At 36.8% G+C, this 116126-nt stretch overlaps 10 protein-coding genes, 1 long non-coding RNA gene, 2 other non-coding genes and 5 pseudogenes across 21 annotated transcripts in view; 8 read left to right on the forward strand and 10 right to left on the reverse strand.

Moving 5' to 3' along the window:
* Positions 1–9745: 9745 nt before the first annotated feature.
* On the forward strand, positions 9746–10540 carry LOC104780239 (vacuolar iron transporter homolog 3 pseudogene; annotated as a pseudogene). The gene has a single exon (XR_015596729.1). The product of XR_015596729.1 is annotated as a vacuolar iron transporter homolog 3 pseudogene (transcript).
* Positions 10541–15707: 5167 nt separating this feature from the next.
* Positions 15708–16797, reverse strand: LOC147945769 (uncharacterized). Its single transcript, XM_087509356.1, has 2 exons — positions 16790–16797; positions 15708–16704 (listed from the first exon to the last, which is right to left on the reverse strand). Exons 1-2 carry the CDS (start codon positions 16795–16797, stop codon positions 15708–15710), a joined length of 1005 nt encoding a protein of 334 aa, XP_087365482.1.
* A 15781-nt stretch (positions 16798–32578) lies between these two features.
* LOC104780240 (BTB/POZ and MATH domain-containing protein 6) lies at positions 32579–34975 on the forward strand. The gene is made up of 4 exons (XM_010504745.3): positions 32579–33149; positions 33684–34029; positions 34126–34414; positions 34508–34975. The coding sequence occupies exons 1-4, from the start codon at positions 32737–32739 to the stop codon at positions 34696–34698; spliced, it is 1239 nt and encodes a 412-aa protein (XP_010503047.3). The 5' UTR covers positions 32579–32736; the 3' UTR covers positions 34699–34975.
* Positions 34976–34985: 10 nt separating this feature from the next.
* LOC109132474 (uncharacterized) lies at positions 34986–35796 on the reverse strand. Its single transcript, XM_019244095.2, has 2 exons — positions 35605–35796; positions 34986–35498 (listed from the first exon to the last, which is right to left on the reverse strand). The coding sequence occupies exons 1-2, from the start codon at positions 35794–35796 to the stop codon at positions 35007–35009; spliced, it is 684 nt and encodes a 227-aa protein (XP_019099640.2). The 3' UTR covers positions 34986–35006.
* A 492-nt stretch (positions 35797–36288) lies between these two features.
* On the forward strand, positions 36289–36981 carry LOC104780241 (uncharacterized). Its single transcript, XR_015596144.1, has 2 exons — positions 36289–36537; positions 36634–36981. It is a non-coding gene; the product is annotated as an uncharacterized LOC104780241 (long non-coding RNA).
* A 951-nt stretch (positions 36982–37932) lies between these two features.
* Positions 37933–40119, forward strand: LOC147945770 (uncharacterized). The gene is made up of 3 exons (XM_087509357.1): positions 37933–38859; positions 39163–39490; positions 39599–40119. The coding sequence occupies exons 1-3, from the start codon at positions 37933–37935 to the stop codon at positions 40117–40119; spliced, it is 1776 nt and encodes a 591-aa protein (XP_087365483.1).
* Positions 40120–45317: 5198 nt separating this feature from the next.
* Positions 45318–46301, reverse strand: LOC104783737 (putative CCR4-associated factor 1 homolog 8 pseudogene; annotated as a pseudogene).
* Positions 46302–47709: 1408 nt separating this feature from the next.
* LOC147945771 (putative LRR receptor-like protein kinase At1g51890) lies at positions 47710–49663 on the reverse strand (annotated as a pseudogene).
* A 2706-nt stretch (positions 49664–52369) lies between these two features.
* Positions 52370–54465, reverse strand: LOC104780242 (non-specific lipid transfer protein GPI-anchored 2). Its single transcript, XM_010504748.2, has 3 exons — positions 53713–54465; positions 52811–52891; positions 52370–52668 (listed from the first exon to the last, which is right to left on the reverse strand). The coding sequence occupies exons 1-3, from the start codon at positions 54143–54145 to the stop codon at positions 52532–52534; spliced, it is 651 nt and encodes a 216-aa protein (XP_010503050.1). The 5' UTR covers positions 54146–54465; the 3' UTR covers positions 52370–52531.
* A 2674-nt stretch (positions 54466–57139) lies between these two features.
* LOC104780244 (leucine-rich repeat protein 2) lies at positions 57140–59213 on the forward strand. Its single transcript, XM_010504749.3, has 6 exons — positions 57140–57596; positions 58094–58165; positions 58285–58428; positions 58582–58653; positions 58755–58826; positions 58906–59213. The coding sequence occupies exons 1-6, from the start codon at positions 57364–57366 to the stop codon at positions 58976–58978; spliced, it is 666 nt and encodes a 221-aa protein (XP_010503051.1). The 5' UTR covers positions 57140–57363; the 3' UTR covers positions 58979–59213.
* A 405-nt stretch (positions 59214–59618) lies between these two features.
* LOC147945772 (acetylornithine aminotransferase, chloroplastic/mitochondrial pseudogene) lies at positions 59619–62617 on the reverse strand (annotated as a pseudogene). 2 transcript variants are annotated; one of them, XR_015596730.1, is made up of 5 exons: positions 62332–62617; positions 62105–62217; positions 61378–61679; positions 60350–60784; positions 59619–60245 (listed from the first exon to the last, which is right to left on the reverse strand). The product of XR_015596730.1 is annotated as an acetylornithine aminotransferase, chloroplastic/mitochondrial pseudogene, transcript variant X1 (transcript). The 2 variants fall into 2 exon arrangements; XR_015596731.1 differs by having other exon boundaries at positions 62169–62217; positions 62332–62559.
* LOC104780245 (acetylornithine aminotransferase, chloroplastic/mitochondrial-like) lies at positions 60189–62542 on the reverse strand. Its single transcript, XM_087509358.1, has 4 exons — positions 62332–62542; positions 61378–61679; positions 60350–60784; positions 60189–60245 (listed from the first exon to the last, which is right to left on the reverse strand). The coding sequence occupies exons 1-4, from the start codon at positions 62540–62542 to the stop codon at positions 60189–60191; spliced, it is 1005 nt and encodes a 334-aa protein (XP_087365484.1).
* An 832-nt stretch (positions 62618–63449) lies between the features above and the next one.
* LOC147945773 (E3 ubiquitin-protein ligase RSL1-like) lies at positions 63450–64161 on the forward strand. The gene is made up of 3 exons (XM_087509359.1): positions 63450–63591; positions 63693–63865; positions 63985–64161. The coding sequence occupies exons 1-3, from the start codon at positions 63450–63452 to the stop codon at positions 64159–64161; spliced, it is 492 nt and encodes a 163-aa protein (XP_087365485.1).
* A 664-nt stretch (positions 64162–64825) lies between these two features.
* On the forward strand, positions 64826–74004 carry LOC104780246 (putative peptide/nitrate transporter At3g43790). Of its 4 annotated transcripts, none has more exons than XR_015596738.1 (17): positions 64826–65159; positions 65296–65336; positions 65433–65492; positions 65595–65697; positions 65795–65897; positions 66026–66079; positions 66174–66236; positions 66334–66383; positions 66466–66541; positions 66741–66938; positions 67126–67213; positions 67469–72803; positions 72901–73008; positions 73105–73149; positions 73277–73365; positions 73541–73584; positions 73721–74004. XR_015596738.1 is itself a non-coding variant. In XM_087510188.1 (17 exons), the coding sequence occupies exons 4-17, from the start codon at positions 65606–65608 to the stop codon at positions 73807–73809; spliced, it is 1209 nt and encodes a 402-aa protein (XP_087366314.1). In that variant the 5' UTR covers positions 64851–65159; positions 65296–65336; positions 65433–65492; positions 65595–65605; the 3' UTR covers positions 73810–74004. The 4 variants fall into 4 exon arrangements, 3 of the variants coding, with proteins under 3 accessions (XP_087366314.1, XP_087366315.1, XP_087366316.1); XM_087510188.1 differs by having other exon boundaries at positions 64851–65159; positions 67126–67222; positions 67454–67554; XM_087510189.1 differs by having other exon boundaries at positions 64851–65159; positions 67469–67554.
* Positions 74005–84945: 10941 nt separating this feature from the next.
* On the reverse strand, positions 84946–85052 carry LOC147945774 (small nucleolar RNA R71). Its single transcript, XR_015597929.1, has one exon. It is a non-coding gene; the product is annotated as a small nucleolar RNA R71 (small nucleolar RNA).
* A 5848-nt stretch (positions 85053–90900) lies between these two features.
* LOC147945775 (small nucleolar RNA R71) lies at positions 90901–91007 on the reverse strand. The gene has a single exon (XR_015597930.1). It is a non-coding gene; the product is annotated as a small nucleolar RNA R71 (small nucleolar RNA).
* A 287-nt stretch (positions 91008–91294) lies between these two features.
* Positions 91295–92957, reverse strand: LOC104780247 (protein CDI pseudogene; annotated as a pseudogene). 2 transcript variants are annotated; one of them, XR_015596732.1, is made up of 2 exons: positions 92897–92957; positions 91295–92394 (listed from the first exon to the last, which is right to left on the reverse strand). The product of XR_015596732.1 is annotated as a protein CDI pseudogene, transcript variant X1 (transcript). The 2 variants fall into 2 exon arrangements; XR_015596733.1 differs by having other exon boundaries at positions 92667–92919.
* A 21616-nt stretch (positions 92958–114573) lies between these two features.
* LOC104780248 (glutathione S-transferase U27) overlaps positions 114574–116126 on the forward strand; it is a 3363-nt gene continuing 1810 nt past the window's right edge. Inside the window, exon 1 of the mRNA XM_010504752.3 lies at positions 114574–115055. Coding sequence (XP_010503054.1) covers positions 114729–115055 — 327 coding nt within the window. The 5' untranslated portion in view covers positions 114574–114728. The remainder of the gene's footprint in view (positions 115056–116126) is intronic.

The raw sequence follows: 116126 nt of genomic DNA on the forward strand, positions 1-116126 counted from the left end.
TTTTATGAAGGTCTTCCTTAAGTTCATCATGAACTCCAAACTTTTTATGAAGCTCATCCTCAAATTCAAGGATGCTTTCCTGAATGTCACAGATTCCTTCCTGAATTTTCAAAGAGTGTTAGGTGCTGGTTTTTTAAGTTGCAAGAACATGAGAAAAGATTCTACGAGCTATCAACAAAAATTTGAATTGTGTAAAGAAACATCTATGAATAATGATTTTATGAAAATAAATATGAATTCATAAAACAAGAAAATATTCAATATAAAAACTCAGCATTACTACAAAAAAAATTGAATAACATAAAGAGAAATATAGTATATGTGGTTGCAAGCTAAACACAAACATACAACAAAGGAAGAAAAACCTATAAAGTCAAAAAATCTTTAGTGTCCTCATGAAATCCTAACTTTTTATGAAAGTCACATTGAAGTTTAAGAAAGCTTTCCTGAATTTCGCGGAATCCATCCTAAATTTTCATAAACCTTTGACTCTGAAAATTCCGACAACCACTTCAATGATATAGCTTCAATCATCACATGAACAACAAAATTACCCAAACTATCAGTCACGTTACTTGTATACTTAATCCCAAATCTGCCTTTCCTCACTAAAATCTTTTTGATAATCTCTTTCGTCAATTTTCTCCTAATCTCAAGCGTCTTAAATATCATCTCCCTCTCACTCTCTCCGTCGTTATCACCATTAGAGTGAGAAAATTACGAATCAAAGGAAGAGAGGAAGCAACATCTGCATCAGAAGCAGATTGAGCGTAGATTGAATCAGGAAACTTTGGAGTTCTTCAGGTTAAAAGAGACATCCTGTTATGGAGATCCAATTATCCGATGAAAGAAGCTTTTCAAAATCAGATTTATCTTCCAATTCGATCACATACGACAGCTCGGAACTGCGGATGTCATCAGACATGAATGCTTCAATTGATCGTCGGCGATTTTGTCGAAGCTCCGTTCTCATGTAAGCACTCAAGAACGAGACGGAGGAGATATGTGGAGAAGAGGTACGTGATTTTCACGTGGGCTAATAAATTGATAATGAATTAATAAATTTAGTATTTAATATTTAATTAGAATATGTGTGCTAGTTTTGGAAAATATGAGAGTGTGTGCTAAGCTTGGAAAAAAAACTTAAATTGGTGCTATTTTTGAGAATCTCCCTTTAATTTTAATGTGTTGTAGCACTAAATTAATAGAATATTAAATTTATATTAGTCTCAAATTAATAATATGTAAATTATATTAGTGTCGATCCAAACTCTTACCATCATATCATATAGCTTGTACAGTAATATTTTATTTTATTTTTTGTAAATTTAAATATTCATAATATCGATAATAATATGGATTTTTTTAAAAAAGTTAAGACTTCATTATAATCCTGTATAATTAAACGTTCAACTAAATAATTAAACGAATATATATATATATATATATATATATATATATATATATTTAGATGTTAAATTAAGATTTCTGCTTATTCAATTTTGGGATTCATTTTTTCATTACATATTTTTTTTTAAATGATTGAGTATATGTGAGGATTATTGAAAACTGGTAAAAATATGGAGGAAAAAAGGGGCAAATTTTTATGTGGATAAAGTGAAAAACAAAAAATGACTACTATACTGATCAAGGTTGTAGATAATTAGAGAAACTTCATCACTGGAGAAACCCAAAAGAATTTCTTAACAGTTCCTTGGGCCCAGTTCCATTCTCTTGCTGCAGCAATGGCTTGGATTAGGGTTTCAGCCGGTGAAGTATGTCTATTCTGGAAGATCTGGTTTTCTCTGGCTAACCATATGGTACAAACAATCCACGGGAAGAGTGGTCCAAAACTAATACCACAGGGAGGTAGGCATGTTAGAGCTTTTGCCGATTCAAGGAGTTCCCAGAAAAATGTTAGATTTGTTTGATCCAAAAGCGTCTTGAAAGGTGCCATCTCCCAAATCGTTGCTGCAAAACGACACTTCAGGAAGAGGTGAGTAGAGGTTTTCTCCTCTCCAAAAAAGTACACTTTGTTTCCACATTGATGTTTCTGGATCGAATGTTCTCACCAACCGTTATTGTATTTCTCATTACTTTCCACATGAAGAATTTTATCTTTGGGGATATTTTCTGATTCTAGATCTTTGTGGACCAGTTGGAGTCTTTAATGGTTTCCGGTGGAAGCAATTATGTTGCTTGGTGATCCGTTCGGGCCTCATAATATCCGGATTTTTCCGTATAGTAGCCAGATTTTGGTGGAAGCCATGCATATGAGTCCTGAACTCCAAGTTTACTCAATCAGATGCTCTTTATCTCGACCTCCAATTCTGGAAGAACCTGCTGGATTTTGTCATTGTCCTAGTCCATCGAGGTAGGGGAGATAAGGTCAGCCACTTTGAAGTGTTGAGTTCTTTCTGGTGGTGATCCCATTGGCGTTATTGGAGTGTCCAAGGATAGCCATGGTTCCATCCAGAGGTTGGTCTTTTTACCATTTCCATTGACCTTTTCAATTTTCTTCTTGAGAAGTTCACTTGCCAATGCAGATGCTTCTCCAGCCATGAGAGGTTGAAGTTGGTGGTGTACTATCTAAGAAAGGAGTATCATGGCAGTACTTTCCCAGAAGGATTTGTGCTAGTAGGCAAGATGGTTTTGTAAGAATTCTCCAGCTGACGTTTGCTAGTAGAGCATCATTGAAACAGGGTAAGTCCTTGAAACCTAATCCACCCTCTTTCTTAGTTTTTGTCAGTTTTCTCCAATAAACCCAGCACATTTTCTTCTCTTTCTAGGCTTGAGTCCCACTAGAATCGTGTCAGAGCATATTGGATTCGTTTATACAGGGAGTTTGGTAGTTTGAAGTACGTCAGAGTATAGGTTGGCATTGCAGCTAGAACCGACTTCAACATCACTAGTTTTCCTGTAGAATAGAGGAATTTAGAGGACCAACTACAAGCTTTTTGTCTGATTTATCAACATTGCTCGTAAATAGATCTCTTTTCTTCCTGCCAAATAACTCTGGTAATCTCATGTACTTCTTTGACCTCCTTCTTTATGAATACCCAGTTGTTGTTTAACCCTCTCTTGGACCAAAGGTAAGGTTTTGGCTGAGAACATTATGACTGATTTTTGTGGATTAATTTGTTGTGCTGACGCCAACTCATACTTTTTCAAGATCTCCATGAGTATCTAAAAAATTACAAAAACTCTTTTTTCAGGAACAGTCTTTTTTTAGATGAGAAAATCATCTAGATCCTACCAATGGACTAAGAACAAAGAAGATGAAGAAGAAATCTTAAAGTGAAGACACAATTTTTCTTTCTCTTTGCTACCTATCTTATACGTTTCTCCCCTAGTTTAATTTCTCTTTTTGTATCCTCATTGGAACACTTTATGGAATCTAAAAACTATTGCTCAAAAAATTTTGAGAACTCTCTTAAACTATTAGGTAGAGTATTAATGTCTTTAGCTAGCATATTAGAAGTCCAATTTTGAGCAACCAAGTTTCCAATAAAACTTCTGAAAATAGGAATTTAGCGGTCTTTAGTGGGGGTTATTGGTTTAAGATTTGAATAGAGTTTTAAAGATTTTAAATGTTATGTAAAATTTGTTGTTATTAGATCAAAATTTTGTTAAACTCTGTTAAAGTTTAGTGTTATTAGTTTGTGATTTGTAAAAAGTCATTGAAAATCTTAACAAATCTGAGTTATTGGATTCAGACTTTTATAAAGTCATTAAAAGTTTTGTGTTATTCAATTAAAACAAAAGAATCTAGGATTGTTAATGAGTTCAATTATTATGTTATTGGTTCATAATTTTAGACACTTTCTTTACAAAATAAAGTCATGCAAAGTATCATAAAAATACAGGGATTGTTTGGAGGACTTTACAAGATTTAAAAAAACTAATCAACAAAACTCTCTAGCAATCTTTAATAATCTTTCACTTATTCACTCTAAATGATTTTGTTGAACTCTTCAAAAATCTTCATAAATCCCAAACCAATACCACCCTAAATTCGTTGATAAATAGCTACCAAATGACCAAAAACATCTATTTTATATGGTTAATATGGCCATTGATATAAATTGGTGATTAGGTGGTGGCTAAATCAAAAATTAGGCATGGTGTATTGAATTTAACATTTTAAGTGATTCATTTAAAATTTACAAATTATATGTTATTTAATAATGGGTTTTAAAAAGTCTAACGAAATTCAATGTTATTGAACTAATAATTTTTTAAAAATTACTTTAAAACACTTATTAAAAATGTACTGAGGATTTGATTTTAATGATTTTAAAGGATTTGAGAGGATTTACTTAGTTAAAAATAACTCAAATATCATAGATTTAGGTAGGATTTAAATTTTATAATAAATCATATGAATTTCCTTAAAATCATATAAAAATTATTAAAGCTCAGATCATATGAAAATACAAGATTCATATATTCAGTTCATCCCATAAATTTACATTATAATTGTTGTCTATGTAGTATATCATCTTTGAGTATGTAAAAATAAAATTAATTATGTAAAAACTAAAATGAAACTAATTCTAAAATATTATTAGACAAAAGGCATGAGAAAAATAAAGCGGTAATATATGATGTATGGCATAAATCGAAGAAAAAGGATAGTGGCAATAATAGATTTTAACCACACAAAAAAAAAAACAAATAATTAAAACTTGTGTATACGTATCAAATCTGATATATACTTGTGTATTATTATGGTACAACGATCTTGTAGATAATCAACAAATATTATATGACACAACTACCCTTCCTGATTTACACTAAATGGCAAGACTTTATTCTATAATAGCAAATTATGTTGTAAAGTGTATAAGAGATATGTGTAATAAACATATATACGATATAATATGTTTAGAGCACGTAGGCGAATACGTATGCATCCATTTATATGAAGAAACATCACACGTAGACGTAGACAACATTTATGTGAATGTGTGTGTCTTGAAAGTGATTAATTTAATTACGATGGTCAAGTGTGGTGCTATTAATTGGTGTGGAATCAAAACCACACTCGTCCCTCTTTTTTTTTTTTATTAGTAGGTTTTAAATCGACGCTACGCGTGGGTGTATTTTATATATTTTGATGAAAATTATATATGATTGATAAAGATAATAAAATATTATCTTATAAAAAAATTTAAATTAGTATTAAGAAAAAAAATTAAATTTCAGATACACAATTTTTTTAAATATAAAAAAAATCAGTTGTGTTATAAAATCAAATCTGATAAAAAAAATCATGAATTTAACTCGACGTCCAAGCGAGGCGAATCAAAATGATTACGTCACATATCCTAAATCATTTATTGACCACCAAAAAAATGAAACAATTTTATCATCATGAATTTAACTCGTTTTCATATTTAATTGATCGCTACCTATCTTTTCGTGTTGTTTATTCAATTTTTTTTTATTTTTCATATTTTTTCTTGTCATTTTCATTGTCAAATTTTGTGGTAATTGTCATCATTACTTTTACCGTCTGATTCTTTGTTATACTCTTTTTCTTCTTCATCCTCGTCAACTTCTTCACATTCTTCAACTGAAAACCCTTTTTTTAGACTACCACACAACTTGTTATTCCATCAAACTCCAAGAACAAAATCACTTCTTTTCTCATAAAAATAAAAAAATAAGATAAATAAAAAATTAATGAAAGAATATCAACTCATCTATATAATCATACACAAAAATATGTTTTACAGCTTATAAGAAATAAAAAGTACAAACGTAGATAAAATAAGATAATTTATGTTTTACATCAATATTTATAATATTTTAAATTTTTAAAAGGTTTCGAAATAGAAAATTTGAACCTTTTAAAAAGTTTCAATATTTATAATATTTAAAACTTTTAAAATTTAAAAATTATAATATTTAAAAAAAAAGCTAAGAACTTTTAAAAGTTTCAATATTTATAATATTTAAACTTTTAAAATTTTTTGAATATTATAATATATTTTTTTGAAACTTTTTAAAGTTTTAATTTGATCAAATAAAAAACTGTATCAAACCGTTTAAACTTGGACGCCTGATAAATCAAGCTTTCCTGCTCATTCGTTATTGGAAGCATACTAATCTTATTTATACTGGTTCTGAACCATTGTCTAAAAATTTTCTAGCCAATGTGGGATATTATTGTACATAGTTATTTTATTTTCATAAATTTAAAACTTTTTTTTTTCAAAAAAATTCTGAAAATTTAAAAAATGTTAATGAATGACATGTCAAATCCTGATAGGATGTTTAAAATAATTTTTAATATTGAAAATTCTGGAAATTTTAAAAAATGTTAATTAGTGAAATGACTAATCTCTATTGGTAGTTTAAAATCCTAGATGGACAGCTTAAGAAGCTTATAGCTCCTACTTTTTATTAGTATAGATTATCAGCTTTTTCTCTTAATTTAATTTGCTATAATTTATTTCTCAGTGCTTTTCAATTTAGCAATCCATCTATTTTTTATTTTTATATTAAGAACAAAATATAAAGTTTTACATGTTTATGTTATTTAACTATTAACTTTTTTTTGTTGATAATTTTTACTGGCACACGACTCTGATTGCTGGATAAAAGGATCCTCAATAGACCAGCCGTTACCACTTCATTTATGTTTCTAAAACTACACGTAGTGCTTAATTCCGATTCCAAGGGTTGAATTTATGATTCAGATAAATAAATTCAGTAATAAGACAAAAACAAGTGTGTTTTAGTCCACAATTTTTCAAATATAAGTCAGAGGTGTTTATGTTACTGATGATGATGCCCCACCACATTAATATTATCGACTCCACCACATAATTATTTTTTCCCAAGAATTATTATACTCAATTACAAAATCTCTCCATAAATAGAACTCAACCTAGGCGTGTGTTCTCCACACTTCACAGATATATATATATATATATATATATTGGTTAATTCAAAGAGTAAATCTTCCGATCTATGAAAAGGTTCGAGACTAATCTCTCTTGGAAGAAGGTATCTCACGGATAGGGTCCCCAGATATGCAAATGGGCCGTAAGCAATGGACCATACCCATGTGGCCAAAGGGATAAAACTGAGTAATTCTGTGCTTGGGGAGAATCGATCCCTGGCCTAGACCAACAGAGCGACTCTTCCACCAAAGCTAGAACCACTAGCCCACCACCAATATTTTAAAATTTTGTAACAAAGTGTTATATAACAAGAAAATTTGTAAATCAATTCTTTTTTTGTTATGAGTCATTTTGTTAAATTAAGTAATGAATTGATTGAAGTAAAATCGAGATTTAAAATAGGGACAGTACGTACTAGAAGATTTGAGCTAAAGCAAGCACATAAATGTTAAGAAAAAAAAGCAACTTAAAACAAGCCAAGAACTTTAATTTAAGAATATAAAAGATTGTTTGTGTCCTAAATCTAACAAATATGATAAGAAAACAAGTGTTATATATGAAATTAATTTCTAGAAATAACCAGAAACAATAAGTACGTGCAAATGGCTCATCAATTTGTAAAACTATACCATAATTTGGATAAACTGAATTCTTGATATTATGCCACTCGAGATCTATTAATTCCCTTTTAGATTTTTGTATGTAAATTCTTAAATCACATGTTCATGAGTGTGGTCGATCAGTTAAATCAATTTCATGTATGATATATTACGAAATCACTACTAAAGCTGGACCAAAAACTGAAAGGATTCAAAAAGCCTTTTTAATCCTTTTATAATAGGCTAATACTTTCCTAAGTATTCCACATGTACATGCGTAGCACATTGCTATTCAAGTACGAAGAGTTTTAGTAGGGTGTGTCTACAATAAAAATTAATTACTAGTGAAACTATATATCTTGGGATGATTTGATTATCCTAATCACATAGCAGTTATTTTTCTTTTTGAAGTACACATGTTGGATGTAAATGGTTGATCTAAATTACAAAGTTTAAAAGTGAATGAACATTCATATAATTTTTTACTATCTGAGAAGAATAAACTGGAAAATGATTTCAACCCATTCAACATAAGAAACTCATTAATTTACTATTTCATAAAAGATTGAGTTGAATGCTATAAAAATTTTATTTATTTGAAATCAATTTTTCTCAATCAACCATTTACGTACCATCGTTTACACTTGTTGAGGTTATAGGTTGATAGAGAGTATTATTTAAATAATGAATTTCACAAAGTGTTATTGGTTTTGTGATTTTTAAAGAGTTAGAACTTTTTGAAAACTTTACTGTTATTAATCAACTGAATTGATAATTTTAGAAATTCAATTGTGCCTTCTTGGATTAAGTAAATTTTGACTAAGTTTTAAGATTGGTCTGATTGGTAACGTAGTCAAAGCTGTACAGAAAAGCTCTAAGCAGTAAAATCATATGCTTAATATGATGACTTGAAAAATGATACTTATTTTATGAGTTTTATATTGTTAATGATTCTAGATAAGTACCCGTGCTACAACACTAGTTAAGTTTTATTTTATACAAAATTTTGTATATTTTCTATTTTAAAATAAAATTTTAATATGTTGTATTAGTTTATATATGTGAAGTTATTTCAACAATGTATATTCTACATCATGACTTTAATGTCATTATAAGACATAATTTTGTGAATTTGGTTTTTAAAAAGCGAATTATTATATTATGAGTAATTTAATATATTGTTATACTTTTTGGTTTAATATACTTGGTTTTTTGAAATTCTTTCATATTATAGTGACATATTATTGACATTGCTATAACAAACCAATTTAGAGTGTTTATAATTTCTAAATTTTATATCAAGTTTCAATATTTTAAAAATATTTCAAAATAAATTATTTAAAGTTTATTATATTATATAAAATTATACAATTCAACAAAAAGTATGAAATTGAACTTAAATATTCAAATTTTGACATGTTACTCAGTAAAATTTTTAATTCAATTGATATTATTTTTAAAGAATAATATTACTAAAACTTGAATATTTTATAGATTGAATCATTTATATTTGTTTTAAAAAATCAACTTATGGTATATCCGGAAATAAAACTATTTTTTAATTATAATAAATAATATGATAATTTATTTGTTTCACAAAATAGACTCATATATATAAATGAGAGGTGAAATATAATGATAATTAACAAATTAATATATTAAGTTAGATATCAAAATATTTTATTTGATGAATAATTTAATAAAAGAAATTAATATGGTAAGTTAGATGATATCAAATGATTCTTTAGAAGATTCTCTTTAAGATTTTTGGAAACAATAAATCCAGACATACAAATAATATAAAACTTAATCTATAACCTATTTATAATCAACTTATTAAAATTATATAGTCTACAAAACAATGTTGTGTACTTCTGTTTTATTATATAGGAGATTATTCAAAATCGAAATGATGCACTTAAAATCAGTTTTAATATGTTTTCTTCATATGTGTAATTACTAATCCTAAAAATTGAATTAATAACAGATGGAGTATCATTATATATAAAAAAAAATACAAGCTGTCAAAAAAAAGAATACTTGATATAGGAAAACAAATAATTAACAGCTAGCCTCATAATTGTTTTGGTAAGTAAAACTCAAAGTTAGAATAAAATTACAATCAGAGATAAGAGGAAATCTGGTGAAGATTCTCTAGTCCACATTTTTGCTTTACAATATAGTAAAAATATAAAGTACCAAAAAATAACAAAATAACAAAAAAAAAAAAAAAACCAAATAGTCAAACAAAATTTCTCCATAAATACAAGTTATCCTAGGCGTGTGCTCTCCACACTTACACCAATATTTCTAGTCTTTCTCATTTAACAAAGATCCAACCATGGAATCACACAACAACGTGAACCTGGACGTGGAGAAAGATGAAGAAATGGCTTTTGACTACTCCAAAAGAGCTCAATGGCTACGAGCCGCCGTGCTAGGTGCCAACGACGGTCTTGTCTCGACGACTTCACTTATGATGGGTGTTGGTGCGGTGAAGCAAGACGTCAAAATCATGCTCTTGACCGGTTTTGCTGGTTTAGTGGCCGGAGCTTGTAGCATGGCGATCGGAGAGTTTGTCTCTGTTTACTCTCAGTACGACATAGAGAAGGCTCAGATGAAGAGAAAGAGTGGAGGAGGAGGAGATACAGAGAAAGAGAAGCTTCCTAGCCCGACGCAAGCGGCTGTGGCGTCTGCGTTAGCGTTTTCTACGGGAGGGATTGTGCCGTTATTGGCGGCTGCGTTTGTGAAACCGTATAAAGTGAGGATTGGAGTGATTGTGGCGGCGGTCACGTTGGCGTTAGTGGTGTTTGGATGGTAAGGAGCGGTATTGGGGAAAGCACCGGTGATTAAGTCATCGCTTAGGGTTTTGATTGGTGGATGGTTAGCTATGGCTATTACCTTTGGTTTTACAAAACTCGTTGGGTCACATGCTCTCTGATATGTATGTCTGTGTTTATTCATGTAACCAAACACAAGTTAATGTTTCATTCAACTCAATTAACTGGAAAAAAAAGAAGTTGGTCAAAGTTACAATATAATAAAAACAATCAAAGACGTCACATTATTTTTTATCTAGTCATCTAAGATCCAATTAATAAACCCAAGTTGTTGAGGTTGAAGCAAGAAGTCTGATGTACAAAGGTTTTGCATGGGAGTTCTTCATACGAGTAAGTTAAATAATGGATGCAAAGGAAGGTTGGTACTTACATACGGATGGTGGCGAGTTTGGTTTAGGACTTTCTTCAAGGCCGCTTAACGTACGACTGTCCTCGAAATGGTTACTACATTGACGGTTTCTTCGCTTCTCCTCAAGGTATTAATTCCAATCCTTCAGCCGAACATGACTTGGTGAAAAGCTATGCGGGTGACATTAGCCGGTACAGATGTAACACATCACTAATTTTGTTCACATAATACATGTTATGTTACGAAGAAACGGTCCTTACGAAAATGTAATTTGGATACAGACAGATAAGGGAGTAACGGGCATTATATATGTATGCTTATTCATTTTACATGTTCTCTTAATAGAATTCTCAATCAATGAAATGATGAAAATATCATAAATATATAGGTCACACTCACACAGCCTCGGGGATGTTGATAGTGAAAGGGAAGGCTTACGAGAACGTACAAGACTTGGGTGAGAAAGAAGATGATTCTGGACCACTGCTCTCAGAAATGAGCATTTCATATCCTTTAATCTAGACATGGATATTGACGGGTTGGTCAACAACAATATGTAGCCAAGACTGAGAAAGATGCCCAGATCAAGTTAACCGGCGATGGTAGTTAGGGAACCCGGCCAGTTACAAGCTCGTCGCTGGTGATTCATATTATGGTAGATTTATTGCCAAGACTCTTCATCTAGATCAATGGAGAACCATGTTGATAACATAACAGTTCACTTGGGTGATTAAGAATTTCTCCTCTCTGCAAGTTCATAAGATTAGTTCTAAACAGTTCATTGTTGGTGCCTGCAAATTGTATAAGAAGTTCAGTGTAAAGAACCAATTAATCTTTGAAGACAGTGTACATGAATGTCCTACTCAACTTGACTGAGACTCTGCACCAGTCACCTAAGGAAATCTCCAACATGATCTCTGTCTAATGCAAAAACTACTCTGACAAACATGAAAATGTAGGATTTAAGCTGGACTGGTTTGGAGGATAAAGTTTGACCAGTTGTTTTATTTTTTTTTAAAAAACCAAAACACATTCCGTTGCTTCCTCTTGTCAGTTTCCAAATTGTCACCAACCTCATCTTCTTGTGGGCTATCACGTTCTTGGGACCTTAACTCAGCTTTTGCAGAACTGCTCCGAGTGGACCAACATCAGAATTGAGAACCCCTGCTTCTTCTCTCCTCTGCACTTTTGTTTCCCGAAAAAGATGGCATGTTTGACACTGGCATAATTTTGGTTCGTGATGAGGATGGTGCTTTGAGGGATCAAGAGGTCCACTTTCGCAATGAGCAGGGCCAAAAGCTTGATGCAGAAGGGAATGTTATTGCTGAAGCTGTTGTTGTCAATGAGCAGGCTGCTGTCGGAAACAAGCAAATTCTTGTTGTTGACGAACAGGCCGATGGTGCCGACCGACGCAAACAGGGCATCGATCGACACCCCCTTCCCGCAGACAGACGTGGAGCTGCAAACCATGTTAATAATCCGGTTTGAAGACAGGAGAACAACCGAGACTTGATCAGGACCATTGCTGACAGAGATCATGTTGGAGATTTCCTTAGGTGACTGGTGCAGAGTCTCAGTCAAGTTGAGTAGTTATTCATCTAATTTTTTACTACTCAACTTGACTGAGACTCTGCACCAGTCACCTAAGGAAATCTCCAATATGATATCTGTCTAATGCAAAAACTAATCTGACAAACATGAAAATGTAGGATTTAAGCTGGACTGGTTTGGAGGATAAAGTTTGACCAGTTGTTTTATTTTTTTTAAAAAAGCCAAAACACATTCTGCTGCTTCCTCTTGTCAGTTTCCAAATTGTCACCAACCTCATCTTCTTGTGGGCTATCACGTTCTTGGGACCTTAACTCAGCTTTTGCAGAACTGCTCCGAGTGGACCAACATCAGAACTGAGAACCCCTGCTTCTTCTCTCCTCTGCACTTCTGTTTCCCGAGAAAGATGGCATGTTTGACACTGGAGCCCACTTTACTGGATCTCCACAATGCCAATCCCAATCCTAAGTTTCAGAGGCTGCAGTTCCAAATCTTCCCAAACGGACAAAAGCTGAACACAAGCTTATGGATTCATGCTGCAGGAGCGAACACTTGGTGAGATTTTCTTGGTTAATTGGAATAAGAAGACCTTTGGAAGTCACCAAGGGTATTGGGAAACTGAAAACAAGAGCTCACGGATACCCCTGAAGATCTCTCAATGTTGTCTTTATGTTAGAAATGATGTTTACACTCAAGAGTCAAGACATCACAAAGTCTGACCCTTTCTGTCACCCTAATACTACTAGCTCACGGCCTCCTAACATGCAATAGATATTGAAAGTAAAAAGAGGGAGTCTAGAAATCTTCTCTCTACAAAGAATTCAGATCCTTCTCTCCCAAAAGCTCTCAATAATATCTCTCTCAAAAACTGCTAAAAAATAACTTAAGGGTCTTCTAAAACCCCAAAACAATATATATATGACCTAAAACTCGTCAGGGACTTGTGTTGCAATTTAGGAAAACTTTGGGCAGAATTGTAAAACTTCCAATTTCTTGTTCTCTCGTCGGATAAACAGGGGTGTCGACCGATGCTCTCACTCTGATCCGACTCCAAGTTCTTTTTCCTTCGGTTAAATGCTCCAAAATCATCCAAATTGCTCCACTTCGCTCCATCCGTGCCAAAATCCTAGATAACCTATAAAGACTCAAAAAGCACACTTATATCATGGTTAAAAACTGTAAAAACCATGATATATCACCTCCTAACCAGGTCCCATGGTTGATAGTGTTTTCCTAGCATCTCCATTGGATATGACAAATTAGCAGATTGAATATGTTGATCTGCTCATAAAATATATCACTTGTCGTATCCAAAGCCACACATATTATGCCAACGATAGCATCTAGCTTTGAACTTAAACTGGTCAATTTCTTCGAATCAAGCACGGTACTTGGGATCTCTCACCTTTTATCTTACTCTAAACTGTGCACTTCAAATGTAATGTTTAGACGTTTCCGATTACAATGCTGTGTATATGCTTTACGAATGGATATATATGTATATGCAATCAAATAATCTCCTTTATTCAATTATGTAGCTGAAACAGCATCAATCATATATAACTCAAAACCCTCGACTGGATTCCAAAAATCAAAACATACAACTACATAAGACAGTCTCTTTTGGTCAACATATCATATTGCAAAATTTGTTCTTTTCTACACAATGAGTCTCAAGATTGCATCAAACCGCTAAAAAAACAAAACATTATCACTAATACACAATTAGTCTCACTAACCCCCGACATTGTAAGGAAAAACCCCAATGCATATTAATGAATCAAAAGAGTTTATGATATTAACCCCCCACTTACCTCTCTAGTTAAGAAAGGATGACGGAACACTCTAATTAATAAAAAATGGTAAGAAGAACATTTTGAGAAGGATTAGTCATAGATCTTGCATTGTTTTGAACATTTCTTAGATAAAGATGTTGCAGAGCACGTTTCCCTGCGTCACTAGGCATTGAAAATGTGACCCCTCTACAATGATGAACTAGAGAGGTGTATCTATGTTTTCATAAGGAAATGAGGATTATCACAGAAACAGAGGATGTTGCAGAGTTATCACTCACAAAGACTAACTCAGACGAAAGAGAGATCATCAACTCTACAAGATCAATTTCGCATCCATTTGATTGTATACCACGCTGAAACAGCATATCAACAAGGTGTGTGTATATGGACGCTTTTACACTTCTTGGAACCACAAATTTCATTTTTCTACTCTCATCCTCAATGAATGGGCTTTTTAGTCACCAAACAAGTCATCGGACCATACAAGAAGTTGTGCAATTATAAATTTTCTTTGCTAATTTTATAACTCAAAAACCTCAACTAGATTTCGACAATCAAAACATAAAACTACATAATTAAGACAACATTCAGATTTGGCCAAAATATCATATCATCATTCCTAACCACTGGAACATTTGTTCTTTTCTACACAAGATTGCATCAAAACCGCTAAAAAAAACAAACATTATCAACAAGATCGACAAGAGAAGAGCATCCAATTCAGATCTATCATATATCCGACCAATCCACTTATAGAGTCAAAGCTGCAGTGATCAATTTGAGACTGATTCTTTGTTTCTTTTACCTTCAACTGCATTAAACACACTAGTTTTTAAACACCTAGAATAGCAAAATCACAATTATAAAAGAAAACCACAGTCAGTCAGTCACTACTCTTTTAAAAAAAAAAAAAACTAATAGCTTAGCTTAATCAATTGACTTCAGCGATAGAAAAAAAAAAACACAACTATTATCGTCATAAAACACCACAGTGACTACTTATTCCAAACATATGCCAAGAGATTAATCAATCAGTCTCACTAATACACAATTAATCTCACTAACCATAGCCATAACCATCATCGAAATTACAGAATCCGCAATGCATATTAATGAATGAAAAGAGTTGAAAATAAAATAGGCAGACATCGTAACTAAGAATCAAAAAAACCAAACAAATCAGAAGCAATGTGAAACAAAGTAGCGCTTGTCGTTTCGAAATTGAACTCTGAAAAAAAAACAAAGTAGCAATCAGAAGCAATGAGAAACAAAGAATCACAAAAATCCAAATTCACCCACCGACAAAAACTTACAAACCCCCCCCCCCCCCCCAAAAAAGAAGATGGGGATACCTTTAGCTTTAGATAGTAGTATAGTACCGGTTCTTGAGCATGTTCCACTGGCAAAAACTTAGACAAGGTTATTGGGCTTTTTAATGGGCCTGAATATGCTTTCATAAGAAAACCTCTACTTGTTATTCTCAAATTCGAGTAGACAAAAACAACAACAAATAAAATAATCTGATATACAAAAACAAATAAACAACATGAATCTATCGCTAAACACAACAAAACCCTAATTAACGGTAATTACGTAATGAACAGATCAAGTTAGCGTTTACAAGAAAGATTATTATGAAAACCTAATTAACGAATAATCAATTAGCTAAAAACTTGGGGCAATTCGATTTCTTCTTTGTTGATAAATTCACTGATATCGATCATCAACTCTTCTTCTTCATCAATTGAGGAATGATCTGAAAGTGGAACCTCAAGCTTGATGTTGTTGTCGTCGTTGTTAAGACAAAACACGTTATACAAATTTTCCCATAAGCTTTGATCCTCCCCATTGGTTATGGTGGATTGTGTTTCTTGGAAAAGACGACTCACTCTATTACGTTGTTTCTCTTTTTCCCATAAAGAATCAACAAATCCAACATCATCTTCATTCACCAAGTAACATGATTGATCGTATAATGATGCCGACTCACCATCAATATAGAGATCTTCAATAGGCCGGAAACTAGGGTTTTGATCGTAACAAGTAACTTGTGCGCCACAGATCTTCTCGAGGGAGGAGAAAGTACAGTTCTTTTGTTCTGGAGACGAGGACTTTGGGTTTTCGTCGAGAGAAGCGGAGGAGCTAGGGTTATGATCAGAATTGGAAACAAATTGTGAATTTTCTTTCTTCTCAAGGCAATACATCAGATGCTTCTTTGTTCTCATCATACGATCCTCGATCATCTTTAATTCACAGAGATCGTCGCAATTACGGTAGAGATCAGGGTCTTCCCACCAAAACCCTAGCTTGGTTTGGGGGTTAGTAATCTTCGGAGGAGACTTGCCGTTGAGGTAACAGTCAGCAATTTCAGAGGCAGGAGAGTAGCCAGAGAAGGAGTAAACAACATCGGAGTTCTCTGCCGGAGAGGTTACGAAGACGGCGATGTTGGCTCCGGAGAGAAGACAGAGGTCTGCGGCTTTGGAGAAGAGAGTTTGACGGCGTTTTCTGCAAGCCACTGAGCGTTGTTGTTTAGTGTCGCGTTTCTTAATCTCAATCTTTCTCTTTGTTCCTCCTCTTTTCATCGTCATGGTGCACTCAGATACCCTCGACTGCGTTGTTAGGGTTTTTGTTTCTTTCCCGAGAAAATTAAGAGAGAGACTACAAGAAAATATTGATGTTACAACAATGAAAATTGTTGCAATAATTTAATATATCGTTACAAATCATGAAATTACAACAAAACTGTGACATATTTGTATTCTTGCTAGTTGAGCGTTGCAAATTTGCATTTGTTGCGCATTTATTAATATATTTGTAAATTAATAGATTATAATTTACAACTGTTTTTTAATACCTAATAGATTATCATAAAAACAGTTGTTCCATACTAATAAGTCACAAAATTAAAATAACTAAAATATCCAATTATAAAACACTCCACCATTTTAATGGTAGTAAATATCTATAAATACAAAAGTATTAAAATATACTAATATAAACCACCTAAATTATGGTTGTCAAATTAGGGTATACTCATCTAACTGTTTTAAAAAATAATATTAAAAATAAATTTTAACTTCATTGCAAATACAAATACAAAGAAACAAAAAATAGTCTAATAGTTTACTAAAGTAAATAATATGAACAATAATGCTATTTAAAATTATTAAAACGCGGTCAAACAATAAATATACACAATACGAATAATACAATACATTAGACTTTTAAAATTATAAAATTTATAAAATATTAAACTAATTAGTAACATATATTGTAAATTTAATAATCAAATTAATTTATGTATCCCTAAACGAAACTATAGCCCCACGGTGTACCACGGGTGAGTATCTAGTAATTTACATAAAAACTGGAAACCGTGGTGGGTGACAAACGAGCTTACACATATTAGCTCAAAGAAAAAAAAACATTTACGTATATAATATATTAAGTACTTTTTGATCTTAGTGTTATAAGATATTTTACGGTAAGACAATATATGAATTTTGAACCAAAAAAAAGAGTCAACATATGAATTAAAATAGCTTTAATGTTACTGTATATTGTAAAAATAAAATTACTATGATAGAACGAATCCTATCTAACTACTAACTGAGGTAAAAGTTTTTTTCAACTTTCAACTCCTTAAACGAGATTTTTCCTTATTCTCACTGATATTTCTTTTGTTCTCTGCTCTGCTTTTTTAATAATAGAGTGTTAGGTATAACCGTATAAGTAATTCATTGATGAAAAAAATAAGCATGTAATATACTAATTTATATAAGTAACTCATAGATGACAAAAAAAATTATATAAGTAACTCATCAAGTCTATAGCATAATATACTAATCATGATATAATCAAAAATTGAAGTTAATAAACTTACAAAACATTAAAAAAAATACATATATATTTTCTTTTGTCAATCATTAAAAATATTATAGATACAAAATAGATTTATAAATTTAATTATAATTTTGTTACAAAAGAGTTATAAACTGTTGTAAATACAATGACAAATGTGTTACATATCTTGCCACATATATTTACTATAATTTTGTAACAAAATAATCACAACTCATAATCGTTACATATTTCTTGCAAAATTTGCAAGACATTTTTGTATGTTGTAATAACGTTGCTAATTTGTAACGAAAAAATGCAAGGAACTGTTTTGTTGTTATTTTGCAATAAACTTGTGATAAACTTGTGACAATTCACTCATCATTGCAAAATTGTAGCAGTATTTGTTACAAAATCTTAACGAATATGATCATTACAAAAATATCGTTGCAAGAATACTATTTTCTTGTAATGAGATGAAAAAGTGAAAGAGAGAGACTGAAGCAAAAAAAATAGAACAAACTCATATTTGTAGATTTGATATCCTAATTAGTGACGTTGTATGACTCACTCGTACTAATGTGTTTTCTTTTTTCTTTTTTTCCTTTTTTGACAGCAAAAATGTTTTCCTTTTTTTTTTCTCCTCCTCGTATAAATTCGACTTGTATACACTTAAAATAAATTAGTTATTTTTATTCAAACTCTTTTTTTTTTCTTAAACAGCTAGCTACTAAACTTCATTTTTTTTCTAAAGCATAGTTCTTTTCTTTTAAATAAAATTTTGAAAAAACTAAAACAGTTATTTTTTTTAATTTTCTTTTTGATTATCCAGAATCGATGAGTTATATAGGATGGAAGGATTGGCTAAAAAAAATTGTGACGACGATGCAAAAAGACTCTGCGCACCGGGTGTAGGCGATGTCCAAATGGGCCTTTTTGGCGATTACTCATAAGCAAGCCCATATTGTTAAAAGGGAAATATTGATCCGATCCATCTATGCCCTGCGCTCCGATTGATATAGGGTTTTTTCGTTGTTGATCTTTCATCGATATCTCACATTCTGGTCGAAATGGAATCCGATCGCGAAGTGTCGATGGCGTCTAAGGGAAAAATATTTAGGTTGACTCCTAAGGTGAACCTATTTGTTCACTTCTTCTTTTTTAACCAATCAAAATCTTCTATATATTATTTCATTTAAAAAATAAATTAAAATTAAATTAAAAAGCAAAACAAATTAAGGAAACAAATTCTGTATACTTTTAATTAAGGAAAGTTAAATATTAGTTTATTTTAGATTTTAGATTTATAACAAAATTATGTGTCGGTTTAGGATTTAAATTTTACAATTAAAATGAAATTATATGTCGGTTTGGGTTTACAAATAAAGTGGTTAGGATTTAGATTTTATAATGAAAACGAAATTATATATCAGTTTGGGTTTACAAATGATATGGTTAGGGTTTAGATTTTACAATTAGAACGGAATTATATGTCGGTTTGGGTTTACAAATGAGATGGTTAGGGTTTAGATTTTACAATTAAAACAAAATTATATGTCGGTTTGAGTTTACAAATGAAATGGTTAGGGTTTAGATTTTACAATTAGAATTAAATTATATGTCGGTTTGGGTTTACAAATGAGAGAGTTAGGGTTTAAATTTTACAATTAGAATGAAATTATATATCGGTTTGGATTTATAAAAAAACGGTTTGAGTTTTTAATTTTATAATAATGTATACAGATTTTGTTTCCTTATTTTATAAGTAATTGAATGAATAGGTTCTTAAATGTATTATGATATGTCAGATTCTAATTGATTAAAATAAGAAGAAGTAAACAAAAGGGTTCACCTTAGGATTGAACCCAAGAATTGTTCCGTCTAAGGCGGGGGACTTGTTGGAGAAGTACACAGAGGAGGAGATTAATCAGATGCGCGAGGAGTGTATAAGCTTAATTGAGGAAATGGATCGGGAGAAGATGGCGAGAGACGAGGTCATCAACAGTAAGGATAGAGAGGCGATGATAGAGGATTACAATGCGGAGGAGATGAATATCATTGCCAACGAAAATTGCTTAGAAGGCGCAGAGAGAGGTTCGTGAGGCATTTCAGGCGGAGTCAGACACCTAAGAAGAATTCCAAATCTGTTGTAAATCCGGTGTAACTCTGATCGTAACGTACGGTGAACTTGGATAATGATTGAAACGTGCATAGGAGCACTTTCCTTAAAGAGTATTTCGACCCTTCTCACAAGCCTAGGGTTACACGAAATCCCTTGTAGGATATGACAATCAAAGTTTTCTCTCTTAATCTAGGCTAAGATTCAAGAGAAACAAATAGAGATTTTGTGTTTTGTTTTTTGTGTTTATCACCAAAGTTTTCTCAACTTTGATTTTTGTGAATCTCTCGACTTTCTCTCTTTCTCTTGTTTTTCTTCCTCTGTTTTTCACGCACAAAACAGAGTATTTATAGTGATCAACATGTCTCATCGTACGTTTGCAACCGTACGTTAAAACAACGCAACCACTCAAAAAGAGTTGTGATGGTTAGTGAATAACCGCTCATTAATTTAAATAATCAACATTCCTCCCCCATTTAAGTTTAATATTTGATTCACAAAATCACACACATAAACCAAACTCATGCATAAATGTAAATATCGTAACGATTGAATTTACATCTTAGTAATATTACACATTCCAAATACCCGAGAATTAGGATGTCCAATGGATTGAATCCTTTCAACTCATTTGGGTACATGAAGATAATACACACACGAATTTCTACACTACTCTAAGTGTTTATACTTGACACTATTATAAGCCATGTGTCCCTATCCATTAATGAGCATATAGGAAGCTAAGTCCAAGCTTCTTGATGCGACTCCACTTCATACTCATATAGGTAGATCTTTTAATCTTGCACGTGCAAATGCAATTTTTCAAAAGATCTATTAAGAAGAGAACTTCAACCTAATCCTTTCTTGCAGGTTCAAGCACTTACTTTGGGATGATACAACAAATGCTTCAATCTTTAACTGTGAGCTTTCCACATTGAATTCAGCCCCTAACGTTGTATTAGAGGGGAATTGGGTATCTCACAATTAAAAAAAAAATTCTAAATGGACTTTAAACCCATCCCTTTATCCGACTTGATCACCAAGTCTCTAGCTGACCCTTTAGTCAAGTGATCAGCTAGATTTTGCTCAGACCAAACAAACTGTATGGTAATTGCCCCATGAGTGATCAACTCACGTATCATGCTATGTCTAACACCCAGGTGTCGTGACTTACCATTATACACTTGGCTATAATCACTAGCCAAAGTGGCTTTACTATCACAATGTATACAAATTGGTGATACCGGTCTCGGCCACAATGGAATCTCATAGACTAAGTTTCTTAGCAAATCTGCCTCTTTGCTGGCAGCCGCTAACGCTATGAACTCTGATTCCATAGTCGAACTTGTAATACAAGTTTGTTTTCTAGAAGCCCAAGAAATGGCACCTCCTCCAAGCAAGAACACCCAACCACTTGTAGAAGAGTTACTTTCTACGCTGGAGTTCCAACTTGCATCAGAATATCCTTCTAAGACCGAAGTAAATCCGACATAAGACAAACCATAATTTATGGTTCCTTTCAAGTACTTAAGCACCCGTCTAACAGCTTGCCAATGGTGACTACTAGGGTTACTAGTATATCTACTCAACTTTCCTACTGCATAAGCTATATTCGGTCTAGTACTTGTCATGGCATACATTAAACAGCCAATAAGTTGTGAGTACTCGAGTTGTGAAATTGCTTTTCCCGTATTTGGCATAAGCTTCACACTCGCATCCATGGGAGTGCTCACAAGAGAACATTTCTCATAATTGAACCTTTTTAGAACCTTTTCAATGTAATGAGATTGAGAGAAACATAGGCATTTGTTCTCACGCTTGATTCGAATTCCAAGAATCACATCCGCCTCCCCCATGTCTTTCATGGCAAAATTTGATGACAAGAACTCTTTTGCAAGTTCTACTTGTCTTAAGTCAGTACCAAAGATCAACATGTCATCAACATATAAGCAAATGATTACTCCATTACTGGAATCATCAAATTTGCTATATAAGCACTTGTCTACTTGATTCAACTTGAATCCATTTGATAAGATAGCCTCATCAAATCTTTGATGCCACTGTTTAGGTGCTTGCTTCAGCCCATACAATGACTTTATTAATTTACACACCTTTTGCTCATTCCCGGGCATAACAAACCCTTCAGGTTGCTTCATATAGACTTCTTCTTCCAAAACACCATTCAAGAACGCTGTTTTAACATCCATTTGGTGGATCACAAGATCATTAATAGCAGCCAAAGCAATTAATAATCTTATAGAAGATATTCTAGCAACAGGAGCATAGGTATCAAAATAATCGATACCTTCCTTTTGTCTAAAGCCTTGGATCACCAATCTAGCTTTAAACTTGTCAATTGTTCCATCGACTTTCATCTTCTTTTTGAAGATCCACTTGCAGCCTAAAGGCTTGCAACCAGGTGGGAGATCGGTTAGGATCCATGTATTATTCTCTACGATGGAGTCTATCTCATCGTTTACCGCTTCTTTCCAAAACGCAACATCTATAGACTGCATAGCCTCATCAAACATTCTAGGGCCCTCATCAACATGATAACAATATAAATATTGATATTTAACCTCATCTCTTGATCCCTCAACTAAATAAAGCTGAAAATCAGGACCAAAAGATTTTTCAATTCTTCCTCGCTTGCTCTTGCGGAGCATAGGTGACGCTTTAGAAGGAATGAGTGTGCCATCTCCTTCCTTTTTTCCACTTGAACTAGGAACCAGGTCCTTTGGTCTAGGTATTGATGAGAAACGTGTCTTATCAAATATTGCATCTCTTGACTCAATCACGGTGTTAACAGATATAGAATCATTAGGTTCTATGACATAGAACCTATAAGCCTTGGAATGCTTAGCATATCCAATGAAGATGCAATCAATACCTCTTTCTCCCAAAGTTTTAATCTTTGGTTGGGGTAGTCTAACAACTGCCCTACAACCCCAAACTCGAAGGTAATTCAAGTTTGGTTTCTTTTTGTACCAAAGCTCATATGGGGTAATCTTGTTTTTTTTGTTAGGAACCCTATTTAATAAATAGCAAGCCGTTAACATGGCTTCACCCCAAAATCCGTCACTTAATCCTGAGTAAGATAACATGGAATTAACCATTTCTTTTAGGACTCTATTTTTCCTCTCAGATACACCATTTTGTTGTGGTGTATATGGAGCTGTAGTCTCATGTATAATTCCCACAGACTGAAAATAAACAGGATCATAATACTCTCCACCTCTATTGGTGTGTAACTTCTTAATCAAGTCACTATGTTGTAATTCAACTTCAGTTTTATAAACCTTGAATTTATCTAAGGCTTCATCTTTAGCATGTAATAGATAAACATAACAAAAACGAGTATGATCATCTATGAAAGTGATGAAATACTTTTTGTTCCCTAAAGATGGTGTAGCATGCAAATCACATAGATCACTATGTACAAGTTCTAGCACCTTAGAATTCCTTTCAATACTCTTAAAAGGTTTTCTAACTATCTTAGTCAACATACAAGTACTACACTTCTCTAAATTCATGTCAAAATTAGGAATTAATCCTTCTTTAGACATATCAATCATTCTTTTATAGTGTACATGACCTAATCTTAAATGCCATAGAGAAGAATCATTTTTGCTAGAACATGCCATGTAAATAGAACTCACAACTTTATTAATATTAAGCATAAACATGCCATTACAAAAATATCCAAAATCCAACAAAGACACCAGCCTTAGATAATAAATACTTATCCGACTCATACACTTGTTTATAACCACACTTATTTAAAACACTACCGGAGACTAAGTTCTTTCTAATTCCGGGTACATGAAGTACATTATTGAGATCAATAGTTTTCCCGGAACTAAACTCCAACACCACTTTCCCACAGCCTAGGATAGGAGCGGTTAACTCGTTGCCCATATGAAGTACGGAACCATCTTGAACTAGTTCATATGTCTTGAACCAGCCACGATCATTGCAAACATGCGTAGTTGCACCCGAGTCAATCCACCACGTTACTCCATCATCCTGCATATAAAATGCCTCAGAAATGTTTGATACATAACACACATGTGAATGTGAATCATTTACAAGATTCTGACCTTGATGAGTGATTTGGCCTTAGTCCTTAGACCCTTTCCCTGAACGGTTTTGTCCCATTCTATTCTTATCCTTTGCAGCTCGACAATCACGTCTAAAGTGACCCGACTTGTTACAAAACCAACAAATGCTCTTAAGCTTTTTGTTAGGCCCACCGTACGTGTTGTCAATAAAGGGACGCTTCTTCCCCTTATTCTTCATCTTAGAACTCCCACCTTCCTCCATCATATTGATTGGAGAAGGTTCAGCCTCTTTGGGTTTTCCACCCTCTTGCACCCTTAGAGATTCCTCTATGCGCAAATGGCTACCAAGTTGTACAAGAGACAACTCTTCCTTTTTGTGTTTTAACATGCGTCTAAAATCCTTCCATGAAGGCGGCAACTTGTCGATGATATTCGACACCGAGATGGATTCATCCATCTTCATGTCGTGTTGAGCGAATTGCTCGAGGATGCGAAGCAATTCATTGTATTGCTCCATAACAGGCCTTGAATCAGACATCTTGTAATTATTAAAATTACTAACAAGGAACTTCTTACTAGAAGCATCCTCAACCATGTACTTTGATTCCAACGCATCCCACAGTTCCTTTGCGGATTCGACATTTTGATAGACATCAAAGAGAGGATCAGACATACCGTTAAGAATGTGGTCACGGCATATGTAGTCATCATTCTCCCACTTAAATTAAATTGCTAAATTTCTAAAATCTGTATAGGTCATCGTTCTTCCTCAGCGTCTCTGTATTCCACTACCGAAGTGTACTTTAGTCATTGTCCTGCATCACAGCCTTTGTTAATTTTAGGGTAGACCAACCTTCCTCATATTTTTACGCAATTGCTATGCAGAAAAGTCAACAAAAAAAAACGTGAAATTGTTAACTTCCTCATATTTTTACGCAATTGCTATGAGTATTCTTTTGGCGGTGGTTTTGTCTTAGGGCCTAGCCTATCTATGTATTGAATCTTAAGCCTTAACTTTGATGTGTTTAGTCTTAGTCGACAACACATCTCTTCCTGTTAATTAGTATTGTCTCAATGTATCTTTTTGTATTCGATTTAATTTTGATGAAAAGATGAGTTTTATTTTTATTTTTATTTTTTGTTAGTTCCACACTCTTGTCTTTCTTTCTTGACAAATTTCTCAGAATCAGTGACTGTTTTCCCTAGTAATTAATGAAGTCTCTTTGAGAGCTAAAATTTTTATAATTATATCAAGACATGTTTTGTGTAATAAGATGGTAGTGAGGCCTAAAACAAGACAAGAAGTTTGTCTGCAACCGGATCACCTAGTGTCTAGAACGGACACAAAAGAATACTCATGCCATGAGTCTCATGGTATGGTTTTAAGCCATCGATTTGGAGGAAGATCTTGGTAATGCCAGAGTCCTTAGTTTGTTATGAACCTTGAACAAAAAAGTTGTCTTTTACAATCTTATAAAACAAGATTTTAAAACATGTAACGTGCACCAACAAAAAAACTTAAATAAAGTTCATACAATATGAAGTTACATACTTCAAATACACCAAGAAAAAATGGAGAGAATCAAGCATAGAAAAAATTACTCACATGTTACAGAAAAGTAAGTTTATTCCTGATATATTATATATATATATATATATATATTTTGTTCAACCACTCCTGATATATTATATATTTTCTAAAAATTACTCAGATATTTAGTGTTTTGGGTGTAATTACAATTAACATCCTGAATTTATTTTTTATTTTTAATTCCGAAAATATTAAAAAAAGTACACATCAACAAACGGTTCCATGTCATTATTGACAATGAACGTCTGATTTATATTACTTCACGGCTGAGTTATAATACTTAAAAGAAAACAAAAGGTCTCGTAGAATCATATGACGGCTGAGTTATAATGCTTGTGGCTGAATTATAACAAGAAATAAACTGAAATTGAACGTCTGATTTATATTACTTCACGGATACAATATAATATTTAAGGGAAAACGAAATGTCTCGTCGATTCATATGACGGTTGAGTTATAATGCTTGTGGCTGAATTATAACAAGAAATAAACTGAAAGTGAACGTCTTATTTATATTTCTCCACGGCTGAGTTATAATACTTAAGGGAAACCGAAAGGTTTCATAGATTCATATGACGGCTGAGTTAAAATGTTTTGTGGCTGACTTATAACAAGAAATAAAAGTAAACAGCTGAATTATATTACTTCACGGTTGAGTTATAATACTAAAGAGAAAACGAAAGGTCTCTTAGATTCATATGACGGCTGAGTTATAATATTTGGTGACTGACTTATAACAATAAATAAACTTAAAGTAAACTTGTCGTGCGTTGTTTCCACATCTATCTGCACAACTCTACACCCTCTATCATCGGTGTTAAATACATATTTGTGTTTCTTTACCCAATTACTGGAAACAACAATTACCAGAACTGGATCCATGAAAGAAAATGAAGAAGAATGAGTGTAATTAAGAAGTGAAAAAACAAGGGGAAGAACAAGGTGAAGACGAAGGTAGAAAACATGTAAATCCTTCACTTTTGAGCCAGTTGAAGAACAAGAGTCGAAGGAACGACGTTTCGTATTTTCGGAGAAGATGATGACATGGATGATGCGTCCGAAGTGGCAAGTCAGCCACCAAACGAACATGTAAATCAGCCATAAAACAAAATTATAACTCAGCCGCAGCATGAATACTATTACAGTAATTAAAAAGCAAAAAAATGGCTGTCAAATTCAGCCGCTTAATGTCATAACTCAACTAAAAATTTGTAACTCAGTCGTATCGTTTAATAAGTCTGCCGTAACTGAATGATATTCTAGTAGTTAATCTTTTGCTACTAAGTAAGCCGTAAAATGGCCAAATTTTCTGATAAGTCAGCTCATGACGGCTGAGTTATAATACTTAACCATAACTCAGTCATAACCACATCTCATAAGTTAGTTGTTGTTCATAACTCAGCCAGATTCAGAAAGTTAATTCAACCGTGTCGTAGTGATAACTCAGCCAAAATTTTGACAACTCAACCATTGGATTAAAACTCAGCCGTAAGGGCGACTGAGTTACGCTTATAACTCAACCAGATTTCACTAAGTCAGCTGTAACTCTTGACTGAGTTATGCTCTAAGTCAGCCGTCCGCTCATAACTCAGATGTTTTTCCATAAATCAGCCGCAACATACTGTAACTCAGTTGTCATTACCTCTGTAACGCGTTATGACAGAGTTATTTAATACACGTCAGCGATTTCTGACATGGCATCTGACGTGGCAATGACATTCTTTGTAATTATGTTTTTTTCCTATAACATAAAACAAGGACATAATGGGTATATTAAAAATACCCGAAATATGATAGTAATAAAAAAAAGTTTTGTATAATTATGATAATATTACCTAAAATGTATGACATCTGAGTAAATCTTTCTTTTCTTTATTTGTAATTTTTTTTTTAATCTAAATTTTATCCTGTGGAAACCATCGTTCTTAATTGACCGTATCATTTATACAATTAATAGTTTCGGGCATTGAAGTAAGTTGTTTCTTCATTGTTCACAAGCCCTTTCACATGTTGAGAAAAATTTATGAACTAGCAGTTTGTTCATGTTTGTTAATCCTTCCTAGCCAATATACTTTTTTCATTGTTTTGTAACTTTCGTTTTCTTTTACAAGTTTTGATGCTACAGAGAGGCTCTAACTATAATCAAAGAACTTTTTTTCTTCTTTCTGATACATATGAATTGCAATGGTTTTTTTATTTTATTTTTCTGATTATATTTGATAATGAGACCTTGGACACTTATAATGGTCACATGACATGGATCCTTTTACTGAGGCTAAAGATGTCAAACGGACATGCCCGCGACCGAACAGACTGACCATGACGGTCCCGTATTTTCAGTGATCTGCCGCGGACAGGTCCGCCATAGGCGGCGTGCGACGTATCACTACCCATACCCGCTCCGCCAATTTTTGGGCATAAAATTAAGGGCCCATGTCCGATCCGCAATGATATTAAATAGACCAAGCCCGCGGGCCTAAAGCCCAATTGACACCTCTAACTGAGGCTGATATTGTTATTCAGGTCATTACTAATTATCCACCTAGTCTCTTCGGCTTTTTATTTTATTGGGGCTTATCAACTTCCTTTCATGTAAAAGAAAAAATTTTGGGTTCACCCATCCTCTCTAAATTAACCAATCAAAACACAACAAACTGTCATGTCATCTATATATACATTTTTTAATTACATTTTGTGTTCTACCTTTTTACTTATAATAATTTACAAAGTTAATCCCTATAAATTTTTACAAAATAACAATAATTGAAATATGACTTTAAAATCGGAAACCAAAATCGGATTTGGTAAATGATCATTTGCTGCCCTAGAAATTATGCAAGAAGATAGAAAACAATATTGAAGATTACCTAAAAAATCTGAAGTGCTAACAATATGGATTCAATGGATTTTTCTTCGATTTACAAAAATGGTAATATTATTTCGATATTGATTACTAATAGGAAATTCTAGATAATATACATTTACACTCATAATTATAGCATATTCCATAACTAATATTGCATAACTAATTTCCAATTATGTTCAAAATCGTGATCTCAAAATATTGTACACTTGCTCGGCAAGATTTTTTTATATATACTCTCATCCAAAACCCTCTTTTTCTTAATCCAAATTAAAACACTATAAATACTTTGCACTTGCATATCTATCTAAGAGGGTCTATAAATACTTTGCACTTGCATATCTATCTAAGCTCTCCCTCTATACGACAAGCAAAGAAAGTTTTAGTTACAAGAATTAGTTTTGGACGATGAAAATGTTGTCATTTGCTATTTCTTTTTTTTTTCTTTCTCTTATTTCATTGTCTATTATTATTTTTATATTTTGTTGTCTCTAATATTGTTTGGTTATTCTTTTTTTTTATTTTATTATTATAGGGTGTTAAGATCCATGCATCTGCCCACAGAAATATGATTCTAACAATTTACCATAGGGTAAATTTCAGAAATTTCTGAGTGGTAATCTAAATCCCTATATATTTGATTGGTAAGTATTTTTTTAAAACCATATGAGTGTTAATATATATTACGAGCAAATTTAAACTATTTAGTAAATTATTTTGGTTTTCATTTCTAGATGTGTGTGGTCTCTAACATTTGGGAGATGGAGACTCTTGAAGCAAACAACCAGCCTACTAAAAAGCTAACTTTATGAAGGATGACAAGTAAGTTAAATATACTACTTATCTATATATAAACATGTCTTGTGTAATAATTAACTATTTTGTGTATTCAACCAATGCACTTGGAGAAAAATTAAGAAGAAATGGGATTGACGACTGCTTTTTAAACTTTGAAGCTCCTAAATCAAAAATGGTGAGAACAAGGATGATGTGAATTAATATCATAGAAGGCTGAGTAAAAAAAAACTATGTCTTAATGGCCAATATTGAGATGAATGAAGTTTGGTTATTTCTTGCTTTTGTTCTTTTTATTTTATTTCTCGAACTTTCCAAGTTTATCATTTAATGGTTATTTGATTTAACATAAAAGTATGGTTTTGTGCCAAACTTTATTTGGTTATTCAAATAATTCAATAAAAAGATTTCAGAATAGTTGTTGCCATATTCGAAAAAGTTATAATTGGTTTAAGAATATTTAAGTTCAATAGACTATCATCTTTGACTAGTTCTTGACAAGTAAACTTTTAGGATCTTCTGGAAAAATAGATGTACTTATTAAGCTTGAAATTTAAACAAAAAAAAAAAGATAAAATAAGTTTGCAGTCAATCAAATCTCACAAAATCTTTGGTACGGTAGTGTAGCACTATTACTTTCTAATATTTAGGCTACATATCAAGATATGCTTTTTTCGTTTCTAATTTCTATTCTCTTAATAGAAATAAAAATATACCTACCATAGAATTTTAATTACAAAGATATGAAACGCAGTAGTACCTAAGTAATAGGCTTGGGCATATTAACCGAATCCGAAACCTGAACCCAAATCCGACCCAAAATAGGCAGTTCGGTTCGGATTCGGATGACATCAAATACCCGATCGGATTTAGTTTTCCTGAGATTCGGATACCCGATCGGGTTCGGGTATTACCCAATACCCGAAGAAGATCCGAATTGACCTGAAATAAGTACAAAAGTGCACTTTTTTGGATTCGAACCCAGTACCTTATGCATTAATTGGTGCGTTATAAACCATTTTGCCACCTTAGTTATTATGTCTTAGTATGAAAATATTATATATATATATATATATATATATATATATATATATATTTAAATATACATATGTAATCTAAAATTCGTAATTGACTTATTTTTTCCTTTCGTAATCAACGGAAGAACTCTAGAATCCCTAATCAATTTATATTTTTATTACCCAAATCAATTTTATGAGAAATATGACAAGCAAATCTAAAAAAATGAGTGATAGTTTATGGTGTTTGACTTTTGAGGAGTGAGTGGTATTGAAAACAGAGATAAATATAGATTTGGTAGGAGACTTGAAAGATTTGGTTCTTGAAATGGTGGATATGGATGAATAAATCTAGGGTTTTTGGCTGAAGATTAGAGAGATGAAGAAGATGGAAAAAAGAAAAGGGAGCTAGAAGGTAATTTTTTTTTCTTTTCACGACAAAAAAAAAATTATGAATTCGGGTTTACCCAAAATTATCCAAACCTGAAGCCAAATTACCCATACCCGACCCGAAATTATAAAATACTCGAACGGGTTTTATATCTCTACATCCGAAAATCCGAAAACCTGAACATCCAAACCCGAATCCGATCGGGTACCCGAATGCCCAGGGCTACTAAGTAATTTGCTGGTGTCGATGGACAATATCATTGCACCCGGTTCACTATCATATTTTTTTTTTTCATCTTTCACTATCATATCTAGATTCTATTAATTGGTGTAATTTACTTGCACAACTTAATCATTGCAAATTTTGTAATTTCTTGCAAATGCTTTCCTAAAAACACATTTATTTATGTACTTATACCCCATATAATCAATGTTACCAACTATGTTTTTGTTACATAATTTTCAACACTTTAAAATTCACAGTACCACTATTGCCTTTAACAGATGGAAATACAAGGAAAATTTGTTTATATCATTTGTCACGGAGTTTGAAATATATATATATAAAACATATTATGATTTAAATATGATTGTATTTGTTTAATCTGATTATTAGTCAAACCGTTTAATTGTACTATATAGAATAGTTTAAAAACTATTAAAAATCTAAAATCTCATCGAGCGGAGTTATGCGGCCGACGGGTTTGGGTCGATATTAACAAAAATTTAAAATACTATTAACTTGATGCTACAACACGAATAAATCATCATTTCATTATTTTTAATACCATCAATATTATAATATTATGATTATATTGATTAAATAACAATTATGTAAAAAAAACAAATTGTCATGCGGTGTACCCCAACTCAAATTTTAGAATTTACAATCAAAATATAATGATACAATCTTAAATACTAAATAAAACAAAAAATATCAATATAATTATACAATTAAAAAATAAAAAATTATCCCGCGGTGTACCGCGGGTTAAAATCTTGTGTCATATTTATAAAATAAATCAAAACTAAAATAAAAAGACAAAACAAGTTAAGGAAACTAATTCTGTAGTTTTTTTATTAAGGAAGTTATTTTGGTTTAGGTTTATAAAATAATGATTAGAGTTTAGATTTTACAATTAAACGAAATCATATGTCGGTTTGGGTTTACAAAAAAGTGGTTAGGGTTTAGTTTTTACAATTAAACAAAATTATGTGTCGGTTTGGGTTTACAAAAGAATGATTAGAGTTTAGAGTTTAGATTTTACAATTAAACAAAATTATATGTCGGTTTGGGTTTACAAAAGAGTGGTTAGAGTTTAGATTTTACAATTAAACAAAATTATATGTCGGTTTGGGTTTATAAAATAGTGGTTAGGGTTTAGATTTTACAATTAAATAAAATTGTATTTTAATTTGGATTTATAAAAAGAGTAATTTGGGTTTAGATGTTATAATTTAAAAATATAATATAATGTTTAGAATTAATAATTATAAAATTAATTGATATACAGAATTTATTTTCTTAATCAATAATTTGTTTCTTTAGCTATGAGAGAGTGAATAAGAAAGGTTCAATCCAAAAATTGTCCCATGTAAAATATTGGTTAGTTTTTTGGCTGAATAAGAAAAACAAAATAACAGTTGAGAAAAAAAAATGATATAATTCGAAAATCGAGTTAGATATTAACCTTAAATCTTAAATCCTAAATCTTACTTTTCCATACAATCCAGGACCAGGTTTATGCAGCCACAGTTCGGATATCGGATTAGATATTAACCTAAACCAGGTTTATTTAGACTCAGTAACCAAACAACCCCTTACCTTATTACTGCCTCATCGGGTCTTTCTTTTGTACAATGACCATTATACCCTTCTCAGACCGACTCATCATTCTTCCTCTGCCCGTTTCCTACGACGGTTTGAATTTTGCTGAAATTTCCCCAAATTGGGAAAACCCTAGAAATCTCCATGAGAATCTTCTCCATCTGAGTCCAAATTTGAAGGGCCACCAATGACCAGACCCAGCCGATCATCATCAAGCCCCAACACGAACGCAGATCGAATCGAATCACCTACGAGCTCGAGATCGGTCACACAAACCGTGAACGGATCGCACCAATTCGTGATCCAAGGATACAGTTTAGCCAAAGGGATTGGAGTAGGGAAACACATAGCAAGTGATAACTTCTCCGTCGGAGGTTATCAATGGACTATCTTTGTCTACCCAGATGGTAAGAACCAAGAGGACAGCTCTTCTTACGTCTCTGTGTTCATCGTTCTCGCTAGTGAAGGTACTGAAGTTAGAGCGCTTTTCGAGCTTTCCCTTGTTGATCAAAGTGGTAAAGGGAAGCATAAGGTTCATAGCCATTTCGATCGTTCACTTGATGGTGGTCCTTACACTCTTAAATACAGAGGAAGTATGTGGTATGGCTTGATTCTTGCCTCTTGGTTCTCTCGTGTTTTCTCGTATGCAAATTATACTTGTTCTTGGGATGTGAACTCTGTTTTGTCAATGGTGCATGATATTTCAATTTAACACAGTTTTGGAGAATTTTTAGCTATTTTACTCGGTTCGATAAAGTTTTCGACTTGCTCATGTATTGTGTTGGTCTCTTGCTCCATTTCTAACAATGATTATGGGTAAATTGTTGGGGACAAGAAAAGGGTATGGCTAGTTCTATGTTGGTGATGCAATGAAAGTTGAATGGGAAATCTATAAAATTCTAAGGTGTGTAAGCTATCTGAACTGTCATAGTGTTGTTAAGATAACCTTGTTTAGGTGATTAACTGGATTTTTCCTTTTTAGTGTGGTTGCAGTAGCCAGTAGCTTTGAAGTCTTTTAAGTATCTTCAATGGCCGGTTTTTTTTGTTTAAACACTCTCTTTGCTGCTATCTTTTGTACTACTGCTACTTCAGAGCCCTCTGATTCGTGTTTATTTTCTTTGGATTTTTGAACAGGGGATACAAGCGTTTCTTCAGACGTTCCTTGCTTGAGACATCTGACTACCTGAAAGACGATTGTTTGAAAATCAATTGTACAGTTGGAGTTGTTGTTTCAGAAATACATTGTCCACGGCTACACTCTATACATGTCCCAGATTCAGAACTTGGATCAGACTTTGGGAAGTTGCTAGATACTTTGGAAGGCTCGGATGTCAAAATTGACATTGCTGGTGAGAAGTTTGAAGCTCATAAATTGGTTTTGGCTGCACGATCTTCGTTTTTCAGATCAATGTTTTACAATATGCCAGAAGCTAACAACAATGAGGTAGTGATCAGCGATTTGGAACCTAAGGTCTTCAAGGTGCGAATTTCGAGTTTATAGCTTCACTTAATAATTTTTTCGTCTTGAGTATTATTTGTCGGTATTTTAGCCCTGGCAATGTTTCACCTTATACAGGCCTTGTTACACTTCATGTATAAAGACTATCTCTCGGGAGATGTGGAACCAGTTACGGCTCATTCATTTGGCCTATTAAAGCTGTCCGAGATAGATGAGACACTGATCGTAAAGCTTTTGGCAGCTGCGACCAAATACAATCTTAGTAGGCTCAGATCATTGTGTGAATCTCACATCTGCAAAGCCGTATCTATCAGCTCCGTATCCAAGATCTTAGCTTTATCCGACAGATATAATGCAACTGAACTAAAAAGCGTTTCCCTAAACTTCGCTGCAGAAAACCTAGCAGGTACGATCAAGATATAGCTTTAATGAGACCATGTTGATATAAATCTTCTGTGAGTTTGAATTTTTTTTTTACGGCTGTCTTGGAAAACTATAGCTGTTCTGCAGACAAAAGCTTATGAAGATGTGAAGGATGACTATCCAAACCTCCAGTCCGAGCTACTAAAGGCGGTGGCTGGTTATGACGAAACAAGTAGCAGCGGAGGAGGAAAGTCTCAGAGTGTTTGGGGCCAACTCTCTGACGGTGGTGAGACCAGCAGCCGAAGACTCAGGCAGCGAACCACGTAGAGGAGCTTCAACCCGGTGAGTCTTTCCTTGCCCATATATGTTACTCTATGAAACGGAAGTGGATTCAAACTCCTAAACCACAAGAGAAGAGCTATGCGGCTGTGCACTAGTCTTTCTAGTCCCTCTTCGGTGATGAATTGGTTTTCCACCTTTCATTTTCCTCCACAGCTCTGTGGATTTTTCTTTTTTGGTTTTATTTTCAAAGTCTTTATTTCCATATCTGTATGTAATATAAATTTATTTTATTTTATTATATATGTATTAGCTAATTATAATTTTTTTTTTTTTTTTTTAACATCTGAATGATATTAGATTGTATAAGGTTGATACAAATAGTCAACCAACCAACAAGGTGGTACAGTATATAGAGTATACATAGAGGTATTAGTAGCAGCCTGTTTAGCTATTGTGTCTGCCGCCGAATTTCTTTCTCGGTTCACATGATCCAGCGATGAGTTAGGAAATTTGGATATCCAGAACCTGATATCGTTGAGTAACGGACCGAGAACCACATTATCTTCTCCCTTATTGATCAGCGTCACTAATTGTCGATTATCACTCTCGAACCATATATATCGTAGACCATGAGTCCACATTACCTGGAGGACATGTAGGAATCCAAGCGCTTCGGCTTGCAGTGGTGATATGGAAGAGCGTAGTTTAGCACCTCCCGCCATGATCATTTTACCATTACTATCACGTAATATCCAACCAGTATTTGTGAAAGAGCGATCCATTACAAAGCCACTATCAAAATTACACTTAAGCCAACCGTCCGGTGGTGGAGACCACAACCATTCCTATCTGATTTTCGCATTGGTTGGACTGAATGAGAAAGTTGGGATCCGTGATCTCTACTTATCAGGTTCTTATTAGCGTCTATCCAGTCGTTGGCTTCTTTAATACCTTTTGCAGCTTCAATATTTGGAAGTCTTGAAATCTTCTGATAGAGGAAGTCATTTCTGGATTTCCAGAGTCGCCACATGATCCAAAATGGTAGAAGACTGTGATGGGCGACGGAGGAGTTATTTTTAGACTTCTGGAGGAGGTTTTCAATATTTTCTTCCAAGTCATCCTCAAATCTGAGATGACCAACATTACTAATCACACATCTCCAAACAGACAGAGCAAATGGGCAAGTAAACAGAATGTGATTAGTAGTTTCCTCTGCTATACAACACCGTTGACAGATAGGGTCCGCTGGTATCATTCTTGTTCTAAGATGACTTGATGTATAATTTTTATTTACGGATTTCCGTAATTTATAATTCCATTATACTAGTACTTTAGTTTATTTTTTATACATAAAAAAGCGCAATTAGTTTACTGTAATTATTTAATTCAATATTACAAAGTTAAAGTGTATAAATATGTATTTCTGACTTATATCATTACTTGGACCCAAAGCTTCATAAAATCTCTTTTTATCTTTCCATGTTTTTTTAATTTTTAATTTAATTATTGACCACGCTCAAAGTCAAAGAAAGATATCACGCTCAAAATCAAAAACGTGTCTGTCGTATAAACAAATTAATTCCTTGCTCTCCAAGTCATACAAACCTATATAAATCCACTTAAAAGAAGACAAACAAAATCTCCTAATTTAACTCTCTATAAAGTTTCCTTTTATTTAATTTAATCCAACTTTCCAAAACCTAAAAGGTATCAGCTTTAGAGACTAGTCCTCTCTCTATATATATAATTAATAATTAGTGGTTTTGTGTTAAAACCACGAACGATGGCAGAAACAACAAGCGGTGAAGTAGAAGAAAGGATGTGGTGTGGTCACTGCTGTGTTAAAACTCCTATTCGTCGTGAAGGCAACAACGGTTCTGTCAAGTATGTTATGTTCTATCACCAATTTTTTTTTTCTTTTTTTCATCTTTCTAATTTGATAGTTTTGTAATTTTGATATGTTGAAAATTATTTTGGCAGGTCGTGTAATTGGTGTGGAAAAGTGTTAGCAGATGAGACTGGAACCGTTGAGGAATATAATCAACTTTTTCTTCGACTTCAAGCTTTACAAAATTATGTTTCTGTTTCCAACAAGAGGAGGACTCGGCGTATCATGAAACAACAAAACTAATAATTTTTACTTTTTTTATTCTATTTTTCTGTTAGGAGTTGGAGGAACATATAAATCTGTTTATTTTCGTTGCTAGATGAAATACTTATAAGGATATATGTAAATCTTTTTAGGATATTATTATTATATATATTATTAGATATTGTATATAAATTTCGTTTTTTACATTACATAGTTCCTTTTTCACATTAGAACTATTTCTTTGTGTAAATATTTAAATATAGAGATAAGAAGCTCAAAAGAAACAAGGCACAGAACAAGAAGTCAAAAACAAGAAATTTGAATAGGTGTAGAAAATCTTCGAATGCCAAACTCAAAAAATCATTTTTTTTTTGCTGTGAGGCCCGTGGTGCAAAATCGGACGCCCGTGGTGCAAAATCGGATGGTTAAAAAGAATTTTCAAAACGCGATATAACTCCTTTTTTTTCTCTCTCAAAATGCGATCCCTCTCCTTCTCCCTCCACCGTCGCCGATCTTGGCGCCGGTCCCCACCGCCTCTCATGGGCAAATCTAAGGCCAAGAAAAAATCTCCTCGCGGTATCCCCACTGGATCCGCAACTTCTGTTTCTTCTGAATCGAAAAGTCCACCGACTAAGTCTCCTCAATCGGGTGGGACTGTTCCTTCCCAACCTAATTTGATTGAGTTGCCTGCTTCTTCCGAGATGTCAGCCAACAATTGCTCTCCGGTTCCCTGCAAATCACCTGTTTTGATGGTCGCAGATGCAGCAATCGAAAACCCTAGATCTACAAATTCAGGGGAAACAACTGCTACGGAGATTCTTTCAAATCATGTACCAGATCTAGCAGTACCTGTCGACATTGGTGCCAATACCGCCAACAAATCCTCTCTGGTGACTCCATCACACCCCCTGGCTGTGACTACGACTCCCCAGCAGACAGAAGAACACCCCTGGAAAGCTCTAGTAAAAGGTAACAATATACAACTAGAGAAGAAAGGTTCTCTGTATGTTCTTGAATCTGGTGAAGCTTGTGTAACCATCCCCAACTCGGTAATAGAAAAGAACAAAAAGGCTTGGGATAGTTTCATCCTTGGCCAATTCTATGAAGAACCGCCTCATCGTGGAGCCGTTCACGCTATCGTCAATGGCATTTGGAGTAGACAACGCCGGGATATCACGGTATCCAAAATGGAGGGTCACTCGTTTCTCTTCAAGGTTCCATGTCCTAACGCTAGACGTCGCATATTGAGTCAGAGCTTATGGCAAGTGGATGGACAAACTATGTTTGTAGCAAAGTGGTCGCCTGATATCACCCCCAAGAAGCCCGAGCTCTCCATGGTCCCTGTTTGGCTTGATTTTCATGGTGTGCCCCTGGAGTTCTTTAACAGGGAAGGGTTGGAGCACATTGCTGGTTTGGTTGGACATCCAGTATGCCTTCACCCGCAAACAGAGAAACTCACAAACATTGAGGTCGCCAAGGTCTACACGGTAATAGATCCCCGAAAGCCCCTCCCTGAAGCTGTCAATGCGAGATTTGAATCTGGTCAGATCAAGCGTATACGAGTTTCTAGTCCCTGGCTTCCTGCTCTATGCAGTCATTGTAACTCGGTGGGTCACACTGTCTCCCGATGCACCAAAGCACCTCCAACTTGCACTGTGTGTGGATCAGTGAAACACAACACAGATTCATGCCCTCGGTCCAAGAAAAACAAGAGAAACGGAAAGCTTCCCATCCAAAGTCAACTCCCAATTGTTGATGTCAGTCCAGCGACAGTGCCTCCGGTCTGCAGTGAAAACATCAGTTCAAGGGACGAAGTATGGCTTCTTCCCAAATCTGCTAAGCAGCATGTAAACTGTGGCAATACAAGCAAAGGGGTGGTAAACACAGTGGATAGACCACCCTTATCTGCCTCTAAGCCCATCCCCAAGAGTATATCATCAACAACTGCCCTGCCGTTAGATGAGGGTAAGCTTTGTGTTGACCTAACTGCAAACTTATTCTCTCACTTATCACGCAATGTGGAGGATGGTGACACCCAGGCATCAGACTCCGACCAGGACAGTATGTCCGCTGAGGATGATAACCCAGAAGCTGGGTCAGATAGGTTTCTAAAGGTTATATCCAAACGCATGCTTAAGAAGAAAGACACAAGAGCTAGGGCTGGAGGCCCTTCAATCCTCTAATTTCATATCCCTTTAATGGATATTTTTTGTCGTAATGTAAGAGGCTTTAATGACCCTATAAAACGAAGAAGCTTTAAAAAGTGGATAAAGGTTCATAAACCTTTTTTTGGTGGGATCATTGAGACCCACATTCAACCTGGGAAGGCTCAAGCAATTTTTTCTCGTCTGCTTCCTGGTTGGAGTTTTGCGGATAACTATGAATTTTTGGATCTTGGTAAGATATGGGTGGTTTAGCACCCAGCTGTACAGGTCACTGTCATTTCTAAATCGCTTCAAATGATCTCGTGTATCGTCAAGTTACCTTTTGAGCCGGCAGAAGTTGTAGTCTCAGTCGTTTATGCATCATCAACCTGCAATGAGGAGAGAAGACTACTATGGAGAGAAATTCAGGATCTAGCTGTTTCGCCTTTGGTTGCAGCCAAGCCCTGGACAGTAATTGGCGATTTCAACCATACACTATATCCTCATGAGCACTCCTCGCCAACCTCAGACTCAACTAGAGGTATGCGTGATCTCAGTCATTGTCTCACCTTGGCTCACTTAACAGATCTCCCTTTCTACGGTAACACATTCACGTGGACCAACAAGCAGCCTGTCAATGTTGTGGCCAAGAAGCTTGACAGGATCCTAGGGAATGATGAATAGTTTCAAGCTTATCCAAACTCGCTAGGGGTTTTCAGTGAACCTGGCTTCTCTGACCATAGTCCATCATGCCTTTTCTTGGATCACTCAGTGACTAAGGTTAAAAGGCCGTTCAAGTTTCTCTCTCTTCTCAACAAGAATCCAGAGTTTGCGCCTCTGATTAAGCTCTGGTGGAACGCCCTTACTTTTGATTGCTCTAAAATGTTGCTAGTGTCCAAGAAACTAAAAGAATTGAAGAGTGTCATCAAAGCTTTCAGCCGTGAAAACTACTCTGCAATTGAGAAACGAGTGGCAGAGGCATATGAAGACCTTCTATCTTCCCAACAAGCTTTACTCAACTCGCCTTCAGAGCAGGAGATGCTGTTGGAGAAAAAAGCTCATCGCAAGTGGTGTATTCTCGCTAGAGCTGAGGAGTCTTACCTAAGACAGAAATCCCGAATTTCTGGCTCGAGGAGGGTGATAAGAATTCCAAATTCTTTCACAGGGCAATTCTCACGCGTCAGGCACATAATCAAATCCTCTATCTTCTTGATGATAATGGTCAGATAGTGGATTCTAAGCAAGGAATTCAGAGGCTTGCAGTGGACTTTTTTCAAAAGTTGCTAAACACTCCTGCCACCACCTCCGCCCCTTCTGTTGAAGAACTAGAGGCTATGATCCCACAGCGTTGCTCCATTTCTGCTATTCACCCTGCTCACCCTCATCCCAAAAACCACGAACGCGACGTCCATGACAGATTTCAGACCCATTGCATGTTGTAACTCGATTTACAAGGTGATCTCAAAGCTCCTTGCCAACAGACTTAAGTCGGTCCTACCAGATCTTATAGCAAATTCCCAATCAGCTTTCATCCCAGGGCGTTTGCTTGTTGAAAATGTGCTGCTGGCCACAGAATTAGTTCAGAGATATAATCAAAAGAACATCTCTGGGAGAGGTATGCTAAAAGTGGATTTGCGGAAGGCCTTTGACTCTGTTCATTGGGATTTCATCATCAATGTCCTCAAGGCAATGGGTTTTCCGCCATTTTTTGTCTCTATGATCAGTGAATGCATTACAATGCCTACATTCTCTGTTTCGGTTAATGGTGAGTCATGTGGTTACTTCAAAAGCACTAAAGGACTCAGGCAAGGAGACTCAATTTCTCCGTACCTTTTCACTCTAGCCATGGAAGTTTTTACCATAATGCTCAACAAAAGCTACACAAACAATCTCATAGGACATCATCCAGGAGGATTATCACCGCAGGTAACTCACTTAGCTTTCGCTGATGATATCATGGTATTTTTTGATGGGAAAAAGGTTTCCTTGGAGAACATCACAAAGGTTTTGGAAGAGTTTGCTATGCTCTCGGGACTCACAATGAATAAGAGCAAAACTGATCTGTTCCTGGCAGGGGTGAACCAGATTGAAACTTCAGGGTGTATCGCACTTGGTTTCAATCTCGGTTCACTTCCCATTCGTTATCTTGGTTTACCTCTTATGCATAGGAAGCTGCGGATCAATGATTATAGGCCTTTGCTTGATAACATCACTGCAAAACTCTCCACCTGGGCGGCCCGTGCACTGTCGTATGCTGGTCGACAGGAGCTCATCTCCTCAGTTATATATGGGATCTATAACTTCTGGGCCTCGGCGTTTATATTACCGAAAGGGTGCATCAAAAGCATTGAAAGTCTCTGTTCGAGATTTCTCTGGGGTGGTAACATCACGAAAAAACCGCAGGTCAAAGTATCCTGGAGAAATCTATGTCTGCCAAAAGCAGAAGGAGGACTTGGGTTTCGTTGTCTGTTTCAGTGGAACCAAACGCTTTGTCTAAAGCTGATCTGGAGACTACTTACTGCTAGGGATTCTTTGTGGGCAGAGTGGTTGCGGAATAATAAGATAAAAGACGGATGTTTCTGGCAGTTAACAGAAAATCAACAGGTCTCTTGGACATGGAAAACGATCTGACAACTACGCCCACTAGCAATCACATTCCTGCGTTGTAAAGTGGGGAATAGTCAGGAAGCAAGCTTCTGGTTTGACTGGTGGACACCTTTTGGTCCTTTGCTTCAACTATTGGGACAATCTGGACCATCGCAAACGGGAATCCCGATCTCCTCAACGGTTGCGCAAGCTTGCTCTCCGACAGGTTGGCTCATTGCTCAGCTCGTTCTCCTCAAGCGGAGACTCTCCAAATCCACCTCACAACCGTCCCTCTCCCGAGTCTATCCACTGACATTGACAGGTATGTTTGGAAAACTGACAAGGAAGAACATCATTGTTTCAGCACAAAGAAAACCTGGGAGGTACTGAGGCCAAGGCAGGAACCTCCATCATGGACAGAGCAGGTCTGGTACAAAGGTGCTATTCCGCGACACGCTTTTATGATGTGGATAACACACCTTAACAGGCTCCCAACAAAAACAAGGCTAGAAAGTTGGGGCATGAATCTTGACACTACGTGTTGTCTATGTGGTGCTGAGCCGGAAACGCGAGACCATTTGTTTCTTCACTGTGGTTTCAGCGAACTCTTATGGGCAGAGGCAACTCGGCGATTAGGACATTCCCCATTTGTCTTCCACACTTGGAGTGCTTTCTCAGCCTGGATGGATATCAAAGTCTCCAACTCCCGGCAAACGTTGCGTCGTCTTGTAGCCCAGGCTCTTGTTTACTCTGTTTGGATTGAAAGGAACAACAGATTGCACAACAATGTATCCACTCCGTCGCAGGTTCTTTTCAAGGCTATCGACAGGCAAGTCCGTGATGCCATCCTTGCAAAGGCACACAGAAAAAACTTCAGAGGGCTTTTGCAGGTGTGGCTTAGAAACATTTAGGTGTACTCTTGTTCGCCTATTTTCTCAGATGTCCCTTTATTTTTATTTTTTCGGGCGGGGGTTATCTTTTGTATTAAGCTATTGTAATCATTACAATTAGATTTTCTAAATGAAAATTCACATATTTTCAAAAAAAAAAAAAAATCGGACGTACATATTCAGAGAGTAAATGAATAATATATGACTCTTTTTCTGTTTTTCACATTCAATTTCATGCACAGTAGAACTTAAAATAAACTTCTCTTCAATACCGAACCCTCTAGATGGAAGCGAGTTTTTTGGTCTCTGACTCTTTACTTCAAACCCTCTATTTGATTCCAAGGCTCGTCTTCCCCAGCGTTTGACTTATCCATTTCATCGTTGACCTGCTTCTTCTTCTAACGTTACCCTAGTGAACTTTTTTTTTATCACCGAAGCTGACGATAATAATGTTCCTTGCTCTCGATTTGATTCTCGATGTACAAGAAGAATCTTCTTCTCGTGGTGGTAAAAGTCTTTAGTTATGTCTTTCGGATGCTCTCTTGATTTTGGCATTGGCGAACAGGTGAGATCATTACAGAAGAACAGAACGAATTGATCGACTCAGCAGCCGAGGTGTTATACGAAATGATTCATGCTCGTTACATATTGACAAGTATATATATATCCTTTGTTGTTTGTTTGGCATTCGATATATTTTCCTATTTTTGGTCTTTTTAATTTGTTCTTCTTTAAACAGATATAGATGGACCTTACTTTGGGACTACATTTTCACATCTCTACTTTCTCATGACTTACACATTTATGAGGCCAGAAAAGGTCTCTCGCAAAGCTATGTTCCAAGAGTGTTTGAGTTCCAAGTTACTCAAGCCGTGAAGGGAAAAAACTAAAAGGAAGACCGAATACTACTAGTAAGAGACTTGTATGTCTGTAATCAAAATACAAATAATTGTATCACATAGAGACTTGTCTCTCTCTCCCTCTCTTTTGTAGGTGTCTTCTTTTTTACGTTTTAGATACATTTAGCAGGCAGGCATATTAAAAAAAAAGTGTAATACTCACTACCTTCTTCTTCTTCTTTTTAACTCAAACATTGCATTCATAAATATACTAAGATGCATACATATTGTTCTCCCTTTCCCACTAATGGATATAGCCATTGGGGGATACTACTACGAAGATAAGCAAAGTAAATAGAACAAAGAACTGCCTTCTTGTCAATCAAATCCGCACATGCGTTTCCTTGCCTTCCTTGAAAGTTTTAAAGTATGGCTGTAATCCTCCTATTCGATGGCTTTAAACTTTACCATGAGAGTATTCTTTTGTGTCCTTTCTAGACACTATAGGTGATCCGGTTGCAGAGAAACAATTCTTTGTCTTGTTTTATGCTTCACTACCATCTTAATTCTTACACAAAACATGTCTTGAGATAATTATAAAAATTTTAGCTCTCAAAGAGACTTCATTAATTACTAGGGAAAACAGTAACTGATTCTGAGAAATTTGTCAAGAAAGAAAGACAAAAGTGTGGAACTAAACAAAAAATAAAAATAAAAATAAAACTCAACTTTTCATCAAAATTAAATCGGATACAAAAAAATTCATTGAGACAATACTAATTAACAGGAAGAGATGTGTTGTCGACTAAGACTAAACACATCAAAGTTAAGGCTTAAGATTCAATACATAGATAGGCTAGGCCCTAAGACAGAACCACCGCCAAAAGAATACTCATAGACAAACAAGTAAGAAACCGCATATCCCTCCATATGCGGTCAAGGAGTACATAGGCAGTTTCAAAATGAGACACGATAGGAAATCGAACAAGGTTATGTTCAGGCTCTGGTCTATTGAAACAGGTTGTTGTAAAGGTGATATCATGTTTAAGTGGTTCTTAACGAGCTGATTAGATTGACTGCAAGGTTGAATCAAAAGGGTTTCAGGTTATGAAGCAAAGAAGATTCAGTTTCTGCAATATTTGATTCAAGTGATTCAGAGGATTTTGATCTCAGTGCACATGAGTAAATCCTAGAAGCTAGCAAAGGGAATCATGTTTTGCAGAGAAACAATTGGTACATCAATCACTGTGACATGCTTATGGTCTGAACAGAGTTACAGAGGCAATGGTTTTAGGCAAACATATTTTATTTTTTAATCCTTACTCCTAATCAACTTTAAAAGAACATAAAATATATCTATATATATATATATATATATATATAAGACTCTGATGGTAATTGTAAGCTTCTTTTGTCAGTTTCTGTGATTCGTCTGCCAAATCAGATAAAATGGGTTGATTGGTTTGTCTAATCTTCGTCATGAAAGTGTGAGAGAGAGAGAATAAAACTGATGTTAATGCTGACAAGGACTGTTTGTGTTAGCTATTGGTACTTGCCAACATGACACTTCACTAAGTACGTAGTTTTGCCTTAACAATGATCTAATCCGGTTTCAGGTGATAAGACAAAAGTAATTGATGTGATGACGTGGATGGTGATCTTGATCTAAGTATGGCACATCATCTCAATATCACATTTGTTTTCTTGATTATTGGGAGAAGCCATATACACCCTGAGTGAGTGATCCGGTTGCAGAGAAACTTCTTTGTCTTGTTTTATGCTTCACTACCATCTTAATTCTTACACAAAACATGTCTTGAGATAATTATAAAAATTAAGTTTAGCTCTCAAAGAGACTTCATTACTAGGGAGAACAGACACTGGTTTTGAGAAACTTGTCAAGAAAGATACACAAAAGTTTGGAACTAAACAATAAAAAAAAAAAAAAAAAAAAAAAAAAAAAAAAAAAAAAAAACTCAACTTTTCATCAAAATTAAATCGGATACAAACAGATACATTGAGACAATACTAACAGGAAGAGATGTGTTGTTGACTAACACTAAACACATCGAAGTTAAGGTAAGGACTAATTAAGCAGTTTTTTCCTTGAGATTTAATACATACATAAGGTAGGCCCATAGCCAAAATCACCAAAAGGAGGAATCCCAGGAACAAACATAGCATCTGGTGGAGGAAACCCAGGAACAAACATCGGATTTAGTAGCGGAAACGGTGGTGGAGGAGGCGGTGGTGGTGGAGGTGGACCGTAGCACCTGGTCATCATCGCAAGGTGGATCTTTTGTTGTTGTCTGTGCTTTAGACGATCAGAGATGATTCTATAGCCGAGTCCATAAACAAAGCCTTCAGCTTCTTGCACATCGTGGAAGATCTTAGTCATCTTAACGAAAACCCTAGCGGTTAATTCGCTATCTGAACCGGCGTGGTGAGCAGTACCAACACGGTCAAGTCCCAACGCATCTGCTAGATGCTCTAAACCTAAACGGCAACCAAGCCCTTCGTATCTACCCGCGATAGCTTTCAGATCAAAAACAGAGCCGAGGGTTCTAGCTACGGCTTTCGCAAACATGGCAGCAGTCACGGGTAAAGACTCTCCTCCGGTGAAACACTTCAACATATACGCGATATCATACGACCCGTGAAACGTCACCCAAGTGATGTTCCCCGTCCTCTTCAGAATCCAAGAGAGATCATTGAAAAAACCGTCGATTTCAATTCCTTGGGCCCTAATCTTCTTCAGATCTAGACCGTTGCGTTTTAGGAACTCGATGGATTTCTCGTTTCTCGCGTCTTCAGCATCTCCGAAATCAGAGAAGTTGATCTCCCAAGTTCCACCGACTCTTCCGTTGCTGTCGAACAGAGTTAGACCTAACTGGATCAGTTTCGTCCTGTCTACGCTGTAGCTCATGTCTGTGTAACGTTGATCATCTGAAGCATGTTGTGGTGTATCCCTTAAACTTCCTGGAAATTCTGTATCAAAAGCAATAAAACTGTAGTTTCTTAGACAATCTACAATCGAACTCATCTCCTCATTACGATTCCACCTCCAAATCTCACGGCAATTTTTAATCGTACTCATCTTTTGTTTTTTTTTTATACGAGCACGGTGAAAAATACTATTATCTGAGAGAAAAACAATATATATAGTTGGTAGTATTTTTGGAAAAAAGGAAATTTTCCTTTTTCCAATATTGTTGATTTTATTATTCACCTTTGTATGACCGTTTGAATTTTTTTTCTTTCTGATAATTACATATACTTATAATACCAATTTCTCTTTACAAAACCAGACTAATTGAATCGATGTAGGTTTAATAGTCATGATAAAAAATACGACCACGCTCAAAATCAAATTCATGTCCCTCGGATAAACAAATTCAATTTCTTGCTCTCTAACTCATAAAACCTATATTTGTAATCTACTTTTAAAAAGAAAACAAAATCTCCTAATTTAAATAGCTGTAAAATTTCCTTTTTTATATCCAACACAATTTTCCAAAACCTAAAAGGAATCAGCTTAGATTAATTAGTCCCCTCTATAAAATAAAAACACATCTTACGTTACATTCATAATTAGTGGTTTTGTGTTGAACCACGAACGATGGCAAACGCAACGAGCGGTGAAGTAGAAGAAAGGATGTGGTGCGGTCACTGCTGTGTTAAAACTCCTATCCGCCTTGAAGGCAATGTCAAGTATGTTACTCTCACCAATTTTTTTTCCATCTTTTTAGTTGAAAAGTTTTATAGTTTAGAGATGTTAAAAATTATTTTCGCAGGTCGTGTAATTGGTGTGGAAAAGTGTTAGCCGATGAGACTGGAACCGCTGAAGAATATAATAAACTGTTTCTTCGATTTCAAACTTTACAAGATTATGTTTATGGTTACAACAAGAGGAGGACTGGACGTATCAAGAAACAACAAAACTGATGGTTTTTACCTTTTTTTTTCATTGCTATTAGGGGTTCAAACATCTTCATCTGTTTATTTTCGTCGCTAGATGAAATACTGCTAAGGATATGTATTTCTTTCTTTCTTTTTTATTTTCCCTTTGAAAAAAAAAACATTAGTATTTCTTTGTGTATAAAGATAGATATGGAGGTAGAAAGAAACAAGACATAGAACAAGAAATCTTGAATAGTTTGATACCAAAAAAAAAATCTTGAATAATTGTAGAAAAATCTTTGAATTCCAAACTCCAAAAAAATCAAAACAAAGGATCCGAACAGAGCAAAAACCAACAAATAGTGTATTGAACAGAGAGCCAACAACACAACATGCACATCTATCTTGTGTCGTTTTCACTTAATCACAGTGAAATTCATAATCTTCTATCGTCTTTGTTTAGTGTACTAAATTAATATTTTCTTGTGATTTAAGCAAGTGTCTTTTTCCAAGACAACAACTAGCTTGATGAACAAACAATGAGTTTCCATTTCCAAAATATCTCTTAACGTTTCAAATGATAATGGAGTATTACTGTTATACATAATATAGTTTTTTTTCACGCAGAACATTCACCCAGACACTCACAAGGGGGGAGCAAAACAATATGCTGCAACCATTACTTGGAAAGAGTTCTTACAACAATAGTGTTAATGATTTGCTCTCTATCCTTTGCTGAAGAGAGTCCGAAATTGTGCGATTGAGCTTCCGAATTCTACTTAAGTGTCTGAAAATGAAACTATTGAAATATTTTAGAAAAAAAGAACATAGAGTAGAGTGAAGGAGAAGGTGCTAATAACAAGAAGCTCACATGAGTGTCAACAACTTCATATCAGCAAAAAACGCTGGAATTTCTCCTGATAAATCATTGTTTGACAAATATATTTACACTGAAGATAAAGAAGAGTTATCGTCCTTCTCTCACCGGTGTCAAACCATACCAAATACTAATAAAGTTTACTGATGATAAATTATTAGATGCTTACAGTTCTCTCAGCCTTGTTAACTTGGATATTTCAGGTGTTATGGTACCGGTCTTGTCGTCAAATTCCTAAAGTTTAAAGTTTTTAAAACCGTTACAACAAAAAAAAAAACCCTGAAAATATGAAACAATACTTTGATGAACAAACAAAAAAACATACAAGGATATGATTAGTGGTGGCTCAGAGTCTGGATAACTACAGTTTAAACCTTCCCACCGAAAGAACAGAGGAGCACATCAATCTCCTTGCCAGCTTGTCCTTTTGCTCAGTCCATATGTGTTTTTGATGTTCACCATAGCAGTAACTGATCATTATTCACACATTGGAAGTGAAGATAGTTCAAAACTTAAAAAGAATTTGTATCTCTCCACTAGCCAACTGGTTTTAAGTTGGAAGTCTATAAAAACATGATTAACTTAAATTACCTTCATTTTGGTCAGTCTTAAGTTGTAGAAAATCCAAGACTTTCTAAATTTCGAGGCCCTTGATAAGAGGAGGGAGAGTTGAGTTACCGGTCATGGCGAAAGAGAAGTTAAATCTCCCATGCGGCGAACTCACAGCTCTTGGACTATATATAGTTGTTATACTCAGTTTTGCTGGCCTGAAAAAGCTAAACCAACGTAAGCCACCGTTGTAAGTAATGTTGAACTCTCTAATCTCATTGGCTTCAAGATTCTGAATTTCTGCGAAATGCATGTATATATATGACCGTGCATGCAGTGTGATGTCGTCGAGAGTCCACGCTAACTTTAGAGTCTGCCTAGCACTTTCAGGGACAAGAGCGGTTTTCACCACGAGTTGAGGCACATTGTACAAGTTACTACTTGTCTCTACAGAAAGGTTTGTGCTTATCGACATCGTTTTGTCATCAAAATATGGCAACCAGGTTCGGTCATGCATGTCCTCATCATACCTTAATTAAAGAAAGAGAGATAAGAAAGCTTTCTTTTTGTTATTTACAAACACAAAGAACAAAACAACTACATGAACCAAACAAATTGAAATTTTAAAATTGTAATGAAACATAAATTACTTAAATAATGATTTTTGGTGTTATTATTTTAAAACCAAAAGAATGAAACAAGAACTCATCTTTTGGGATAATCTAAAATCACCCAAAGTTATCCTTTTGTGTGTTGTGAAATATTCTAAAATCACCCAAAGTTTATAATAGAATTTCAAATAATTATATTTCATTTACTTTTTCTTTTAATAAAAAAAAACTTTAAAAGATAATCAATTCTTCTAAAAACTCTTCAAATCTTGCAAAATTCCAAAATATTAAAATCCTACAAAATCCTTAAAATGATAAATTCAATACCTCCCTGTAAGACTCTAAAACCAAAATCAAACCACAATTTCCTAAGTTCTACAGTTAAACGCGTGGAGCCTATATCACATATTAATATTAGCTAGCTAGCACAACAAGTATGTACGTGTATGCAGCTGACGAGTTGAGATCATATATATATATATATAAAATTAATTTTGCTCACTTCTATTTTCTCTACATCATGCACCTAATCAACTTTTTTTTTCTATAAAAAAAATACTATTTTAATATTCATTCATTGTATATTTATTAATTATAATTAATAATAGTAAAAATAAATAAAAACGAATTAATTAAAATTAATTAAATTTTAAAATAGTATAAAAATAATATAATTTTTTAGTAAATAATAAAAATAATAACTATCTAAAAATTTATTAAGTAAATTAAATAAAAATTTTAAAACAGTAAAAATAATACTATAAACTTGTTTTCGTAATAATGTTATTATTAAAATTATAACCAAAAAATGATTATATTTCAAAATTTAGAATGTAAGTAAGATTTTAAGGCATGGTGGAGTAAAAAAACAAGTTATGTAATTGTATTTATAAAAATCTAAACATGAAAATAAAATTGACGTGAAACATTAGTTTTTAAGAAACATATACCATAAAGATTTATTATTAAACTTTACTTATAAGAAAGAAAAGATTAATTACTTAACTTAACTTAACTTAAAAGTTTTGATCTAAAACAAATACATTGTAAGGGGCACACTTTTTTTTGGGAAAACTAGGAAAAAGAATTATGAAAAAATAATATATCTAAAAAAACAAAATCAATGGTTAGGATGTATAGAAAAAATGATATGTAAGCTGTTACAAAAAGTGGTATGTGATTTGTGTAACATATCTCATAAGGTCTATTATCAACTGGAGCTACAATTTTATAACATGATATAAAACATATATAACAAATACAACATATATATATATATATTATCAAATGCTTTTAACCCAAAACATTGGCAAAAACAACATATTTAAAGTACACTATGTTTTTTTTTGAGAAGACGAAGCTGGGGTTGCATCACAAAATTAACATCTGCAAATAACATATGAGATTTTCGAAAAATATGTAGCTTGGATTAGTGAATAGGTATTCATTGTGAGGTTTAAATGTTTCATCATTTAAATATTCTTGACTTAGTCTGAAATTCTATTATGGCAGATGATGAATTTGGACAACCGCATTGTAGCGACATAGCAGTAAAACTGTTCATGAAACTTTGTATACTCGCATTTAATGTAGAATATTGATATGTTTAAATAGTCTTTATAATTAGGTCAACGATCGACATTGACGTTAGAACTTTTAAAATTATATTTTCATGGGATATGAATATGGAATAAACTTTTTTAAAGATAAAAGGTCAAAAGATTGTCGACAATATTATTGCGACAATAGACAATATATGTTAAATATAAATTAGTAAAATAAGTACGGCATTTATATAGATTTATCTTTTAATCTTAAAATTATATTCATATTCATTAGATTCTTATTGATACAAATTTTAACTAAAATTCCACATAAAATTGCAAATAGATATAACAAAGAATTATTATCTTAAAAAATATATATTTTGTATATCACTGAGTAAAGTAAGTTATATATTTATACTCAAAAGTTGGAATGATTATATTTGAGCTCAACAATTTCTATTGATAAGAAATATTTTAGATTAAAATCCCGCGCGTACGCGGGTACAAATTCTAATTTATTTATATTTTTTTCAAAAAAAGGTAATTGTAGGTAAAATCAGATTTTTTTTTAGAAAAATTATAATATCCACATGTGAATATTAACTTTGTAAAATCCACCAAATATGTCCATTAGTTTAATAACTAAGAAGTGTTTGATAGTTTGTGTTTTATTGATCTTAATAATCGTGTTAATGATTGTTAAGTGGAATGTTTGAAGACAGAAAAAATTAAAAATATTTATAAAGTAGGCATCACCACGGTTATGGTTATCACGGTTACGGTTTATTAATCACTGGTTATGATTAGAAATTTTGTTAAACCTTAACCATAATCCTTTAATAAACGGTTAAACGGTTACGTTAAATACGGTTCTAGTTGAAACGGTTATGGTTATATACGATACAATTATTTGATAATATGATACGGTTGATATTATTTGATGATATAATATAATTGATATTATTTATTTATAATTAATATGTTTTTTTAGTGTACTCATATTTCTATATATCATATGATTTATATTAATAAATAATTATTAGTATATTTTATAATGTATTTAAAACAGTTACGGTTAATAAATTACGGTTTAACTATGCGGTTAACCAACAGTTTCGCTACAGTTAATTAACGGTTATGTTTAATATAATTTAACCATATATTTATGGTTAACAGTTACAGTTTTTAACCATTATATACGGTAACGGTTTGGATACTGTCCGAAATACGGTTACGGTTTAATTTTGGTTATGCCTAGTATAAGGTATTTTTTTATTTATTTATTTATTTTTGACAACAGTATAAGGTATTATTTTGGGAATGAAAAATATACGTACTTTTCTTCTGATAAAAAGAAGGGAATATTACTGTGATTATTACTATGCACTTGCGAAAATTGATTTTTAAAATATGTGGTTAACAGTGTATGCATATATGTATACATAACTGATATCGTTGAAACATATTTAGAAAATCCTTCTATTGGACGATAGATTGTTTTTGGCACTCAAATATGTGAATAAACATGGTAGATTGCTTTACGACCCCTTATATATGACCCTCTCATTACCTATACACATCACACATTCCATGGTTAGTAGATATGTGCTTTTAAAAATTTACATAGCAATTAGAGGTTTCTTAGAATATAACTTGGTTTTGTTAATTTTAGTCGGTTATATAAGAAGACACACCAATCTTTATTCAATATGATGAATGAAGAAATTAATAATCCGTGGATACACATAAGTAATAAATTCAAGACCTACATAAGCAACCATATCACTCTTTAAAGAAAATAGGCAATATTAATAATGGTGTTGTTGGTTGGAAGAGAATGAAATCAGCAATAGGTGTGAAACACAAATGCTAATGGGAAAATTACAAGATTGAGAAAAAGAGAATAAGTTGCAATGCTTGGTGCATCGCTTGTTCGGAAAGCAGGACCCGGCGCTAATCCACCAGGTGATTCCGCTGAACCTATCCAATATTCAATCATTTCGATTAGGGAATGGACAACAAAAGTACCGAACCAAACCAAACCAAAATAAACGAATCCGGAATAAACCAAAACCAAACCACGATACAATCTAGAAGCAAAATGAAGGGTAAGATCATTTACCTGACATTGTACCTGGAGAAAAGGTTGGGGAGGCTCCCTCGTTGCCCATAGCTACAGGTGCTCCCACAGGAACTCCAAATACTGTTAACAACATAAACTTTATTAGAACTAAAATCATTTCTGAGTCACGCATCAATAGTTAAGAATTTTGTTCATTGAAGGTTGCATGAATCTGAGCTCATATATAGTAGATGGTTTGTAAAGCTGTGGGCTAAATTTGTAATTCAGTAACTTTTAACATCAAGGAAGAGAAAATAAAATAGGACAGAAAGAAGAAGAAAACATGTGATACTTTTTTGGGCAACCGAAAAAAGTACTGAATGTGCGAGTAGTTGAGTAGTAAAGTTAGATCACATTTTTATTATTAATTTTAAAAAATCCGAACATTAGTAAGACAATAATTTTTTTTTCCATATTTTAACACTAGTAATATACTAGTATATCGGAATTAGTTCATCCATTCTTAAGACCTTTGTGTTGGTATGAATGAGTAATCATATAGTTTTATTTTCATTTCTCAATTTATGTAGAATTTCACAAAGAAAAACTAAGAACCTAAAATCACATATCCATTAACATATACAATGCACATTTTATTTTCATACTTTTGGAAATAATAGTAAATAAAATAACACAAAATATAGAGCTAGCACAACATTTCATGCTTTTGAAAAAAAAAATCACTAAAAATCTGTCAATTTTTTCCTTCAATTTTTATCTCCTAGTAGACTCATCATATAAACTAGTTTCTTCTACATTTGAGTTATTTTCCTTTTGCCGGTCATGAATATTCATTAGTATAGTCTTCATAATAACTATATTTGCATGCGAGAGTATTAACATAATTAACAACTTCCATGATTAAAAGAAAAAGTAGAACGAAGGTGGAGATATATACGTACAAGAACAGAGTGAAGGATCAGGAGTGACAACGCCGCAAACTCCGGGAAGCTTGAGAGCCTTTGCCTTGTCAATCTGGACTCCCAACTGAGCCGCCATGTCTCCGGAGAGGAGGTAACATAAGCATTGCGGCGAGCTCTCCACTAGCCCCGCTAGCGCAGGACAACAAGTCTTGTCCGGCTTGGCCGCACCTCCGCCTTCTCCGGCCATAACGTAAGAGAGACAGCCCGTCATGTTCATTAGGTTCGTCATGCAGTCTGGTGCTCCCGATGGTCCTGAAGATGGAGACATATCCATTTGTGCTGACACATGTCCTGTTAGCGATGCTGCGACGAGAACAAGAGCGATTACTACAACGTTCGACATTGTTTCTTTGCGTTGGCCGGTATGAGAGATGAAAAGAATTGTGAATATAAATCTTGTGAGCGGAAACATAGCTATATTAAAGGATTTAGTTAGTTGCCATTAATGCGTGTTTATAACTACCACCTACCTCTCTTATTTTTTCTATATTAAAAAGTTTCTTAGTATTATTAATATAAGAAAAAAACACACCCAAAAAAAAAGTTTTCTTTAAATTGCATCAAATTCTTATTAATATGTTGCGGTATAAAGAATGAGCAGTTGTAGCCAGATCAAATCAGTCGAAGAAATCATGTGTTGGAAAAGTGTACTAAGATTTTTGTGATAGTACTTTGACATTGAAAGCCATCACAAACCATAACAATCTCTGAGAAAATGTAGATCGATTTAACGCCTATATAAAACTTTCAATCTTCATGTGTTTACCGACCTTATGGTGCATGTAGTTGATGCGTCGAAAAGCGTTTGAAAGCATTAATGAGAGAGCACATGTTATGCGAATATGAAAACAAGACAAATAGTATGAAATATAGGAGTATATTACTACTAAATGATTTTCCATAATAGCAAGAGTTTTTTTCCATAAATACATGTAGTTACAAATATTGTGACTATATGAAGATATAAAACTTTAGGATATAGATTGTGTAATTAATGAAGCCACCGTTCTCTTACCGAACTAGATAAGCAACCACATGGCCGTCTTCATAACTTCCAGCTGTTTTGGTCTTCAGTCTTCACGTTGTTAACGTACGTTATTCTTTTGTGGTTCACAAATGACGACTCTTTCTTAGCAATGATGAGAAACAAGACGAAAGTGATCAAATAAACCAACTCAAAATCACACAATATATATAGACTATAGTTATATATTTTTATATTGTTTATATCAATATTATAAAACTATTTTTTCCACCATTCATCAACTTATTTGTATAAAAAACAATCTTTTATTTAAAATCTAAAAACAATTTAAATATTAAAATTAATATTCCCTCTATTCCTAATTAATCTATATTTGAATTAAAAAATTGTTTAAAAAAGATCCATGTAATTTTCTCGGTGTAGTTATTTTTTTTTTCAATGATCTCAGTTTACCTTTAGTAATATTTATTATTTTTTCTCAAAGTTGCTATTTCTTTTGTTTTTTTTTAAAACTCAGGGTAAATCCCAAAATATACTTTTACTAAATTTACTACACTGATACTTACGGCATAACTCCTTAAAAACATACTTACACATCCAATTTTGAGTGTGTGAGACTGTGAGTAAACGAATTTACTCAATAAAAAATAATCTTATATGGCTGCATGACCTTAATGCTTAACAAATATCTTGCCTTAACATTGTAAAAGCAGAAAGATAAGCAGACATATCGATCACAAAATATGAACGGAAAGACTAAGAACGGCAATGTGTTCGGAAAGTTAGCTATGAGTTTTTTTTTTTTTTTTTTTTTTTTAATAATAATTAATATTTATTTAAAAACTCTAATGGACTGGGCCGAGGCCCTACACATTTCTGATCCAATTACAAAACGGAAAAAAGAAGAGGTTGCCGGATCCAGTCATGAAGTTCGGATCCTATGTGATCTCACGGAAAGCAGAGAGATCAAAACTTAAATCTGGCGGGGTTCAAGGTCCACGCCCTAACAACACTACCAAAGAATCGAAGATCGACGGCGGAAGAAACCCGGTTTCCACCATCAACCTCTTTCCTCTGGTGGACCACTTGAGCTACAAACCTCCCAGAAAGTTAATCCCTCCGACAAACCAGATCGACGATGTCAGATCCCCACCTAGCAACCTGACATACTGACATCTAACCCTTCTCTTGTAGATCCGGACTCCCCAATTTCCAGAGCAGAAACCCTTCACTCCGGACGGGTGGAAGCTAATCGCGGCGAGATAGAAGATTGATGGCTGAGACAAAACTTCTGAACACGGAGCCCACGACCGCCATCTAAGATCCAAAAGAGATCTACCGTTAACCACCTCATCACACAGCAAAACCCACCATATCCTTACCGACTTCCGCCGTAACCGCATATTCTAGGAGGACGGTTGAGCCGTGAGGAACTCTGAAGCTAACCATCCAACGTCTTCAAACCGGAGCTCGACTACAAAACTCCTCTTCCGCCTGACCAGAACCACAGCTACATTAGCATGGATACACACCACACCGCCGCTGACGGAGAAGAGAGCCTACTCACCATTGAACCTTCGATGCTAACCTCAACCACTTGACGTGAAGACCATATAGCTAATCTACTAGGATGAAGGGAGAGAAAATCGCAACGCCGGGTAGAAAACGGCAGTCAAAAGGATTCTCTCCCTCAGATCTAAAAAAAACAGCTAGGGTTTTCTAAACATCCTAATTTCTAAACAACGCCATGTTATCTAAGAAGTGATTGCTTTAGAAACCTGAAGCATGAATCAAAATATAGCTAGTCGCAAATGTTCATCACCAAAAAAACAACTAATGAGATCTCTGTACAATTTATACGAAGCCCAACTAATTTTATACTTTTTTTTTTTGGGGGCAACCTCCAACTAATTTTATACTTAAGCTTCAAATTTTAGTATCAGTATAATAAATTCAAAGTTAAAAATGATTATGAAAGGAACATATTAAATTTAAAGCTCTAAAGATGAGTTATTATTGTTTTTAGCTCATTGATTAGGCTTTCTATTACGAGAAATTGACCTTAAAAAGAAACTTTTAAAAGTTAAATCAAATACTACTACTAAATAGAGTATATTTTTGTGATTAGTAAGACTAGTTATCTAGTTGCCGCCTCAAATTATGTACTGTAATTTATAAGTGGGAGTCAAAGTCTTCTGTTTTGACCAAGAGAAAGTAACGTATTTGAATTTGACCATTAAGTTTGAAAATTTAAATCAATATTTTCTCTTTAAATACTGGCAAAAATTGATTATTGTAAAGTCTTTTGGTTTTAAATTATCAAAAATACATGCCACTATCGTATGCTGCAAATCTATTAAATTTATTTATATGTGTTTTCCCCCACAAATAATTTCAAATTTTTTAAAATTTGAACACTGAGAAAATTAGAAATCAGAATGATGATTATTTCTGAGGATTCCAATTCTAACATTTAAAAAATGAAAAAAAAAAAAAAAAAAAAGACAAAACAAAAACTCATTGGAGGTACATTTCGGGTCAGACCAAAGCCTGTTCTTTTATTCTTCTTCAGACGAGAGAGAGAACTTGTAAAAAGGGTTTGAATAAGTCAGACAGAGATCACGAAACCCTAATTTTGTCTCCCGATGGTGGCGAGAAACAGTCGACGGGAGCTATTCTTCGTAGCAGCTTCTCTGATCTCCCTAGCCTTAGCTTTACTTGGCCTAACGGAAGCAAACTCCGAAGGCGACGCTCTTCACGCTCTTCGACAGAGCTTGTCAGATCCAGACCATGTTCTTCAGAGCTGGGATCCAACTCTTGTTAATCCTTGTACTTGGTTTCATGTCACTTGTAACCAACACAACCAAGTCACTCGACTGTAAACATCCTCTCTCCCTCTCTCTCTCTAGCTCATCTTTGATGCGATGATTCTTGAGTTCATTTCTTGTGGAAGCTAACCATTTAGTAGGGATTACAATTACTATAACCTGATTCTAGATTCAAGGATCTAAATAGAGAAATCAACCACTATAATCTTGATTTGATTTTTTTTTGTTTTTGTTTTTGGAGCATTACTCTCTGTTTTGTTGCCTTTGTATTTTGGCTTCTGCTAGTGTTTAAGTTTTGATTCTTTAAGATTCATAAATGAGTAATGACATGATATATATATATATATATATATATATATTTTTTTTTTTGTGGTAGCTACAGAATCAAAAGTACCACTAAGAAGAATCCATTTTCTTGTTTTTTAACTTCATTTTCTCTGCTCACTGATATTATTGTTGCCTATTTTAAATTGGAATCTTCTTGTTCCTTTTTTCGATATAACGATTTTTTAGTATGTTCTCAAAGTTTTATCCTTGTTGTTGGCAGGGATTTGGGGAACTCAAACTTATCTGGACATCTTGTACCTGAACTTGGGAAGCTTCAACATTTACAATATCTGTATGCAATCTCACCACTCTCTGAAAGACTTAACTTTTACTGATGCAAAAGTTAGTTCCCAATTATGTGATTAGATAATTGTATATTAACTGTTTCTCCTCTGGCTCTGATTCATACAGTGAACTCTACAAAAACGAGATTCAAGGACCTATACCTTTTGAACTTGGGAATCTGAAGAGTTTGATCAGTTTGGATCTGTACAGCAACAATCTCACCGGGAAGATACCGTCTTCTTTGGGGAAATTGAAGTCACTCGTCTTTCTGTAAGTTTTTTTTATTAGTCGTTGTTGTATATACATTAGTAAGTAGGCAAGTGTTACTTGTGCTAATCATGATTTTTATATATCTCTTTTCTTCTTTTGCTTTTCTCTCTTTGTGCTATGAATTTTTCTAAGTAAATTTGTTCTACATGACAGGCGGCTTAACGAAAACCAATTAACCGGTCCAATTCCTAGAGAGCTCACCGCTGTTTCAAGCCTCAAAGTTGTGTAAGTTCAGTTACTCCAGCACTGTACTACCACTTCTGTTTGCCACTAAGGCTTTGAGTCTTTTTGTTCAGTTGAATTAATAAATATGCTTTCTTTGTCAGTGATGTATCAAGCAATGATTTGTGTGGAACAATACCAGTAGAAGGACCTTTTGAACACATTCCTATGCAAAAGTAAGTTCTTTTATGACCAACAACATTTGTCCCTTACCACAAGCTTGTTTTCTAACGCAAAGCTGCCCCATTGGTACAGCTTTGAGAACAACCTGAGATTGGAGGGACCAGAACTACTAGGTCTTGCAAGCTACGACACCAATTGCACTTGAAAGAAGTTGAAGAATCTATAAAAAGAAGAATGGGCCGGTGTGACCTTGTAAGAACTATGTACCATATATAAGTAACTCTGCACCAAGTGTTTGTAAATCTATATAGCGCCTTGTTTCATGTTAAAATATAAGAGAAGTTTCAAAGACGGAAGCATGCAGTGTATTGGTACTGGTAGACGGTGAATTTGAGTGAATGTTAAACATTCCATAATAATATGTATAATTGGGTTTGATTTTTGCAGTATTTAGCTACATATATGTATGTAACTTTGTATCTTATTAAAGAAACATGACTGTGTGCAATTATCTTTCACTACCTTATCATCATCATTTATCTTAAATTACCGTTATTCGGTAACCCTGCATGTCGAAGTCCACCCATTACATTAGCAGTCAATGGTTGTTATAGTTTCGTCAGATGAACTATCATCATAATCGCTCCTATTTGATTCTGAATCAGTGGTGACAACGCACGCAAAATCTTCATAATTTCTAGGCAAAGGCAAACAATCTATACACTTAGTTGTCAAGAACCGGCCAGGTTAGAGATTTTGGGCATAGGACACCATACAAAAGTGCTCCAAAAGTGGTTAGAGATTATGTAATCCACCAAGTTTGTTTCCGTTTATCGTGAGGCAGGTTTATTGGTAGACTTGTGCTTAATTATGAAAAGTAAAGATTTTTTAAAAGACACACCAAAGTCTATAACATATATTTGTTGTTAGTGCTCTCGACCTCAATCTTCAATCAAGCGCAGTTAAATTGTGGAAGATAATCTCAACCGCACGTTCGATTTCCTCCTCCGAGATAATCAAAGGCGGAACAATCCTAACGACATTCCCTTTCCCTGCCGTCAAGATTAGAAGACCAGAAGCAAGGCAAGCATTGACCAATGGGCTTGCCGGTACATCGAGCTCCACTCCTATGATAAGCCCTTCTCCTCTCACTTCCTTCACGTGCGAGTTTCCTCCTAATTTCATCATCAACAAATCCTTAAAGTATAGACCTTTGCTTGACACACTCGACAAGAAAGAGGGTTTGGATACTTTATCAAGAACAGCGATGGCTGCACTGCACACAAGAGGGTTCCCTGCAAATGTGCTTCCGTGATCTCCATAAGTGATGGTCTCAGCAACCTTCTCAGTCACAAGCACCGCTCCAATTGGTAAACCACCGGTTAAAGGCTTTCCAACCGTCATTATGTCAGGAGTTACACCGAATGCTTCATATGCCCAAAGGTTACAGTTCGACCCAAACCACACTGAACCTGGATAAGTAGAAGAGATCAAAAAGGAGAAGAAAAGAGAAAGACTTCAGAAGGGGGATCAAAGTCAAGAACGAAGCAAGATATTGCAGTACGTATGTATGTACCTCATCGAAGACAAGAAAAGATCCAGTAGCATCACAAGCAAAGCGAAGAGACTGAAGAAACTCTTTTGTCGCAGAGTAAACCCCACCTTCTCCTTGAATAGGCTCCACAAACACTGCAGCTATTTTACCCGAGAGGATAAGATCTGTAGCTGCTTGAATGTTACAGTATTCTAAGAATGTTACGCCTGGCATGATGGGTTCGAAAGGAGTTCTATACTGTTCTTTGCTTGTCAAGGCAAGAGCTCCCAAGGTTCTTCCATGGAAACTGTTTGTGAAGGCGATGAAGCCTGTCGCGACTTCCTTGTCTTCAGGATGGGTGAATCTCTGGAAATTTCTAGAGAACTTGATGGCTGCTTCGTTGGCTTCTGTTCCAGAGTTGCAAAAGAACACACGGTCTGCGAAAGAACTTGCCACAAGGCGTTTTGCGAGTTCAATCTGCAGAGAAGTTACAACATTTCAGACTCTAGCAATGGTTGAAGTATATAATATGAGCACGAAGGTATACAAAAAGATTAAGGATGCACATATAAGGCCTAGACAGAAGTTCAACCCTAAACAATACCAATGTGACTAGTGCTCAATCCTTAATATATCTTCCTGTAACACTCTCAACGGCTAAAGCATTCCCACAACAAGATCCCAACTCCAGTGAAACAGACAGATAGACACCAATACATCAATATACATATGTGAATGTGTTACTGATGTAAAATATCTCTTCCAAGCCCAAAAGATTAAAGCAAACCAGAAGATGTAACACCCATAAAAGAAGCTTATCTAGATTGGAGGCATAGAAAGAAACACATAAGAAGATCCCTTATTTGCTAGCTAGCATTCTCAAAGAAGATCCCAGTTGAAGCGCATGCATGTCATTGTTAGGAGAAAAACAAATCCCACATAGGCCATGGATGATAACAAGATGAAAAGTTTCGAGCTTTACGCCAGATATGAAAAAATTCAGTAAATTGCAAAACAAAAAATTTTCAACATCAAAGCATAAATGGCAAATGGGCTAACAGAATTCATACCTGAGGAATGGTGTAATAGAGATTGCTGACATGGGCAAGAACAGCAGCTTGCTGAGTGACAGCTTGAAGCCAATCAGGATCTCCATGGCCGAGAGCATTCACAGCGATTCCAGATGCACAATCCAGATACTCTTTCCCTTGTGCGTCCAACAACTTACAACCTTTCCCACTCGAGAGCACCACAGGAGCTCGCGCGTATGTTCCCACGAGAACTTTTGCCTCCTCTTCAATCACCCTCTGGCTCACACTTTCTTTTATCGAAACCTGTGCTTGTTCGCTCGCTATCCGGACTGAGTCTTCTACTGCATAACATAGTCAAACCAGAACAAAAAAAAAAAAACAAGGCGTGAGGATTTCAAAACTTGTCACACTAAAAAATCGAAATAACAAAGGAGTAACTAACACAAAGAAGTGAAAGCAGGACGTGTCCTGTGTATAAGAAAATTTTGACAAACTTCAACATGTGAAACTAAGCATATCTAGTAATCCATCATTTTCTATGATAGCAGATTAGAGTTGTACCCAAGTCATACAACCAGAAGAGAACAATGTCAACCAAAGCTACAATACTTATGAGAAATTGGGTAGTAAAAACATTTGGAACCACAGGGAATACATGTCTTACTTACTTACTTACTTACTTAGTTGTCCAACCGACTTATTATTTACATCATATCAGATGAACTTTGACAATAATTTAACCTACAAAGCTTTCTATAATCTCAACCTGCAAGATCTTCACACTGTTCTTATTCTATTTCTTTGTCTCCCTGCCTGACCCTTTCATATACCTCAACAGCACTCGATTGATTGATAAAAGTTCCCCAATTTCTAGTTAGCCTGTTTAAGTAGCCAAGTGATCAAAAGAACCACACAACAAATACTCATCATTCATCAAAACCGAACTTGAGGATCGAAGCAACCAATTGAAGTAATCAGCACATATGTATGTACCTCGAGAATCACGGGCGCAGAGAGGTGAGAGACGAAAGCGAGAGTTAAAAGAAGATAGGAGAGATCGTCTGTGAGAGAGAAGGAGAGATCGAGGGAAGAAGCTGGTGAATGGGAGAAGACGCGACGGAGAAGAAGTAGATCGAACTGAGCGAAATGATCCAGTGGGATGGCTGATACATGATACAGAGGAAGAAGATGAAGCAGCCGCCATTGAAGAGTTTATTATTTGAGAAGAAGAGCAAATTCTCAATTTTTTTCTCACATCTAAATTCGGTACAACCGATTTAAACCAGAATCAACAACATATCTTTTAATAACTCGGTTTAACCAATTTAATCCAGAATCAACAACATACACATATCTTATAAAAGATTTAAACCAGAATCAACAACGTATCTTCTTTAGTTTGGTATTCGACTGAAAACAAGTAAACAAAACGTAACAATCAACTACACTTTAATCATATGATAAAGGATCTTGTGATATTAGAGTACATGATTAACCATATAATCTGAGAATTTTATAACAATGATATTCTTAATGAAACAAAACTCAGATTGGGATGTCAACAAAGTTAATTAATGTCTCGATAGAGGGATGAAGATGTGGACAGAGTGTTATCAATCAAGATATGTCCTATTCCTATGGCAAGCATGGATATATTAGGAGCAAAAAATCAAACAATCAGTGATTAAGAAGAGCACATATTTAAAGCTCCTAAATTACTAAAAGAAGCAAACAAACAAAAAAGAATATTGAAATCTTTCATATGAATATTCTTTTTTTTTTGTTTCTTTTAGTAATTTAGGAGCTTTAAATATCTTGCATATGGACATTGTATAAGTTTTCGATCCCCCTTTACAATGTCCCCTTCTACCTACTTATACTAGGACGGGTTAATTAATGCCCGAAATCAATCTACTCCCCCAATCACGCATTTCATTTATGGTGGTCAGTCTTTAGAATCTTTGGCTACATCCCGAGCTCCGAAGTGACTTGATTCTCTTGTTACCTCGCCCCTGCTTCTTCTTAGTGGACCTCATCTGGTTTTAACTGGTCGGACTCACTATTCATCCCGACCCACATCATCCAGCTCGGGGCCAGGCACGTGGATCGAGATGAATAATCGTGGTACCAACAATAAGCTAACTCTTACATGTTGTACGAGTCTTTTGACTCCTAGACTACAAGAGATGTGGGAACAAATGATTGAAGAGGAATCAATTCCTGTGTTAGACAGAGTTTATTGCCCAACCCTAGGTGCTCGAGTTTAATATCAAAAACCGAGATTTCTAAATCTACCAAAGAAGGTTGGAGTTGCTGTGTCAAATGTGCTATACCCTTTTGTATCAATTGCAAAGTTCCGTGGCACAATAAGTTGTCATGCAACGATTACAAGAGATTGGGTCCAAGTCCTACAACGAATGATTTCAAACTTAAAGTTCTAGCAAATCAGAACATGTGGCATCAATGTGAAAAGTGCAAACACATGATCGAACGTTCAGAAGGATGCATGCATGCATGTAACTTGCAGGTTTCACGTACCACATGTACCACCATATCTTAATCACATTAATATCTAATCATTTCAAAATTTATTTATGTTTTCGTCAAATTAACAATGTAATAATGTTCATATATATGATTTGATAGATGTGGATACTTGTTTTGCTACACATGTGGATCGGAGCTGAATGGGAGGAAAAAGGTTGCGCTCATAAAGAAGAGTTTGATGCGGAACTCCATTGCATTGTTGGTGGAGTATGTGTTAGTGTCCTCGTTCTGCTTCTAGTTGCCGGTAATGTGGGAGCCAAATCCCTCACCCGATGACCTTAGTGGTCAAGAACAAGTGTTTAGAGAAAATATGTGTATTATTAAGTTTTTGTCTTGAAAATCAAATATCCTTGTAAGGTTACTACAGTGATAAGTATTTTATACTACAAAATACAACTAATTCTAGATTAATACAATTCTTCTTCATAAATGGGCATACGTTTTGATCCTAACTAGTATTCATGTCATAACGCTCGATCTTGGTTTGACCGGATATCCTTTAAATATGTAAATCTCTCATTTACTCCAATCACCTCGACAAACATGCTTGGCTCGAAAACTCGAACTCCTTCAAGTTCCTGAACAGACTAGCCCCAAGCAGATCTTTCTCTCTTCCTGACCTCTTAGAATTCTCTTGACATGTCGTATAGTGGCCCCCACGACATTCGGTCTAATGTTGACCCGAACCCGGAGGAGGGGTTCTTGGTCCCAACAGGTAGAATTGTTTATCTCATTGTGCATTATGTATATTGATAAAACAATCGGTTTTGTAGATCGTTCATGTTGCTGATAAAATGACAACTTATTAATGTGATTGGTATTCAACCATCACTGTGATAGGGATATACCATTAGTATGGTAACTAATTACAAAAAAAGTATAATGAAGTTAAAAATAAAAATTGTTTCTTTTCATAGCTTCTTGTAACCCATGATGATTCAGTACCACTTGGATTTAAAATTATTGTTGTCAAGAGCAACACCAACACCTTACACCCACCCACTGAGATATTTTAATTTCTTTAAGAATCATTTCAGCTTTTTTGGCGCCTTTTAGGAGGAATAAACTTTTCTTATCCTAATAATGAATAAAACAAGTTCGTGTACCTACGCTTCTCCGAGTGGTTCCGATCATGGCCTATGATGAGTCTCGAACCATCCTCCTGGAGAAGAACGAAGATTGCCCTGGCTGTATCATTGATCGAACTAAGCAACACCAGCAAGGCGTCCCTTACTTGCACCTCTCCTTCATCTGGCTCGTCTCACTCTGCACTGGTTTTTTTTTTTAACTTTGTTTTCTCAACCTCTCTTAGTAATTTCTACAAACACTTGGCGTGCAAGTGATTCATATTCGAATTAACTAGGCTATATGTGATACTCATGTTTCGAACCTTTTTGGTGATTAATTCAGCTCTCCCAATCTCTTCTCTGTTTCCATATCTTTATTTCATGGTAAGTTTATTATTTATTAGTTACACCTTAATATTGTTTTTGATAGCTTTAAAACTCTCCATTGATTAGCTTGGTTTTGTAATGTGGTGGTGGCAGATCAAAGACTTTGGTATTGCAAAACAAGAAGAAGATATTGGTTTCTATGCTGGTTTGTTGGTAATTTTATTTCTTTTTGCTTTGTCTTAGGCTATTTGTTATTTATTGCTTGCACCAATCTTGGAAGATTTCTTAAGTGTTTCTTGATAACTTTGTAATTAGGATCATCATTCATGATTGGAAGAGCTTTGACATCTATTGTCTGGGGGAAATTAGCTGATCGATATGGTCGCAAACCTATTATTCTCATTGGAACTTTCTCAGTGTTAGCTTTTTTTTTATTCATCAGAGTAAAGATTATTATTCAATTTTTTTTCTTTGTCTTGCAGATTTTTTTATAAGCTGCCTGACTCTCTTTTCAGGATCATATTCAATACCCTCTTTGGTCTAAGCACAAGTGTCTGGCTTGCTATTTCCTTTAGATTTCTTCTTGGCTGCTTCAATTGTCTACTTGGAGTTATAAGGGTACGTCTTAAGTACTCAGAATACAGTAGCTTCTCACCCTGATATAAAAAATGAAAAGGATCGTGTAAAGTGTTATAAGGGTAGCATTTCCTGAAAGGTGTTTCCTTTGTTCTTTTGCCATGTTTCAGGCATATGCTTCAGAAGTCGTCAGTGAAGAGTACAACGCTCTTAGTCTTTCTGTTGTAAGGCTTTTATCTACTTCGAAACGTCGTTATTGCCGCCAATGTTTACTTTTATCTAGAGGATAAATACTTCTGTTCCGTTTCACTTTCTCAGGTAAGTACATCGAGAGGTATAGGATTGATACTAGGTCCTGCTATTGGAGGTTATCTTGCTCAGGTACACTTGACTCTAGAATCTGTTCAGTTAACTTTTCGGAATTTGACTTTCCTGTCCTGCTTAGCTGACTTGGTTTCTGTTTTCATGTTTTTTTTAGCCTGCAGAGAAGTACCCAACTATATTTTCCCAGAGTTCAGTTTTTGGAAGGTATTTTTTCTCCATCCAGTCCATTTTTCAAATGCTAGCAAAGTTAGTTAACTCATTAGGTGCTTGGTGTTGTGCTTTACAGGTTGCCATATTTTCTACCGAGCTTAGTTATATCAGTCTATGCTACTGGGGTTTTCATCGCTTGCTGGTGGCTTCCTGTGAGTATGATAAATAGATATGATAGTGTATACTTGTTATGAACTGTTCAAGGACCTTCAAAAACAAAATTTGTTATATGGTATTGATCATAAAATGAGTTCTTATGAAGTTCCGGAGCTATAGTGTGTTGTATGACTTGACCATGTTATGATTTATATCAACCTAAGACTGGAAATGTTAACTCATAACTATATACAGGAAACACTACATACGCGTTGCAGAATTGCACAGGGGAGACTTAATCCAACTGAGCTAAACGATGACGAAAGCAGAGGAGGAGGAGGACTTGATGACCAGAACATAATTAGTAAGCCAAGTCTTCTGAGGAATCTTCCATTGATGGCTATCATCATCGTGTATTGTGTTTTTTCCCTCCAAGAGATAGCTTACTCAGAGGTGAGTTACTAATTACCTAAACTCATGCGAGTTTACTAGGACATAATTAGTTTTAGAGGTTCCTCACTTTCATATCTTCCTAGCTGCTTTAAGATATTGATAGCTCACTTTCAAATCAGTAAAGTTTTTAAGTATTGCAGAAGAAGTTTTGTTTATGAATTTACTCTTTTATTGGTACCTTTGCAAGATATTCTCACTCTGGGCCGTCAGTGACAGAAGCTATGGAGGATTGAGCTTCTCATCCCAAGATGTAGGCCAAGTTTTAGCTATATCAGGTGCATGTTGTATTTACCTTATATGGATGGTCTGGTGGGTTGGTCCAGAAAATTGTGATTAGTTTATTTGGAATTTTTCCAAAAATATTCTCCTTATCACATTATCTATAAAACCTTTTCAGGATCTCGCTTTTTTCATTCATGGTTGGTATTGTTTTCGTATATATAGTTCGTCAACTCTGTTTCTTGAGTTTGTTCTTGTCTATCTATATCCACCTTGGATGTTCCTCATAAATTGAGTTACCATATTTTCAGGACTTGGGCTTCTGGTGTTCCAACTTTTGGTATACCCACCGTTAGCTAAGGCCCTCAGACTCCTTGTGATTATACGTCTTTCTGCGGTAAATCTGGGGTTGAAGTTTCTCGATTTTTGAACGATGCTCTTTCGTTTCTTTTTTTTTTTTTTTTGAATTTAATGTTAAATTATATTCAAAGAAAAATAGTTTTGTTACAACAAGTGCAGCTAGCGTTTGAATAGTTGAGCTGAAAGAGAATACATAATTAAAGAGAAGACAAGATCAAAATCTAGTTTGAACCAAGCCTGAAAGCCACTTTCAAATCTCCGATCTCCCGTTCGCTGAATGGACAGAATCTGATCCCTCACCTGGCGATCAATCCATTTGATCAGTTGTCCTGAGATGTTAGCAGGTTGGCCATGCCATCGTCCATTGCGTTCTCTCCAGATGGTATACACCGTAAGTTGAAAAGTATAATGTGTTAAGAAGCTTCCCAGTCGATCAAGGCGCGTGTCTGATAAAAAGGTCAAAAGTTGATGCCAGTAGCCCCCTGTGCAGTCGCCTCCCACACTGCAGAAGAGAAAACGCAGGCGAAAAACATATGAGATCTAGTTTCGAAACTGTGCTGGCAGAAAACACAGGTCCCAGTAGCCCCAATGTTCCACCTTAGCATACGATTCCCTGTAGCCAGTTTGTCATGAGCCGCTAACCATGTGCAGAAAGTATACTTGGGAGTGGCATGAGTGAACCACACCGCTCGGTGCCATGAAACCTCAGGGGAGGTGGACCGAATATGATTCCAAGTGTCCGCCGTAGAGAAATCCGCATTGTATATGTCGTTCTTCCCTCTCCACAACACGAGATCAGGCTGTTCTGTTCTCTGTTGAAACTGCGAACGTAGTGTATCCACTATCGAGAGGAGATGTGGAAGACGAGGTGTCCGTCGTCTCCTAGTCGACCAGGATTTTGCCACTGGCATTGATCGACTTATCCCCAGATCAATAACCCCTCGAGACCCTGTCACATCCACCAACCTGCCCATAGCGGACCAGTTATCGAACCAAAAAGAGGTCTGCAAACCATTTCCCACCTCCACCTTACAGAACTGTTGGGCGACCGCTCTGTATTTTAAGATCTTCCGCCAAATCCAAGAGCCTGTACCCGTGTTCTCCTGAACCACCCACAACGACCGTCCCCTCAGCAAATAACGTTCAACCCATTGAACCCAAAGAGATCAACCATGAGAGAGTATTCGCTAGACCAACTTTAGGCAACACACATCATTTGCCTCTCGCAAGCTACGAAGACCAAGCCCTCCCTCCCAGCATGGCTTACAGACTGCGTCCCACTGCAGTTTGGCCTTTTTTGGATTCTGATCAGAACCCGACCACAAGAAAGCAGAGCAAAGCTTCTCCACTTCACAAATACATGCTCGGGGAAGTCGAAAAGCACCAATCCAGAAGTTGCAGATGCTCCATAGAACAGAGCTGACGAGGTTGTAACGGCCTGCAAAAGAAAGGTAGCGTGATGTCCAAGAACCGATACGCTTTTTGATCTGCTCAAGCAAAGGAGCATAGTCAGCAGAAGTAAGACATTTAGTCACCAACGGCAAGCCTAAATATCAGACAGGAAGCTCCCCAACCACAAAATCAAACTGATACGATATCTGTTGACGTGTTTGATCCGCAACACCAGCAAGATATACCGTTAATTTCTCCACGCTTATTTTGAGACCTGATAGCTTGGCAAACTTATCAAAAACTGAGACAATGCCCTCAATAGAATGTGGTTTACCATCAGTAAGGACCATCAAATCATCAGCAAAACTTAGATGGGTCAAATTGAGAGCTTTACACCGCGGATGATAACCAAACTGATATGTGCCAGCAGCGTTGTCAAGAAGTTTAGACAGGACGTCCATGCAGATGACGAACAAATAGGGGGACAGAGAACAGCCTTGCCGCAACCCCCTAGAACTATGAAAATATCCCGCAAGCTCTCCATTAACTTGGACAGAGAAAGAAGCAATGGTAACACATAATTCGATCCAATATATAAACTCTGCTGGTAGTTGCAATGCCGAGAGGACATTCAAGAGGAAGGGCCATTGAACCGAATCAAAAGCTTTCGATATATCAATCTTAATCGCACAACGCTCCGAGATTTCCTCCTTGTGATAGTTCTTGACCAACTCAGTAGCAAGCAACACGTTTTCAATCAGCAACCAATCCTTTACAAAGGTCGATTGATTCCCGAATATGAAACTAGGCAACACCACCTTCAACCTATTAGCAAGAATTTTTGAAATGACCTTATATAACACATTGCAACAAGAAATTGGTCGATAATCCTTCATCTCCATAGCATCCAACTTCTTCGGGATAAGCACTAGGATAGTAGAGTTTATCCCTTTAGGCAAAAAACCTTTGACAAAGAAAGATTGGACTGCAAGAATAAACTCTTGGCCAAGAATATCCCATGTCGCCTTATAGAACTCAGAAGTAAAGCCATCCGGGCCAGGAGATTTGTCATTTGGCATAGCAAAAAGAACATTCCTGATCTCCTCTGCAGTAACAGGCGCTATAAGTTGAGTTTGATCCACTGATGAGCATCGAAACGGCAACAAATCCTGGAGCATTGCAACTTTAACCCCTTCAAAATCAGTTGGTGAGAATTGTAAAAACTCCTTAAAATATCTCTCAGCCTCCAGCTCAATATCCTCACCCTTAGCAACAGTACCATTGGGGCAGGTAACCTCATTGATAGTATTTACCGCTTTCCTAGTAGCAGCAGCCCTATGAAAAGCTTTGTTATTCTTATCTCCAACCTGCAGCCAATGCAGTTTCGACCTCTGCTTGAGAAATCGTTCCTCTAAAGAGGCAACATGGTCCCAACGAAGAAAAGCTTCATTCTCCTCCTCCATAGATAACACAGTAGGATTAGAAAGGTTCTGCGTTTGCTTTGCACATAGCTCCTCAAAAGCGACTTGAGTTCTTTTCTCCAAATTACTGATTCGATCCTTTGCCAGCCGACGAACCAATGGCTTCAAACCCTTCAATTTTTTATGGAATCGAAACAGAGTCGACGTAGATAAAAACAGAGAGGGTGTTGTCTTCCAGTAAGTGTCAACCATAGGCTTAAAATCATCCAAAGTAGTAAGAACATTGACAAACTTGAACGGGCGACACTTTCTAACCGGCTCTGCACTCTGCAAAAGCAACCGACAACGCAAATGGTCTGAGCAACCCCCTGCCTCAAACACCGAATAAGCTCGCGGGAACCGCTGGAGCCAAACATCATTTACCAACACTCGGTCTAGTTTCTTCAAAATTGGATCATGATCCTGTTTGTTCCACCAAGTGAACAGCGGACCATTGGCTGCAATATCAGTAAGCGAACAATATCCCACAGCAGACTGGAAGTCCCGCATGCCACGAGTAACCATTGGATGATCCTCCACCCGCGAATGTTCAGATATATCTAAGGTCTCATTGAAATCCCCCATAAGCACCCAAAGTTTGGTGCATATAATTGGTGAATCCGCATGATCCTTCAACTCTTGCCACAAAACCTTACGCTGCTCCACAATATTCAGAGCATATACAAACAAACAGAAGAACTCGTCCGGTTGATCCTCCAACTTGACCGAAACAGTGATCAGCTGTTCACTTTTGTAAAAAGGAGTTACACGCACATTATTTTTCCATACAACCCACATACGACCTCGACTATTAAACTCATAATTTTCCAATATCGACCAATCCCTAAACACCTTCCCACCAATACGTTGAGCATTTTCTCTTGCACTCGAGTCTCTAACAAACAGCCAAACTGGAAATCAGTTTCCCTTAACCACTTCTGTATCACGGAATGTTTTGATATTTTGTTGAAGCCCCGAACATTCCAGAAGAACCCTGACATTTAAATTTTTTTATGGGAAGGCTTCCTACTCTGATCCCTAGAGTAGACTCTAGAGGATTGACTAGAAGCAACTGATACCGCTTTATGCGCTGATTTAGAGTCCCGAGGTAGAGACGGACGAAGCGTAGCCACCGGCTTCTCCCCGCGATCCTTACCCCCCATCCCAGTAGGAGCCAAAGCCCCCGTAGGAGGAACAAGAACAGGCACCGGGAGCGAGACCTGCTTCTCCAGCACTGTCTCCTCCACCACCTCCTCTTCCACTCCAAGAACCGAATAAGTGTTTGACAGGATGGTATCCTCATTAGGCTTGATCCCTTCCTGCACCTTCCCCGGACTACGCCCATGTTTTGATGGAGTGATCCATACCTGATCAGAACCCTCTTTCGCCGAAGACACCATAACATTGTCAGTAATAACCGGTGGAGGTGGTTTAGTGATTACTTCAGTAACACTAGAACCATCCCCAACAGTCGGACTATTCCCCGAAGGAACAGCAGGTGATATAGTAGATGGTGAAACAACCACCTCACTAACATCTGCTATAGCAGAGCTAGTCATTGAGAGACACTTAGTAGTTAAGTGTCCCCATTTCTGACAACCACTGCAACGCGGTGGCAACCATGGATAGCCATATTGAATGACCGTTTCAACCTCCCCTTCTTCTTCCCCTCCATAAACATACTCTCGTGGAAGCACTTTCGTTAAGTCAGCTTCAACCAACATCTTCGCTTCAGTAAAACTAACACAATCTTCCGTGTTTTGATGAAACCGAATTGGTTTACCCACCACACTAAACAGATACTCTAAACCCTTATCGGTAAACATTGAGGGAGGAATATTTCTCAAACTAACCCACAAAGGAATAGACTTCATCGCCGGTTGCGAGTCCACTTCGAACGACGACCACTTGGAAATAATCATAGGGATATCCATGATATTCCACATGCTTCTATTCAAAACCCTAGTTCTCATACTGTCATTACGGATCCGGAACTTCACCGTGGACTCATTAACAGCAAAAACATCAATCAACGTTGACTTATCACCCAAACGCCATATCTTGTTGATTATCATGTGGATCTTGCCCACATGTGGAGCTTTTTGATTTAAAAATTGTCCAATGAGGAAATCCTCCCACAAAGGTTTAGCGCCCACAAACACCTCCTTTGGCACTAGCACATTCTCCTTCCCTTCAACCTCTATGACTTCAAAGCTCTGTTTAGTAAAAACATGCCACCGTTAGAAACGTACGGTGCAACCGCTGATTCCCACCCCCCTTCACAGGAGACGAGGCATGAACGTCTTTCTCCACAACATCCTCCACATCCACACCGGTTTCTTGCGAAACCCCCAGACCCGGAGAATCCCCCGGCGGCTCCATACGAACAGAGAAAACGAGAAAAATCCTAGTCGCCCAAAAAATCGCCCTCAAAGTTAATTATGGAAACTCAATTCTTTGTTGTCGTTTTAAGCAGTCTCTTTGGTTTCTTATACTGAGTCTTGTTCATTTATTTACATTTTGTTGTTCAGGTATTGTTGATACCGCTGCTTTCTTGTTACCCCTATATAGCTTTGCTTTCTGGGGTGGCCCTTCATATGGTGATAAATTGTGCATCCATCATAAAAAACGCTTTATCTGTGAGTTTTTGTTATAACTCTGAAGCTTTTCTGCGTAATATCTCCTGATTTAACAGTAAGCAAGATTTGAAATACGTTTTCATGATTTGTGCGCAGATCTCTCTTGTCACAGGATTGTTTATCATGCTGAACAAGGCTGTGGTATGGTTCTTTGGGCTGGTGTATTGGCACTCTCTTTGCTTTACATTTATAGTTATCGCTATTTATTTACATGGGTAACTTCCTCTGCCCGGGCTCATACTCACTTTTCTTTAATTTGACACCTCAGCCTCAGAATCAGAGAGGTGCTGCTAATGGCATTTCTATGACCGCAATGTCTGTTTTTAAATCATTTGGTCCTGCTGGTGGAGGTGCCTTGTAAGTATTTCCTCGGACTCATACACCAAGTAATATCTTGGAAACATCTATATTTTGGAAAAATGCACTCACATTCTTGCAAATGCAAGATATATACAAGCATCACCTTTGTTCGTCATAGACTGTTCTTGGCTGTTGCTAATTCACCTTTCTCCGTGTTCTGTTCACTCTGCAGATTCTCATGGGCACAAAAGAGACAAGACGCGACTTTCCTTCCAGGTAAAATTTGAGCACCCATCCCAGTCCATGTCAACTAAATATTATACCCGTGCCTAAAAGAACCGTAAACCATCATTGAGTATTTCATCCGAAAGACATGATTTTAATTACATTTTTTTGAACACTACACACACAGGTGATGAGATGGTGTTCTTGGTGTTGAACTTGGTACAGCTCGTAGGATTAATTCTAACGTTCATACCTTACATATCTCAAATCCACTAAGATATTCGTTACTCTTCACCCTTATAGCGAGGAATAAATGGGAAAACTCATACAAACTATTGTGCTTCTCTATGATTCGACACCAAAAGAATGACTAATAATGTAACTAATTTTCGTAGTATTCATTACCAATTATATGATTACGAATACTGGTCTTGGCAAAAACTTGTCCAAATTCAAGTAGTCCTTTATCCACATCATTTTTTCCCGATCATTTGGCCATTACGTCTTCTCTCTTGAGTCTTAGTCTCCTATGGATACTATCTGAGATTGGTTCTCTTTGTCTGCATAGTTTGCCCTAGAACATGAACATCAATAACTGCGACTTATACTAATGTCCTTCTAAGACAAAAAGCTCAATACCTTTCAAACTGAATTTTGATTCTTGTTCTAATAAAAGACTAGTCAAAACACAGAAACGTAAAAGGTTGGTGACATTGCCATAATAGTTGTAAACAGTAAATTACATACTTTAAACTTAATAATCAACTAAAAGTTTAAGAGTAATGAAACTTAGTAGTACTATGTAGTACGTAGTTACATAGCAAATATTTATATATTTTTTTTTGTGCAAACCACTAATTAATTTATTACTAGGTAATGCACGAACGAATGTTAGTCTATTTAGTTTTATAAATAGTCTAATTTATAGTAAAAATAATATCTTCTTTTTCTTTTTTCACTACATTTGAGTAGTACATCGTAGTTGTATATGATTTAATAATATACTAGGTTTTGAACCACACATAGCGTTAGCTTATTTGATATATTTTGGTGAAAATTATATATAGTTGATGTCGATAGTTATTTCATGTACTCAATTTTTTTACATTCATTTTAAGTTCTGAAATTTTGATTTAAATTATAATAATTTAAATCGTATTACTTTATCTGAAATAACGTAGTTTTATTTAAAATTTTGCTTTAATAGTAATTTAAATTTTCTTATAAGGTAAGATGATTGATTATAGTTATTTCAGATATAAATTTGTCTTCATACACAATTCACCAAAATATATCAAATAAACTCATGCTACATGTGGGTTCAAAACCTTGACCCATGAGATTGTTAATAATCAAACCGGTGTGTTTCTCCATAGGTTCCAATGGCTTGAAGATGAAGATATTGGGTCTATTCCTTTTAATACTATTAAGTCAAAAAATTATAAAGAACTTAAAATTTAACCTTTTTAAAATTTGGTCTTAATAGTAATTTAAAGTTTTTAGTACTAGTGAGGCAAAGTTTTCAAATAAATTATATACGATTGATGACATTTATTTCAAATAAATTATATACGATTAAAGTTTCCAAAATTTAACCTCTTCTGGTATTAACCTCTAATTTTGATTTCCTAAGTAATGTCTTGATGTTAACATTATATATTATACAATAAGGATTGACTATGTGGTACACAACTTATAATATTTTGTAGATTTATATAAATAATTGTAAAATAATTGATATTTGTTGTTTTTAATAGAATATGAAAGTTTTATATATATTTTATTGTATTTCCAAATATTTACAGTATTATTATATAAATAGGTGTTGACTTTGAAAGAATTATAAGTATGTATATTTTATTAAGAATAAACTGAATAAATAATTTTATTAAATTTTAATATATATTATTAAATTTCAATTTTAAATAATTTTGGTTTGAAGTTATAATTTTAGATTAAATAATTAGAATCTCTATAAATATTAAGATATTTATTAATTACCATATTTATTGGTAATCATAGAAACTAGAAATATTAGGATAAATGAACATATATAAAAAAAAACTATTATAATTAATGAGAATCCGAATCATTAAATCAGATTATATATTTCAATTTTGATCCGGCCCATATAGATGAAACAAAAAATTCAAAAATATTAAGATAGATGTTATATAATGTTTAATATTACTCAGAGTATATTGTTATATAATGTTTAATTTAAGATATTAACATTATATTTTAAGATGTAGTTTACGTATTTTTTTTCAATAGTGAAAAATGTTATATTGTCGGAATATTTAATTTTATATTGATAACATTTTATTTTTATGGACTATTATAGTACCTGTTATCTTAATAACATTATAGCCTATATAGAATGAGAACTTTGGAATAATTATTGGAATATCATTCATGTTCCAAACCCTCGGTGTACCATTCATTAAAATGTTATAAATATTCTTGATTTCTTAAACACAATCCGCCCTCTTTTAATACATGATCAAGTTTTAGAACTAATACTTTCATGCTTATGACTAGCAATATAATGAGTCTAGTTTGGTTAGATTGTTCATTGGTACGTACATAGTCGCATTATGAAACCCAGTGACAATTATATGATAGTGTCATGTATACTCACTCATCCACGAACGCGAGTCTACCTCGTTACAGCCATTGATCATCCGGACGGTTGCTAGCTTATTAATTATTTTTTTAATAAAATGATTTATTCGAAAAAAGTAAAACGTTTTTACGTCAAGCTAGCTTATTAATTATCATTATTCATCCATCTATGTTTGTAGTGTTTTATAAATTGTCAAAAACTTTATTGGGTGTAAAAGGTTTTCTTATTTCTCATGTGTAGGCAATGTCTTATATACGAGTACAATCTTTAACCTAATACCAAAATATGGAAATAATCCAAATATACAACATTTATATGTTAATTACACATATGAACTCTGTCTCATAATACCCTCCCCCGCAAGCTGGAGTATGGAGATCACGAATATCCAGTTTGAGGAAAAACTCATCGAACTCCTTGCGACCAAGAGACTTGGTAAGAATATCAGCTAACTGAACTTTAGTCGAAACATGCTGAGGAGCAATAACACCTTTAACAATCTCACCCCTAATAAAATGACAGTCCGACTCAATATGTTTCATCCTTTCATGAAAAACAGGATTCTTACTCAGGTGAATAGCAGCCTCATTATCGCAATGGAGTGGCACCGGAGCAGAACAATCAACACCCATGAAGAAAAGAACCTCCCGCAACCACAAAATCTCACACACAGTCTCCGACATGACACAGTACCCTGCTTCTTGCGACCAAGAGACTTGGTAAGAATATCAGCTAACTGAACCTTAGTCGAAACATGCTGAGGAGCAATAACACATTTAACAATCTCACCCCTAATAAAATGACAGTCCGACTCAATATGTTTCATCCTTTCATGAAAAACAGGATTCTTACTCAGGTGAATAGCAGCCTCATTATCGCAATGGAGTGGCACCGGAGCAGAACAATCAACACCCATGGAGAAAAGAACCTCCCGCAACCACAAAATCTCACACACAGTCTCCTACATGGCACGATACTCTCCTTCAGCCGAAGAACGAGAGACAACGTCCTGTTTTCGTGTCTTCCAAGAAATCGGAGATCCTCCCAATTGAATAAACCAGGCAGTTAGTGAACGCCGTTGCAACGGACAACTGTTATAATCAGCTCTAAGTAAAATAGCCTGACCCGGATTACCCTTGAGGTAACAAACAACACGACAAGCGGCCTGCCAATGTTCCACCTTCAGAGCATTCATGAACTGGGAAAAAATATGGATTGCATAGGAGAGATCCGGTCGAGTCACAGCAAGATAAATGAGACGACCAACTAAACGTCGATAGCGAAAAGGATCAGGCAACAACTCACCATCGACTGTAGCCAAATGATGATTTTGTTCTATCGGATGAGAAACCGGTTTGGCGCCAAGTAAACCCGTGTCGGAAATAATATCAAGCGTGTACTTGCGTTGAGAGAGATACATACCTGTCGAATTTCGAGCAACTTCAATACCCAAAAAATACTTAGAGATACCAAGATCCTTCATATGAAAACAAGAACTTAAGTATTCTTTAAAATCAGTGATGACCATAGATGAACTCCCGGTAACAATAAGATCATCAACATAGACAAGGACATGAATGCAACGATCATCGGCAGCAAATGTGAACAAAGAGTAGTCCTTTAAACTCTGAGTAAAACCATAGTCCTTAAGAGCAGTAGAAAGCTTCGCAAACCAACAACGAGGCGCCTGTTTTAGACCGTAAAGAGACTTGTGTAGACGACAGACTTGGGTTTTATCAGCAGTACGGAAACCCGGAGGAGGACGAATGAACACCTCTTCTTCCAAATCACCATGAAAAAAGCATTATGGACATCCATTTGATGCACTTCCCAATCTCGAGAAACCGCAACCTCCAAAAATGACCGCACCATCGTTATCTTACAAACAGGTGCAAAAGTCTCCTTATAATCCAGACCCTCAGTCTGATTATTACCGAGAACAACAAGACGAGCCTTGTAACGCTCAAGCGTTACATCAGATCGGTACTTCAAAGTAAACACCCATTTGCAACTAAGAGCTTTCTTCCCTGGAGGCAAAGTTTCAACCGTCCAAGTACCTTGGTCTTCAAGAGCTATGATTTCTACACGAACTGCTTCACGCCAATTTTCATCGTCGAAAGCCTCAACATATGTGCGAGGAACAACACCAGCAGTTATCGCAGCGAGAAACGCACGATGATGGGCCGAGAACTGAGAACAATCAACATAAGAGTCAATCGGATACCAACTAGATTCAAATAAAACATCCTCATGCTCCAAATGAGTCGTGTTAGTCACATAACCATCAAGATGTTTAGATTTAAACTTTAGACGACATCCTTTTCCCATAGGAACAACATCATCATCATCATCAACAGAAGAGATAATACACTCATAAGTCTCAGCAGAGACATCGGGAGATACAGGTGATACACAGAGTTTTAAACCCTATTTTCCTACTGCAAGTGCACAGCAAAGAAGTAGTACTTAAGGGTCGAATCCCACGAAGACCAAGTTTTACTCTATGGTTCGATTGGTTCAATTTCATGCTAAGACAATTCAAAGTTGGGTTTGTTTGGTAACAGTAACGCGATTAAAACGGTATAAAAAGGCAATAAGCAAAACACTAGATCAGGGGTAATTCTCGGGAAATTCAGAGATAGCAACTAAACAACTATTCAGGGCATAGATTAAGTACCAGTCTAGAACTCAAATATAAATATAAACTGATCCACTGTCGTGGCATCAGTAACTCTATCTGATCGATTCTGTGCGGAAACGCGGAGCACGTGCTCAGACATCCGGACCACATGCTCGGCGGTCCATAAACCCTAAACTGTCGTTTGAGCCCAGAATCGCAGACAAGCATTAAAGAACAGGAATGATAAGTTCACAAATCACCTACACATCAACTTTCGCAGGTCTAGGATAATTTGCCCACTAATGTCTTTTCTAGCAACCTATTACACTTTTGATGAATAGATAAACCTAGAATCATAGATTGGGTGATCAAATCAACCTAAGCATTAAGTCTAACAATAGTGAAGCCAATCGATTACATAAAGCCCTATTTGTGTTATGTTGCTAACCCATGAAACCCCTTTTGAAATCCCTAATCTAGCAAAGAAAACTACTCAGACATAGAGAAATGAATCATAGCAAAAGATGAGAAATTCAATGACATAAAAATAAAAAGGGTTCAGAGAATGCTTCACAAGGTAGCCGCTCTTCTTCCTCTCACAAAAACGTCGCTCAAAAACCTCAAGAAAAGAGTATATTTTCTCTCTTAAAAATCCTAGGTTAAATAGCATACAAGTAGAGAAAAATAAGGAAAGAATCCAAATTCAAATCTCCCTATAAAAAAAAACGATCTCCTCCCTCTTTCTCTCACAAAGGATCGCCTAACATAAGGGGAATTAGGCAGGGAATCGGCGCCTAGATGCTTGCCACGTGTCGTCATGAAACCGTAGAGTTGGGAGCATGTGCTCGGAAATCGGGAGCATGTGCTCCTGGGTCTAAAATCAGCTTTTCTGCTCCAATTCAACTCCTCTTTGCTCCGATTGCTCCTGCTGTTCCAATCCTTGCTTTTAGCTTCCTAGCCTCTTATTATAACCTGAAAAGGACTCAAACAACTACAAAACTATCAAATAAACGGGGTCAAAGTGAGTCAAAACCGTAACATATCAACAGGGCATATAGAAGAAAGAGATACCTCACTCTCCGGTGAAGACAACGTAGGACTCACAGGAGGAGATGCCGGAGAAGAGACATCCGGTATAGTAGGACACACATGAGGAGATGCCGGAGAAGAGTTATCTGGTATAGTAGGATCAGTTGTGATCCCCGAGACCTCAACACGAGGACTATCAGCAAGCGCAACTGCAGTAGGCAGAGTCGGAACCAAAACCGGCGCCAAAAAATCATCATCATCATCTGGTATATGAGGACAAGGAGTCAATGTAGTCAAGGGAATAGGAGACTCCAAAGAAACCTCAGCAAAAGGATATTCATTCTCAAGAAACACAACATCACGAGATGTAGAAATCGCACCACTCTCAAGATCATATATCTTCCAACCCTTCTTCCCGTAAGGGTAACCAAGAAAAACAGAACGATTGCTCCGAGACGCAAACTTATCGCCGCCATGACGTTGATTATGAGCATAGCATAAGCAACAAAACACTCGTAAATGATTCATAGGCGGTGGTATGTTGTAGAGCATCTCGAAAGGAGTCTTACCTTGTAAAACCACTGTAGGCGTTCAATTAATTAAATAACCTGCCGTAAGAACACAATAGCTCCAAAACTCCACCGGAAGGTGAGCTTAAAACTGCAAAGCCCGTGCAACATTAAGTATATGTCGATGCTTCCGTTCGACTCTCCCGTTCTGTTGCGGAGTACCAACACAAGAAGTCTCGTGAATTATGCCTCTCTCGCGGAAAAAACCACCGAGACTCAGAAACTCGGATCCATTATCACTTCTAATAGTTTTTACTTGCTTGGTGAACTGCCGTTCAACCATAGAAATGTAATCCCGCAAAGTAGAAGCAGTATGAGACTTGTTTGGCAACAAATAAAGCCACACAGCACAAGAATAATCATCAACAATGGTGAGAAAAAATCGAGATCCACAGATTGCCATTGTCCGATACGGACCCCATAAATCACAATGAACTAGATCAAAAACCGCAAAAGTTTTATTAGTGCTCAAAGGAAAAGAGTCTCATGTTTGCTTGGAACGAATACAAACGTCACATGTTTTGGAATCAAAAACATTACTACTACTACTAGAATCAGAAAACTGCATCAGCTCCATGGTCATGGACGAGGGGTGTCCCAAACGACGGTGCCATACGTCCTTAGGTTGCTGATCCAAAGCTCGTGTCACCGCTGTAGAAGCCATCCCTCGGTAAAAATACAGACCATTGTCTTTTTTCACCCGCTCCAATCACCGTCTGTGTGATGCGGTCCTGAACAACACAAATCTTATCAGATATCTGAAAGATACAGCTCCTATCTCTAGTTAACTGAGAAACCGATATAAGATGACAGTGCAACCCATCAACAAAAAACACATTCAGTAACCGAAGATGAGACCCAAGAGAAACCGTCCCCTGCTTAGTCGAAAAAGTGAACCGACCATCCAGCAATTTTATGAACAAGGTGCCATATCACAAACATCCAAGAGAAAATCAAGAATACCCGTCATGTGATTCGATGCACCGGTGTCAATGATCCAAGATTCAATGAAAAACTTACCCGAAAGGTGATCATTAGTACTAGCTTTCCTTGTATTCAGCATATCCTTTAGCTTTTTCCACTCTTGATCACTCAAACCACTAAACCCCACATGATCTGCCTCCGTGATCGATGTAGAGCCCACAAACACCGGTGATGAAGTCTCGACATGATGGACTTGTGGCGTCTCAACACGCTTTGGAGGAATAGTTGCCACCCGACGATCGACAGCGAAAGTGCCAGAACCACCTTGCGGAGTAGTGGGCAGTTTAGAACGTGGTCGATCGCCCCACCACCATGGATAACCGATCTTGCGAAAACAATGATCAGCTAAATGTCCTTTCCGCCCACAGCTCGTACACAACGCAAACGGATCACGCAATTGTGATGACATAGCCATACGAGGAGCACTTTGAACAGCGAAACTAGCTCCTTCATTCCGTACTTCCAACAATCAACTAGCACACTTAGATTCCTAATCTTGCGAGACAACCTGATATGCCTCATCAACCGACGGAAGAAGATCACAGGAAAGAGGAGAAGACTTTACAGCCCCAAACAGAGTTTCATCGAGCCCCATCAAAAATTGATGCAGCTTATCTTCTTCCCGTTCTTTCGCAATTTCTTCAACCGTCTTGGCACGTTGAAAATCAGCAAGACTTGTCCATAGCTTCGACAACTTCCCATAATATGCCTCAACAGCCGATCCTTATTGCTGACAATTTGCCAACTCAGTCTTAATACGTTGTACTGTCTGTCCATTCTTCACAGAAAACCGCTTTTGTATTTGAGACCATAGGTCATGAGCGATTTCATGATGAGAAAAAGAGCTGCTCAAATCCGGTGCTACTGTGAGTATGATCCAAGAGACCACCATGGCATTATTTGCCACCAGTCTTCAAGATCATCGGAATCATCATTAGGTTGAGGGATCGTACCATCCACAAAACAAAATTTCTTTCTTGCCCGTAAAGCAAGTCAAAGGTTCATTGCCCACTCATCATAGTTAGGGCCACGAAGTTGTGGTTGTGAAATCACAGACCCGGGATTATCTCCAGCAGAGAGATCAAACGGATCAATCCGACGCCGTGCCGACTCAACCTATGTCTTGGATCCGGAAGACAGAGAAGAACTCATCTTAGAAATAGAGTCTTCCTCTGACATGATTTTAGGATATGTATACCGACAGAATGATCAAGTATACTAAGGTCAAGGAGAAGAGAAAATAAAACAAAGAATTTAAGCTTTAACAAGTATGGGTATAGAGGATCGAAGAACCTAAAATTTTAGGTTTAGCTCTGATACCATGTCAAAAATCTTATTCGGTATAAAAGTTTTCTTATTTCTTAAGTTGCGTAGGCAATGCCTTATATACAAGTACAATATTTAACCTAATACCAAAATATGGAAATAACCCAAATATACAACATTTATATGTTAATTACACAGATGAGCCCTGGCTAATAATACAAATGTTGAGATAATGCTTGATATATCATGGTTTTTAGGTGTTTTTAGCCATGATATAAGTCTTATTTATAGAGTCTTTTTGGTATTTTTAGAGTTTTTTGAGTCTTTATAGGATTTAGCATGAATGGGAGCATAATGGAGTTAAATAGGAAGATTTGGAGCTTAATCAAGCATTGAGGCTGAGCTACGAAGTTGAGAGACGAATTCAGAAGTATGCATCGATTGATGCAACTGATGGCATCGATAGACACAGAGCCACAAGCCGATTCAGAAGTTTTCTCACAAATTCTAGAAGATTTACAAAAATTGCCCAAGCTTTCCTTATTTGCAATTAAGAACCCATTCGTGTAAATTAGTATATATATGATTTTTATGGTCATTGTTTAGACCTAAGTTATTTTCTGCAACCTTTTTGATAGAGAGATATTGAGAGCTTTTGGGAGAGAGATCTGAACTCATTCGAGAGAAGAATTCCTGAACTCTTTCTTTTACTTTTGATATCTATTGCTTATTATTCAGAAAATATGTTTTGTTCTTCATTAAATATGTCTGAGTAGTTTGCTTGTTAGGTTCAGGGTTTTTACCAGAGATTTTATGATTTATTAGATCTGTTATTTTTAGGGTTCATTATCTTCTGTGATCTTCATCTTAGGTTGTTCTTCATATTAATTCTTGACTGAACACCTAGAATTAATAACCTAGGAAAATAAATTGATATAAGAGGATAATTGATTTTCCTGATTAAACCTTTTGATGAGCAAAATTATTTCCTGCAAAGAGATTTGATTTAATAATTTTGTGAACAATCTAAACTTGAAATTAAAGCTGATTTATTACCTTGAACTTTACAAAGAGATTTGGATTTTCGGGTTTTAAAGATAATATTTGCAGTGAGAACTGATTTATTTTACATAATAGTTTAGAGTTCTAGATCTGATTTTTAATTGCTTGAACCCTATTAAATTATTGATTTAATATTCTGTAATTTCCTAAGAAATTCCCTAGGCCTAGCTTTTTAATTTCCTGAATTTACAACACTTTTTAGTTCTGTTTCTGCATTGTTTTTAATTTAATATTTTGATATAGCATAATTAAAAGATTAATAAGTCTACTGTGTGATCTAGAGTCTCTGTGGATTCCACCCATAGAGTATTACAACCGCAAGGCTGTTGGTACCATTAGGGTATTACAATTTGAGTATATCAAATTTTGGCACCGTTGCCGGGAGCTCTTTTGATTCACCATTAGATTAAAGTCTTTGATTTTGTCTAAATTTTTCTTTTCTTATTTTACTCACACGCTTTTGTTTCTTTTCTCTTGTGTGTTTCAGGTACATGCCTAAGCCTATCACCAAAAAAAATCCTACTGGTCCATTTGTTAAGCTTACAAACCAAGAGTTAGGACAACTAGAGCGTGAAAACACAAAACCAGCCAAGTCAGTGAAGATGGTCAAAACACTCATATTGAGACCTGATGAGGCTGGAGTTTTGAGGGATCAAGAGGGTCATGTGTACAACGAGCAAGGCCAGAAACTTGATGTTGAAGGACGAGTTATTCAGGAAGAACTCGTCATGGTCGATGAGAATGTACGTTGCGTCGAGCGACGCAATGATGACATCGATCAACACAACCAAGAAAGCGTTGACCGACGCAACGTTGGCGTCGATCGACACAATGCCAGAGCCGTGGAAGGTCACAATCAGGCTAGACGGGATAACAATGGAGAGCTTGTCAAGACTCTTGCGGGCTTCAACAGACCAGACTTGTTCTATGAGAACCGCTCCGCAATTGTCCCTCCTCCATTCCCCAGGAATGATTTTGAGTTGAAGCCTGCCTACTTTGCTCTTGTTCGACAAAGGTCATTCCAGAATTTGCCCCATGAGAAGCCTCTAGACCATATTGAGCATTTTGAGGATATAATCACAAGCATAAAGGCTAATGGAGTCACATAGTACTATCTCTTCTGCAAGCTTTTCCCCTACTCTCTTGTTGGGAAAGCGTCTCATTGAATAAGACAACTCATACCAGGATCTCTGAAGACCTGGAATGACATCAAAGTGGCATTATTGAACTACTTCTATGATGATGCGATGTCTGATGAACTGAGGATTAAGCTCTCCACCTTTAGACAAGGACCTGCTGAATCTTACAAAGCTGCTTGGGTGAGGTTCAAAGCATACCAGAGAGATTGTCCGCATCATGGGTTCTCAGAGGTGCAATTGATTAGTATTTTCTTCAATGGTATTGATTGGAAGTATCAGATGGCTTTAGATGCTGTTAGTGATGGGAATTTCAAGACAAGGTATCCAGATGAAGCTGAACAATTGATTGAAAGGCTATCATCAAGCAACAACACTAAGAATGCAGATCTAGAGCGGAAAAGAGCACATGAAGGCAATGGTTCAAAACAGTTTGCTGCGGTGAATGCTAAGTTGGATACAGTGCACAATCTTCTTGTGGGAAAGAAGTCTGTCCATTTTGATGAAGATGTTGAGACTTTTGAGCCAAAGCCAGAGATTATAGAAGAAGATGTCAACTATGTGTATGGAGCTGGGTATCAGGCACAAAAATTTGGCAATCAGCAAGGCAACAAGCTTTATAGTGGGAACTCCTCAGGCTACACTCCTAAGCCGGATTACCAGGAGCAACAACATAACAAAGATTTCACTAGGAACTATGGTTCTTCTTCTTACCAACCCCTCCCTCCACCCAATTCAGAGAGCAAGATGGAATCAATGATTGGACAGATTTTGGAAGGTCAATAGAAGTTAACAGTAGACTTCAATGGGAAGATTGATTGTGTATACACTGAGCTGACTGGGAAGCTTGATGCATTAAACACTCATGTTAAGAAGCTGGAGAATCAAGTGATTCAGACTGCTATGTCTATTAAAAGACAAGAGGAATTTCTGTCTAGAAGAACAGAGACGGATCCAAGGCATGCTTGCAATGCAATTCTGGTGAAGGAAGGAGACAAAGATACGAAAGTAGAACCAGCATCGATCGACGCCATCACAATGCATCGACCGATGCAGTCACCATCCATCGAGGAAAACTCCAGAACGAGAGAATCGATCGACGCCCCCCCCACAAACAGCTCTGGTTTCTCTTCACGTTCCACCATCTGATTCAGAGCAAGCTTATAAGCCTAAGGTCCCTTTTCCTAAGCCTAGGGGATCCAAACATGAGATTGAAGAAGCTAGATGCAAGGCTATGATGGAAAAGGTGATGATAGAGATGCCTTTGATTGATGCAGTTAAGTTTTCTCCTAGTATTAAGCGGTATGTGAAGCGGATGGTCACCAATAGTTTGAGTCCTGAGGAAGGAGCACTGCTTACAAAGGATGTCAGCTTAATTCTGTTGAAGCAGCCTCCACAGAGGAAGAAGGATAAGAAGCAGGAGTTGGTTGTCTCAGAGGAAGTAAGTGCAGCGATTCAGAGTAGGATTGCAGAGAAGTTACCAGATCCTGGAAGCTTTGTACTTGATTGTTCTATCTCTGCAGAACGGTTTGCTCACTCTCTTTGCGATCTTGGTTCTATTATCAACTTGATGTCACATTTTGTTGTTGTGAGACTTGGGATGACAGATTTCAAACCAACTAAGATCTCTCTTATCTTAGCTGATCGGTCCAGAAGGATTCCTGAAGGTGTCTTAGAGGATATTCCAATCAAGATTGGAGATTGCATGATTCCCACTGACTTTGTGGTGCTGGAATATGACAAAGAGCCTAGTGATCCTCTCATCTTAGGACGCTCTTTCTTGGCTACAGCTGGTGCCATCATAGATGTGAAGAAGGGACACATAGCCTTGAATGTAGAAGATTTGGTCATGAACTTTGAGATGGACAAGCTGAGAAGGATTCCTACTATTGATGGTCAGACATTTTCTGTGGAGGTTGTTTCTGATGACAATCCGATCATAGAGCTTCATGGAGACATTACTGCTGGGTATCTCAAAGAGTTGGAGCCTGTTGAGGAAGTGAGTAAGCAAGCTGTTAAGCTTGAGGATTGGAGTGGAGATCATCTAATCAGTACTAGAGACCATGATGAGGTTCTGATCCATGACGAGTTGCTGATAGATGATGTTTTTGTAATGGAAACACGGATTGCTGAGGAAAGTTACAGAATCTTTGAAGAAACACGAGTTGCAGGCCCAGCATCGATCGATGCAGCTGTTGTATCGATCGACACACCTCCACGAGTCGACCTGGACTTGTCTAAAACCAAAGATACTCGAGTTGATTCTTAAGCTGCAAGTCCTAGACCAGTTGTAAAGCTGAAATCTCACCATTCCAAAGTCCAGAATCCACAGGTAAGGCCAAGGTATGCATCTCCTTCTCCTAAACTTTCTCCTAACATTAATAAGAATTTCAAAGGTACAAAAACTGTTTTGCAGTTAACCAAGCCACGAGATTATCGTAGAGCGCTTGTTTCTTCTGTTCATGATTTTGCAGGACATAAAAGAAAGCCAACCATACCTCAGTCCCGCCCTGATCCGGTTCCTCATGTACCTACTGCCTACACACCCCCTTGGATGAAGAGGACATTCTCTCGGAAGCATTCATTGCCATGTTCCGATCCACCGGATGCCTGAGATCCGACAGAGTCAAGCTAATGACTAAAAACAAGCGCTTAGTGGGAGGCAACCCACTCTTAGGTTTTTGTTTTCCACTTAAGTTGAGTCATTTTTATTCTTGCTTTGAGTCAATTTGAATTTGTATTGAATTATAAACTTTTATCTATCATGTTGCGTTTAATCTTGTGTTTGACTGATTCTTAGCAGTGCTAACATCCAAGGAACAAGAAAAACACAAATTAATCGCAGCTGACTCAGGAGTAATGTTCGAACTCTCTGCAGTGCATCAACCGACACACCATCAGCATCGGTTGACACAGAACATCCGGTTTGGTAAGACAATTTTGTTCACAATTTCAATACTTATTCGTTTTGTTTATTTTTCTTCACCAATCTCTTACTTGATAGCACTGGGGACAGTGTTGTTTAAGTCTGGGGGAGGCAGTTACTAACTACGTTTTTGTTTTTGAAAAAAAAAAAAAATTGTTTTATTGACTCAAAATTTTTGTTGGGAACTATGCTTTTTCTTTTTAGTATACTGTCTTGGTTGATTAATGCTGCAGATTGAATCCACAATCCGACTAATGAAAAATCCAATGGCTGACCAGTAAATAAGAGATATCCAAATTTCCAACATAATCCATAAAAGCCTGAGGTAACTTCTGTACTTTTCTTTTTACCTCATCAAGGAGATTGATGTTCATAGAGCTTGACTCCTTGTTCATACCTGACAAGTAAGATTTCAAAAGAAAATGGTACTCCTCTCCCTTATTCTAGTTATAAAAAATCCCCGAGAGCTTTGTTTAAAAAAAAAAATAAGTGAATAAAAGATGAAATGATTTTGATCAGTTTAGAGAGGTAGGTAAATTACTTGTGACCTCATTATTCTACTCTTGAGTCAAATGATCACACAAATCTTGGAAGCGAGGGGTAGGTAAATTACCGATGACCCCATTATTCGCCTACAACTTTGAGAAATAAAAAAAGAAAGATAGTAAAAAAAACAATAAAGCAAAGCTCATAGGAAGATAAAAATAGAATAAGTTTGGGGGAGAGAAAGAGTACCACATGTTGTACAAGTTATATCTTGCTTGTTATGGTTTAGTTTGGGAATGAGTCTAGAAGGTTCTTGACATTGATCAAATTGATGAGACCCACCAATGAAGGCTTAATGGAGGAAGTAGTGAAATTTGGTTTGAATTTGGGATGCTATGAATGTCAACAGAGAAGTACATGGTGGTTCGGTTTGGATTTATCTGCTAAGATATTGATTATTGTTTGGATGATAATGGCAATTACTTTAAAAAGAAAAGGAGTTTCTGCGTTTTCAAACCTCTTTCACAGGTATAAGTTTATGTTTTGCTTGAGGGCAAGCAAAGGCTAAGTCTGGTGGGGGAGTTGATATATCATGGTTTTTAGATGTTTTTAGCCATGATATAAGTCTTATTTATAGAGTCTTTTTGGTATTTTTAGAGTCTTTTGAGTCTTTATAGGATTTATCATAGATGAGAGCATAATGGAGTTAAATAGGAAGATTTGGAGCTTAATCAAGCATTGAGGCTGAGCTACGAAGTTGAGAGACGAATTCAGAAGTATGCATCGATCGATGCAACTGATGGTATCGATCGACACAGAGCCACAAGCCAATTCAGAAGTTTTCTCACAAATTCTAGAAGATTTACAAAAATTGTCCAAGCTTTCCTTATTTGCAATTAAGACCCCATTCGTGTAAATTAGTATATATAGGATTTTTATGGTCATTGTTTAGACCTAAGTTATTTTCTGCAACCTTTTTGATAGAGAGATATTGAGAGCTTTTGGGAGAGAGATCTGAACTCCTTCAAGAGAAGAATTCCTGAACTCTTTCTTTTACTTTTGATATCTATTGCTTATTATTAAGAAAAGATGTTTTGTTCTTCATTAAATATGTCTGAGTAGTTTGCTTGTTAGGTTCAAGGTTTTTCACAGAGATTTTATGATTTATTAGATCTGTTATTTTTAGGGTTCATTATCTTCTGTGATCTTCATCTTAGGTTGTTCTTCATATTAATTCTTGATTGATCACCTAGAATTAATAACCTAGGAAAATAAATTGATATAAGAGTATAATTGATTTTCCTGATTAAACCTTTTGATGAGCAAAATTATTTCCTGCAAAGAGATTTGATTTAATAATTTTGTGAACAATCTAAACTTGAAATTAAAGCTGATTTATTACCTAGAACTTTACAAAGAGATTTGGATTTTCGGGTTTTAAAGATAATATTTGCAGTGAGAACTGATTTATTTTACATAATAGTTTAGAGTTCTAAATCTGATTTTTAATTGCTTGAACCCTATTAAATTATTGATTTAATATTCTGTAATTTCCTAAGAAATTCCCTAGGCCTAGTTTTTAATTTCTTGAATTGACAACATTTTTTAATTCTGTTTCTGCATTGTTTTTAATTTAATATTTTGATTTAGCATAATTAAAAGATTAATAAGTCTACTGTGTGATCTAGAGTCTCTGTGGATTCGACCCATAGAGTATTACAACCGCAAGGCTGTTAGTACCATTAGGGTATTACAATTTGAGTATAGCAAATTTTGGCGCCGTTGTCGGGGGCTCTTTTGATTCACCATTAGATTAAAGTCTTTGATTTTGTCTAAATTTTTCTTTTCTTATTTTACTCACACGCTTTTGTTTCTTTTCTCTTGTGTGTTTCAGGTACATGCCTAAGCCTATCACCAAAAAAAATCCTACTGGTCCATTTGTTAAGCTTACAAACCAAGAGTTAGGACAACTAGAGCGTGAAAACACAAAACCAGCCAAGTCAGTGAAGATGGTCAAAACACTCATATTGAGACCTGATGAGGCTGGAGTTTTGAGGGATCAAGAGGGTCATGTGTACAACGAGCAAGGCCAGAAACTTGATGTTGAAGGACGAGTTATTCAGGAAGAACTCGTCATGGTCGATGAGAATGTACGTTGCGTCGAGCGACGCAATGATGACATCGATCAACACAACCAAGAAAGCGTTGACCGACGCAACGTTGGCGTCGATCGACACAATGCCAGAGCCGTGGAAGGTCACAATCAGGCTAGACGGGATAACAATGGAGAGCTTGTCAAGACTCTTGCGGGCTTCAACAGACCAGACTTGTTCTATGAGAACCGCTCCGCAATTGTCCCTCCTCCATTCCCCAGGAATGATTTTGAGTTGAAGCCTGCCTACTTTGCTCTTGTTCGACAAAGGTCATTCCAGAATTTGCCCCATGAGAAGCCTCTAGACCATATTGAGCATTTTGAGGATATAATCACAAGCATAAAGGCTAATGGAGTCACATAGTACTATCTCTTCTGCAAGCTTTTCCCCTACTCTCTTGTTGGGAAAGCGTCTCATTGAATAAGACAACTCATACCAGGATCTCTGAAGACCTGGAATGACATCAAAGTGGCATTATTGAACTACTTCTATGATGATGTGATGTCTGATGAACTGAGGATTAAGCTCTCCACCTTTAGACAAGGACCTGCTGAATCTTACAAAGCTGCTTGGGTGAGGTTCAAAGCATACCAGAGAGATTGTCCGCATCATGGGTTCTCAGAGGTGCAATTGATTAGTATTTTCTTCAATGGTATTGATTGGAAGTATCAGATGGCTTTAGATGCTGTTAGTGATGGAAATACAATGTAAAATGCTTTGCTAGGTTATTAATTATTTTTTTTTGCATAAAATATAAAATTTATTCGAAAAAGTAAAACGTTTTTAGAACGAATGCTAGCTTATTAATTATCATTATTCACCCATCTTTGTTGGTAGTGTTTTATAAATGTTGAGCTAATGCTCATTATAAATCAACTTAAAAGAAGTGGTACATAATGTCACATATCAAATAAGTTGCTTAATTTATTCATATGAGAGAAATTACAAATAAAATACCAGTAAATGTACAACAGCAAACAAACGAAAAGATTATTATGGACCATGATGACCTTAACATTGGTATTATTTTTGCGAATGGTTTGACGAATTTAATGAGATAAAATTCCATATCCCTCCACAAGACTAAATGATACAAAGCCAAAAAAACAATATATAACCCATGCAGCGAAATATTTAGGGAAACGCTATTAATTCGTTTGCAAGTAACAACATATATATAGTAACATACCTATTCTTCTTCTTACTTCATTCTTTCTAATTTGCGTTATCGGCTTCTTTCTTGTTCTCTTTGCTGTACTCTTCCAATTCATTAAGCCAGAGATCCGCAAACTCGCAATCCTTGCAAGCATCGAACCAAGGCCCTCCCCGAGTGTAATGCACCGCCTTAGGCTGCGTGGTTGGATCGTTCTCGACAACTCTATTGTGCCCTTCAAGGAAGTTCCACACAAAAGGAATAGACCCAATATCTTCATCCTCAAGCCACTGGAACCTATGGAGAAACGCACCGGTCTGAGTATTAACAATCTCAGGGGTCAAGGTTTTGTTCTTTGGATGTCCACAATTGTAAAGCACCATAGAAGACCAGTTCTTCCTCGGGTACACAGTTTGAACCGCGCCATCCATCTTACTGGTCTCCTTAGGAGTGTAATCATGTTGAACACACATGATGGCGTATCTATCATCGATCAAGTCAGTAAGTTCCTTGATATCAGCAAGGTAGAGGAAATCGCAATCGACGAACATAGCCCAACCTTGGTAATCCGACAAATGAGGAGTCAAGAAACGAGAGAAAGAGAACTCAGTGCTCTCTAACTGACCTGTTTCTCTCCAGTACAGACCTTTCTTTCTAAGATCTGACTGAACAATTGGTATGATGTCAACAGGGATTGAAGATCTCTTGGTGATCGAATGATGGCAGACTTGGTAAGCAAGATCTTCTCGTGAATCATAACCAACAAAGATCCTGAAAGGTTTCTTCTCTGAAATGCCATTGTTGCTCATTGTCATAATAATTGATGTTGGAGATATTTTTGCAACTCGGATCTGTCATTCATTTCAGTGCACAACAAAAATTAACAAAGCTATCATTTCATCACACTTTTTGTAGTCAAACACAAAAATCACTAAACAACATAGTCAATCATCACATAGTCAATCATCACAAATTATTAATTTGTATATATTTTGTAGCAAAATATTTTATTAATTATTTTGCTTAAAAACAATATATAACAACATTAAACTACATTTTTAGATTAAATTTATTATAAATTATTATTTAAAAATTTAATTTTACTTTTTGTTTCCCTTACTACCTTTAAAACTCTAGGCGATGGCTCTGCCTCTGCTAAGCTGTTTTTTTTTTATTAAATCACATAATTAAGTAGCCAGAAACAATAGATGAAGCAGCATGGATTCAAGTAAAATAGATAAATCTACAGAGAACGGTTTTTTTGGTTGAATGAAACAACAAAAAAAATCAAACTAAAACAGAAAAATGGAGAACAAAAGTTCCAGGAAATGAGGAAGAACAGAGCGAGCGTACCTGGAGATGATGATTATGGGCTTGAGAAAATGCTTTGCAGCACCGACATATATGGACATTTGTGGACAAAAATGTGGAAAACGAAGAGAAAGAGATGTGGAGGGAGATAGGACGAAAGCGACGTCTCTTAATTTTTCAAACTATTATTTTGGTTATAAATTTTTTAATAAACTTCAAACTTTGAAAGATTTACAATCATAGAATAGTTTAAAAATAACAACTAACATAAAAATTAAATTATAAAAATATATAAATGACATAGCTAATTTAGTGACTGATTATGATTATTGGGTGTATAACTTTGGATTTTGTTGGATTGAGATATTGACATTACACTTGGATTTGGTAAATATTGGCGAGCATATTTTGTTGGTGTTACTCGTATTGTGTGGTTGAGCAATACATTTGCGACTTTTAAATGGGAATCTATCAACATGAGAGGAATGGGGACTTGGGATATGTTGAAAAGAATTACAGAAACGTCGATATATTTAGAAAGACTGTGGTACGGAAGCTTTGGTGCCACTGTGTCTACAATCCAGAATTAGATTTGGGCACATTGGATTTAATGTTACGTCTTGTGAAAACAAGTGTCAGCCAAAATTTGCTGCATACGATTCGTAATGAAGAGAAATCAAATATGAAGTTGGATAATAACGGATATTCTGATCAATTAGTGAGTAAGGCTACTCTCTGGAAAGCATCGTCAAAATCCATTCTGATGTATTTCTCTTATTGTATGACAAATACATCTACGTATGTAATAATTGTATCACAATAATTCTGTATGTCTTTGTAATAACTTTTTGATTTTAATGAAATTTGTTTTTGTTGAAAAAAAAAAGAAGCTAATTTAGAGACTTAAAAAAGTCAACAGTTTAGTGAGTTAAGTATATATTCCCTTCAACTTAAATAAATTCTCGTTTAATATTTTTTCATATAACTTAAGAAAATAAATTAAAATTTCTGTTTTATCCTTCATTAATAGATTTTCTATTTTTTTTTTAATTGGTCAAGACATTAAAACTGTTTGAGTAAAATTAGAATAATTATCAAATATTTGCGTTGAAAAACTATATCGACAACTATTACTTTTTCTATTTCACTAAGAATATTATTTTGACATAATGCACACAAATTAAAAGAAACCATATAAAATTTATTTTACCTTTTCCTAAATTCACTAAAAAAATTATTTCTAATTAATAAGATCAAATCATAAGGATAAAAAGATTTAAATCTAAAAATTGCATTGAAAACATAAAAAATAATACTATTTTTGTGACAAGAAAAAAAATGCAAAAATGACACTTTTATGAAACAAGGGAGTATGAAATAAAAATTTAACTATAGAACAACAACTAAAAAAACCAAAATGGGGAAAACGTCCTATAACCCATGAGAACTATGATATTGTACCTGATAGAACCCAAACTTTATCATCGTCCTACATATCCTTTTAGAAATGTTTCTCAACCTATATATCCCTGAATTCATAGTTTTCACCTATCTCCCCATATATTTAGATCTTATCGGTTTATAAAGTAAATTAGATAGAAAACCGATCATACCAAATGCAAAACCAAAATTAAAACCGGACTGGTCTTAAAAACCCGACCCGAGATAATACATATATAACCCATTAAAAATCCCCAAATCCTCAAATCAAATCTCAGAATTTTGAAATAAAAAAACCCTAAAAACATACACTTTTTAATTCGATCTCTGAAACCATGAGAATGTTTTTCCTTTTTTTTTTTGGTCAACTAAAATGTTTTTCCTTTGTAGACCAGACATATATGAACATAAAGTCTGTGATATCATCTTTTCCAAGTCTGTGATATCATATTCGTTTTTGTGTTTTTTAACTCCCTCTATGATCTGATCGTCACCTTTTTTATATACATACATGTAAATCTGTGTGTATGTATATAAAAAAATTATTCTCTTCTTATATCTTAAGCTTTCTATAAATCCTTTGACGCCCAACACCATTGATCGTCACTCATTTTGTCACATTTCTACAAAAGTGGTTTGCCTTGTATTGGATCAACGTGTTTGATTCACGCTCTGTCATTTGTCCTTGTTTGTTTCAAATTAAAGATTGGATTTTTGCGCCACCCATTGACAAAGTTTTTTGATCTGATTTGATTGTCTTCTCCGTTATGACTAGTCCGAGAAGTAACAGAAGAAAGCCATCGATTTGATTTGTGATTTGACAAAACAGAAGAAAGAAGAAGAACAAACAAGAGATTCGATTGGGAAATATCAATTTCCAGGGTTCGTCACAAGAAAGAACGAGGAGAAAAGGGAAATGTGATTTTAGGATTTTCTAATCGGGTTGAAATCTGGTTTAATCCGGTTATTAAACTTTGTTAATCGGTTAATCAAGTAGTAAACCAATTAAACCTAGATCAATGGATAATTAGATGATAACTTTCAATTTCTTGGGGATATGACTATGAATTCAGGGATGTATAGGTTGAGAAGCATTTCTAAAAAGATATTTAGGATGAGGACAAAGTTAAGGCTATATTTGGTATGATATAATAGTTTTTATGGAGATATAGGACGTTTTCCCAACAAAAGGAGTATAACTTAAGTTTTAGTTCGGCAATTTTCATATTCTTTGTTGTAAAACATGGATGGTGCATTTCCATAACCGGTCCATACACGACTCATGTACGTCCTAGTGTTTACGGCTCATGGCCGAAGGTCTATTACCTATTTCCTATTCCTAGTCGGTTTTGTACTACGGGTTTGTCTATCCCTATATATATGTAATGAACGATTGAATCAATAAGAAGAAGAGAAAACCTCATTCGAGTTTCTCTAGTTTACAATATTCTTCAGATTTTTTTTTGTTATATTAAATTTATTGCCTCAGTAAGTTAATTATAATTTAAGTTGTTTCACGTGGTATTTCAGACTGCAAAAACGACATCCTAGTTAACAACATATATGTTCACGGAACAATAACTCAATTTGCCAATTTGATGGTTTTGACCAGACCGCCAGAGTTAAGTTGTTCGTATATGAAATTAAAATTTTAGTTAAGTTCATGTTGTAAATACGCCAAAGCACTTAAGTTCGTGGACGAATCTGTAGCACTTTGGTTGCTATAAGGCTGGTCTGTAGGACTTTGGAAGAGAGGTTCACGCGTAGAAATCGTTACAGATATCGAGTGATGTGGCTGTGCTTTTAGAGACTCTTTGATTAGAAAACAAGTTATTATCATATCTATTAAAAAGATTTGGACTTATCTTTTAATAGGAAAGTAGGTCATAGGAGGTATCCTATATATTGTGTTATCGGGCAAACATGTTGTTTGGCTGTTCAAGAAGAATTTTAGAGAACTAAGAGAATAAGCTTTTAGGGTTCTTAGGGATTTTGGTTAGATTAAGAATTGGTCAGTGACAAGTCGTGTTGACTGTGTGTAATTCTGATTGAACATATCTTGTAAGATTGTTTAAGTGATTCTTAATAAGAAAAAAAGTTCTTTTCAATATTTGATGCATATTCGTTTTTACAATTGGTATCAGAGCAGTCAACCGATGAGAGCTCTATACACGCTACAGGTTGAGATCTTGGGATAATGATGCAGTCGGGTAATGAGTTGATGATGCTTCAAAGGGCTGTGATCTTGGATGAACAAGGCTATGGTCGTTGGAAGGTCCGCATGGTTCAGTTGATCCGTAATCTAGGTGAGGATGCTTGGACGGCTGTTGAAGAAGGCTGGGAGCCTCCATATGAGAAAACCGAAGCTGGTGACAAGATCACTAAACCTAAGGCACGCTGGACAGTGGAAGAAAAGAACTTATCTAAATACAATGCTAGGGCTCTTAATGCTATCTTTGGAGCTGTTGACGATGATGAATTCAAACTTGTTCAAGGGTGTGAGTCAGCGAAAGATGCTTGGGATATCTTGCAGAAGTCACATGAAGGAAATCAAGTGTAAAAAGAACAAGGTTGGATCAACTTGCCTCCTAGTTTGAAGTTCTAAGGATGGATCCAGATGAAACAATCTCTCAGTTCAGTGAAAAAATGAGTGCTATTGCAAACGGAGCTAAGAACCTTGGAAAGATCTACAAAAATACAAAGCTGGTTAAGAAGTTAATTAGGTGCTTACCGTCCAAATACGCTGCTATAAAGCTGTTATGAGAGTTTCAAGTAACACAGATACCTTGAAATTTGAAGATCTAGTTGGGATGCTGAAATCAGAAGAGATGGAAGTTGCTGAAGAATTGAAAATCATGGCAAAGGAATTGCTTTCAAGGCAGATGATACAAGTGATCAGCTGAAGGAGATAAAGGACAACATGTCTTTGATGGCAAGGAACTTTGGGAAGGCACTTAAGCGATTTTAAAAAGGACAAGGAAGAGATTTCTCTCGCTGGAACAGAAAAGATGCCGAAAAACCCAGCAATTGTTTCAACAGGACTGAAAAGGAGAAGGATGACCATCGAAAAGAGGTACAATGTCACGAATGCAATGGTTTTGGACACTATAAACCTGAATGTCCTCTAACAAAGCGAAAGGAAATGAAATGTTTTGAGTGTAAAGCTATTGGTCACTTGAAAGCAGAATGCCCAAATCTGCAAAAAGCTAAAAATAAGTCATTCTTAAGTTTCAGTGATTTAGAGTCAGAGAGTGATGGAGAAGAAGGACTGCTCAATCTGTTTGCTTTCAGTGTTAATTGTGATGATACAGCTGTGGAGAGCTCAGATGATGATGATGAGGAAGAACCGATTCCAAAAGAGAGCTATTGTATTTTGTATGACAATTTGGTTCAGCTCTGCAATGAAAAGCTATTACTGGTAAAGGACAAACTACTGTTGGAAGCTAAGGTGAGTTCTCTTGAAGAAAGCAAATCCAAATTTTTGACTGATGATGGACTCCCTCTTTTGGAAAAAGAGGTGTATGAGAAGAAACTAAGAATTCTACTGGAAAAATACGGTTTGGAGAAAGAGAAATCAATCAGTTTGGAAAAAGAGCTTAATGAAAATCACAAGATCAGAATGTTGACAAATGGTGGAAAAAAACTGGATGAGATTTTGTCAATAGGAATTGTAGGGTCTCAGCATAGAGGTCTGGGTTACCACAAGGTGGAGACTGTTGAGCTGTTGTCTCGTGATAAATCAGTGAGTTTTGTTAAGAGCAATGAAAATCATGAAACAGAGTCAAGTATTCTGGAAAAAGTGGTACAACAGAAGGTCTCTGTAGCACCAACCAGGAACACACAACATCAACCTAAGCGAAGAGGTTGGACTAAATCCAAGCAAGGACGTAGGATCTATGAGTGTTTTCATTGTAGCAAAACTGGGCATGTCAGATCTTTTTGTTATAAGTTTAAGAACAAGATTAGAGAACTTTGGATGGCTAGGAAATGTTTTATAGACCCATTTCATTTTTCCAAAGTCTGGGTTGCTAAAAAGGATCTTTACAGTAAGGTTTCTGAACATAATGAATGACAATATAATCAAGTAATCCAGGAAACTGATGAAAACAAACTATGTTGCAATCTCTCGAAGATAATCACTATAGACGATGTTGTGGTTGAATCTGAGGTTCTACAGAAGCATGTTGCAGAACAACCTGTACAAGAAAAAGTCACAACTGAATCGACCAAATCCAATAGTGTTGACTGGAATGATGAATCGTCAATATTCTTAGCTATATCTAAACAGTTTCAAGGTCATAAGAATCACTCTGATGCAGTTGCAGTTGTTGAGCAAACCACTCATCATGTTCAGATGAATTTTCAAGAAGTGTTGCAACATTGTTGTGTTTAAAAGGTTGAACCTAAGGATATTATTACAGCTATTGAGGATTATTTTTGGTACAAGGCATGATAGGAAGCTTGTTGTGTCTTCCAACTTATATGTCTTCATCATTATTTTTATATGAATGTGCACTCACGCTGGGGGAGTATGATGAGATGATGATATTGGTGATGATGGTGATGTTGTAGCTGAATGTGGTTGATGATGATATTGGTGATGATGGTGATGTTGTAGCTGAATGTGGTTGAGGCTTATGGTTTTGGAAGATTCTATACTATTCACATTTGGAGCTTGAGTTGTCACATTCAAATAAAAAGGGGGAGAATGAAAGCATGAAGACTTTGGTTGCTACAAGGCTGGTCTGTAGGACTTTGGAAGAGAGGTTCACGCAGAGAAACCGTAACAGATATCGAGTGACGTGGCTGTGCTTTTAGAGACTCCTTGATTAGAAAACAAGTTATTATCATATCTATTAAGAAGATTTGGACTTATCCTTTAATAGCAAAGTAGGTCATAGGAGGTATCCTATATATTGTGTTATCGGGCAAACATGTTGTTTGGCCGTTCAAGAAGAATTTTAGAGAACTAAGCGAATAAGCTTTTAGGGTTCTTAGGGATTTTGGTTAGATTAAGAACTGGTCAGTGACAAGTCGTGTTGATTGTGTGTAATTCTGATTAAACATATCTTGTAAGATTGTTTAAGTGATTCTTAATAAGAAAAGAAGTTATTTTCAATATTTGCTGCCTCTTCGTTTTTACAGAATCAACTAATTTTCCAATGAAATTAAACATGGTTGATTTGTCACATGGCATTCTAAACTAGAAATGTGGCATATTAGTCTGCTTTGTTTTTACGGGATTTTTTTTTTCTTTTTTGATAAGGGAATTTCTTACAAACCCAAATTTAATTCCCCTTTTTGATAAGATTGACAATTCCTAGTTTTGAATACTACTTGCCAATCCTATCAAACCTAGAGAGCAACCAATCTCATAGGAAATGAACACTCTAAATGCTTAGGTGTTGTATCGATGGTTCATGCAAATTCTCTGATCTTTCTTGTAGTTTGATAGGCTACGTCAACCACAAGTCTTAAGGCCCAATGTGAGAACTAAAATCAGAACTCTTCTTTTGAAGTGTTTTACGATTGGAGGAGCTCACCACAATTAAAGTTCCGAACTAAACTGAGAGTTTTTGAGTGCTAAAAAGTGTATATTATTGCTTGAGTGTCAAAATTTTTTCATCCCCAGTACAATGACCCCCCTTATGTATTTATACTAGCTGATTACACAATCAATGCCTAATTAAGTTTCTACGCAAATCTCGCATCCTAATCAATTCGATTAAATGTGGGAATCTTTGACCGAATCCGAACTCCGAGCTGACTCGTGGGACGCCTCTCCGCATTCCAGCCTTCTCTTTGGGCTTGATGGACCGATTAATGCTACGTTCTTGGCCCGTTTAGTGTGTCCGGCCCAGGCCCCTTGCCCATTATCTGAGATGACCAATCGTGGGTACAACAGTTGCCCCCCAAGTCTCCCGAGCTGATTAGCTCGGGGGACTTTTGATTTCCAATCGACCAATTTCGGGAAACTGAATATCCCCCATATCTCATGATTTGATCGTGGTAATGATGGAATTTGCCTTCCCGAACAAGCTCTAGGACCCACTGGGTGGCTTACACGCTATAAGAGAGGAGAAAAACGGACCAAGACTTCTCGCTTCCCCATGCAATCATAATTTCTCGGTTCTGTGTATAAAGGAAACTACCCAACTTCTCCCTTTTATTCTTAAATTTTAGTTTGCCCTTTGTTGTGTTTTGTGTTTTTCTCTCGTTTCCTTTGTTCCTTGCTATTCGCTGGAAAGTTCTTCAACTCTCCTTTCCCTAGATCAATTTCCTTCACCTTCACCCAGAAAGCATGTCGCCTTTGAAGTCTACGCCGGGTAAAGCCGTGAAACCTCTTTAGTTTTGACTTAAAGCAAGAAACTGACTACGAAGTAAGACTTCGGTTTAATTGATCCCTCGAACATTAAATCCGGAATTTCGTGATACGAAGTAAGACTTCGGTTTAATTTGAAGTTTGCGAAGTTAGACTTCGGTTTTAATTGAAATATGCGAAGTTAGACTTCGGCTTTGATTGAAATTTGCGAAGTTAGACTTCGGCTTTTTTGTAATTTGCGAAGTTGGACTTCGGCTTTTTTGTAATTTGCGAATTTAGACTTCGGTTTTTTGTTTGTTTTGCTGGTCAACCATTATTAATAAAAAATTAAAGAGAACTTTTGATTTTATTAAAATGAATAGTTGGACCCGAAGTGGGCTGCCTACGTACCCTTATCGGGATCAAGCCAACCGTAGTTCGATACAAGAGAATTAACTATAGAAAAGTTTGAGATGCAAGGAATTCCAGGACCTCGGGACTGGTTTCCCCTTTGAATCTTCCAGCTGGTAAACTCCATTGCGCACCTCGCGAGTGATTCTGTACGGTCCTTCCCAATTAATTATAAGCTTTCCTGCATTGAGCTCCTCGGTGTTCTCATAGACTTTTCGCAAGACCAAGTCCCCAACTGCAAGTGGTCTACCTCGGACTTTCGAATTATAGTAGCGAGCTACGGCATTCTGATAATTCTGCATCCTAACCAAGGCTTGATCTCGGCGCTCATTAATGACATCCAGTGTGTCTTGCATAATTTCTTCGTTCTCCGCAGCCCGGAGAGGATTCAAGGTCATGCGGACTCCGGGTACTTCGAGGTCGGCTGGGACTACGGCGTCAAATCCATAAACTAAGGAAAAAGGTGTTTCGTTTGTAGCTCGTCGAGGCGTGGTTTGGATTGCCCAAAGTACTCCTTGGAGTTCGTCTAGGCAGCACCCTTTGTGAGAGTCCAACCGTTTTTTCAAATTTGCCAATATAACCTTGTTCATTGCCTCGGCTTGTCCATTCCCTTGCGGGTAACGAGGAGTTGACTTGCTAAGCCGTATTTTCCATTTCGCACAGAATTCTTCGAACTTCGAAGAGACGAACTGCGGGCTATTGTTCGTGACGATTTTGTGTGGAACGTCGTACCGGTAGATTATGCTCTTTAGTACAAACTGTTCCACTTCCTCACTTGTCACCTTAGCATAAGTCGCTGCCTCAACCTACTTAGAAAAGTAATCAGTAAGAGCAAGTACGTACTGAACTCCTCCTGGTCCCCGATGTAATGGGCCAATAATATCCATAGACCATCTCATGAACGGGTAAGGTGCGGACACCGAAGACAGAAGTTCGGTAGGCTGATGGATTGATGGAGCATGCTTTTGACACTTCTCGCAGGCTCGGGAATATTTCTCGCAGTCGGCGACCATAGTAGGCCAAAAATACCCTTGTCTTTTGATTTTGAAGGCCAGAGTTTGCCCTCCGGAGTGGTTTCCATTGGGACCATCATGAACAGCTTGCATCAATGCTGCGGGCTCCTCACCAGCAAGAAAAGTCAGATAGGGACCTGCTGTACTCCAGCGAAAAAGTGCTCCGTTATAGACGCAATATCATGCACTGACAATTTTAAGTTTTCTCGCCGCCCATTTGTCAGCTGGGAGTTCACCTTGCTCCAAGTAAGCCCAGATCAAACTCCATCAGTCTCCTGCCCCTCAATTGTTAGTGTTCGTGTTGCCTGGAGGTTTGTCGGGAAGGACAATTTTATCTGGGCTCGGAGGCCTAGGTATTACTGGAGGTTGTACATCTGAACTGATTTCCTGCTCGTCACAAACACGTGTGACTACCGCAGTCGGAGGAGTTTCCACGGGTGAGGGGCTGGCAGTAGTCGCGCGAGCTGCTTCTTCGACAGCCGTCTTTTTCATTGCTCTAGTGACGACAGTCGAGCTTTCTAACCGTATGCTCGGGTATTCGACAACTTCGACCGGGATAATTCTTATCGTTGTCAGGTCCGAAGTCGATGCTAATGATGCCAGGGCGTCTGCAACTGAATTTTCACCCCGCAGGATCTTAGTGATCTCGAACTCCTCGAACTTCGCTGCTAATTCTTTGGTCTTTAGTCTCGTACTCCCCTAGAAACTGGTTGGTAACTAACTGTGAATCGCAAAAAGTTTGTACTCTCCGAACCCCAATTCCTACAGCGAGTCTAAGTCCGGCTAAAAAAGACTCGTACTCGGCTTCATTGTTGGATGCATTGAAGGCCAGACGGAATGATTGCTCAATTACTTCGCCGGAGGGAGAAACAAGACGAACTCCAATTCTGGCGCCTGTTTTGGATGAAGCACCGTCCACGTGTAGAGTCCATGGGACATCCACACTATGTTCAACCGAACTAGCAAGTGGGAGTTCTATCAAGAAATCTGCAAAGACCTGTGCCTTTGCACAAGTTCGAGTTCGGAACTCGATGTCGTACTCACTAAGCTCTACTGACCATTTTGCCAATCTACCAGATTGGCTTGGACTGTGAAGCACCGTCCTAAGTGGCTGTGTCGTTAGGACAACAATCGAATGCGACTGGAAGTACGGTCGTAACTTCCTCACAGAAATTACTACGGCTAAAGCCAATTTTTCCATAATCGAGTACCTCGATTCAGCTCCTGTGAAAGACTTACTAATGTAGAAAATTGGCTTACGCTCGCCCCTTTCTTCACGAAATAACACTCCGCTCGCTGCGCTTGCCAACACGGCTACGTAGAGGAAAAGTGGTTCGCCAAGCTCAGGCTTTGCTAGAACTGGTGGCTCAGACGAGTAGGTTTTTAGCTTGGAGAACGCTGCTTCGCACTTCTCGTCCCATGAGAATTGCCTCCCTCCTTTTTTTAATAACTGGTAGAATGGGAGACATTTATCAGTTGATCGAGAGATGAAGCGGTTGAGTGCAGCTATCCGTCCGTTTAGGCGTTGAACTTCTCGCAAAGTCTTCGGGGAACTCATGGACAAAAAAGCGTTGATCTGCCTTGGGTTCGCTTCAATTCCTCTTTCGGTTACGATATAACCCAGGAACTCCCCTGACGGAACGACAAATGTACACTTCGTGGGATTGAGCTTCATCCCGAACAGGTTCAGGATCTCGAAACACTATTTCAGATCCGCGAGGTGCGAGCTAGACTCCATAGATTTTACCAACATGTTGTCAATATAGACTTCCATGGTTCTCCCAAGCTGTTTCTCAAACATCCGATTTACCAGCCGCTGGTAAGTTGCTCCGACATTCTTTAAGCCGAATGGCATCACCTTGTAACAATAGGTTCCGCGGTCCGTGATAAATGCGGTCTTCTCTTGATCGTCGGGGTTCATGAGGATCTGATTGTACCCGGAAAAAGCATCCATAAAGGACATCAGCTCGTGTCCAGAAGTGGACTCGACTAACCTATCGATGTGAGAAAGAGGAAAGCTATCCTTAGGGCAAGCCTTTTTCATGTCGGTGAAGTCAACGCAGACTCGTGATTTACCATTTTTCTTTTTAACAACTACGGTATTGGCGAGCCACTCTGGATATTTCACCTCGCGTATCTGCCCAGCCTTCACTAGTCGCTCTACCTCTTTGTTGACAATTACGTCCCGCTTGGGGCCGAGCTTCCGTCGCTTCTGCTTCACGGTCTAAATGTCGGATCTACATTAAGCTCGTGCGAGATGATCTCGGGTTTTATCCCCTGCATTTTGTCGACTGACCAAGCACAAGTAGTAATGTTTTCCTTTAGAAAACGGATCAAACTAGTTCAGAGCTCGCTACTCAAACCTGCCCCTATCTTGATTTCTTGATCCGGAAACTTTGGATTAATGAATATAGCCTCCGTGAGGTCACCTTGCAGCTGCTTCCGAACTGGATTCTTGGCGACCTCCAGTTGTGGTTGCTATTGGATCAGGAGCTTGTGGCTTGAGAGGTAGCAGCCTCTCGCGACTCTCTGGCTCCCCAGGATTTCCCGAAATCCTTGAGGAGTTGGGAACTTGACGCACTGATGGTATGTAGATGGGACCGCCTTCATCTGAAACAGCCAAGGTGTCCGTCCCTACTATAGCGTTGTAGGCAGCAGGTCGGTCGAAGACCGTGAACTCCATCATTTTAGCTATACCTTGAGTGGAAACAGGTAAAGTTATCGCTCCTAGTGACATCGAAGTTTCGCTAGTGAACGAGACCAGTGGAGACGGAGGTCCTGCGATGTGCTCTCTTCTGATGCCCATCCTAGTGAGGGTTTCCAGAAAGATTAAATCGACCGAGCTCCCGGTGTCTACCAAAATTTGGCACACTTCATGGTTTGCTACGTCAAGTGAAATAACAAGTGCATCATCGTGAGTATCTAGATCCTCCGTTTCCTTCTCCGAAAATGTGATCTCAGGTAGATCGCTCGGAGCGAAATTCGCCCGTTTAGGTGTCGGACTCGCGAGCTTGCGCTGATGGTCTTTGATTGCTGTTATCGAGTTGCGAAATAAACGCGAGCCTCCCATGATTATGTCTATTCGTTTTTTAGGACCTGCATCCTCTTCAGTTTGCTTTAGCTTTTTTGGTGGAGGGATACCGTTTTTGGGTCCAACTCTTCAATCGAGACTTTTGGCATTTAGCCAGACACAAATTTTTTAGTAAGAAGGTGCATCAACTTCTTGCAGTCCCGAGTTGAGTGGATGTTGGTTTTGTGGAGTTTGCAGTACGTATTCTCGTCCCGGACTCATTTATTACTTAGGAGCACTCCGCCCTTGGAGCGCGGTGAAAATGGTTGTTTGGAGGGTGAACTCTTAGGGGAATCTTTTTGAGGAGATTGGTTCACTGCAAATGTGCTAGGTCCGGACTTCGAAGTTGAAGGTGGATTCTTTTTAGCAGGTGCTTCGAATCGGGGTTTGCTTGCGACTTTATGTTTTAGTGCAGCAGCAGCCCTTTCTTCCTCTGCAATTATCCAATTCGAAGCTTGGTGTAGTGCGTCATGGATGGTAGGGAACTGATTTACAGTCAGCTCCTCGCGGAAACGGGATTTGTGCCAAAGGCCATTTTTCAGTGCGACCAAAATCAGTTGAGTCAGAAAGCCCCGGAATCTGGACCTGAATTTTTTTGAATTTTGTTATGTATGACCGGAGTGATTCTCCGGCAGCTTGGTTGAGGTTCCAAAGCTGGGCGTCTGTTACCGCGGTTTTAATTAAGCTAGAATACTGCTTAATGAAAGAAGTTGACAGCTCCTTGAAATTGTTAATGGAGTCAGCTGTCAAGGATGCGAACCAAAGTAGACCTGGTCCACAGAATGTTTCTGCGAACAACTTGCAGTACCCGGCGTCTACTTCATGAGGCTTGAGGTCCACGCGGCTAGCTGTTAACAAGAAAGTTTTGAGATGACTGGTCGGATCCCCTTTTCCTTCGTAGCTCGAGAATTTTATCTTGCCAGTGTCTTTGACGCGGACTCGAGCTACTTGGTCAGAGAAAGGAGTTCGCTTTGACTCTTCGATCACCCGAGAAATGTCCAGTGCCGAAGTGGTTGCACTGTGCACCATGGATCGCATGTCGCGGATCTCACTCTATATCTTGTGGAACTCGGGTATGGAAGAGTAACCCGGAGTCAGGTTCTCTTGCTGGACACCTCCTCCTACAGGGGGAGGGATCCAAACTGGAATCCCGGAGGACCCAGCAACTTCATCTTGAACCGGAGCATTACTAACCCCAGCCAATGGTGGTGCTGACTAAGGAATTACCTGTGGTGGGAAAGTACTCCCTGGAGTTGCTAGCACTGTTGCCGGCTGCGAAGTGACATGTGGAATGGAGTCGGTAAAGTCTAAAGCACGCCGTCATGGGTTTTGATTGGAGGACAGGAGGTCGACCCGATCGGCATACGCCTGATGAGAGGCAGAAAGACCGGCGATCGAGCTTGAGACTGCTTCCAGTCGGGTAGAAACCTGACCTTCCAAGCCATCGAAACGCTCGAACAGAGCAGCGGAAGCAGCTTGCTGGCGGTCGGACTTTTCTGTCAGATGCTGCAAAAGCTTTTCGATTGTTTCTAGAGTTACCTGATTAGCAGATGCTTGGGCCATGGTAGAATCTGTTCGATGAGGATTTGTGAAAAAACGTCGGAACTATACAGAGTGTAGGTGATGAAGGCCCTCCTTCTAGCGCCAAATGTGAGAACTGAAATCAGAACTCTCCTTCCAAAGTGTTTTACGAGTGGAAGAGCTCACCACCGTTTGAGTTCCGAACTAAACTGAGAGTTTTTGAGTGCTAAAAAGTGTATATTATTGCTTGAGTGTCAAAAAATTTTCATTCCCAGTACAATGACCCCCCTTATGTATTTATACTAGCTGATTACACACAATCAATGCCTAAATAAGTTTCTACGCAAATCTTGCATCTTAGTCAATTCGATTAAATGTGGGAATCTTTGACCGAATCCAAACTCCGAGCTGACTCGTGGGACGCCTTTCCGCATTCCAGCCTTCTCTTTGGGCTTCATGGGCCGATCAATGCTACTTTCTTGGCCCGTTCAGTGTGTCCGGCCCAGGCCCCTTGCCCATTATCTGAGATGACCAATCGTGGGTACAACAGTTTCCCCCCAAGTCTCCCAAGCTGATTAGCTCGGAGGACTTTTGATTTCCAATCGACCAATTTCGGGAAACTGAATATCCCCCATATCTCATGATTTGATCGTGGTAATGATGGAATTTTCCTTCCCGAACAAGCTCTAGGACCCACTGGGTGGCTTACACGCTATAAGAGAGGAGAAAAACGGACCGAGACTTTTTGCTTCCTCATGCAATCATTACTTCTCGGTTCTGTCTATCAAGGAAAACTACCCAACTTCTCTCTTTTATTCTTAAATTTTAGTTTGCCCTCTGTTGTGTTTTGTGTTTTTCTCTCGTCTCCTTTGTTCCTTGCTATTCGCTGGAAAGTTCTTCAACTCTCCTTTCCCTAGATCAATTTCCTTCACCTTCACCCAGAAAGCATGTCGCCTCTGAAGTCTACGCCGGGTAAAGCCGCGAAACCTCTTTAGTTTTTCTTAAAGCAAGCAACTGACTACGAAGTAAGACTTCGGTTTAATTGATCCCTCGAACATTAAATCCGGAATTTCATGATACGAAGTAAGACTTCGGTTTAATTTGAAGTTTGCGAAGTTAGACTTTGGTTTTAATTGAAATATGCGAAGTTAGACTTCGGCTTTGATTGAAATTTGCGAAGTTAGACTTCGGCTTTTTTGTAATTTGCGAAGTTGGACTTCGGCTTTTTTGTAATTTGCGAATTTAGACTTCGGTTTTTTGTTTGTTTTGCTGGTCAACCATTATTAATAAAAAATTAAAGAGAACTTTTGATTTTATTAAAATGAATAGTTGGACCCGAAGTGGGCTGCCTACGTACCCTTATCGGGATCAAGCCAACCGTAGTTCGATACAAGAGAATTAACTATAGAAAAGTTTGAAATGCAAGGAATTCCAGGACCTCGGGACTGGTTTCCCCTTTGAATCTTCCAGCTGGTAAACTCCATTGCGCACCTCGCGAGTGATTCTGTACGGTCCTTCCCAATTAATTATAAGCTTCCCTGCATTGAGCTCCTCGGTGTTATCATAGACTTTTCGCAAGACCAAGTCCCCAACTGCAAGTGGTCTACCTCGGACTTTCGAATTGTAGTAGCGAGCTACGGCATTCTGCTAATTCTGCATCCTAACCAAGGCTTGATCCCGGCGCTCATTAATGACATCCAGTGTGTCTTGCATAATTTCTCCGTTCTCCGCAGCCCGGAAAGGATTCAAGGTCATGCGGACTCCGGGTACTTTGAGCTCGGCTGGGACTACGGCGTCAACTCCATAAACTAAGGAAATAGGTGTTTCGTTTGTTGCTCGTCGAGGCGTGGTTTAAACAAAAAAAAAAGACAAAAAAGAAAAACAAAAACAAAATCTTGAGATGTTGGTTATAAATACAATCATGGAAGATTTAGTTAACCTACATGAGGTGAAGAAGATATTGATCCAACATCATTGGGAGGATCGAGCAACAACTTGGAGTAAGAAGATGAAGATGGTGAAGAAACCTAATATTGTTTCATCCCATGTGAGGTATGGTCGTGTTACGGATTCTTCGTTTAGAAGACGTGGGAAGCGTTCCTTTGATCACGGAAGAGCTAGGTTGGTGGGGAGGGACAAGTTGAGTGGAAAGAAAGAAACTCATGCCTCTAGTATGAAAACAGGAAAGAGGAGCAAGTTGAAAAAAGTTTAAATGACCTTGTCCTCAAGGTCATTCTTTGGGGGTGGGGTATGTAACGCCCGCGTCCCGCGATCCTAAAGAGGGGCAATCGGTTTTAAGGATCATGAAAACTAGATAAGCTTAATTAGCTAAGATAGCTGAGCTGAGCTACACCAGCTGGTACACTAGCTAGCTCATCTGGACGAGCTGGTCGACAGCTCAACTTAGCTCGGTGAACTGATCTGGTGCTGACCCAGCTGGATGGTCTGGTCAGCTAACACTCGAGCTGGAGGAGTGTGATAGCTCGGTAGCATGAGCGGTCACCATCAGAAGGGTGCGACTCTTCAAAGAGATGCAACCCATCGAAAAGGGGCGAGGAATGGGCGTGTCATTTCATGGAGAACACCCATTGGCTTTCTATATAAGGGATGGACGCCCAGCCCATTCAACACACCATCATCCATCCATTTTTCCATCTATTCCTAAGAAGAAAAGGGGGTGCGGCTCGGCGAGTACTTCGATACTCGTCCGAACTGATGCGCATGATACCTCTCTACCGATGGTTCAGCGATAGAGTCGAACTGATCGCAGGATGATCAACGGTTCGATCATAGCGTCGAACTGATTGAAAGGTCAGCGACGATCCGCTCCAATGGTTGGATCGATCGAGGGTTGATCGATGATTCAATCGCTAGTCAGATCGGGTGATCAAATGATCGACGATAAGAGTCGTAGTTTAGATAAGTATCGGCCTGGTCAGCGGTTGATTGGTGATTCGATTATGGGGTCGGACCGTTCGATCAGATCTGGCTCTGATACCAAGACCGACAAGTCGACAGAGTTCAATGGTATGACTGATGGGTCAACCAACGGTACGTCTGGTGCAAAGCTTCGGGCACACGAGTGGTTCGGGAAGCCTATGGCGCAACCGATCACCGTGCACCGAAAGGACTATAAGTCGCCATCTCTAATGTGCAAAGCCTATGGGGTTGGTTGGTTGTATGGCTAAGTCACAAAGGGGTGGGTTAAAGGTAAAGTTATATTCCGCTGCGTATAAAGGTTTACAAAGCAAGGCCACGGGCCAAAGCTAAGTAAACGTGTTAAATCGATGGATGTTTGGTTGGGAATGGGGCCGAGCGAAAGCCGTGATCGCGGACGCCGAGACGTCCAGGACGGAGTCTTTTAGGGTATTGATAGGCTACGTGTGTGGAGTCTTAAGGCCCAAGAGTGTGAAAAAGCCTACTCCATTCTACGTTGGTTGAGTCTCGGGTTTTGGATGTTGTCGAATAAAAGAGAGAATCTACTCCATATTTATCCTTGTTGTTTTCTCTCATTTTTATTATTTGTGTTTACCTTGTATCTAAAAACTAGATAGATACAAATCTTTTATTGTGTTTTTCTATATGTATGTCGATGTAAACCAAAGGGAGATAATGAAGAAAAATAGTTAAAGTCTTGTGTTCTTATATACTCTGATTGGGACCTTATCATAGTTGTGACAAAGTATATTTATACCGGGATGATGTAATAGAGCTTATGAGGGCCATCGAAGTTTGTTGCTTCTTCGCTTGGAGATAGAAGCTTCTTTATAGGATATGAAAAATTATCATAAGGGTCATCAGTAGGAATTATAATCATCTCATGAAGCATCTCATTTATCATAAAAAAAATTGTAGAACTTCAACATATATGAGAGAACAATATGGAGGAGAACACATGAGAGTTGAAACACAATTTGGGTCCGTACGTAGACGCTGTGACACATTTAAGCAACTCAAAATAACATGTTAAAACAAGCAAAAGAAATGGTAGAGAATAAAAAGGGTGTCGCAGCCACTATTTTTTTTTGGTATTGCCGGTGTTACCGACGTCGCTAAAAGACGAAGCGACAATAAAACTAATAAAAAAAGTCACTGCGACTACTTTATGAGATTGCCGTTGTTAGTTTCCACATGCCTGCATATCAAGTTATGTGTATTTTTGTGTATTAGAATAGGAATACATATATTCTTCAGTGTATATAAGGAAGCTTAGTTAATAGCCCCCAACGGCTATATTGTACATCGACTCATATATAATCTTGTCAATACAATGATACCAGGCATCGATTGGATTAACCTAATCAAACATGGTATCAGAACTAGTGCTCTAATCAGCCGCCTCTTCTTTCTCTCTTATACAAAAAAAAAAACAAAAAAAAAAAAAAAACAAAACACGCTCCTCTGTTTCTTCTTCTTTTTCCGTCCTCCTCTGTTTTTCATTTCTTCTTCTTTTTCTGTCCTCCTCTGTTTTTCATTTCTTCCTTTTCCCCCACAATGGCGGCTCCTACTCCTGTTTTCTCTGTTTCTGATCGCTCCTTAAATCTCACCCAGATCAAGGCTCATATTCCTATTTTTGAGCCGTACCTCACACAACATTCCCCTTCCTCGCCTTTGACAGATATGATACCCACTGCTCTTGCCGGCGCGTTCAACACCATGACTCTTACGGACCCTGCGGATGCTAGTTGGTATATGGACTCTGCGGCAACAGCTCACCTCACCTCCCATCCTGGTACTCTCTCTACTCTCTCCTCTTCTTCTCCTCATTCTCTACCTCGTGTTATTGTCGGTAATGGTTCTCTTCTCCCTGTCACTGCTTCGGGTAGCACTCTTTTTCCCTCCGCTTCTCGTCCTCTTCATCTTAAGAATGTCCTTCTGTGTCCTAGAATTTTAAAAAATCTTGTTTCGGTTCGTCAATTTACGGTTGACAACGCTTGTACTGTTGAATTTGACCCTTATGGTTTTCTTGTTAAGGATCTTCGCACTCGGACCCCTCTCATCCGATGTGATAGTGCTGGTCCACTCTACTCCGTCACGTCCTCAAACCCAAGCGCATTCTCTCTCTTCACACTACTCACATTTCTCCTCTTCCTCGTTCTCATGTTCAAGCAGCTCGTGACCCTAACTGGAATGGGGCGATGTCATCTGAGTATACGGCTCAAAAATCGGCTGGTACATGAGATCTTGTTCCCTGTCCTGTGAATACTAACATTGTGCGTTCTATGTGGTTGTTTAGTCATAAATTTAATGCAGATGGCACTTTATCTCGCTACAAAGCTCGGTTGGTCGCAAACGGCAAATCACAACAAGTAGGTGTTGATTGTGAGGAGACCTTCAGTCCCGTCATTAAACCAACGACAATTCGTACTGTTCTTACCCTGGCTGTTGCACGTGACTGGCCTCTCCACCAACTTGATGTTAAGAACGCATTCCTTCACGGCGATCTTGAGGAAACCGTTTACATGCACCAACCGCCAGGCTTTGCTGATCCAGACAAACCAGATCATGTGTGCCTTCTCAAGAAGTCTTTATACGGTCTCAAACAATCTCCACGGGCATGGTTTCATAGATTTTCGCAATATGCTACCAAAATTGGCTTCCACAACAGCAAGTGTGATGCGTCTCTCTTTGTTTATCGCCAAGGCACTGAACTTGCCTATCTTCTCTTATACGTCGACGATATCATCCTCACTGCTTCTTCCCCGGCTCTTCTCAGGTCCATTCTCTCCTCTCTTAAATCTGAATTTTTAATGACTGATCTTGGTCTACTTCACTATTTTCTTGGCATTGCGGTTCGCAGGGACAAGAATGGTCTATTTCTCAACCAACACAATTATGCGGCTGATATCCTCCATCGTGCAAACATGTCCAACTGTAAACCGGTCACAACTCCGGTTGACACCTCTGCCAAACTCCACGCTGAAGTCGGTGCTCCTGTTGCTGATCCGTCATTGTACCGTAGTCTAGCCGGCGCTCTCCAATATCTCACCTTCACTAGGCCGGATATCGCATATGTTGTCCAACAAATTTGTCTCTACATGCATGACCCTCGTGAGCCCCACTTCACCGCAATGAAACGCATCCTCCGCTATCTCAAAGGAACCATATCTGAAGGGCTACACATCACTCGCTCCAAGACAACGACACTCACTGCCTATACTGACGCTGATTGGGCTGGTTGTCCCAATACACGCCGCTCCACCTCTGGCTTTGCTGTTTTTCTTGGTGACAACTTAATCTCCTGGTCCTCCAAGCGCCAACCCACTGTCTCTCGCTCTAGTGCTGAGGCCGAGTATCGCGGTGTCGCAAATGTTGTGGCTGAAACAATATGGATACGTAACCTTCTCCTTGAACTTCATTGCCCTCTGAACACGGCGACACTAGTATACTGTGATAATATAAGCGCCGTCTACCTCTCTACCAATCCGGTCCAACACCAACGCACCAAGCATATAGAGTTAGACATCTTGTTTGTTCGTGAACGTGTTGCCATGGGCCAGGTTCGTGTCTTCCATGTCCCATCCTCCCATCAGTATGTAGACATCTTCACCAAAGGTCTACCTACATCTCTGTTCCGTGATTTCAAGTCCAGTCTCAAGGTTCATCCTCATCACGTTTCGACTGCGGGAGGGTATTAGAATAGGAATACATATATTCTTCAGTGTATATAAGGAAGCTTAGTTAATAGCCCCAACGGCTATATTGTACATCGACTCATATATAATCTTGTCAATACAATGATACCAGGCATCGATTGGATTAACCTAATCAAACATTGTGTAGCTGATTGCTAAAGCAGCGAATGAAAAAACAGGGTCAACATCTATTTGTGCCCCAACAAAATAGTCAAATTGAAACTCAAAACGTCTACAACCACAAGAGAGTTACTTAAAACTACGATACACAAAACACGTTGGACCAAACTATTTAAATCGATGTCTCCTGATGGAAACATGCATGGTTTATATAGGCGTAAGTAGTCATTAGTCACGAGAGGATTTTATAAGTTGGAGTTTTGTTACATCCTTGTCCATCTCACTGTATATACTACTGTTTAAAATCTCTATTATTTCTCATCTAATATTTTAACTCTTTTAGATTAAAGGAAAAGAAAACATGTCAGAATTAGAAGAAGTGGTGGTGTTGAACTTCTGGCCAAACATGTTCGGAGCAAGAGTGATCATGGAGTTAGAGGAGAAATTAGAGATCAAGTTCGAGTTTTTTTTTACAAATCGAGGGTTGATGATCTGGTAGTTTTCTTTTTTTTTAGAATGGTGATAATTACATCGAATGGTCTACGGCAGGGCCGGATCGAATATATTTGCTGCCTAAAGCAAAAAAGCCCATTAAAAAACCGAAATAAAGTTAAAATTGGCAAAATGTACATTACAAGACTTGGAGTGCGTTAAACAAATTAACTTGTCAAATGTGATTTCTCTATATTAGGAATCTTCTCTAATTACATAACTTAGAGGCTCCAGTCCTTTTATTGTATTTAAGCAATCTCTGTACCATATTGTGGAAGATAACAAATACATTCTTAACAACCTTTTTTTCACGGCCCATATTCGAGACAAATCAGGGAACAGCTCACCAGAGGGCTACTTCAGATTCAGTTCACCTCTAATTGGGAGCAAACTAACTATATATGCTCAAAGTGGATTAATCCCGACTCGAGAAACAATGGTTTTAAAACTATCTCAAAAAGATGTAGTTATAATTATAACAATTGTTTTTTTTCATGAATGAATTATTAGTAGATAAACTTCCGTCTAATTTTTTCTTAAAAATATTGTTTTTTCTTTTTGGAAAAGTCACTACTGTCAAAAAGAAAAAAGAAAAGAGAGAACCACTAAACAAATCATGACGTTTCAAACGAGCTGTAATACTGGATTAACATGATATGAATACCTCTATTATTTGCCATCTAATAGTTTAACTTTTACGTATATTGCCTGGAGACTTTGTGATCCCATTCCCATCATTATTGAGTTTTTTTTCAATCTAATAGTGACCGCTCTTTTCTTTTCCCCTCTAAATGTCTTTTTCTCTGTATTTTATTTATTTTTATTTATTTTGTGTGCCCAAGAAAGATCAAACCAAACAAAACAAAAAAAAATGTCGGAAGAAGAAGTGGTGGTGTTGAACTTCTGGCCAAGTATGTTCGGAGCAAGAGTGATCATGGCGTTAGAGGAGAAAGAGATCAAGTTCGAGTACAAGGAAGAAGATGTGTTTGGTCACAAGACCGATCTATTGCTCCAAATGAATCCGGTCCACAAGAAAATTCCGGTTCTCATCCACAATGGCAAACCGGTATGCGAGTCCAATATCATACTCGAATACATCGATGATATTTGGAAAGAGGATAAAACTCTCCGTCTACTACCTTCTGATCCTTATCAGAAAGCACAATGCAGATTTTGGGCTGATTTAATCGACAAAAAGGTACTTCTATCATATCTTCTTAATTATTTGATGTACTACATGATCATCCAATTACAATATTTATGTGTGGTTGAAACAAGTAATTGTCCAAACATATTTTCCAAAATTAACCTATCTCAATATTGAGTTTAGTATAACCTTGTTCTAAATACGAGGTTATGAGAATAACGCAGAAGAGATCATACAAAACAAAAACATAATGAATTTTTAGCTAATTCTAATTTTCTTTGCAACTGGTAAATTTAACATGGGGTGAAGTATAATAATTTTCCCGGAAATGTTTTTTTTTTTGTTTTTCTTTTTGGGTATGTATCATTGTTATGGGTGTCAAAATACGTCAAGACTAATGGTTTAACTCAATTCAACTCAAATCAAGAACCCTAATGAGTTGAAAATTTTAACCCTAATGATTTGATGGGTTAAATGAGTTGATGATTAAATGAGTTAATGAGTCAAATGAGTTTGGTTATAATAGGTTTATGAGTTAATCCACTAACCCATCAATTTCTACATTATCAACCTCATATCATCAACATCATCATAATTTTCCCGCCAAAATCCCAAACCCGCAATTTTCCCGCCAAAAACACAAATCCGTAATTTTTGATAAAAATTGAAATCCGTAGTTTTCTTGCCAAAATTCAGAATTTATAATTTTCAGGCCAAAAACGCAAACCCGCAATTTTCTCACCAAAATTCAAATCCGCAATTTCCCGCCAAAATCTCAAACCCACTATTTTCCCACCAAAATGCAAACTCATAAATTTCTCGCCAAAAACGCAAACCCGTAAATCTCCCGCCAAAATCGTAAACCCGTAAAATTTCCCGCCAAAAACGCAAACCCATAAATTTTCCGCCAAAAACGCAAACCCGTAAATTTCTCGCCAAAAACGCAAACCTGTAAATTTCCCGCCAAAAATGCAAACCCACAAACGTAAATTTCCCGCCAAAAACGCAAACCCGTAAATTTCTCGCCAAAAATGCAAACTTGTAAATTTCCCGCCAAAAACGAAAACCCGTAAATTTCTCGCCAAAAACGCAAACCTGTAAATTTTCTGCCAAAAACGCAAA

This window comes from Camelina sativa, chromosome 4 (genome assembly GCF_030686135.1).
Source record: "Camelina sativa cultivar CO46 ecotype springtype chromosome 4, ASM3068613v1".
Classification (NCBI taxonomy): domain Eukaryota; kingdom Viridiplantae; phylum Streptophyta; class Magnoliopsida; order Brassicales; family Brassicaceae; genus Camelina; species Camelina sativa.

Bases quoted from the DNA above. Each gene is read 5' to 3' on its own strand.
- LOC104780240 (XM_010504745.3), top strand. From the start codon at position 32,737: ATGACCAGACCCAGCCGATCATCATCAAGCCCCAACACGAACGCAGAT. The intron at 33,150-33,683 runs GTATGGCTTGAT...ATTTTTGAACAG, and splicing joins AAATACAGAGGAAGTATGTG to GGGATACAAGCGTTTCTTCA. The intron at 34,415-34,507 runs GTACGATCAAGA...GGAAAACTATAG, and splicing joins CGCTGCAGAAAACCTAGCAG to CTGTTCTGCAGACAAAAGCT.
- LOC109132474 (XM_019244095.2), bottom strand. From the start codon at position 35,796: ATGTTGGTCATCTCAGATTTGAGGATGACTTGGAAGAAAATATTGAAA. The intron at 35,499-35,604 runs GTATTAAAGAAG...AAAATCAGATAG, and splicing joins AAATATTGAAGCTGCAAAAG to GAATGGTTGTGGTCTCCACC.
- LOC147945770 (XM_087509357.1), top strand. From the start codon at position 37,933: ATGGAGGGTCACTCGTTTCTCTTCAAGGTTCCATGTCCTAACGCTAGA. The intron at 38,860-39,162 runs GTTATATCCAAA...TGGGTGGTTTAG, and splicing joins GGTCAGATAGGTTTCTAAAG to CACCCAGCTGTACAGGTCAC. The intron at 39,491-39,598 runs GTAACACATTCA...CAAACTCGCTAG, and splicing joins AACAGATCTCCCTTTCTACG to GGGTTTTCAGTGAACCTGGC.
- LOC104780242 (XM_010504748.2), bottom strand. From the start codon at position 54,145: ATGTTTCCGCTCACAAGATTTATATTCACAATTCTTTTCATCTCTCAT. The intron at 52,892-53,712 runs GTACGTATATAT...TGTTGTTAACAG, and splicing joins TGATCCTTCACTCTGTTCTT to TATTTGGAGTTCCTGTGGGA. The intron at 52,669-52,810 runs GTAAATGATCTT...AATATTGGATAG, and splicing joins TTCTCCAGGTACAATGTCAG to GTTCAGCGGAATCACCTGGT.
- LOC104780244 (XM_010504749.3), top strand. From the start codon at position 57,364: ATGGTGGCGAGAAACAGTCGACGGGAGCTATTCTTCGTAGCAGCTTCT. The intron at 57,597-58,093 runs GTAAACATCCTC...TGTTGTTGGCAG, and splicing joins CACAACCAAGTCACTCGACT to GGATTTGGGGAACTCAAACT. The intron at 58,166-58,284 runs GTATGCAATCTC...TGATTCATACAG, and splicing joins CTTCAACATTTACAATATCT to TGAACTCTACAAAAACGAGA.
- LOC104780245 (XM_087509358.1), bottom strand. From the start codon at position 62,542: ATGGCGGCTGCTTCATCTTCTTCCTCTGTATCATGTATCAGCCATCCC. The intron at 61,680-62,331 runs GTACATACATAT...TATGTTATGCAG, and splicing joins CTGCGCCCGTGATTCTCGAG to TAGAAGACTCAGTCCGGATA. The intron at 60,246-60,349 runs GTACATACATAC...CTACTTATCCAG, and splicing joins CTTTTCTTGTCTTCGATGAG to GTTCAGTGTGGTTTGGGTCG.
- LOC147945773 (XM_087509359.1), top strand. From the start codon at position 63,450: ATGAATAATCGTGGTACCAACAATAAGCTAACTCTTACATGTTGTACG. The intron at 63,592-63,692 runs GTGCTCGAGTTT...TCAATTGCAAAG, and splicing joins AGTTTATTGCCCAACCCTAG to TTCCGTGGCACAATAAGTTG. The intron at 63,866-63,984 runs GTTTCACGTACC...ATGATTTGATAG, and splicing joins TGCATGCATGTAACTTGCAG to ATGTGGATACTTGTTTTGCT.
- LOC104780246 (XM_087510190.1), top strand. From the start codon at position 65,018: ATGGCCTATGATGAGTCTCGAACCATCCTCCTGGAGAAGAACGAAGAT. The intron at 65,698-65,794 runs GTTAGCTTTTTT...CTCTCTTTTCAG, and splicing joins CTCATTGGAACTTTCTCAGT to GATCATATTCAATACCCTCT. The intron at 67,214-67,468 runs GTGCATGTTGTA...CCATATTTTCAG, and splicing joins CCAAGTTTTAGCTATATCAG to GACTTGGGCTTCTGGTGTTC.